Below are 144179 nucleotides of genomic sequence, written 5' to 3'. Positions count from 1 at the left end.
CATTAGTTTTCCCTATATAATTCCACTCACTGTCCCACAATTTACTGCCCTAGCCCCAAACCCTTTGTCTTGTCACATCCCACAATTTATCATTCTTTGCATAAAAAGACATGTAAGCTTTGGAGCTTAATGTCTTCTTCGGGTCTTCACCTTCCTTCTGAAGATTCCCATATGCACATAAAAATACGTCAATTTATATGCTTCTCTCCTGTTATTCTTTCTTATGTCAGTTTAATTCTTAGGCCAGCCACAGAACCTAAGAGGGTATAAGAAAATTTTTCCTCCCCTACAGGAGCATCTTAGAACCTGCCAGTCTGAGGAGACATGCAAGGGCTGCTGGTTACTTAATTGCCTGCAAACTTTAATAAATGCCTCAGATTTCTAAAACTCCAAAATTTCTCTGATTCCTTTAACTTTTAGAACTATATCTGATGCCTCTTGCTGTAACAGAGGTATCAAGTTGTCAACACTTGGGTGCTATGATGAGGCACCAACAACAACTTAGTTAAGCTCCGAGACCAGCCTTGCAAGACATGTGGAAAATCCCCCACGCGTGAGGGGACCACACCCAGGGCCGGGCACCCACCTGCCTTTGGGTCAATCCCAAAGGGTGACTAGAAAACGGTGGCAAAAGGGGACACAGGGACCAGGAGGGTTGTGTGGGGAGAAAGGCATCTTGCTCATGGTCTTGAGGACATTTGTGCATGAAGATGAGCACAGGGCTTGGGAGCAGCAGACTAACAGCATTTCCAGTCCTGAAGGTGACACGCTTCGAATCATGAGATGGAAGCACCAGACACTCCCCTCACCTACTCCGTGTTCACTCTGCCTGCAGACAGAGAGACTGTGCTGGCCACGTGTGCCTTCTTAGTCCTGGTAAATTCACCCCAGCAGCTACCCGTTAGGATTTGTTTCACCAGTCCACGGACCATAGGGTAAAGATGCCCTAATACGTGCTCTCACGCGCGCGTTCGCGTGTGCGTGTGTGTGTGTGTGTATGTGTGTGTTATTATTTTAAAATCTGACTGCAGTCCCCACTACTAGTCCAAAAGGGATGATAGAATTCCTCTGAGGGAGAAAGCTGCTCTTTTGTTTAGGAAAACACCTTAATGGATCTTTTAATTATGCACAGAGAGGCCCCAGGGCTGCTTTGGAAAGAAGAATGAGACAAAGAGGAAGCTAAATTGCACTGCATAATAAACTCACAGGAATTTTGGACCTATCCCAGGAGGTAGCCTTAGGAAAGAGGGGGAAAGTCAGGAGCCTAAGGAAAAAAGCAGTGAGCAAAGAGTGAGGAATCAGCCTTCCCCACCACCCCATCCATGCACCATCACCCCAGGGACACAGCACGGTTTTTCCCATAGCTTGTTGGGATGGAGACCTTGTTTTAATGGAAAGAGCAGCCTAGAAGGCTGGAATGCTGAGACATCTAGATTACAGATTTCAACTATTTCACTCCCTAGGTCTGCAAATTTTTATTATTGTTAAACAACAAAAATTCAACTGAGTAAATTTAAAGATCAAATTGGTTTATTCAACGATTCATGAATCAGGCAGCATCTCATCTGGCAAATAGAAAGGAGTTCTGCCGAGCTGTAGAAAACGAAAGATTCTTTTTTTTTTTTTTTTTTTTATTCACTTGAGACACAGAGATACAGAGAGAGAGAGAGCATGAGCAGGGAGAGAGGCAGAGGGAGAGGGAGAAGCAAGCTCCCCGCTGAGCAGGAAGCCCGATGCGGGCTCCATCCCAGGACGCTGGGATCATGACCTGAGCCGAAGACAGACGCTTAACCATCTGAGCCACCCAGGCGCCCCGAAAAGGAAAGATTCTTAAAGGTGGAAAGAAGACACATAAAAAGGAAATTTTAGCAAAGAATGCATTGTTCTGGCCAGGTCCCCCTCCTGAGGGGACAGAGGGAGTCTATTGGGCAGATCACCTCACTAATGCTGACCTGTGTTGATTGGTTAAAGGTCACATTTCTGAGTGGTTGAAACTGCCATTAGGTTAGGTATTAAGTCTTGGTTTGCTCACATGGGATTTAGCACCAGGGACTCCATGGTGGGCCTGCTGTCTCCCTTTTAACAATTCCTCCCTTTTGATCAGACTCTCAGCCTAACTGAGAGATGTGATCAGAATTTAAGGCATTGCATCACTCTCAGCTACTGCTCTGTGGTTCCAGCAGCTTATGTCGATCTTCTTTGTGGTGGTCCCAGGTCATGATGTTTTTGCTTAATCCCTGTCATGACCTCAGGTACAGAGTCTTTAAGTTGGTCATTCTCTTCGCTCCTTTTCTGCTCGTCCAGTGTTAGGGAGATCATTTGCTTGGTGGTTAGCAGCTGCAAACATACATCTAAAGCTTCTGAGAGAATAAAACACACAGGGAGATTACTATGATTACTATAAACTGGGTAACTCCCAGTATTTGGAGTGCACTTCGGAGCCATGGTCCCCAAGACCCAAACCAATCAAATCAGTCAAAGAAAGACCTCACAGAAGGAATCACCTTTTCAAGCCAAGTGGCTTGCTCAGTGGTCTTATGTCACTCTGTTTCGATTTTCCCAGAAGTGTTAATCCCCGTGTAGCGGGTGGTCTGGGCCACAGCACTGACACCTCCTTGCTCAGCTAAAAGATGATCAAGGGCTATCCTATCATCAAGAACGACTTCGGCCAGAGTGTCTAAGGATTTTGGAGGGGCAGCTTTCATTTTAGCAGAGGATTATGCTATATTCTCAAGAGTTAAGGAGAGATTTCTGATAGTATTCTTGTTTACATTTATTCCTAACCAGGAAAGTGTGGTTGTGAATGCCTACTGGGAATTCCTTTCTAACTTGACAATGTAAATCCAAGGGAGTCAACCAATCAGGTGGGTTAGTTTGTTTGTGGAAATTAAAGGCACAATCAGATAACCCAAGACACATTGCCTGGTTATATGCCAGCCATCTAGGCATTCATAGACCCAAGGAGAATGATAATCACCACAGGCAAAGACAACCCTGTTGGGCACAAACTATTAAGGTGGCACTGTTAATAGACAGATAGCAATTTTTTTTTTTATCACAAATCCAGCAGCCTGAGAGGAAAAGCCTATCCCCTCCCCTTAGTACTGGCCCAGGAGATACAGAAGATGGCATTATCTTTCCAGGCCAGAGTAAAGGAAAGAAAGGGAAGAAGAAAGGTTTTCATGTTTAGTTAAAGTATGAAGTCTTGATCCAGCATCTTGGGTGAAAGCAGTCCTCCTCAATGTCCACTACTTCTCTTCTCTTCCTCATCAATTTGATTTGGAGGTCTCCAGCATTTATGCCAAAACCAGATGTCAAGTAGAGCCTTCTTTAGCAGTGAGATGTGTATCCAAGGATCATTTCCTGAAGTTTGGCTGTCACCTGGGTAGTAAGAAGGACCTGGCATAGTACCTTTCAAGTCGATTGAAGGGGAGACTTTGTTCTTAGTGATTTCAAATCAGAAAGGTGGAAGAAAATTGGAAACATTAGTTTGGAGATTTGTAGCCAGATTTTTTTGAGAAAACTGGATAAATTTAGGATCTAGTCCAGTTTACAGGTATACAACAAAACCTCAAAGGGCAATTAACAAGATCAGAATCCAATATAGACAAAGAAGCAAACATAATTTTTTCTCTCTACAACTGACCTCATTTCTCATTGAAGATAATTACAGTAAAATTAGTTTGTTTGTACTAAACTTAGCCTGATTATTTACATGAGTGGAGCAAGGATAGTGAGTGACCATATAAGCTCTTTTTAAGATTGCTTTGATGGAACCTTGTAATCAAGGTACCAGGCTGATTTTTCCAAGGGCTTTATTGGCTCTGTAAAGTCAACCTTAGTTCCTTAAAACTGTCTGGTCATATCTGAGTCTATATACATCTATCTCAAATATGACATTCTAGTCAAAACTAGCCAATATTTCACCAATATAACACAATAATTGTATCCTGTTGCACAAGGAACACATTCCCACTGAACTTATGTAAATAACTCTATTGCCATGAAAAGAATACTCAAGAGTTTCCAAGTTCTGGAGGGATAAGATAGGGAGAAAAAGCAAATGTTTCATCTTTATTCACAAAGGTATATCTTACCAAACTGTTGATAGCTTAAGAGAAAAAAAGAAAAAGGTTGCCTAAAATATGGAAAAACAAAACATTAAAGAACCAGCAATGTTTCAAACATAAAAGTTGTAATTATTCTCCTTAGTTTATTCAGTCCCATGTAATTAATATTTGTTCTACTTGAATCCAGTTTTTCCATTCATTTGTAAAAATTCTTACCCAGTTCAGTGTTATGATCTTAAAGTTATCAGAAACCTGTACTTGTTATCAGAAACTTGTACTGATAACTTAAAGTTATCAGAAAACTCCATGAATCTCCTTAAAAATGAAGCACTTATGCAGGAACATTTCTTTTTTTTTTTTTTAATTTTTATTTATTCATGAGAGACACAGAGAGAAAGAGAGAGAGAGGCAGAGGGAGAAGCAGGCTCCCAAGGAGCAGGGAGCCCGATGTGGGACTCGATCCCAGGACCCTGGGATCATGACCTGAGCCGAAGGCAGACACTTAACCATCTGAGCCACCCAGGCGCCCTGCAGGAACATTTCTGCAAAAGTATCAGAGTAAACAATAACTGTAAATTACAGGAGACTTTTTAAAAATGTCCATTATTAAAGATCTTATGAGAATTCATTATAATGGAATTGAAAGGGAAATTTGGTTATTTTTGTGACACACAACAATTTAGGATAATAACTGGAATTATGTCTTATAACATTATAAGAGCAATATCAGATTTCCAGAATTTTATACAATATCTGGAATAGTAAAAATGTCTATCTATACAAATACAACATAAAGAAGGCTTAGTAGTATTACTTTTTATTTAACAATGCTAATCATGTAATTTAACATACCAAATACATCTAATTAATTTCTCCCTTTTTATAAGGAGGAAGAACAAATCTTTTGAGATGTTCCAAGGACCCTCTGAAAAGTCCTAAAGATAATTTGAGGCCAAAAAGACTCTATTTAGAATTTGATTTGGGGGAAGTCTGTCAAAAATATCAAAGAAATTTTAAAACACTTGGTCAAATAGTATCAGATTGTGAAACAATACTTAGTTATCCATTTAACTATAGTGACAATTAAAGGCTTCACAGTCAAATACAGAAAGTTAAATAGCTGTTTTTAAAAAAAAAATGCTTAGAGGGGTGCCTGGGTGGCTCAGTCGTTAAGCGTCTGCCTTCGGCTCAGGTCATGATCCCAGGGTCCTGGGATCGAGCCCCGCATCGGGCTCCCTGCTCTGCGGGAAGCCGGCTTCTCCCTCTCCCACTCCCCCTGCTTGTGTTCCCTCTCTCGCTGTGTCTCTCTCTGTCAAATAAATAAAATCTTTAAAAAAAAAAAAAATGCTTAGAAAGGGGAACTGTCTTACACTGTGGGTGGGAATGCAAACTGGTGCAGTCTCTCTGGAAAACAGTATGGTGGTTCCTCAAAAAGTTAAAAATAGAGCTACCCTGTGATCCAGCAATTGTACTACTAGGTATTTACCCAAAGAATACAAAAATACTAATTCAAAGGGATACATGCACCCTGATGTTTATAGCAGCATTATCAACAATAGCCAAATTATGGAAACAGCCCGTGTCCATCAGCTGATGAATGGATAAAGAAAATGTGGCATATATACACAGTGAAATATTACTCAGCCATCAAAAATGAATGAAATCTTGCTATTTGCAACAATGTGGATGGAGCTAGAGAGTATTATGCTAAGTGAAATAAGTCAGTCAGAGAAAGACAAATACCATATGATTTCACTCATATGTGGAATTTAAGAAACAAAACAAACGAGCAAAGGGAAAAAAAGAGAGAGAGGGACCAAGAAACAGACTCTTAACTATAGAGAACAAACTGATGGTTACGAGAGGAGGGGGGACAGGAGGATGGGTGAAATAGGTGATGGGAGATTAAGGAGTGCATGTGCTGTGATGAGCACCAGGTGATGTATGGAAGTGTTGAATCACTATATTGTACGGCTGAAACTAATATTACACTGTATGTTAACTAACTGAAATTTAAATAAAAACTCTTAAAAATTAAAATTAAAAATAGAAATAAAATTTAAAAATCCTTAGCTCCTTTAATAGAGAAGATTCCACTTTTTTTAAGTAATCAAAGACCTGATAAAACCAACACAAGAAATTATTTTGACAAAACACAGAATCCTTATTTTGTAGGCAGACTACTTTATTATTATTTTTTTTTGTAGGCAGACAATTTTAAGGGGTAAAGAAAAATCTTTTACAATCTCTCTTTTTTTAAAGATTTTATTTATTTACTTGACAGAGAGAGACACAACAAGAGAGGGAACACAAGCAGGGGGAGTGGGAGAGGGAGAAGCAGGCTTCCCATGGAGCAGGGAGCCCGATGTGGGGCTCGATCCCAGGACCCTGGGATCATGACCTGAGTTGAAGACAGACGCTTAACGACTGAGCCACAATCTCTTATCAAGAGCAGAACAATAGTCCAAGAAAACTTTGTCCTTTTAACAGAAAGAATCTAAATTCTTATTTTTCCCCAGCTTACTTTTCATATTAAAACTCATTTACTTAATTAAATTTATTCTAATCTTAGCCAGTCCTGACTACACATAAAATTCCTTTCTGAAGATTTCTTTTCCATAAACCTTCTACGACTTTTAAATTTTGTCCTATATTTTTCCTCGTTCTTATTTTGAAATAACTGATGTCATTTTAGCACAAAATTATTTTTTTTTCAACAAAAATGTATCTCCATTCTTTGTACCTTCTTTGATCAAAACACAGATTCTACTTTGCTTGTATACAGAATTGTTTCCCTTCTGATTTCTAATAGCTGTAACCACATATATTAGCTAGAATTCATGACCCTTAGAAACCTTAATTTCTAGTGAAAACTAAGAAGTAAACAATTGTGAACTGTTACATTAGTATTCTTTAGATTGGCAAATCTATGAATGCACTTCATAATTTTTAGAAGCATACACTTACAGTACAATCTTTCAACACAGCACATGTTTACCAACAGTTCTTTTTTTAAAATATTTATTTATTTATTTCAGAGAGAGAGAGAGCACAAGCAGAGGAACAGAGGAAGAGGGAGAGAGAATCTCAAACAGACTCTGTGTTGAGCACAGAGCCCAACATGGGGCTCGATCCCACGACCTTGAGATCACAACCTGAGCGGAAACCAAGAGTTGGACACCCAACTGACTATGCCATCCAAGTGCCCCAACAGTTCTTCTTTAATAAGAAGTTAAAAGTAGATAAGCCTATGTTCAGTAATTAATGTTTCATTATGTTATCTTATTTGGAAATGATCTGAATATTCAATGGATTGAAATTAACTCATCATTTAACTTAACTTAGCAAAACTTTAAGGTTTTAGGTTACCAAAAATATTTGAGGAAACTATTTTAAAAGTTTACCTAAACCTTTTTTTTTTTAAAGATTTTATTTATTTATTTATTTGAGAGAAAGAATGAGATAGAGCATGAGAAGGGGGAGGGTCAGAGGGCGAAGCAGACTCCCCGCTGAGCAGGGAGCCCGATGCGGGACTTGATCCTGGGACTCCAGGATCATGACCTGAGCCGAAGGCAGTGGCTTAACCAACTGAGCCACCCAGGCGCCCTACCTAAACCTTTTTTACCCTACTTACATCTATTTAATTTACTTGTTCTTTATATGTTTAGATTACCCATAAAACCTTCATGAGACATTAGACTAAGTCAGCCATTGCCCCAAGCTTTTTTTTTTTCTAATAAATTTTGTAAGAGATAACATGAACTCATTTGACCTTTCGTAAGCTTAGGTAGAATAAAAGTTGCATGTCTGCATTATTTTTAATGTTGACAACTCTGAAGATATGTCTATTTTAATTAAGCTACCAAACTTTAAATTAACTTTAATACCAAATATTTTCCCTAAAATTCATTTGGGTTAGTTTCTATTACATTTTTGAGAATTTAATTTATATAAGCACTTGATTTTCTTTAAGCCAATTAAGTAGGGCTCTTTCATAAGTTAATATTTGCAATACCATCTGGAGGTGGAAAATACTATCACACATCCACAATACATATAGATAGACACACATGAAACATACAGATGCAGAGACCTTAGTTTGGGGACTAAAACTTTTTACTACTAACATTTGTGCAGAAGACCCCTAAAATCTCTATTTATCCTTGACAAGTAATCTCATGGAGGCTGTGAAGCAGTTTGTATTGTTTTTTAATAAATAAAAAATTGTCTCTTCCCCTCCCCGCCACACCCCACTTTTTTTTTTTTTTCAGTCTTAGGAATTGGGGTTGGTCTAGATAAGGGTTCTCGCAGGGATCAGGTAGAAAGAATGCAAATTCCTCCAAGAAGAGTTTGGTTTCCCAAGGCCAATACTTACAAGCATCTTGAGATAAAAAGGGGAGGTTTGGGGAGTGGCGACAAGGAATAGATGAACTTTGAATTGCCTCTAAAGCCACATTTCTAGTTTTGCAGAGATTTGTGAGATAAGAACAGTTGTTCTCGATCTTTCAAACAGCTGCAACTGAAATGATGGCATTTCAGTTGTACAGCCCATCTAATGACATCATCTTTTTTAGTAAATACTTTTACAAAGGCTCCCAGTTTTCCTTTCTCCCTGGGCACATAGTTTCATTTTAGCTTAGGGGAGGAAGCCTAACAAAATTCCTATTAGTCTCTGAATACCAGCTTCCAATTTGGCCAACTTTTGACTACAAAGCTACTTAAAAATGTCTTTTAAATACCTTGTCAAGGGGCGCCTGGGTGGCTCAGTCGTTAAGCATCTGGTTTCGGCTCAGATCATGATCCCAGGGTCCTGGGATAGAGCCCCGCTTCAGGCTCCCTGCTCAGCGGGAAGCCTGCTTCTCCCTCTCCCGCTCCCTCTGCTTGTGTTCCCTCTCTCGCTGTGTCTCTCTCTGTCAAATAAATAAATAAAATCTTTTAAAAAATAAAAATAAATAATAAAGAAATACCTTATCAGTTTTCAGCCAGGACAAACAGCAAACATTTCTAGCAGTACTGAATCCTCACCCCCTCCCCCCAACCTTGGATGTAAGAGTGGTCCCCAAAGCGGGTGCAAAAGATAATTTATTTTTCTCTCTCCCCTGGGTATTTTAAACAGAGATCTGGGAGAGCGGACTCTGGTAAGAATCCTCACCTTTAGCTGACTTCTGACAGTTTTTCCAGATTCCCATCTGCAGGTTCTGAGTGGGGTTTAAATTAGAGTGAAGCTTCAATATTTACCTGAATTTGGAAGGTTTTTAAATTAATTTTAATTTTTGTTTCCCCTTGGCTATATAATGTAGTGGTTTACCAGAAAATTCCTCAGGGTCTTGTCAACTCGGGGTGGAGTCCCTATGGAGGCTTTCCCTTGAGTGTAGATATGGGGGTGTCTGTGAGGCCTTGGTGGACTTTTATTTACGGTGTAAAGGTGATTCAAATTGGTGATTGCTAGAATGAGTGCTCAAATAAAGGAAGAAAGGGAGGAGAAGCAGTTGAGCCCATCTTACAGTTCTTCATTTTAGGTACCTTTTTGTGTCTTTTTTTTTTTTTTTTAAGATTTTATTTATTTATTTGTGAGAGAGGAAACACAAGCCAGTGGAGCGCAGAGGCAGAGGGAGAAGCGGCTCCCCACTGAGCAGGGAGCCCGATGCAGGGCTTGATCCCAGGACCCAGGGATCATGACCTGAGCCGAAGGCAGATGTTTAACCGACTAAGCCATCCAGGTGCCCCGTTTCGTGTCTTTAATTTTTCACTAGTCTTTTGCAGTGAATCCTTAATAAAGCTATTTTTGAATTTTGAAGGCTTTGGAGTCTTCCGCATGCCAATTAAAGTAGGCATCTCATCCTCTGTTTAATTTGAGAACTGCGACTTTACGGGAGCCTGGGTGGCTCAGTGGGTTAAGCGTCTGCCTTCAGCTCAGATCATGATCCCAGAGTCCCGGGATGGAGCCCCGAATTAGGCTCCCTGATCGGGGGGAAGCCTGCTTCTCCTTCTGCCCCTCCCTCTGCTCGTGTTCTCTCTCTCTTTCTCTCTCTTTCTCAAATAAATAAAATCTTTAAAAAATAATTTGAGAACTGTGACTTTCAAGTGCACTTCTAAAATGATCTTATTTTATTGAAATGTTTTTCATAATGGCCACTGAGGGCTAGTTCCCTGAGGGCTAGCAGCAATTTGGGAGGACCCTGAGGCGGGAATGGAATTTAACCCACATTTCCGTCAGCCATCTCTGGCCTAAAATGGGGTCTCTCGGAGCCAAACAAATACCTAAAAGGGATGTGCTGCAGGGTTGGGGATTGTGTGGCGCTCTTCAGTGTACCTCATTGCCCCAAAATTTTTCTTGAGATTGGCAGGTAACCTACTGTCAATCTAACCCATTCTGTGACCAGTATCTTAACATGGGAGTCTTTGCATTAGGTGGCTGGTGAGTGCCCTAATGGCGTGGGGTTTTTTTAATTAATTTATTTATTTTTGCGAGAGAGAGAGAGAGAGAGAGAGAAAGAGAACATGAGCAGAGGGAGGGGCAGAGGGAAAAGCAGACTCCCCGTTGAGCACGGAGCCTGATGCAGGACTTGATCCCAGGACCCTGGGATCATGACCTGAGTCGAAGGCAGCCGCCCAACCAACTGAACCACCCAGGCACCCTCTAACAACATTTAAGTGTCAACTTATGCCCAACAATTTTTGCACCTTTCCTTTTTTTTTTTACTTCCAAGATCCCCACTACCAATAGTCTTTATCAACACAACGTGAGAGAAACAAATGTGCACCTTAACATACCGACAGTAACCAAGAGATACTACTGCAAACTGGCCAAGAGAAGGCGGTACACACCACCAGCAATTCCCAGTGTGGACTAAACCAGCAAACCCCAGTAAGTGGGAACTTTAGACTGGAACTGAGGAAAGTGACTTCAAATAACCAAGGAATTGCAGACTGAACCAAGAGCTAGGGACTCAGGTTTCAGATGGAACTGTCTATCAACTCAAGCTGACTCACTAAGCCCTGGACTGGAAAGCCAGTTAGATTGGGAGCTCAGGGCAAAGAGAGTGGAGCTCAGAACCAAGAACAGTGAGAAACAATGAGAAAGACAATGAACTGAAAAAGGGCTTCACCAGTACACACCTGTGTTTCTCATTGTCCCCAAATATCATCAAAAGTTTACCTCAGATCCCATACAAGCAATTGTGAGAGAAAATTATGAAAAACACTCTGCCGACAAATTGGACAACCTAGAAGAAATGGATAAATTCCTAGAAACATATAAATTACCAAAACTAAAACAGGAAGAAATAGAAAATTTGAACAGACCAATAACCAGCAAAGAAATTGAATCAGTAATCAAAAAACTCCCAACAAACAAAAGTCCAGGGCCAGATGGCTTCACAGGCAAATTCTAGCAAACATTTAAAGAAGCATTAATACCTGTTCTTCTCAAACTATTCCAAAAAATAGAAGAGGAAGGAAAACTTCCAAACTCATCCTATGAGGCTGGCATTACTCTGATACCAAAACAGATAGAGACTCTACTAAAAGAGACAACTACAAGCCAATATCTCTGACAAACATGGATGCAAAAATTCTCAATAAAATACTAGCAAACCGAAGCCAAGAATACATTTTAAAAAATCATTCACCATGATCAAGTGAGATTTATTCGTGGGTTGCAAGAGTGGTTCAATATTCACAAATCAATCAACATGATACACCACATTAATAAAAGAAAGGATAAGAACCATATAATCATTTCGATAGATGCAGGAAAAGCATTTGACAAAGTACAACATCCATTCATGATAAAAAAAAAAACTCTTAATAAAATAGATTTAGAGGGAACATACCTCAACATGATAAAGGCCATATATGAAAAACCCACAACTAATATCATCCTAATACCATCATTCCTGTCAGGAAGAAGACAGGGATGTCCACTCTTACCACTGTTATTTGACATAATACTAGAAGTCCTAGCCACAGCAATCAGACAACAAAAAGAAATAAAAGGCATCCAAATTGGCAAGGAAGAAGTCAAACTCTCACTATTTGCAGATGACATGATACTATATAGAAAACCTGAAAGACACCACCCAAAAATTGCTTGAACTGATACACGAATTCAGTAAAGTCACCAAATACAAAATCAACATACAGAAATCTGTTGCATTTCTATACATCATTTACAGTTACACCAAAAACAGTAAGATACATAGGGATAAACCTAATCAAAGAGGTGAAAGACCTGTACTCTGAAAACTAGAAAACATTGATGAAAGATGTTGAAGATGACACAAAGAAATGGAAAGACCTTCCGTGCTAATGGATTGGAAGAACAAATATTATTAAAATATCTATACAACCCAAAGCAATCTACACATTTAATGCAATCCCTATCAAAATACCAACAGCATTTTTCGCAGAGCCAGAACAAACAATCCTAAAACTTTTATGGAACCACAAAAGATCTCAAATAGCCAAAGCAACCTTGAAAAAGAAAAACAAAGCTAGAGGCATCACAATTCCAGACTTCAGGGGCGCCTGGGTGGCTCAGTCATTAATTGTCTGCCTTCAGCTCAGGTCATGGTCCCAAGGTCCTGGGATTGAGCCCCACATTGGGCTCTCTGCTCGGCGGGAAGCCTGCTTCTCCCTCTCCCGCTCCCCTGCTTGTGTTCCCTCTCTCGCTATGTCTCTGACAAATAAATAAATAAAATCTTAAAAACAAAACAAAAACAATTCCAGACTTCGAGTTCTATTATGGACACCTGGGTGGACATGCAACTGTTGATCTCAGGGTTGTGAGTTTGAGCCACACATTGGGTGTAGAGATTACTTAAAAATAAAAATCTTTTAAAAAACATTATATTACAAAGTTGTAGTGATCAAAACAATATGGTACTGGCACAACAATAGACATATAGATCAATAGAACAGAATAGAAAACCCAGAAATGAACCCACAACTATATGGTCAATTAATCTTCAACAAAGCAGGAAAGAATATCCAATGGGGAAAAAAGTCTCTTCAAAAAATGGTGTTGGGAAAACTGGACAGAAACATGCAAAAGAATGAAACTGAAACACTTTCTTATACCATACACAAAAATAAATTCAAAATGGATGAAAGACCTAAATGTGAGACCCGAAACCATCAGAATCCTAGAGGAGAACAGAGGCAGTAGCCCCTTTGACATCAACCATAACAACTTCTTTCTAGATATGTTTCCTGAGGCAAGGGAAACAAAAGCAAAAATAAACTATTGGGACTTGATCAAAATAAAAAGCTTCTGCACAGTGAAGGAAACAATCAACAGAACTAAAATGCAACCTATGGAATGGGAGAAGATATTTGCAAATGACGTATCTGATAAAGGGTTAGTATCCAAGATCTATAAAGAGCTTATAAAACTCAACACCCAAAAAAACAAATAATCCAATTAAAAAATGGGCAGAAGACATGAATAGACCTTTTTCCACAGAAGACATAAAGATGGCCAATAAACACATGAAAAGATGCTCAACATCATTGATCATCAGAGAAATACAAATCAAAACTACAATGGGCTATCACCTCACACCTGTCAGAATGGCTAAAATAAGCAACATAAGAAACAACAGGTGTTGGTGAGGATGCAGAGAAAGGGGAACACTCTTGCAACTTTGGTGGGAATGCAAACTGGTGCAGCCACTCTGGAAAACAGTATGAAGGTTCCTCAAAAAGTAGAACTACCCTATGATCCAGCAATCGTACTACTAGGTATTTACCCAAAGAATACAAAAATACTAATTCAAGGGGATACATGCACCCTGATGTTTACAGCAGCATTATCTCCAATAGCCAAATTATGGAAACAGCCCAAGTGTCCATCAGCTGATGAATGGATAAAGAAGATGTGCTATATAAACACAATGGAATATTATTCAGCCATCAAAAAGAATGAAATCTTGCCATTTGCAATGACATGGATGCAGGTAGAGAGTATTTTGCTAAGCGAAATCAGTCAGTCAGAGAAACACAAATACCATATGATTTCACTCATATGTGGAATTTAAGAAACAAAACAAATGAACAAAGCAAAAAAAAAAAAGAGAGAGAGAGAGAGAGGCAAACCAAGAAACAGACTCTTAACTATAGAGAACAAACTGGTGATTAACAGAAGGGAGGAGGGTGGGGGCAAGGGGGAAATCGGTGATGGGGATTAAGGAGGGCACTTGTGATGAGCACTGGGTGTTGTATGGAAGTGTTGAATCACTATATTGTACACCAGAAACTAATATTACACTGTATGTTAACTAACTGGAATTTGAATTAAAACCTAAAAAACGTTCACTTCAGATCCCATCAGGGCCACCAAATCTGTTAAATGACAAAAATTCTACTGAAGAAATTTAAAGATCAAATTGTCTTTATTCAAGGATTCATGAATCAGGCAACATCCCATCTAGCAAAAATAAAGGAGCTCTGCCCAGCTGTAGAAAATGAAATGCTTTTAAAGGCAGAAAGGGGGCAGAAAAAGGAAATTATTAGCAAGAATTATTGGCAAGAATTTCAGGTGAGGTCACCCTCCTAAGGGGACCAGAAGGCTCTATCAGTTGGATTACCTCACTAGTGCTGACCAGATAATTCCATGTTGACTGGTTAAAGGTTACATTTCTGGGAGGTTGAACCTGCAATTGGATTGGTATTAAGTCTTGATTCACTGACATTTAACATTATAGAGCAATAAATTGGCATTTGAGTGTCTATCTCAAACCTTCTGGGAGTCAGAGAAGGGTAGAGGCCACGTGGGGACTGATGAGATAGAAGTGAGGCACCTGGTCACCAGAGTTTTGGGGGTAGGACAGAGATGACCAAGGGGTGTTTGACTTTAGTCTGTTTTGCAGTTTATAGGATTATCCTGCATCCCATGGTTTCACCAACTCAGTTAAAGTCACATCACTCGCTAATGATCTTTGGAGTCCTATCTGACTTCTGGGAGAGGTAATCAAATGCCAAATCCTGCTCCAGGAGGACATGAACAATAGCAGAGATTCAGTCTGGGTTCTCACCTAAATCGTAATGTGTTCTATTCAAAGGGCTGTCCTTTATTCTTGGATGATGTCCTTCCTGTCTTTCATTAGGTAATGGAATGTTGTTTCATGTTCCCACTTGAAAAAAAAATACATTTTAATCTAGTATTACCTCTTTTTTTTTTTTTAAGATTTTATTTATTTATTTGACAGAGAGAGACACAGCGAGAGAGGGAATACAAGCAGGGAGAATGGGAGAGGAAGAAGCAGGCTTCCAGCAGGGAGCCCAATGTGGGGCTCGATCCCAGGACCCTGGGATCATGACCTGAGCCAAAGGCAGACGCTTAATGACTGAGCCACCCAGGCGCCCCGAGTATTACCTCATTTTAAGAAAACGTTTCCATTGGGGTGCCTGGGTGGCTCAGTTGTTAGGCGTCTGCCTTTGGCTCAGGTCATGATCTCAGGGTCCTGGGATTGAGCCCCATGTCAGCCTCCCTGCTCAGCAGGGAGTCTGCTTCTCCCTCTCCCACTCCCCCTGCTTGAGCTCCCTCTCTCGCTGTGTCTCTCTCTGTCAAATAAATAAATAAAATCTTAAAAAAAAGAAAGAAAGAAAGAAAACTTTTCCACTCGTCCTTGAAATCCTAACATCTGACCTGAAGCAACACTCTGTGTCCCACACAAATCTTATCGAGGTCAGAAATGCCCCTTCAAGGGGAGTGGCTCTTCCTTTCGTAAAGCTTATGGCTGCTTCTGCATCAGTAGGCGCACAGGAAGGCCGGCACAATCTTTCAGTCAATGAAAACAGCCTTTACAAACAACAAATGAAGGTTTGAGGAATCCTTTATGTTCTTGGGCAAACTTGGTTTTTTCCTGAATAAACATCAGACTTAAAGGCACACATATTTTAGTTTGATGTTCAATTCACAATATCAGAATTTTTCATCTCCTCGATCATGTTTAAATACTGGCTAGTCCTTATTATAATAACATCATGAGGGGGGAAAAAACCTTTTCATGGTCTCTTGTAGTCTTTCTTTATCCCTGTCATGAGATTTGGTGGCCCTTATCACCCCTCATCCTACCTATGTGTCGGTGTCCCCAGGCTCCGCCTGCTCCCGGGATCTCCTTCTTCCTCTCTGACCATGCCCAGATGAAGCGCTTCCTGCATGGTCCGTCCTTGACCCTGTTCTCTCCCCTCACCAGAGGTCCTCAACATGTCATCTGGACCTGCATTCAAACCACCTCCTGTAGGTCTCAGGGGGCTGAGAATAGGCCAGAGCTGGAGCTTGAGTGGACCTTAAATGACACAAAGCCACCTAGTGACCACTGTTCCTCAGACCAATGCTTAGCAGGTGACCACTTGGGACAGGGCTTCTAGCGGCCCATCTAGCCTAGATGTCACAATCTTTTGGGAAGCCTCCTCCCAGCCAAGATGAGCCACGCCCTCTGCCTCCTCCACAATCAGCAGGGTCATCTCTCTGCATGGTTGGCCTGGACCTTCACAGCTCATAGGTATTTGGTGCAGGTGCCCCAAGGTCAGCAGGAAGGAACGTGTGGCCACACCTTCTCTCTGTGTCTGCAGGCAGAGAGTGAGCATGGGGTCAGGTGGTTCAACACTCTCCCCAGTGATGACAGTTTTACCATTCCCTCATTCCTAATACTTGGATTACTCACCTTCTCTTTTTGCCAGTAGAACATGTATAAAGTAATTTTTCATTTTTGTTTTAATTTGCATATCTTTGATTACTAATGTGGTTTGAGCATCTTTTCAAATACTCTTTTTTTTTTTCCTTGCTCAATAAATTGTCTGGGCATTATCCTTTGCCCAATATTCAATGGGGTGCATCTCAGCGGCTTGACTTGGTCCAGAGGCCATTGGGAGGGAAAAATCAGTCTAGCCCCCAAATTTACCTCCACCTACAAAACCAGCTTCCATTGGCAGGAGCTGCAGCCCTCTCTGGACACTCTGCTTCCTGAACTTTCTCACCCAGCTGTGCTTAGAAAAGTAAGTAGCTCTAAGCCAGGATAAAGGAGGCATAAGACCCAGAAGCTCAATGACCAAGATACTACATTAGGCAACAGTTTGTCTGGTGGGTGGGCTTCCTGGGAGGAAAGAGGCCAAATTCCAGGGTTTTATTTAGCCCTTGTCAGGAAAGGCTTAAGGATTATTCTGGGAGACACCAAGTTGGGAGTGGAAAGGGTTGCAGAACGGCCTCGACTACCAAGGGCCCCTTGCGTCTGCACGGCCCCTCACCTATAGAATGAGCTGGATTCTGGGAGGACACTTACCTCCCTGCAGAATGCGGGCTGCACTTCCCTCAGATGCGCCTGCAGGATTGCACCTACAAAGATGGCGCTTCCACACCAAGGAGGATCGGCGACTGTGCAGCCTTTCAGACTGAGTGCTTACCGGTTCCTCTGCACTTCAGGAGCACAAACAATCTGTGGGGGCAGATGCACAGATATGGCAGTGGTTACAAATTGAAGGTTCACGGCACCCCTATTGCCACCGTTTTTCCAACAGCATTTGCTCACTTTGTGTCTCTGGGCCACATTTGGGTAATTCTCACAAGATTCCAAACTTTTTTCATTATGATTATATTTGTTGTGGTGATCTGTGATCCGTGACTACAACTTGCTGAAAGCTCAGATGGTGGTTAGCTTTTTTAACAATGAAGTATTTTTTAATTAAGGCATGTACATTCTTTTTAGACATAATGCTATTGCATGCTTAATAGACCACAACAGAGTGTAAACATAACTGTTATACGGACTGAGAAACCGAAAACTTCATTCGACTCACCTTATTGCTATATTCGTCTTATTGCAGTGGTCTAGAACCGGACTCACAATATCACCGAGATACGTCTGTGTAGTCATGTGTGTTTTGTGGGGCGTTTAATATTAATTACAATATGTGTGTATGTGCCCATGTACTTGTGAGTGGGTGAGTGTGTGTATATGTGGGTCTGTTGATGTGCATGTGTCTGTGTGAACATGATTGAGCACAGGTCTTGGTGTGCATATGGGTGCACAACTCTTACAAAGGACAAGGCCATGGGGCATGCCATACCATGAAAAATGAAGAATATAGAGAGTTCTGAAGAAAAGAAAAAAAGGGAATTGCTATGGGCTGAAAGTTCGTGTCCCCCAAATTCATATGTTGAAATCCTACCCCCCAAAGAGATGATATTAGGATATGGGACCCTTAGAATATGGGACCCTAGGATATGGGACCCTAGGTCATGAGGGTGGAACCTTCATGGATGGGATTAGCACCTTCTAAAAGAGATGCCAGAGAGCTCTCTCGCCCCTTCCACCCTGTGAGGTCATGGGGAAAAGATGGTGGTCTCGGAACCAGGAAGCAGGCCCTCACCAAATCTGCTGGTGTGTGGGTTTCGGACTTCCCAGCCTCCAGAACCATGAGAAATGAATTGTCGGTTAAGCTACTCAATCTATGGTATTTTTGTCATAGCAGCCGGAGCTAGGACAAGAACGAAAAGAATTTAAATTGTGTCTCTTCTTCAGTGATTCCTTCTCAGACGTCCAACACGTGAGAACTCAGAAAAGTCTGAAAAATCTGAGTTAGAAAGAGCCATCGGGCGCCTGGGTGGCTCAGTTGGTTAAGCGACTGCCTTCAGCTCAGGTCATGATCCTGGAGTCCCTGGATCGAGTCCCGCACCGGGCTCCCTGCTCGGCGGGGAGTCTGCTTCTCCCTCTGACCCTCCCCCATCTCATGTGCTCTCTCTCTCAAATAAATAAATAAAAATCTTTAAAAAAAAAAAAAAAGAAAGAAAGAGCCATCTAATGCTTGAAGCCCTTGTGCACGGTATCCCCGGCAAGTAACTGTCTTCTGTTTAAACACTCCTGATGCGACCCTGTGCTTACTGCCACTCATTGGCAGGTGGCTCTGGGCACCTTCCTTATCTCACCTGAAGTCCGTATCTCCCCACGCTCCACTCACTGATACAGCTCCTATGTGACCGGCTTCACAAAGTGAGTCTCTCTTCTCTGTGCCAGCCATGTCAGGGTCTCTTGAAATAGGACCCCCAGGACCAAACGTGATTCTCCAGACGCAGCCAGATCAGAGTAGGCACGATAGATGAGAAGTATTTGCCATGTCCAAAACGAAGTAGAGATAGGAAGTGATATCTAGAAAATCCTGAGAACCCCTGCAAATCAATACAGCCGAGGTGAGACCAGGATGCACCAGCCTGTGACCCAGCAGACCCTTGCCAGGGTGTATGTCCCAAGTGCATTCTCATAGGGGCCCACAGGGACACGTGCAAGGACGTTTATCCAGTTGTGTGTGACTGCAGGAAGGGGGAGAGTGTGCTTCCAGTAGAAGGCACCGCATACACAAAGACCCCAAGGCCCAACAGGTCTTCACCTCTGCTCTCAAGGTCTGGCATTATTTTGAAAATGGAAACTCCTGGACAATGCAGCGCATCCACCTCTGCGTATCTCTGCTGTGAGTCCCCAGGAGGGCCGGAAGAGAGAGAACGTGGCCAGCATACAAAGGACCAGCCATAGGAACTAACAAAAGCCAGGGGTGTTTTCTTGTCAACCTTGAGCAACAAGGCAGTAGACATAAGCAGAGCACAGCTAAAGTGGTCGCAAGAATGAATTTCCTTTGAGACAGCACAAATGAAAAACAAAATCCTCTTAACCTAGTGATGGCTCCTGATGGAATAAAGCACTTTGTCTGAAACGACGCCCAAATTAGCAAAACCATAATTAGGATGACTAAATGAATAGATCAGAATTCCATAGAGAAAATATTTGCTCGGGCAAAACCTCCTCAATTCAATAGCTCTTTCAATTAATTTTTTCTAAAGTTTTGGATTTCCACAGACTAATCTACTGGTATTTAGAAGGATTTGTAAACCACTTGCCAAGTAGTTAGAAAGTGTGAAAAGTCTTTGCCAGGAAGCTCTTGGGGGACCTTTGCAAGAACAGGCAGAGATGAGTGAGGTGTTCGGAAAGGCCTGCCTTCAGCCCACGGGACACTGCTCTCCCCGCTGCTGGTTCATCCCCCACTGGAATATGCCCTACAAACTGTCCCAAGTAGCCAAGGATTGTCCAATGCCCCGGCCGAGCCCCAAAGTGGCGGTTGCCCCTGCAGGAGGGATGGACTTCTTCGGTATAGAAGCAAAGATTCCGCTGGAGGAAGCTAATGAATGATTGGAGCTTCCAGGAATTCCATCATTCCATCACGGTGCTTTGAATGTAATACTGAACCAGCCTGGGCCACATGCAGCATGGAGACTTATTGGATTACTCTAAGATTTTGACTAGGATATCTGGGAGAACCTTTGATGGGGAAGGTAAGTAAGGCCCTACCCAGAGCCGTAACCCACTTACCAGCATCATCTCCTGCCTCCCTGTTCCTCACCCCTCCCAATACACTCAGACAGATTCCCCACCCATACAGGTCTCTTCCTCCCTTTCCAAACTTACCTTATGCCCTCTTTGTGCCCTCACTTTAGATACTCTTTTCCTTAAAGAAGGGAATGGTCAGACTGTAGACCACAGTGCAGAGGTACCCAGGGCTCCATGGAACCCTGAACATGGACCTGGTGTTCTCCCAGTGGGAGCCTCTGATCCACCCTTCCCCAACCTTGTGTTGACTCAGCAGCATTCTTCTCCAAAGAAAATCCACTGCACAATGCATGAGAGTAAGAAAGACATTTTGTTCTGAGGTTTCAAGGGGTAGAGGGTCACATGGCAGAGCACAGAGCAAACTTAACATCTCCACTCTCCCTCAAGTTTCTTCTCAGCCAAACACATCCCACTCTCCCCACTACTTCCCCACTCCCCCACCCCAACCCTCCCCCCCACACCCCCTTCTGCTCACCCTTCCTGGGAAGTTTCAGTCTCTGTTCCCAACCACCCCCTGTAGATTTTCACTCTTTCTGCAGAGCAATTTAACCCTTTCCTGCCTTGCTTCCAATTTTGCACTCTTTCCCAATTTTGCACTCTTTCTTTGACAGTCTTTATGCTCCATTTCTTTAGAAGGCAGTGGACAGTTGTAAATAACGAACAATATTTTTCCCCAGGCTGGGATGAGGGTGGGGAGCACTAATTTGGAGTCTTGGCTGGTGGGGAATAACTGAATGTCTGATATGCCAGCAAGGGGGAGCAGTGAGCAAGAACCTGGAGTCGTTTGTAGGCTGACTTGCATCACTGGAAACTGGATATACCAGAAGGTAACCCATTGGGAGGATTGGCCTTCCTGCTACTCAGATTGGTGGGGATGAAGAGCCTTCATACATTGAGATATTTTGTTCAGGAGCATTTTGCCTGCAGAATCTGCTAACTTGGACGTTGTCAGATATTTACATAGATATTTACACTAATTAAGATATGCATCTGACAGATTGTACTTTCCAAAGATGGCCACAGCAATTTCACCCATCCCACCTGTCCTTCTGTGAAGTAACCCTGCCACACCCCTATCAGGAGGTGGAGTTTATTTCCCACTTGTATCTGAGTTGTCCAACGTCTGCTTCAACCAAAAGAATATAGTGGAAGTGATATGCCAGTTCTGGGCACAGCTTTTCACTGTCTTATTAGCCTCTGCTTCCTGCCTTTTGGAATGGTCATTCTTGGGATGTTCCCTTTCAGAACACAGCTATATATTGACTATTTTTACTTATTTTTCTCTCTTCTTAATACTCTGGCATTTGATCCTGGAGAGACTGCCCTTCCCAGGGTTAGAGAATTTCTAGAGCCTCCTTCATGAGTGTGGCTTTGATATACAAACTAACCTATCCATCCCGCACTTCCAACCATCCCCTTTATGAAATTCTCACACACCAAGCCAATATTCCCCCTGTCCTAAGTCCCCACAGGGCCAAGTACCAGGCAACTAAGAACCACCCCTGCAGCCAGAGACCGAAATTATTCAAACTATCCAATCCTAAACTTACTCAGCACATCTACCTTGCCTCACCCATTCCTTCTCATGGAAGCCCCAGAAAAGGCTCTGGGCATGCTCATGCTCTCCTCTCCCTTCTCTCTGCCTCCCCACCGACCCCGGTGCTTCTTCATGTGGCCTTGCAAGGCAGCTGTACCGCCTGTCTCTAGGGATCTAGAGTAAGTATAAACGTCTTCCTCCATGACAGTCATTTCTAGGTCTGCCTGTCTTACCATATCTGATTAACACAAATCCTGGGTACGTTTTAGAATGACCACCATTGCTGTGAGAAGCCCAGGCCACATGGAGAGGCCACGCCAAGGCATGATAGTCAATAGCTCCTCCTGAGCTCCCTGACAAAAACCTGTGTCAGCTGCCAACCCAGTAAGTGAGCCCTCTTGGACATTCAGCACAGAAGACCACAGCTCCAACCAACTTCTGACTGCAACTCTGTGAGAGACCCCCAATGAGAACTGCTGAGCTGGGCCCAATCAACCCACAGAATAGTAAATTGTATTTTAGACCACTCTGTTGTGAGGGTGGTTGGATACACCTGATAGATAACCAGGACATACTTTGATGTTCTTTCACGGAAGGATCAGTTCCTATAACATGAAGTTCCCATGAATGGTACCGCAGCTCAGTGCTACTCAAAGCTTGAGCATCACCAGGAAGCTCATTACAAATGCAGGATTCAACCCCATCTCAAGTTTATGAAGCCAGAGTCCGCATTTTAACAAGAGCCCCTGATGAATCGAATGCACATTAAAGTTGAAGAAGCACTGCTGGGGCCAATATTGACTATACTCTGCCCAGCTCTCCTTAAATCTGTTAAATCGTTCCCTGTGCCCTTCTTCCGTCTAGGTGTTTTTATTCCAAGAGCTTGCTCCTGTGATCTTTAGACTATTTCTCTTGGGCTCCTACAGTTGCTTTGCCTGCACATGCAGACAGTCAGAACTATCTGGGAGCTTATGGCCCTGTATCCCATAGCCCACACAGAGACTGACTAGTATGGCAGTATTAAAGTCCAGCTCTTTGCCTCAAGGTGGAACAATTTTTATTTTATTTTTATTTGATTATTTGTTTGTTTGGATTTATTTGGGGGCGGGGAGAGGAGGGCAGAGGGAGAGAGAGAGAATTCCAAGCAGGCTCAACACCCAGCGTGGAGCCTGATGTGGGGCTCAATCTCACGACCCTGAGATCATGACCTGAGCCAAAATCAAGAGTCCGATGTTTAAACGACTGAGCCACCTGAGGCGCCCACAAGGTGGAACAAACTTTTATTTTAAATCTTTTTTTTAAGATTTATTTATTTATTTTAGAGAGAGAGAAAGTGGGGGAGGGGAGCAGAGGGAGAGGGAGAGAGCATCTCAAGCAGAATCTGTGATCACGAAGCCCCACATGGGGCTTGATCTCACAATCCTGACATCGTGACCTGAGCCAAAACCAAGAGTCAGATGCTTAACCGACTGTGACACCCAGGTGCCCCAAAATTACACATTAAGGTGTAATTTTCTCCAGAGCTGCCCGGGATCAGTAGGAGCCTTGGACTTTGCCTGGAATGTCATCCTTGCTCCACTTCCTCCTCTTCCCTGTCCTGCTTCCCCCACTCCCTTCCCAATTTCTCTTAAGGGTTCTTCCTTAATAAATCTGCATGTGAACCTTCATCTTAGGGTCTGCAACAGGTACAATGGGCTACATGTGAACCCTCATCTTAGGGTCTACACAGGGCAATGTGACATCCTAGTCACCCAGATAGTAGACATTGGCTAACATACCAGAATAGGATTAGGTGAGGGAGGGAGGGAAAAGGAGGTGATGAGTATAGACAACTCTTTTGAAGAGCTTTGCTATAGAGGGGAACCAAAAAATGATGCTGTAATTAGAGAGAAATGAAAGTCATCTTAATTATATTGCTGTGTAACCCATTACTCCAAAACTTAGCACCTTAAAACAACAAACATTTTTTATCTCACACAGTTTCAGAGAGTCAGGAATTCCTCAGGGTGGTCCTGCTCAGAGTCTGTCGTGTGGTTGCAGTCATGGTGTCAACCAGGGCTGCAGTCTCATCTGAAGGCTTGGTGAGGGCTGGAGGACCTGCTTCCAAACTCACTCATGTGGCTGCCGGCCAGGGGCTTCCATTCCTCTCCACTTGGGCCTCTCCAACGAGTTGCTCATGGGACTGCTTCCCCCAGGGTGAGCGATGAAAGAGACAGGTGTTTGTAAATGCATAGCATGAATTGGCAAGGGCACACTGCTAACAGCTGGTAAAAATCCTTCACTCTTGGGAGGATTGAGGAGCACAGGACTGTAGGGGTGATGAAGACAGATTTCCATTTTATATACTTCTGAATTCCTTTTGTAATTTTAAAACGTTAAAGGAGAAAGCCTAAATGAATCACCAGTAGTGGGGCACCTGGGTGGCTCAGTTGGTTAAGCGTCTGCCTCCTGCTCAGGTCATGATCCCAGGGTCCTGGGATTGATCCCCACATTGGGCTCCCCACTCAGCAGGGAGTCTGCTTCTCCCTCTCCCTCTGCCCCTCCCACTGCTTGTGCTCTCTCTCTCAAATAAATACAATCTTTTAAAAAACTAAATCACCAGTAGCTTGTAATGAATAAAGCTACATCTGTTGCAAAAATATCTGTAAGAAGGAGAAATAAGGGATGCCTGGGTGGCTCAGTCAGTTAAGCGTCTGCCTTCGGCTCAGGTCATGATCTCAGGGTCCTGGGATCGAGTCCCGCATCGGGCTCCCTGCTCGCGGGGAGCCTGCTTCTCCCTCTGCCTCTGTCTCTCTCTCTGTCTCTCATGAATAAATAAATAAAATCTTTAAAAAAAAAAAAGGAGAAATAACAAAGATAGAAAATTTGAACTGAGTCATAAAAAAATATGTAAGTGATAAAAAAAAATGTGGATGATTTTAGAGGCATGTATCTGTCCTCTGTAGGATTTCTGGAAGCATGTTATCAGCTCTGGGATTGCTGCTGACCCCAGGTAGGTGGGAGTTCCTACCTCCACTAAGAAAGCCCAGAGCATTTCCCCTTCCATTTGCTCTGCCCACCATAGGGAGACATCTCCTCTGACCAGCTCCACATGGCCTTCTTTCACCAGCTCCCTGTCTGGGGCCTGACTATCAGCTTTCTGGTCTGATCATAATAAACACCTCAAGTTCAAACATCTCCTGCTTCCTACAACATGCATGACCACTTGCCCTGAACGCAGAGTCCTGACGCCTCCAGCAGAGACCACTGAAACAATGCAGCCCCAGATTCCAGCATCAACCCCTAAGAGGAAGGACAGGTGAGCACTTTGTCTTAAACCCAGAAATGCACCTGCCATCTGCAGAAGTAGCCACATCCTCTCAGTTCAAGGGGCAGGTGAGCCTGACCTCCTCTCCCAACAGTCTCTGGAGCTGAGCACCAGGCTCAGGGGAGGTCCTGGCTGTGTCAAAGGCAACGTCACACTCTTGGCACAACCCTTGGCTCAGAAGCCTCTGCTCTAGGCATGTCTTTCAAGGTCCCTCATCATAAACGGATGACTCGGGGAGAAGCAGGGGCTGCAGAGGCTTGTGGAGATGGAGAAAGCTTGGGGGTCTGCAGCTGTGTGAGGATAGTGAGAGAAGAGAGGACCTAATATGAGAGCCACACAACGGGGCTGGGGGCTGGGGTGGGGGGAGGTACTCAAACTGGGACTGAAGAAGACAGTGGGGTAGAATTCAGATTGGTGGTTTCTGGTACCACCCTGAGAGGCAAGAGTGTCCCTACCCCGGCTTCTGGGAGTTTGAGCAGCACTGCATGAAGTGTGGTCTGTGGACCAGAGCCAGGCCACAAATGGTCTGTTACCGGGTCTTGATGAGTTACACACAGAAACAGAGAGTAACTTTATATCTTTCCATCTTTAAAACTTGAGCCTTGGATTTTGTATAGATTTTTTAAATTTCATTTTTCTAGTGATTGATTTATTTTTGTTCGTTTTTATTTTATTTTAAAAGATTGTTTTATTTATTTAATTTTTTATTTTTTATCATTTTTTATTTCTTATTATTTTTAAATTTTTTTTATTTTTTATCTAGTGATTTCTTTTTTTTTTTTTTAAGATTTTATTTATTTATTTGAGACAGAGAGAATGAGAGACAGAGAGCATGAGAGGGAGGAGGGTCAGAGGGAGAAGCAGACTCCCTGCCGAGCAGGGAGCCCGATGCGGGACTCGATCCCGGGACTCCAGGATCGCGACCTGAGCCGAAGGCAGTCGCTTAACCAACTGAGCCACCCAGGCGCCCTCTAGTGATTTCTTTTTATTGGATTGTACAAAAGAACTGGTCTGTATTGGATGGGAAAATTGAAAACCGATCCTGCGCTGCAGAAAGTTTGCAAAGCCCTGCCTTAGAAGGTCTTAAGATATCATGAATACTCCAGAACTAAAGCGAGGAGCACATGGGAGCTGGTGCTGAGCCCTGGCAGAGTGCAGCCTGAAGCCTAGACATCAGCTTGGGTGACCACAGCGTTTGGGACCCCGCCAAACGCCGCTCCGCATCTTCTGCCCCTCTCGGGCAACACAAAAAGCAACTGTGTCTGAAAGTCACAAAGGTTTCTGGGTTGTTCTTCTGCCGACATGAGAGACAGACACTGCTTCAGAGTAAGAGGAAGATTTGAGTGGCAGAAGCACTTAAGAAAGAAAAAAGACAAATTAATTAACTTGTCAAATCCTTTTTCTCAGATAGCATGAATGCAATAGTTTCTTACAGAGTGAAGTAGCATTTCCCAGGAGGGTACACGTCCATTTTCATGCTTCTCTGTGTGCTCCAGTTCATGGTCCAGGGGGTACTCACGAATTAGTGTGGTACTGACGGGTATATGTGGCAGCTGCAGAACATTTTGCCATATTAACACCTTACCTCTGTAATCTGTATATACGTAACTATAGATGTCATGTGTGTAGCTAATGCTTCACATCCTAGCGTGACTCTAGATATTACTTTAAGACATGGTGAAATTTACAGTAGAAGAGGTAGACATTCATATTGTGAAATTAAAATATTTTGTAAGATTTGGGGCAGTCATGATAAATTTACCTTATGTAACTCCATTAAAGTATTTGAACAGGATATGTACGATTCATGCTTCATTTCCAAATTTAAATATTGTGTTTAAGATTTTTTTGTGACAATTCCACTTCTTCCTGAAATTTTCTCTAAATTGAAATTAATTTTTAAAAGTATCTAAGAATTATGACTCAAAAAACAGAGTCTAACTTGGCACCAATTTGCAATAGAACATAAATGGTGCAAAAAACTTGATTATAACAATTAATTTTGCAATAAGGAAGGCAAGAAAAATTAAGTTAATAAAAAGATACATAATAATTTATGAATTACGTATATTTTTATTTTATTACCCATCTACACATCAGCAGCCAATCAACAGAATATCCAACTATGTGCAAAAACAATTAAATTCCATCTTCTTTACTGCCTTGCCTACTTTTATTCATATAAAAATCATAGTGTTACACTTTAAATTTGTTTTTGATCTTACAAGGGCATATTTTTTAAGGCAGGAGGATAAAATATTTTTACCTAAGAGTTTATTGGCTTGGTTTATAATTTTAAATATTTACACACATACTATGTTGGTTTCCATTTAGGGTAGAGGCCTATTTAGAGCTGCCTTCCTAAGCTAGGCCAGGACTGCCCAACAGCTGACTGCAGCTTAGTGAGTTCGCTCCACATTCTAAGTTTTGTTTTTGTGTTTTTTTTTTAAGTAGGCTCTACGTCCACCGTGGAGCCCAACTCAGGGCTTGAACTCATGACCCTGAGATCGAAACCTGAGCTGAGACCAAGAGTCAGATGCTTAACCGACTGCGCCACCCAGGTGCTCCCACTACACATTTGAATTCACTCAAGACAGAGAGCTGCAGGTGGATGGAGATGTGACTTGATCACAAACATCAGAAGGGAGACAGGGTTTTGAGAAATAATTATTTGCAATTGATCCCCTTCAATTAGTAGGATTTTTTGCCTGGCTTTGGCTTAAAAAAGCCACTGTAGGTGTGACAGGCCTTGAATATCTGTAACAGCCCTCCCCGGCCCTCCCTTGTTGGGGTCCCTTCTTTGATCCTGGAGGCCCCACCAAGAGGAGCTGTAGGAATGCCTCTATCCCAAATGATCCTTTCTCCAAATCCTGCTTTGGAATCAATGCTGCTGGCTACTGGCGGGAGTCATGGGGCTTCTAATCATTCACAACTGCCCACATATCCAGTGCTCCAGGTGGAGACCTCCTGTGGACTGAAAAGATTGCAGTTTACCCAGGGCCTCTGGACTGTGAGCCCTAAGGGAGAGCACCATTATTTACACCACTTCCCTGCTGAGAGGCATTTGCTTTGTTTCCAGGCTGTGCATGCATGTGTGTGTCTGCACACACACGCATCATGTCGGCCCCTCTACGATCAGGCTGCGTAAACACCCTTGCATACGGGCCTTTAGGTGGATGCCTTTATTTCTCTGGAATAGATTCCCGGGAGTGGGATTGCTAGGTCAAAGGACATATGTATTTTTAATTTTAATGGATTTTTCCAGATTGATTTCCAAAATGGCTGTAATAATTCACATCTCCACCAGCAATGATTAAAAGCACAATTCCCCCCCACACACACACATAAAATAGATGCAGAAACTCTTTTTAATTTTGCCAGCCTGGAGGGTGCAAACTAGTATCTTTTTATTACTTTAATTTACATTCCACTGAATTCTAATGAACTTGAACATCTTTCTATACAGTTGGATATTTTTGTTCTCTGAATTGCCTATTTGTATCATTTTGTCTATTTCTCTGTTGGGTTGTTTATCTTATCAATTGATAGCTCTTTGCGTATTACAGCTTCTAACCTTTGTTTATCATTTTCATTACAAATATAGTTTTCCAAATCTACTGCTTGTCTTTTGACATTGCTTGCAGTATCTTTTGCCATAAAAATGCTTTAAACATATATATATATGCAAAAACATCTAACTTTTTAATCTCCTAGATTTCCAACCTTGGTTGAGAAGGTCTTCTAACCCCTACTTTATATGAAGCCTCCTTGCCAAAATTTTTGTCAAGTACAACATACTTATGAAATAGTACCTATATTTTTATGGATCCATGATTTTTCACAAGGTGAACACATTCATGTAGCCAGGACCCAGATCAAGAAACATAACATCTCCAGCACCCCAGAAGTTCCTTCGTGCTCCTTCCAGTCTCCCTAAAAATTAACCTCTACCCTGACTTCTAACATCATAGGCTAGTGTTTAAACTTTATTCAGATGAATCATCCATATGTACTCTTGTGTGTCTAGCTTCTTTAACTCACATTATATTTGCGAGATTCGTTCATGTAGTTCATTCTTTCTCGTTGCTGAGCAGTATTTCTTTATATAAGTGTACCACACTTTATTTTGTTTTACTACTTTTTTTACTTGCTTGACTATTTTTTAAATTTGTTTTATTATTGATGGGCATTTGGGTGTTGCTTCCAATTTGGGGCTACTACAAATAGTGCTGCTATGAACATTCTTGTACATATTTTTGGTGAATTTATGTCTGCTTTTCTGTTGTATATTTACCCAAGAGCTTAAGTTTGGGGTCACAGGGTATGTGTATGCTCAGCTTTTATAGAGACTGCCAGTTTTCCAAAGTGGTTGTACCAACTACACCCTCATCAGTAACGCAAGAGACATCTCCTTGCTCTATATCCACCCAATACTTGATCGCATCTGACTTTTTCACTAGCCATTCTGGAAGATATGTGTTAGTACTGCATCCTGATTTGTCTTGCCAGATTTTCAATATTTTACTTTTTATATTTTAAGCCCTTAATCCATCTGGAATTTTATTTTTGCGTATGATAAGGTAGGAGTCCACTCTGACTCTCTCTATTCCAGACAAGTAGCCAGATATGGCAGATACAATAATATATCTTTTGCCCTGATGTGTCATGAGCTGTGAGTCGTCATCTGCCAGGTGGAGTGGAGTGGGGAAAGCACTCCAGGCTGATGGAGCTGCATGAACAAAAGCACAAGGCATGACGCAGCATGATGCGGCTAAAATTAAAAGTGAGGGTGCCTGGCTGGCTCAGTCAGTAGAGCATATGACTCTTGATCTCGAGGTTGTTCAAGTCCATGTTGGGTGTAGAGATTACTTAAAAATACAATCTTTAAAAAAAAAAAAAGTGTACAGCAGTGAGTGGCACAGGACGGTAGGCAGAGCCAGATCTTGCCATTCTCACAAGGGTCCAGAGACATCAGGCTGCTATTGAATGGGCACAGCAAAGGAATAAGGACCCTCTCTGATTCTGATGTTTGGGGATGTTCTTTGAGATCCTCATTCTGAAGGATGTGAGTATCAAAATGTCACTCTTGGGGCGCCTGGGTGGCTCAGTCGTTAAGCGTCTGCCTTTGGCTCAGGTCATGATCCCAGGGTCCTGGGATCGAGTCCCACATCGGGCTCCCTGCTCGGCAGGAAGCCTGCTTCTCCCTCTCCCACTCCCCCTGCTTGTGTTCCCTCTCTCGCTGTCTCTCTCTCTCTGTCAAATAAATAAATAAAATATTAAAAAAAAAAAATGTCACTCTTAGGGGAGTGTTGACTTGTACTTACTAAAATCTATTATTACATATATTATTTCATTTCATCCTCACACTGAGTTCACAAGGTGGGAACCATTAGCCTCGATTTATAGATGAGGGCATGAGGCTCAGAGAAACCAAGTGACTGGCACTTGACCACACAGCTAGAGAGAGTGGCAGAGCTCAGTTTGGAACCCATGTCTGTCTCCCTCCTGAGTTCCTGCTCTTTCTTCCAGACACACTGCTGGCCCTGCCAGTGGACAGTGAATTAAGTTTCCAGCCACTTCCCAAACAATGGAGCATGTTACCAAGCAGATTTATAACCATGACTTCAGCCCCTGCCAACAGACCCTGCTGGTGGCTGTTTTCTCTCCCCCAGTCACCCTGAGTGGTTGATTTTTTGAGAAACTGAGTCACTGTTCCAGGCAGCAATGGCCTCTTCTGCTGAAAGGCTTGCAGAGTCAGACTGGGGTGGCTGCTCTGGGCCCATGGGCAAGTTTATGGTTCTGCGAAGGGAGTAGCACCCCAGCAGAAGCAGAGTAGGGCAGGAGAGACCGAGAGCACGAGGTTGCCCCTGTCCTCAGTCCCTTTCTCATTCATGGTACTAGGTCATGGAAGGTCCAGCTGCTCTTCTTTCCCAACTGGGAGAGATCTCTGTGGCCTACATTGATCCCCTGGTAGCCTGTGCTCTTGTGAGGTCTCTGCCCCCCACAGCCAAGGAGAGGTGAACACTCCTTCGCACGAACACACTGGCACTCAAACACGTATCATGCACACACACACACGCAAGGGACACACAAGCTCCACACTGCCACAGAGCAGGGCCAACCACCCACTTCCAGAGACTCTGCCTCCTGGAATGAGGTCCTAGGGAATCAGTCCAGCTCAAGGGTTTTCCAAATTATGCCAGATGATGCCACATGAGTTATTCTGCAGAGGGAAGTCACATTAACGATGAAGCAATTTCTCACCAAGGGGAAGATTTTTTTTAAAGATTTATTTATTTTATTTGAGAGAGAGAGAGAGAGAGAGCGTGCACGCTCAAGCACAAGGGGAAGGGGCAGGACAGAGGGAGAGGCAGAATCCTTGAGCAGACTCCCCACCTGCCCGCTGAGCGCAGAGCAGGATGTTGGGGCTCAATCTCAGGACCCCCGAGATCATGACCTGAGCAGAAATCAAGAGTCAGAAGCTTAACCAACTTCACCACCCAGGCGCCCCTCACCAAGGGGAAGATTTTTAACTGCTAGAGATAATTGTAGAAAAGTACACTATTAAACTATGAGATGCCATTTCTCTATCATATGTAAAATTTTTTAAATTAGAAGTTTGATGATACCCACTGTTGGTGGGGATGTAAAGATAGGCCATTTGGCAGGGGGGAAAAAAGAAATGATTACAACTTCTGGGGAAGGTAACTTGGCAATATATGTCAAAATGTTTAAATGCACCTGCCCTTAAACCCAGTGATCCCACTCCTAAAATTTTATTGATAGATAAATATAGATGTATCACCACCCCAGAATACTGATTACGGGAGCTCATTGCAGCATTTGTTTATAATACCATAAAATGGAAACTAAAAAATATCCATTAATAGAGAACTAGCCAAATAAGTTGAGGTAATCCATACCCTGGAATACTACTTAGCCTAAATTTAAAATAAGGTGGAACTCTATATATTGACATGGAAATATGTCCACAGCGTATTTTTTTTAAAAGATTTTATTTATTTATTTGAGAGAGAGAATGAGAAAGAGAGCACATGAGAGGGGGGAGGGTCTGAGGGAGAAGCAGACTCCCTGCCGAGCAGGGAGCCCGATGTGGGACTCGATCCTGGGACTCCAGGATCATGACCTGAGCCGAAGGCAGTCGCTTAACCAACTGAGCCACGCAGGCGCCCCACAGCATATTTTTAATTGAAAAAAAAAGTACAGAAGAACAAATGGTTTTTATCCCATTTGTGTTTTTAAAACCATATGTTTGTATATGTGTAGAGGGTGTCTCCTTAAGTATACGAAAATCTATTATGGTAGGTAGCTCTGGAACTGAAAGGGGAGAAGGAGAAGGGAGGAGAGAAGGAAGACATTTTTTTTTAGAGAGAGAGAAGAGGGAGGGGCAGAGGGAGAATCCCAAGCAGGTGCCACGCCCAGCACAAAGCCAGAGGCAGGGCTTGATCCCACCACCCTGAGATATGACCTGAGCTGAAACCAAGAGTGGGAGCCTCAACGGACTGAGCCACACAGGTGCCCCTAATTTTTTATTTAGTAACCTTCTGTACCACTTGACATTCTACAATGAGCATGTATTAATTGTATATTATTCTAACTCTGAGATTTAAAAAAAAAAAAATATATATATATATATATTAGGATTTCCTGCAAGATTTCACTCTTTTTCTAAAAAAAGAGTTCCACTACAAAAACTTTGGAAACATTTTTATGTAACCCAACCCTATTGTACAAATTGCCAGGAAAAAGTGTGAGAGGCTTTTGAAATGGGGAGAAAAGTGCCCTTGGAATACTGGGCTAGTGCGCCCTTCCAGGCTATCAATTCACGGTAGTCTCCACCTTTCATTGTCTTTGAGTCTGGGCGTTGTAGAAAAACTGAAAATAGTACAAACCATTTGTGTCCATAGCAGTGCAAATAAATTTTGCCCGCTGGAGGTGTAATTGATCCCCCCCCCCCCCCCCCACCGTGGAAGAAGCCAAGTTTGTATCAGTTCAATTCATTTCATTATTCCTGATTGACGGGTATGTGTATCTGGTCTTTATATTGTTCTTTGAACTGATTTTTAGCATATTATTCCTTCATTAAGGCGTTAAAATCTGACACATGTCCATTTTATATTTTTATGAGGGATTTTCCCTTTAGACGATTATCTTTTAACAAAGTGGCAATGGAGACCAGTTGCGGAAGAGATTTGCCCAAGGTTAGGTGCCTATGGTTGCGAATATAGTACGAATCCCCAGCCCTGAGATTTCTTGGCTATTTTACCTACATCATCAAGTAACAAAGATTAGAATCCTTTCCATTTCGACTTGAACACTTACTCTATATAGACATCTAGTTAATTTAGAAGATGCTTTCTCACAAATACACGCCCAGTCACACAGGCACAAACACCCTGCCCACCCGCTGCACAAACTCCCACACAAATGCAGAAACAACCCCTTCCCCCCCACACACACCCCCCAAATGGGACACAGGCGCTCCTCAGCAAAGCGGCTAAAGGGTTGGGATGCAGCATGGCCCCTTGCTGCGGACCCTTGACTGCGCCCTGCGGGAAGAAGAGGTAGCCCCCTCACTTCGAACGAGGAGCCGGAGGCAGAGGGGCTTTCGGGTGCGGCGATACAGGGCTGGAGTCCCGGTAGGCAGGCAAAGCCCCCATCCTCAGAGAAAGCCCAACGCGGGAAGTGGGCCGCACACTCTCGGAACCAGGGGCCACCCGGGGCGCTACGCCCCCTGAGCCCTGGGCGAGTACGGTCAGGCTCCCTGGAGGCTGCGGCCTCCCCGCGGAGATTTGAAAACCCTGGAGCAGACTTGAAGCCCAGGATCTGCCCGGCGGCCGCTGGACTGAGCGGGGAGGGGAAAAAGCCAAGGCCTGCAAACGCGGACCTGTAAAGCTGCTGGCGTTTTGCTGCTTGGGAAAAGAAAGCCCCCGAGATGAAGACCCCGCTAGGGTCCGGGCCCGCGAACCCCCGGCCGCGCGGCCCCCGCCCCCCCCCCCCCCCCCCCCCCCCACCCCCCCCCCTCCCCCCCTCCATCCCCCTCCATCCCCCTCCATCCCTCCTCCCGTGGCTCGGCGGCCCCGCCCCCCGCCGCTGCGGCTCGGGCGGTGGGCTCGCGGCGCCCCCTGCGGGCTCCGAGCCGCTCTCCCGGCGCAGGCCTGGCTCTCCGGTCCTCGGTCCCTTGCAGGAGCCGGGGCGCTCCCGCAGGCGGGGCTCTGTTTTGTGCACCCCCGCAGGCGCCCTATCCACGCATCTCCATCACCAAGGGAATCCATCCCCATTCCGCATATGAGGAAACCAAGGGTCAAAGACAGATCCCGTGCCGCGCAGGGAAAAGAGGTGGTGACTCCCTCCATGGGCCCACCCTCACCCGTGCGCCTCTCTCTTCGCGGGGGGGGCCCCTTTCTTTGCCCTAGAGGGCCTAGGTGGGGCCACAGACTCACTGGCTTGCTGTGCACCCTAGGCGCCCTCTCTCCCGGGTTCCTCGGAGCCAGAGCAGTCGTCTGGAGCATCCTTCCTAAGCCGGCTGCGGTGTGGACAGGAGTGCGTGTGGCATGGGGTTACTAGAGAGAAACCTGACAACTGCATCGGGCGTGCCCTTGGATGTAGCCGCTCCACTTGTGTGACTCTATCCTAAGGACACAGTTAAGAAACGGCAAAGATTCTGCGATGAGAATGTTGTTCATCCCTCATTGTTTGTAACAGCCAAAATTTGTCAACAGTCTCTCTACCTGCAGGTTAGATAAATAGTAGTCTCAGCAGCCATGAAAAATCATGTTGGATAAAAATTTTTGGTGATATATCCAAATGTTCACTATATTGTTTTTTAAAAGTTACCATACAATATAAATAATAAAATGACATTTCTGTGAAGACGTGTGTCTACATGTACACATTAAAAAAAAAAGTCTGCAGGGGCGCCTGGGTGGCTCAGTTGGTTAAGCCTCTGCCTTCAGCTCAGGTCATGATCTCAGGGTCCTGGGATCCAGCACCCCTCCTCCCCGCTATTCCCCCTGCTTGTACTCTGCTTATACTCTCTCTCTCAAATAAATAAATAAAATCTTAAAAAAAAAAAGTCTGCAAAGATGTACATCAAAAAATTAACATTGATCAGTGGATCAAGAGTGCTTTTTAAAGTACTTGTATCTTTCTGTATTTTCTAAAAGATACATACACACTGAACATGTCTTGTTTTTATGGTATGTTTTTTAAGCAGAAAAGGCCAGGGTTCACTTACCCACCCCAGGAAGGAGAAAGCAGCCTAAAAAGTTAAATCAAGAAAGTAGGAAACGGGATTTATTGGGACATTTCTTTTCCCTGACCCCACAGGAATCATGGTCACCAAGAGCTGCTTCTGAAGACTATGACAGTGATGTACATTTTCCAAAGTGTTGATTATAACACAGTTTGCAATATGACCCAACTGATGGATCATACATTTGGCCACAGATCAGAAGTTCTGGAAGAAAAATTGCTACTGGGTACTCATTCAAATTGTAATGGATAAAGTAACTGACTGATGTGCCAGATTTTTGTTCCAGAAAGTTCTCAGGCGTAAGTGATGTGGTTCCTTTCTTGTACTAGCTTCATGCATATTGACTGGAGCACATAGAGCAGCGTCTGAAATCCACAGCTCCGTCAAAGAGGCAGGGGATTTATCTACTCCAATCGGGGTTTGAGCTCTGGGCTGTTCATGGCGAGCCTGTGAAGCCATCATGTTGATAGATTCAGTTGTGACTGGGAGCAGTGATGATAAAGTAGGCTGTCAGAAAGCAGCAAGTCCTCCAGATTCTCCCAGGCAAGGAGACAACACTGAAAACTATGTTAGGCTTTTTCCTTTCAAAACTTGGCAAAGCAGAATCTGCTGAAAAGTAAGCAGTGCTGTCTGGTTTTAATTTTATTTCTCAAGAAAATCCAGTTAACTTTCATCATGATTTTGTAAGCTTGTTATCTTTTTGGAAGTTAACTTTTTAATATAACCTAAACTACAAATATGGAGATTTGGAGTATAAGAGTAAAATCTATTTCTTGTTATATTTTTCCAATGAAGTACTATCCACTTTTTATTCAAAAAGTTGCTCTTTATTGTTCTAAACAGTAAATAGTGCCAAAAACTAAAAAAAAAAAAAAACAAAACATTATAATTTCAACATCAGGACTGATTTGTTTAAAGAAATCTGTTTGCAATAAATGGTATTGAACTGTAATGCCTCTTTAAAAAAAGATTTGGAAATAAATGTCAGATTAATTCATTAAAAACAACAACAACAACCCATAAGCATGAATGGGGATGGGGAAAATTAACTGCCTGCTCTTTCTGGGAGGTAGGGGAGTCCACAGTGGGGCTTGCAGGCCCTGCCACTGCTGCTGAGGCCAGTGACCCCAAGGGCTGACCACTTGGGATGTTAGCTGTTCCTGGCCTGGGCACTATGGTCTGAGTCTATGGTATAAAGAAGGGCTACTGCCACCGAAAGACATAGATGCAACCAGCTTCATTCTGCCCTGCTTCCTATCTCAGAATTTTTTTAAAAGAGTTCAGTGTGTTCATAAATCAGAGATTCAAATCTCAGTGCCCAATATCCCCTCCACGACTACCACAAACTCTGTGGTTTGGGGCAAGTCACTTTATCTTTCCCAACCCAGTTTCTCATCTGTAAAATAGAACAATAACCATATTATGCACTTGCTGGAAGATGTATTATTTTATTATTCAATAGTTATTTACTGATGCTGGGCACATTCTAGTCACTGACAAGGACAGACAAGTTCTCTGTTTTCACTGAATTCATATTCTAATAGGATGAGATCACAATAAACAAATAAACTAATAAACAAATGAGAAACACCCACTGTTGATAAGTTCTAGACAGAAAATAACTGAGGGAGAGGGGGTAGAGACCCACAGGCTGATGAGATTATATTGTTTGGTCAGGGAAGCTCTCTCTGAGCAGACTGAGACATTAGTGATGGAAAGCAGCCAGGCATGCAAAGATCATGGGGAAGAAGCTGGGTAAAGGGTACAGGGAAACTCTGCACTATTTTTGCAACTTCCTGTGAATATATAACTATTTCAAAATAAAAATTTTTTAAAGCAACTATTGATACACCCTACAGCCTAAGTGAATATCAAAACAGCTATGCTGAGTGAAAGAAACCAGATCCAAAAAAGGACATACTGTATGATTTCATTTATATAAAATTCTGGGAAGTGTAAACTGATCTATAGTGACAGAGAGCCAATTACTGATTGCCTGGGTATAGGGTAGGGAGGGGGGGATGTTCGGGAAGGAAGGATTACAAAGAGACATGAGGAGTCTTTTGGGAGTGATGGGTATGTTTATTATCTTGATTGTAGTGATGGTTTCAAGATGCATACATATGGTAAACTTATCAAATCATACACTCTAAATATTGTGCAGTTACTATATGTCAATTTTACCTCTATAATGGGATTAAGAAACATTATATGCCTAAAAATAAACAATGCTAAAGATATGCAAAGCCTCTACACTGAAGCTGAGTATGTTACTGCGAGACATTTAGGTAGATCTAAATAAATGAAGAGATCTACCATAGTCTTAGATTGGACAACTCACAATTGTAAAGATGGCAATCCTTCCCAAACTGAAACTGATCAAAATCCTAACTGGTTTGTTTGTTTGTTTTTGATATGTCAATTTGAAAATGTATATGGGAGTGAAAAAGGGTCAAGGATAGCCAAGATGCTCTTGAAAAATAGCATGTAAGAACCTACATTATCAGATATCAAGATAGTGAGGTACTGGTACGAGGATACATAGACCAATGAAACAGAATAAAGGCCCAGAAACAGATCCACACATATATGAACACTAGATATAGGACAGAGGTGGGAATGCAGGTCATTGAGATATAGCCAGTAAAATACACTGGGTCAATTGGGTACCTCTCCCATAATACACAAAAATCAGTTCCAAGGTGGATTAAACCCCTAACCATGAAATGCAAAATCATACAGCTCTGAGAAGGGAATATAGGAGAATATCTTTATGACCCTGGGTAGGAAAAGAGTTTTTTTAAAAAATAAGTAACAAGGGTGCCTGGGTGGCTCAGTCAGTTAAGCATCTGCCTTAGGCTCAGGTCATGATCCCAGGGTCCTGGGATCGAGGCCCACATCGGGCTCCCTACTCAGCGGGAAGCCTGCTTCTCCCTCTGCCTGCTGCTCTGCCTACTTGTGCTCTCAATCTCTGTCAAATAAATAAATAAATAACAAAAAATAAAAAAACAAGTAACAAAAAGTACTGATGATAAAGGAAAAGGCAGCAAGAAAAAGGAACAAACTATTAATAGCATTAAAATTATGAACTTTAGAGGCGCCTGGGTCACTCAGTCAGTTAAGCGTCTGCCTTCAGCTCAGGTCATGATCCCAGGGTCCTGGGATTGAGCCCCGCATCGGGCTCCCTGCTCATTGGGGAGTCTGCTTCTCCCTCTGCCCCTCCCCCTGCTCATGCTTGCTCTCTGTCAAATAAATAAATAAAATCTTTTTAAAAAATAAAATTATGAACTTTATTCACTAAAGATATTATAAGGAGAATAAAAAGACAAGTGACAGGGGGTAGAAGGTATTTGCAACTAACAAAAACTTTGTCATGACCATAATAAGACACCACTACACATCCTACAGAATGGCAAAGTTTTTTTTTAAGGGGGGGGCGGGGCAGAGGGAGAGAGAGAATCTTAAGCAGGCTCCACAACCCTGAGATCATGACCTGAGTCAAAATCAAGAGTCAGATGCTTAACTGACTGAGCCACCCAGGTGCCCCCAGAATGGCAAAGCTTTAAGAATCTTTCGGTTTGTACGTGGAGCAACAGGAATTCTCATATGCGTGAGCTGGCATACCGCTCTGGAAGGATGTCTGACATTATCTACTAAAGTTGAGGACAGGTGTTTCATATGACCCAGGAATTTCATTCTTGGTTTATACCCTGAAGAAACTTATATGCATATGCATCAGCATAGTAACGAGCAATAGTATACATAATAGTAAAAACCTGGGAAAATTCCAAACGTTCTACTTACTATACACTGAGCAAATAAATTCTAGTATTTTTATTCAGTGGAATATTATATAGAAAACAGCCGAAAATAGAAAAGGTCAACTGCACAGTGATCTATGTAAAGATGCCTGTCCTCTTTATGGTGAGAAAATGCCAGACCAACAGGGCTGAGAAGAAAATTAAAGAGAGTTCCTAGGAACCAACTGTGGCCATGGCAGGGAGTGTTTTTGTCATGTATCAACATGGTGTAGACACTGTGCTAGGCTCTTTTAAGATATGTCTACTTCTCACAACCCTTTGGTACAGTAGGAATTATTTTGCAGGTAAGGAAACTGAGGGACAGAAAGGTTAAATGACTTGCCTGAGATACACAGATGCTGGGTGGCAGAAGTGGAGATTTAAAACCAGGCATCAAAGCCCACATTCTTTCCGTTGGAGTAGAAGGTGTTGATTGCCTTGCAACGACTGTTCGTCCGCTCTCCTTTCTTCCAGAACCCCGATTTTATAATGGCATTCCCTCTCCTCTATGCTGTCACCCTACGGATGGCAGAGCAAAAGATGGAACAAGCCTGGGCCCCTCGCCACTCTAGAGCAGCCCAGCCATGCCATACCAGTTGAACGTTTATTGCTTCCTTTTATTTTTTCATTTGTTTTTGGAAAACAACTCTGGGGCTAAGTGGTTCTAGAATTGTTAGGGTTCTTGACTCAAGAAGGAAATACAGTTAGAAGGCAAACTTTCCATTGCCTTCCAAACGTACACTGTAACTATGACAGAACCCAAATCGGATGGCTGTAACATGCTGCAGGACCTACAATAGAGCTGGCTTACACAGCCTGCAGAGGAGTACCAACCCAGAGGCCCCTGAGTATGAAAGGCCTACAGCGGCCAGTGTGAGAGCTTTGTCCCAGGAGTGTGGGACATCCAAGAAAGCACTGTGGGACAGGGCTATGCTTCACCCTGCCCCCTACTCATTTGCCCTATGAAGCTCATAGGCCCCTGCCACATAAGAAGCCCCAGACAGTTCTGCCCCTCCCACTTTCCCACACTCAGCACTTCCTCCTAGTCCAAAGCAGTTAACCCCAAAGTGGAAATCCACAGCCACCACACTGTTACATCCTCACAAACTAAGAAGTTCTCTGCCCCAATCTGTGTTCAGCAATCCTCCTAGATCTTCTAGTGCCCTCCTGATGGCAGGTGAGGGAGGAGGGTGTCTGATTGCCCAGGGCTGTGGCTGTAGACATAAAACTTTCTCTGTTCAGATGCTGGAATCCTTTATTCCTTCTGGTGGGGGGGGCGGGGGGGGCGGGGTTCAATCCCAGGATCCTGAGATCATGACCTGAGCAGAAACCAAGAGTTGCACGGTTGGAGGCTTAACCGATTGAGCCACCCAGGCACCCCTCCTTAGTTTTCTATAACCTTCAAAGCTGTGCCCTGACTCCGGCCTTTGGGTGTGGCCTTGGTTGGCTGTGTCCCTGGCATCAGCAAAGCCCTTGACACAGTGTGGACTTCGGAGAGCAGCTTGGATGAAACCCCAGAGGCCTGGAACTGTGGAAAAGTGGGTTAGCCCGGCTTACATAAGGACTATTTGGTACCATTTTAGTTTCTGTTCCAATGTGGGAACAAACTTGCTCCTTAAAACCCTTCAGATCACAGGAGTGCTGTTGACTTATGTTTATGTCAAAGCCAAAGCCTCAGGCTAATTTGGAAACTGACAGGATTCTGCTAATTCCTTATATAAATATGGGATCTGCATCCTGGCCTTCCAGGCCAGGGTCTTGGGTAGGACAACTGGAGCCTCCATTTGTCTCTGAATTTTCTGGAACCAAATTGCTTTTTTCTCTCATTTCAAGGTCCTAGGAGAGAGAACCAACAGCAAAGGCCATGTCTGGAAGCAATTTGGGTGGGGGAAGGGGTGTCTTGAGGCCTGCCCAGATCTTTTCTCTTTGTTCAGCCTAGGGAATGGAGCCACGGCTGCCCACTCCGGGCTCTTTTGTATAATTGCCCCCAGAAATCTGACTTCTAGAAAAACAGTAAGCTTGCAATGCATTCCAGATCTAAAAAGATAATGATCAGAATCTGAAATGACTATTTTTCATTAAGGAAGTATTTCAAGAGGGGCTGCAGTACCCAAAGAGCTGACTGCTTGCCCCTGAGCCCCTGATGAGGAGTGAGAAGGAATTAAGACCCCTGGGATTGTGTATGTGACCAGAAGTCACATCAGATTCTGCCACGACCCGCAAGTGTAGCTGATATTCTTCCTACAGCTCCTGCTATTCTCAGGAGGAACTGAGGTCCAGACTCTGGGCCCTTTGTCCAGCCCTGCCACCACCCACAATACAAAGCTACACTGAGCCACCAACCAGCAAGCGCCCCGGAGCAACCTTGATAATGAGCAGATGGGGCCATGCTCGCTGCTGCAGTATCAGCACCCCATTCGGACTTTCACATGAGAAATAAACTTCCACTTTGTTCCAGTGGCTGCTGTTTTGTCTCCGTGGCTAAATCAAAAGTTCTAGTTTCATATATTTTAAAGTTGCAAAGAGAGTGGATTTTAAATATTCTTATCACAAGAAAAAATTTTGTCACTGTGAGGTAGTGATGTTAACTAAACTTACTGTGGTAATCATTGTGCAACATATACATGTATCAAATCATTATGTTGGACACCTTAAACTTATAGTGTTATAACTGATGTGTCAATTGATATGTCAATTATATCTTAATAAAACTGAGGGAGTGGTGGCCGGCGGGGGGGGGGGGGGGGGTTGTTCTGGCAAGCCTAGAAAGCAGCAGAAGAATTAGGTTCAAAGAAAGTGTTCTGGCAGTTCAGCAGCTATCTCGGGAGCCAGAAGGGAAGGCCCCAGGTAGCTTTCTCTCCACATCGCTCTGGTGTGGAGCATTCCCGTTTCTCTAGGCCTGTCTGCTCCACAGACCTCCCATAGTTCAGCTTCCTGAGCTCCTCCAAAACTTCACCTTGGAAATATATTTAACTAACTCTATCTGACCTTCAAGCCTATGTGATCCTGTGGGTCCAGGAAAAAAACAAAAAACAAAAACTAGCAACAGACTCCTGACTCTTGGTCCAAATTCTCGATAGAGAGAAGTATTCTCTAAGCTTTGTGCGGTGGCAGTGCTGTAGCCAATGAGGTTTATCCAAGGCACAATTAATTGAGAAGTGTTCTTTGGCATCAGTGGATACCCTGCTTTTGAGTTAGGCGCTGGTTGAGTCTCTCTGGGATGGTAGGGAAATCTGCCCACTGGGGGCCATGAGAGAGAGCAGTTTCTCTAGGAACTGATTCGACACGCCTACCTGAGGAGAGAGAAGGGAAAGGCAACTCTAGAGAAGACACTTTGATGGTTCCACACAAATCTCATTGGCTCCTTGGCTTCTGTCTTTTACGTGGCAGCCCAAATCTCTTCCTGTGTCAACATCTCCTTTGAAAAGGCGGCTATAATCAGGTAAACTGGGTGAGGTGACCTAGGGGAAGGTAGATGGCCAGGATGGGGAAGTGTGTGATGTGGGGCTGGGGAGGGGGATGAACCCTATTGCCCAAGATCAAAGCTAGGGAAATAAAGTTTCATTGCCAAGTCCAAAGGTCAGGCGCAGTGGAAAATCGGACACAAAGCCAAGGTCAGGAGCCAGCAGAACTAGAAGGAAAAAAAAAAAAAGGAATAGGCCAAGGAATAATAGGCGGTGCACGGTGGCTGCTGAGGAGCTGGTAACAAGCCTAGCTCCACTGCTCTTAACGTACGCTCATACACAGAAGGGTCACAACGAGGAAGACGGAGCCTGCCTGGGCTGAAGCCCTATCACCAACGGAAAAGAGGAGAAACCAGTGTTTCTTAACCCAAGTCCACAAACTCCGTAACACAAGCCTGTGTTCATTTGTGCGTTTTTCTGATATTGTTAAAGGGAACAGCGCCCCCAAGAGGGTTACTTTAAGGCCTGATTCTGGTCGTCCCGCGAGAGGGATCACTGCGGGGTCTCCCGTCTTGGCGTAGGCCTCGAGCGGCCGAAGGCCTCGGCTACCCTCTAAGGAAGCGGAATCCCCCCGCCTCGCGTGCCCCAGGGGGCTCGCTGCGGCGCGGCTGCCGTCTGAGCTAATTCCCCCGCGGTGAGAGAGGAAGACTTAAGCCAGCGGTGGAGGACGGACACACTCGCGGAGGGACGAATTAAAAGAGGGGGAGCGTGCCTGGTGCCCCTCCGAGCAACTGCAGGCGCTGCCCAAATGCGGACATTGACGGCTCAAAGATTAGCGTGAGCCTGGCCTGCTTCTTCATAATCCGTCCGTTCCGTCGTACGGGTTAAACAAACGTAGCCTCGCACTTCTGGCGGGGTCCGTCTGGAGTCCCGGGCAGGCGCCCCGGCCCGGCTTCGCGTTCTGGCCTTTGCCCCACCTCCTCCAGGGCCGTGCAACCGCGCCCCCCCAGCTCCGCCTCTGGCACCAGGGGAGCGGCGCAGAGCCCCGCCCCCAGCCCGCCCCTCGGGGGCCGTGGCGCGCGGGCGTGACGTGACGCGTGTCGACGTTGGCGCACGCCGAGACGGAAGAGGCGCGGGCTGGGAAAGGAGCAGGCTGCGGCCGCGGCGCCACTGCCCCCATGGCGCTGTGGCGCGGCTCTGCGTACGCCGGCTTCCTGGCGCTGGCGGTGGGCTGTGTCCTCCTGCTGGAGCCGCAGCTGCCCAGCTTGGCGCTGCGCTCGCTATGGAGCTCGCTACAGCTGGCGCCCGCGCCCCCGGGACCCGGCTCCCCCGAGGGCCGCTTGGCGGCCGCCTGGGACGCGCTCATCGTACTGCCGGCCCGGCGTTGGCGCCGCGTGGCCGTGGGGTGAGTGCCTGCGGGCCCTGCGTCTCTGGGTCTCTCCAGGAGGTGCGGGTGCTCCGGGCCTCCGAGCGCCGCCTTGGCGGAGTTCCGGCTGCTGGGGAGCTAGGAGGTAGAACCGCGCGGAAACGGGTTCCCAGACGTCCCCCGGGAGGCTCCTAGGCGCTGGTGTCCACGCTGCCTCCTTGGCGAGAAGCGTCGGATGTCTGGGACCAGCCCTGTTCGTCACTGCTGTAAGGACTCAGCATACTGCTTTTTCCTCTTGCCCGGTCCCTGCGCCCTTCTCTCATTTCCGTAGGACCAGCCTGATAGCCTCTTGCAAATCCCGCGCAGCCTAACACCCTCATGTACAGTCTCCTTCATTCCTGTTTCAGTTCTTTTGGCGACTGCGTTTTTGCGGCAACCAATTTGACGGCGTTCGCCTTCCTCTGAACTTCTTGAGTGAGTGGCGTGGTCACTGAGGAGTGACCTCAGTGCTTTAGCTACCGACTTTCTCTTTCTTGTTTCCCCTTTCTTTCTTTCTTTTTTTTTTTTTTAAGATTTTATTTATTTATTTGAGAGAGAATGAGAGAGAGCACATGAGAGGGGAGAGGGTCAGAGGGAGAAGCAGACTCCCCGCTGAGCAGGGAGCCCGATGCGGGACTCGATCCCGGGACTCCAGGATCATGACCTGAGCCGAAGGCAGTCGCTTAACCAACTGAGCCACCCAGGCGCCCCGTTTCCTCTTTCTTAATACCATAGTCTGGGAGACCACCACTCTACTGAAACTACTCTCGAAGCTCACTGGTGACTTGTTGATTTTCCAATTCAGCTGTCTTTTTTTAGTCTTCGTTGTCAACTCCCTGCAGTTCTTCCACCAGCTAAACTTGCCCTTCTTGAAACTCTTTTCTTCCCCTGACTTCAGTGACATTGCATATTTACAGTTCTCCCAACTCACAGTGCCTCCTTTCTTTGTATTCCTCATTGTTCCCTTCACACTAACTTTAAATCCTGTCTCAGTTCAACTTAAATATCTTGCCATCAGCTCAGAAGCACGATACAAAAGCAGACCTTCTACGAAGTACTCTGCTAGTGTTTGTGAGTACTGGGGCAAGGGTAAGGTAGAGCAAAGTTATCCTGAAGATTAAACGAAATAATTGTGTAATCTTGCATGGCGTCTTCTGTAAAGAGCAGGCAAATGTTAGTATTTTTTTTTAATATTTATTTTAAGTAATCTCTACATCCAATGTGGGCCTCAAATTTGACCCTGAGGTCAAGAGTCGAATGCTTCATGTGCTGAGCCGGCCAGGCACCTCATAGTACTTTTTTTTTTTAATCAGCATATCGTTTCTTGAAATATATCTCCTTTTACCTCTTTTTTCAAGTTCAGGCCCTTTCAGCCACTTCCTTATCAGTTTCGGTTCTTTTTTTTTTTTTTTTTTAAGATTTTATTTATTTTGAGAGAAAGTGCACAGGCGCGAGTGTCGGGGGGAGGCAGAGAGAGAATCTCAAGCAGAGTCCACGCTGAGTGCAGAGCCCAACGTGGGGCTCGGTCTCGTGACCCTGAGATCATGACCTGAGCTGAAATCAAGAGTCAGATGCTTAACGGACTGAGCCACCCAGGCACCCCTCCCTATCAGTTTAAGTGTCCTCCCTGGCTTTATGCAGGTTCAGCAGATATCAGCAACTACAGGGTATGTGTCAGGTCTGTGCTAGGTTCTGAGGATGCAGAAATGGGTAAAGCAAGGTCCCGGCCTCATTTGTTGAAAACATATATTCATTATTAGTGTTCCAGCTGGCATGACAGCATACCAGCTTCATTTGAAATCCCACAAGCAGGTATGCTGCCCCTCCTTTGAAATCTAACCTGCTATCTTCCAACACAATCTTGTTCGTTTTTCTTAATCTCCCTTACAGCAACAATGTGGCATGAACACAGAGACAGAAACGGGCTTACCTTGTGCCTCTGGTACTTGACAGTTGTGTAATCTTGGGCCAATCAATACTTACAAGCTTCTGTAAAAACTGGATGACAATATTTGTATCTACCTACTTAAGGTTGTTAGTAGCAGAAGCTGAGCTATCAGCTGACAGGCTGAAGTTTAGGAGCATATTGAGGAGCAGGCTTACAGGCTTTGAAGATGCCAATAGTTAGGTTGAGGTCAGAGAGTGTATGGGATCACACCAGAGGAGAACAAGAAAAGAAGGTAAATGGCAAGGGTGGGGTTCTGGGAGGCACCAGCATGTAAGGGGCTGGTGGAAAGGACCCAGAGAAATAAAGGATAGGAGCCCACTACCATATCTTTCTAAGATGTTGCCACCTCCCCTGCTTCAGAATCGGATTCTGGTGCCAAAGACTCATTGGGTGAATGATAACCTAGTGTTCATTCCCCAATACATGGCTTCACCCTGACCTTTGAAACCTACCTTACTCTACTCCTCTGTTTAACTCTCCATTCTAACTAGATCAACATTCTTATTGTACCCAGAAAAAAAGTTAATCCCTTCATTCGCATCTTTGCTTGTGCATGCTCCCTGTGAGAGCTTTAGTATCAGAAATCTGGGTTTGAATTTAGGCTTTTCCAGTTGTGGAATGGTAGTCAACCCCCAGCTTCAACTTTTCTCAGCTGAAAGTAGTGTGACTACTTCCCTATCTTATCGCGTTTTGCAAATTGGTGTGGCCTGTCTGCAAATGCCTGCCTTATATTCAGTGCTTCTTAATACCAGGTTTCTTTCTCTGTCCAGAGCGCCATCCCGAGTTCAGCCCAGGGACCACTGCCCCCACCCCTTTGGATTTCTCTTCTCTGCAGTTCTGCATCTTATGGTGATTATGATTACCTATTGCAGTATCTCAGGTATAGTGTTAAAAAGCTAGGAAGAAGCTAAGGAAACATTTTACAGATAATGAAGCAGAAGGGAGGTGATGAGAACCACCATCCTTGCTTTTAAAGAACTTGCAGTCTAGAAGGGGAACTGTGCCCCTTCCCCCACCCCTCAAGAGCCTTGGCAGTAGGCCTGGAAGCCCAGGCTCCCCTACCCTTCTAGCCCTTCCTGTTGTTTGGACATTCAGCATTGCTTTATTTTCCAGTTATTTCACCTGTGTCTTCGTTTTCTCCAAACTCACATTATGATCTTTTATACATTTCTTTTTTTTTTTTAAGATTTTATTTATTTGAGAGAGAGAGAGAGAGAGACAGTGAGAGAGGGAACACAAGCAGGGGGAGTGGAAGAGGGAGAAGCAGGCTTCCTGCTGAGCACAGGACCCCAGGATCATGACCTGAGCCAAAGGCAGATGCTTAACAACTGAGCCACCCAGGCGCCCCTCTGTTAGACATTTCTTACTCAACTGTGAAATTCTGCCTAACGTCAAACGAGCATAATTTGGTCTTCTGGTTCTTTTGCTCCCTGCCTCCCTCCCTTTAATTCCTGAGAATAAAGCACCATAGGTAATGTGCTTGTTTACATTCCTGGATGCTATTGAATTGAGGTAAGAGCAGAGGAAGATTCTTGCTCTGGTTAAAGTATAACTAGAAAGCACATGGAGAGGTACTTAGTTGGGTATCTGGCAAGTAGATGTTTAGTGATCTTTTTATTATTAAAAGCTACTGAATAAAATTTTTTCCTTTGTAAGATTTTTTTCCCTTGGTATTCATGACATGATGAAGTGGGCTGGTGGAAAATATTCCTATGGTAGGTACATATTTTTAACTCAAAATTAGTTCTGTTGGGTTTTGTCTTGTGTTGCAAAATATGTTGAACGTTGTTCCTTTTGGTTATAGGAGGTTTTTGGGTTTTGTTTTGTTTTGTAACTTGCAAACTTCCTCCATTCTCATCTTTAAAGAACCAGACCCTGTTCAAGATCTTAGTGTATTACTGGAGATGAAGACGATGTGTTTGTGCAAGCTACTGTTTTCACATGTGGGCATCCCTCAGTGTCTGAACTTTTGCTCTCCAGACTCAGAACCCAGATCCATTGGGAAACATTTTCTAGATAGGGCTGTTGGGTGGAAATAGTGTCTCTCACTATCCAAACTTGCACTGTCTGAAACTCGGGAACCTACTTGAATCTGAGAGCCAGGGAGAGTATTCCTATTAAGAGTCTACCCTTTAGACATCTAATCCAGTAGAAATAAAGAACTAAGGAACACCTTGTATGAGGTGGAATTTAAACACCAGTTTAAAAGGTATGCTTGGTTTATGATCAGTAGGGCTGTGAAAGGAATGTACTTTAAACATCATTAAGCACCTGCCACATGAATGTCAATGTGTTTTATGCACAGAAAAGCATAGTAACTCTTAGATTATGCCTTTAGAGTATGTGTGTATCTTTGTTTTAAAACAGTAAGAACATTTGAATATTTAAATCCTGTTTGGTGGGAAAAATCTTTTTCAAAAGCATGGGATCCATAGGGGAAAAATTAAAGAATTCTTATGATGTGGGTACAGTCAATTTGTGTCACTAGGAGAGATGTGTCTCTTCCTTGCCCTTGTAAACCTTGCTTGAGTGATGTCAATGATGTCTAGCCTCCATACGAACCTGTTAAAAATTATATTGTTTTTTAATTATAAAAGTAATACATGCGTGGGGCGCCTGGGTGGCTCAGTCGTTAAGCGTCTGCCTTCAGCTCAGGTCATGATCCCAGGGTCCTGGGATCGAGCCCCGCATCGGGCTCCCTGCTCAGCGGGAAGCCTGCTTCTCCCTCTCCCACTCCCTCTGCTTGTGTTCCCTCTCTCGCTGTGTCTCTCTGTCAAATAAATAAAATCTTTTTAAAAAAAAAGTAATACATGCATATAAAGATCAGAAATCCATCTAGTGAAAAATAAAATTCCTCTCCCTTGCCCAATTTCATTCCTTTTAGAATTTACCACCATTAATGAATTCATGTGTTCATTTCCAGATCAAGAGTTTGTTTTTTTTTTAAGAGACTAGAAGGGAAACATTGTAGCTGTATTCTACACTAGAAAGCCAATCCTTTGGGCCTTCTTTATTGATGAGTATACTTTCTGCTTTCAAATCTGCTCAGAATTACGCTGGAAGCCTAGCCATCCTTATCACCAGGAGCTGTTTATTGGCCTGCTGTGGAGCCTTGACCTTCTCAGAGGCTTTGAGCTGCCTGTGTGGTCATCTAGCCCCATTGGCAAGAATGACATCCCCAGTAGGCAGAGGCAGGAATAAAGGTGACTGTGGGGTGGTGGGCAGGAAGTCTACCTCTAGGTACCCAGATTATTTGACCCTTCTCTTTTAAGGGATGGCTTTTAGCAAAATAACATTAAAAATATAAACCAGAACTTTTCTGTGCACACCATAGAGAGGTGGTGCCAGACAACCACAGTGCTTTATAATTTGGTTCTGTAGAGCCAACCAAGTGGTGCAGCATTGGCTTCTTACAAACCCTTTAAAAAGGTCTCATGGATTGGTCCAGTGAACACCTGCCAAGTGATGAATTGTTACCAGACTGCAGATGGTCCTCAGTCTTTAAGGCACCACTTAACTCTTGAAGAGTTTCAGCCAGGAGTATTTAGACATTAGGTATTTAGTGTATCTTACCACCATCCTAATGTGTCTTTGGAGGGAAGGTATCTGATATTTGGCTTTTGACCAAAACTTATATTTTGCTTACTTTGCACCAAGCAGTATTCTTAAGCATATATTAACTTAATCTTCAAAACAGCTCTATGAGTCAAACACCCATATTACACCCTTTTATAAATGAGGAAATTGAGACCCGGAAATTAAAGTGACTTGCCCAAGTCACAAAGCCAGGAGGAATCCATACAGTGTGGCTTTGCCAACATTTTCTCAGAAATGCTGTATTTGTGTTATCATGATAGCTTTGTTCTGAAATGCTGAGCACCTGTTTTCTCTTTCTAGCTAGCGTAAAAGCTTGCCATGCTGGGGATGCCTGGCGGCTCAGTCGGTTAAGTGTCTGCCTTCAGCTCAGGTCATGATCCCACAGTCCTGGGATCAAGTCCCATATCGGGCTCCTTGCTCAGCATGTCTCTCTCTGTCTCTCTTTTTATCTCGCTTTCTCACAAATAAATAAAGTCTTTAAGAAAAAAAAAAAGTTTGCCATCCTGTTGGAAAGAACCCTATGTTCTGATCCTAAGACGTACGTCCAGATAAAGGAATCTTCCTTCCGCTATGTGCTATTTATTTCCCAGTTCAGATTTCAGATCCGCTTCCTCGGTTTTTCTGTTTGGATACAGTTCCTGGAAACATTTCTCTGTTGTTAATGCAAAGTAGCTGCCCTGGTGCTTCTGCTTTTTCTTTCACACTATCTCTTTGCTCCTTCCTTCCAGAGTCAATGCCTGTGTGGATGTAGTGCTCTCGGGGGTGAAGCTCTTGCAGACACTTGGCCGGAGTCCTGGGAATGGGAAAGATCACACCATTCTGCATTCAAGGAATGATCTGGAAGAAGCTTTCGTTCACTTCATGGGGAAGGGAGCCGCAGCTGAGCGCTTCTTCAGCGATAAGGAAGCTTTTCATGACATTGCCCAGATTGCATCAGAGCTCCCAGGAGCCCAGGTCTGTTTGGTTCACCAGCAGTAAATTTAAGATAAGGTGGGACACAGGACATACCAGATATTAAACTGATAATAAGGTGGGAAAGATAGCTTTTTGTAAGGTTCCTAAAAGCAACCAAGCAACTTTTCCTCCAGTCTCTCTGGAGGGTGATTGTTGGGAATCCAGTTCTGCAGTGTTTTCCCTCTCTGTCGAACTGTGTATCTAAACTTCCATTAACTCCGCTGTTTCTAGTCAGTTCAGTTCAGCCAACATTTATGAAGCATAGTTAATAAATTTTGGTTCTGGTTCATCCAGCAAATTGCTCTTTTTTCATATTACCCAAGTTGAAGGTAGGAAAGATGCCTACTCTTATTTGGATATTGCTTGTGGCTGATAACATGGAATAATCGTGATATGGCTGAGTCCTTCCTGAGCAGGAGAATAAGGCCAAACAGAGCACTAGATTTAGCTTTTGCTCCCTTTGGGCAAGGGAGTCCTGGATCCTCACCTCTGCTCTGGTGGTCCAGAACCAGGTTCCTTACCTCAACATTACGAATGCTTTGGGTTGGATAATTCTTTGTTGTAGGGGCTGTCCTGCACAGGGTGAGATGTTCAGCAGCATTTCTCGCATCTACCCACTGGATCAGACAGTAGCACTCCCCTCCTTCCCTAGTTGTGACAGTTAAAAATGTCTCCAGACATGGTCAGTTGTTTCCAGGGCTAGGGAGAGGAGGGAAGCAAAATCACATTGGTTGAGAAGCGCTGGTCTAGATCAGTGGTTCTCAGACCTGAAACAGAGTCAAATGACCAGACAAATGTCAGGAGGGCAGCTACTGAAACAGATTCCTGGGCCCTGCTCCCAAAGTTTCTGATTCAGTAGTTGTAGGATGGGGACTCGAGAATTTACTTCCCGTCTGGGAAGTTTTCTGGTTACATTGATGGTATTGTTCTGAGGACCTTGTGTTGAGAACCCCTGGTCTACAGGGTAGAACCTGTCAGACCTAGGGGTCCCCAAGCCCACACAGTGATCATAAACAAAGCCTTGGGGCCCACATGGTCCAGATACTTGCTTGAGGTTCACATGGAGTAAGAGGCAGTGCTGGGCCTGGAGATCCCAGGCCATCACCCCAGCATACCTGCTGCTACACGTGCCCTCAAGCCTCTTGAGACTGAATTTTGATTGTTTATTTCAGTGTCTCTCCACCACCCAGTTCTTCCTACTCACCTAAAATCTTCCCTTGGCTAGTCACCCCCAGTCTGGATGTGGTTCTTGCTAGGGGAGCTCTTAATGCCATTTTTAATTGGTACTTTTCACAGGCCATTCTTTATGACCACTTTTATTTTGAGAACTTTCAAGGTAAAGTTCTTTTTGCTTTTGAAGCTTCCCATTTGAACATTAGAAGTGGGCATGGGCGTTACCCAGCTGAGTTTGTAAAGCAGACAGCAAGCTGTTAAAATGTCAGCTGCAATCATTTTTATAGCTGAGCTCACTAGTGAGATTCTGATCTCTTATGAATCTCGATAGTTCTAACATGATGACAGGTCTGCTGCTAAAAGTCTTTATGATCATAGTATTTGAACCACTAATTCAATTTCTATTCTCTTCTGCCTTGATCCTGCTTTTTGTTTCATAATGCAAAAAAAAAAGAAGTTTTTTCTATAAAGACTTCACCTACCTTTTTGATTGTCCAAGTTATTTCTTAAAATTATGAGACCTAAAATGCTCTCCTTACCTTCCATGAGGGCAACACTTCATTTGGTATCTTTTCAAACTCCCTTAAACTGTAAGCAGATTGATAAAACAGTAGTCAATAACTATTTCATGAAAAATCAAAATCCACTTCATGGAATCTTAATATTTTTCCCCAAGATTTTTAGTAAATTCTTCTGGCCATAATAGTCAAATAAAAATTCATGCTAACATGTGAAAAGACCAAATTTTAGCCTATATATCACAGAAAGCTTTAAATTTACCTATAGGAAGCGGTTACTATTTACCCGAATCTGGAGATTGGTCAACACGAAGCTTAGGATGAAAGCAGTGTCTAGAATCTAGAATTGAATTGTTTAGTCTGTGCCTCTGCATATGGCCAAGGACTGGAAGGTGAGATGGTGGCATTCCATCTGGGCAAGAGTATTGACTAGGCTTCTCAGTTTTCATAATGGAGCCTCAGCCTTATCTCCTACTTGTCAGGTGTCCAAAACACATGGATCCATCCTTAGTCAGCAACATGGAATACCAGCCTTGAGTCGTCTGCCTCTCCAGCACCAGGTCTGCAGCTAAAAGAGGCAGTGTTTAGGAGACATCGTTCTACGTTAGGACCCATTATACTTAGACTTGCTCCCAGGAAAGCCTTTGTATTTTCTAACACATCTTTCTCAAAATTTAGCAACAAACATCCACTGAGCACTTACTATAAGAAGACAGCCAGTCCTGCCCTGAGGGAGCTAGTCATGTACCCAGATGACAGTAGCCCAAGTGGACAAGGGCTTTAGCGGAGGCTCGAGTATGGGGGTAGCGAGGGATCTGTAATCCTGTCTGGGAGGGCAGCTGTGGAGGCTGAGGTGGCAGTGGGGAAAGGGGGACAGCAAGCATGGCAGAAGAGGTGCGTGCAGCTGATTCTTGAGAAGGAAGTGGGGATTTCCCAGTGCATGAGAAGGGCCAGGCATCCGGAAGAGAGGAACAGCATGTGCTAAAAGCACAAAGACAGGAAGACAGGCTCAGAGAGCTTGCAAGCATGGCGTGGGAAGGAAGCGCAGGAGAGGAGGGTAGAGAAGAGAGCAGGGGGGGTGGGGAGCAGATAAGGAAAGGCCTGTGTGCCTCACTTACAAGTTGGAGTTTAGTTCATTATAGTATCTACTGAATGATTTTTAGGAGGAGAGTAACACAATCATACACTCGTTTTAGTAGGACTGTGGCACAGATGATAAGATTTGTCCACATTTTTCATGTTTCCTTTATCTCTTCTGGCTTCCTGAAAGCTCAAGGCCAGATTTGATCTACAGTTAAGGCAGTTATACTAATTTTCATGGTTAGCATATTTGGTTTTTTTCACCTTTGTTTAAAATTCATTGTGTCTTAACCTAGGTGGTTAAAGATTTTATTAAAACCTCATCTGTGTGTCATTGTTGTAAAGCAGCCTCAAAATTTTTTGGAAAAAAAAAGACTATAAATTCAATAAATTAAAAAATTACTAAGCTTGGGTAACATGGTTTGCTAAAATACTGTCTAATAACTTTGAACTATCTTACAGCACTATGTAGGAGGAAATGCAGCTTTAATTGGACAGAAATTTGCAGCCAACTCAGATTTAAAGGTAGGTCAAATTCCCAGATTAAAACCTGTATCTTTCACTAGTGTTTGAATAATTTTGGGAGCATGAATAAATATTCATCTTATGGACCACCTGTGTGCCAGACGCTAGGTCTCTTGTTAGGATGCAATATAGTAATAGTGGGACAGTAGCAATAGCTAATGCTTTCTCAGGGCTTACTATGTGCGGGACAGTGCTTTACATAGATTATCTCAGGTAGTCCTAGCCACAGCTGAGGCCAGTTGGTGCTGTGGTTTGTACTGTAAGTGTCTTGCTTTCTACATGAAGCTTGAGGCGTAGAGAGACGGTCATAGCTAATCAGAAATGGAACTATTCTAACCTAGGACTCTGGCACCCACATTCTTAAATACTATATCACATGACAGTTGAGAGGATGTGGGCTGTGGAATCAGTACCTAGGACTGGGGAACACACAGTGATGAGAGAAAACATAGTTGGCGGTATTGATGAGCCTAGATCCAGAGTGTTAGGAAATGAAGGCCTGTAGGTGGAGGTCAGTAGGGGGGTGTCTTCAAGTCTTAAACCATTTGGTTTAAACAATTAAAAATTACTGCTGTGTTCAAAATAACATGTGAGTAAGAAGGTTCTCTGCTATGAGTTGAATAGGTTTGAGGGGAGAGGCCAGCAAGGAGGTTATTGCTCTTTTCCTACTGTAAAATGATTAAGGTTTGGATTAGAGCAGCCAGAAGGGGAGAAACAGATATATCTAAAGCCTACTAAAAATGGAATCATTTGAGGGGCGCCTGGGTGGCTCAGTTGGTTGAGCGTCTGACTCTGGACTTCCGCTCAGGGTCATGGGATGAAGCCCTATGTTAGGCTCTGTGCTGGGCGTGGAGCCTGCTTGAGATTCTCTCCCTCTCCCTCTCCCCTGCTCCCACCATGCACATGCATATGCATGCGCTGTCCCTCAAAAAAATGAAGTAAGATGGAATCACTTGGTGCTAGACCATATGTGAGGACAAAGAAGATAGACTTGACAAAGATGATTCCAGAGTAAACAAACTTAATAAGTGCAGAATAGATGTGGCTACTGATGACAGAGGGGGGAACCATGAATAGTCCTCAAGTTTGGGGGAACCAGCCTGAAAATAGAAATATGGGTCAGGGGCACAGAATCAAAGCCCCAGAGATACCCAGAAATACAGATAGATAACCAGCTGTTTGAGGAGGAAAAAATGCATATTGAATGGTTTTCGTATTTCAGTTTGATATGGTAATTACATTGGTTTTCAAATGTTAAACCAGCCTGCATCCTTAGAGTAAACCTCACCTGGTTCAGATGTATTTTCCTTTTTTATATTGATGGATTCGGTTTACAAAATTTTGCACCTCAGTGGCTCAGTCGTTAAGCATCTGCCTTCGGCTCAGGTCATGATCCCAGGGTCCTGGGATCGAGCCCCTCAGTGGGAAGCCTGTTTCTCCCTGTCACACTTCCCCTGTTTGTGTTCCCTCTCTCACTGTCTCTCTGTCAAATAAATAAATAAAATCTTTAAAAAATAATAAAAATAAAAATAAATTTGCATCAGTTTCCATGAGGTCTGTATTTTCCCTGTGTGTCTGCCTGGTTTTGGTATCAGGGTAATACTGACCTTAAAGAATGAGTTGGGAAATATTTCAGTATTTTTTAAAGAGTTTATGTAGAATTGGTATGCTACCTTCCTTAAATGTTTATAGTATTCACCAGCGAAACCCTCTAGGCCTGGAGGTTTTGATGTGGGAAGGTTTTTAACAAGAAATTTGATTTCTTTAATAGATACAGAGAAATTCAGATTCTGTATTTCTTGAGTGGGCCTTGACGGTTTTATCTTTCAAGGAATTTGTCCATGTCATCTAAATTGTTGAATTTATTGGCATAAAATTAATTGTAATACTCTCTCCTTTTAAGATCTGTAGAATCTGTAGTGATATTATCTCTCATTCTTGATATTGATAATTTATATTGTCTTTTTTTTCTAGAAAGTTCACCTTTTTTTTAAATTCAAGTACAGTTGACACAGAATATTATATTTCAGATGTACAATGTAGTAATTTGACATTTACATACATTACAAAATGATTGCCATGATAAGTATAGTTATCATCTGTCACCATACAAAGATACAATATTTTCTACTATATTTACTATGCTCTCCATCCCCATGACTTATTTTTAACTGGAAGTCTGTACGCTTTAATTCCCTTTACCTATTTTGCCCATTGCCCTATCACCCTTCCCTCCCCTCTGGCAGCCATGAGTTCGTTCTATTTAGGAATTTGGTTTTGTTTGTTCATATGTTTTGTTTTTCAGAGTCCATGTAGAAGTAAAATCAAATTCACTTAGCACAATATCCTGTAGGCCTATGCATGTTGTTTTAGATGGCAAAGTTTCATTCTTTTTTATAGCTGAGTAATATTCTATTATATATATACAACAAATCTTCTTTAACCATTCATCTGTCAATGGATATTTAGACTGCTTCCATATCTTGGCTGTTGTAAATAATGCTGCAGTGAACATAGGGGTACATATATCTTTTTTTTTTTGTAAGTAGGCTCCATGCCCAGCAAACAAAGGGCTTGAACTCATGACCCTGAGATCAAGACCTGAACTGAAATCAAGAGTTGGATGCTTACCCAATTGAGCCATCCAGGCATCCCATAACTGTATCTTTTAGAATTAGTGTTTTCATTTTCTTTGGGTAAATACCCAGAGGTAGATGTGCTGGATCATACGGTATTTCTATTTTTAATTTTTTGAGGAACCTCTCTACTGTTTTCCACAGTGGTTGCACCAAATTGTTACATTCCTGTCAGTGGTGCACAGCAGTTCCTTTATATACTCATCAACGCTTGTTATTTCTTGTCTTTTTGATACTGGCCTTTCTGAAAGGCATGAGATGATCTCTCACTGTGGTTTTGGTTTGTGTTGCATTTTCCTGATGATTAGTGATGTTGAGCATCTTTTCGTGTGTCTGTTGGGCATCTGTATGTTTTCTTTGGAAAAATGTCTCTTCCAGTCCTCTGCCCATTTTTTAAGTCAGATTTTTTTTTGGTGTAAGGTATATGAGTTTCTTACATATTTTGGATATTAACCCTTGAGCAGATACATCATTTGCAGATATCTCCCATTCATTAAGTTGTCTTTTCAGTCTGTTGATGATCTCCTTGCTATGCAAAACTTTTTAGATTGATGTAGTCCCAGTTGTTTATTTTTGCTTTTGTTGCCCTTGACTGAGGAGACAAATCAAAAAAAATATTGCTAAGACTGATGTCCAAGAGCTTACTAACTGTTTTAGGAGTTTTATGGTTTCAGAACTTAGATTTAAAAGACCTAAATGTAATCCATTTTGAGTTTACTTTTGGATATGATATAAGAAGGTGACCCAATTCCATTCTTTTGCATGTAGATGTCCAGTTTTCTCAACTAATTTGTTGAAGAAACTGTCTTCTCCCCATTGTATATTCTTTCCTCCTTTGTCATAGATTAATTGACCACGTATTAATTGACTGTGGGTTTATTTCTGGGCTCTCTATTTTGTTCCATTGATCTTTTTTATGCCAATACCATACTGTTTCACTTAAAATAGTATTGTGTAGTGTAGCCTGAAATCTAGGAGTGTGAGCCTCCAGCTTTGTTATTCTTTCTCAAGATTGCTTTAGCTATTCAGGGTCTTTTCTGGTTCCATATAAATTTTAGTATTATTTGTTCTAGTTCTGTGAAGACATGTTATCGGTATTTCAATAGAGATTGCATTGAATCTGTAGATTGCTTTGAGTTGTATGGACATTTTAACAATATTAATTTTTCCAATCCATGAGTATGGTATATCTTTGCATTTATTTGTGTCTTTAATTTCTTTCATCAGTGTCTTTTTAACATTTATTTATTTGAGAGAGAAAGAGCACAAGCAGGGGAAGCAGCAGGCAGGGGGAAAAGCAGGCTCCTCTCTGAGCAGGGAGCCCAATACAGGACTCTGGGATCATGACCTGAGCCAAACGCAGACACTTAACCAACTGAGCCACCCAGGCATCCCAACATTTTATTCTTTTTAATGCAATTGTAAATGGGATTTTTTTTCTTAATTTCTTTTTCTGTTAGTTTGTTACCATATAGAATGCAACAGATTATGTTTACTTTGTGTACTGCGACTTTACTGAATTCGTTTATTAGATCCCATAGTTTTTTGGTGAAGTCTTTGGTGTTTTCTAAATACCATATTATGTCATCTGCAAATAGTGACTGTTTTAGTTCTTCTTGACAGTCTAGGTGCCTTCTATTTCTTTTTCTTCTCTGATTGCTGTGGCTAGGACTTCCAGTACTATGTTGAATAAAAGTTGTGAGAGATGCTTCCTTCTCTTGTTCCTGATCTTGTCTTGTTCCTGATCCATTGAGTATGATGTTAGCTGAGGGTTTGTCATATATGATGGCCTTAATTATGATGAGTTATGTTTTCTCTATACTCACTTTGTTGAAAGTTTTTATATTTTGTCAAATGCTTTTTTTTTTGCATCTGTTGATCATATGATTTTTAGCCTTCATTTTGTTAATATGGTGTATCACGTTGATTAGTTTGCCAAAATTAAACCATTCTTGCATCCCACTTGGTTGTGGTGGATGATTTTTTTTTTATGTCTAGATTCTTGCTTTTTTCTAGAGTCAGGATTTCTACCGATCTTGCCAGAACATGCACATTTGAAATTTTATTGTTGTTGTTGTTTTCTTTTTTCATTTTGTTTTATCCATCATTCTTAGCTGTTTTTCTTTAAGTTTTTATTTAAGTTCCAGTTAGTTAACATATAGTGTAATATTAGTTTCAGTAGTAGAATTCTGTGAGTCATCACTTCTGTACAACACCCAGTGCTCCTCACAAGTGCCTTCCTAATACCCATCACCCATTTAGCCCATCCCCCTGCCCACCTCCCCCAGCAAACCTCAGTTTGACTTCTTCCTTGCCAATTTGGTTGCCTTTTATTTCTTTTTGTTGTCTGGTTGCTGAGGCTAGGTCTGAATGATCTTTTTAATGTATTTGAAATGCAATTTGTTAATATTTTGTTGAGGATTTTTGCATCTGTGTTCATCAGTGATATTGACCTGTAATTTTCTGTTTTTGTGGTGTCTTTGTCTGGTTTTGGTATCGGGGTAGTGTTAGCCTGGTAGAATTAATTTGGACACGTTCCTTTCTCTCTCTCTTTTTTTAATAGTTTGAGAAAGAGGTTATAACTGTTCTTTAAATGTTTGGTAGAATTCACCTGTGAAGTCATCTGATCCTGGACTTTTGTTTGTTGGAAGTTTTTTTTTTTTTAAGATTTTATTTATTTGACAGAGGAGACACAGTGAGAGAGGGAACACAAGCAGGGGGAGTGGGAGAGGGAGAAGCAGGCTTCCCGCGAAGCAGGGAGCCCAATGCGGGGCTCAATCCCAGGAGCCTGGGATCCTGACCTGAGCCGAAGGCAGATGCATAACGACTGAGCCACCCAGGCGCCCCTGTTGGAAGTTTTTTTATTACTGATTTAACTGGTCTGTTCAGGCTTTCTGTTTCTTCCTGTTTCACTCTTGGAAGATAGTTTCTAGAATTAGTCCACTTCTTCTAGTTTGTAGGCAGTCCTCTCTTTTTTTCTTGATGACTCTGGCTAAAAGGGTATCACTTTTGCCTTTTCAGAGAACTAACCCTTAGTTTCATTGATCTTTTCTATTCTTTTAGTCTCTGTTTCATTTATTTTTGCTCTGCTCTTTGGTATCATTTCCTTTCTTCTGCTTTGGGTTTTGTTTGTTATCCTTTTTCTAGTTCCTTTAGGTCAAGGTTAAATTGCTTATTTGAGGTTTTTCTTATTTCTTGACATAGGCTGTATTGCTATAAACTTCCTTCTTAGAACTGCTTTTGCTGTGCCCCAAAGATTTTAAAATACTGTGTTTCCGTTTTCATTCATCTCAAGGTATTTTTTTTAATTTTCTCTGATTTCTTTGTTGACCCATTGGTTGTTTAATAACATGTTTTGTTTCCACATAGTTTGCTTTTTTCTACTTTTTTTTTCTTGGAATGGATTTCCAGTTACCATACCACTGTAGTCTAAAAAGATGCTTGATATGATTTTGGTCTTCTTAAATTTATTGAGACTTGTTTTGTGGCCTAACATATGAATTATCCTGGAGAATGTTCCATATGCACTTGAAAAGAATGTGTATTCTGCTATTTTTAGGTGGAATATTCTGTATATATCTGTTAAGTCCACCTGGTCTAATTTGTCATTCAAAGCCACTTTCCTTATTGATTTTTGGTCTGGGTGATCTATCCGTTGATGTAAATGGGGTGTTAAAATCTCCCACTGTTACTGTATTACTGTCAATTTCTCCCTTTATGTCTATTAATATTTGCTTTATATATTTAGGTCTCCTATGTTGGATGCATAGGTTTTTACAGTTGTTAAATCCACTTGTGGGATTGACCTCTTTATCATTATGTATGTAATGCCCTTCTTTGTCTCATGATAGTCTTCGTTTTAAAGTCTATTTTGTCTCATTTAATATTGCTGCTCCAGCTTTTTTGTTTCCATTTGCATGGAATATCTTTTTTCATCCCTTCACTTTCGGTTTGTATTTATCTTTAGGTCTGAAGTGAGTCTCTTGTAGGCAGCAAGTTCCGGTGTTTTCATCCACTCATTCACCCTTGTGTCTTTTGATTGGAGCATTTAGTGCATTTACATTTAAAGTAATTATTGATAGGTATGTACTTATTGCGATTTTGTTAATTGTTTTCTGGTTGTTTTTGTAGTTATTCTCTGTTCTTTTGCTCTCTTGCCTTGTGACTTGATGGCTTTCTTTAGTGTTGCGCTTGGATTCCTTTATTTTTTGTGTATCTGTTGTAGGTTTTTGGTTTGCAGTTACCATGAGGTTCGTATATAACATCCCATATATAGCAGTCTATTTTAAATTGATGGTTGGACACATTTTATTTTATTTTATTTTATTTTATTTTTTTAAAGATTTTATTTATTTATTTATTTGAGAGAGAGAGAGAAACAGCATGAGAGGGGATAGGGTCAGAGGGAGAAGCAGGCTCCCCGCCGAGCCGGGAGCCCGATGCGGGACTCGATCCCAGGACTCCAGGATCATGACCTGAGCCGAAGGCAGTCGCTTAACCAACTGAGCCACCCAGGCGCCCAAGATTTTTTTTTATTTATTTATTTGAGACAGAGAGAATGAGATACAGAGAGCATGAGAGGGAGGAGGGTCAGAGGGAGAAGCAGACTCCCTGCTGAGCAGGGAGCAAGATGCGGGACTCGATCCCGGGACTCCAGGATCATGACCTGAGCTGAAGGCAGTCGCTTAACCAACTGAGCCACCCAGTTGGACACATTTTAAAAGCACTATGTTTTGACTCCCTCCACCCCATGTTTTATGTATTTGGAATCATATTTTACATTTTTAAAAATTTTGTGTGTCTCTTAACTAGTTATTGTAGATTTAGTTGATTTTACTCTTGTCTTTTAACCTTCACACTAACTTTATGAGTGACTTATCTACTACCTTTACTATATGTTTGCTTTTACCAGTAGAGACTTTTTCTTTCATAATTTTCTTCTAGTTACGGCCTCTTCATTTCTGCTTAAAAAAGTCTTTTAATATTTCTTATAAGGTCAGTTTAGTGTAGTGAACTCCTTTTAACTTTTGTTTGGGAAACTCTTTATCACTTTTTCAGTTCTGAATGACAGTTCTGCAGGGTACCATATCCTTGGTATCTTTGATCATAGGTGTTTTCCTTTCAGCACTTTGAATATATCATAGGACTCCTTTCTGGCCTGCAAAGTTTCTGCTGAAAAATCAGCCAGTAGTCTTATAGGTGTTCCTGGGTGCATAACTAGTTGTTTTTCTCCTGCTGCTTTTAAGCTTGGCTTCATCTTGCTTGGGGCTGTCTGTGCTTCCTGGACCTGGCTGTCTGTTTCCTCCCCCAGGTTGGAGAAGTTTTCAGCTGTTATGCCTTCAGATAAGTTTTCTGTCCCTTTGTTTCTTCCTCTGAGATCCCTATAATGCTAATGTTATTTTGCCTGATATTGTCCCAGAGGTTCCCTTAATCTGTCCTCATTTTTTCTTCTTCTTCTTCTTCTTTCTTTTTGCTTTCTTTTGCTGTTCAGCTTGGATGGCTTTCCAGAGCACTGATCCATTCTTCTGCATCCTCCAGTCTGCTGTTGAGTCCCTCTCGTGTATTTTTCATTGCAGTTATTGCTCAGCTCTGATTAGTTCTTTTTATATTTTCTCTTTGTTGAAGTTTGCACTGAGTTCATCCACTCCCAAGTTCAGTGAACGTCTCTATGACCATTAATTACATTGAACTCTTTATCAGGTCGACTGCTTTTCTCTGTTTCATTTAGTTCTTTTTTCTGAGGTCTTTCTTAGGAACATATTTCTCTGTCTCATTTTGTTGGTCTCTCTGTTTGTTCCTACGTATTTGGTAGTTCATTCACATCTTCTGGTCTTGAAGGTGCTGGCCTTGTGTAGAAGGTATCCTTTGGGGCCCAGAAGTGCAGTCACCCCTGGTCAAGCAGAGGCACTTCTAGGGTGCCACCTGTGTGGGCCGCACGTACCCATCTGTTGTGTCTGGGCTGCAAGTGCTGTAGGCACGTTGTGGTTGGGTTTGCCTGGCTAGCTCAGAGGCTGTGGCTGCTGCAGGGGTACTGGTGGTTGGGGCTGGCCTGCCCCTTCCTGGGGCAGGAGTCACCTTGGACAGGTGCAGATCCCAGCTGCCCACCAGGTGTGGTGGGGTAAGAACCACTTTGGAGGGGGTACCTGCTGGGGTGGGCAGGTCGGGCAGAGCAGGTCTACAGGGAAATGCCAGAGCAGGGTGAGCAGTGGTGGTAAAGTAGATAGAAAGTGCTAGAACTTTTGTTTCCTAGTGTCAGGCCAGCTAGGCTGAAGGAGGGCAAAATATGGTACCTGCTAATGCTTCTATTCACAGAGAAAGTTCCTGCAGATCCCTGTCCCTGAAGTTAGTCAAATCTCTTCTATGGCCCAGGTGCTTTTCAAACTGCTGCCTCTGCACTGGGTCTTGGCATGAGTAAGATTCTGTGTAAGCCCTTTAGTAGTGAAGTGTCAGTCTACTATAACCCTCTTGTTCCCGTAAAGCTAAGCCCCACTGATTTTCAAAGCCAGACATTATAAAGGCTCCTCCTTCCAGTGCAGATCCCTAGGGCAGGGGGTGCCCAGTGTATGGTTTGAACCCCTCACTCCTTAGGGAGGACCTCCACACCTATGATATCCCTCCTACTTGTGGGTCAGGACGCTGGGGGTTTGGGTCCCGACCAGACTGTGTCTCTGTCACTTCTGCACTTCTCAGTATGTCTTTTTCTTTATGTCTTTAATGTGGAAGAGTTGTTCTGCTAATCTTCAGGTTGTTCTCAGAGAGAGTTGCTTTATATGTTGTTGCAGCCTCAGTGTGTCTGTGGGAGGAGATGAGCTCAGGATCTTTCCTCTCTGCAACTTCCCCTTGTGATCTTTTTTTTTTTCCTCTTTGCTTAGAGTTTAATCAGTTTTACTGATCTTTTCAATAAATAATGAACTTTAGGTTTCATTGATTTTTCTCTTTTGTATTTCATTAGTTTTGTTCATGTTGTTTAACTTGCTCTTTTTTTCCTAGTTTAAGGTAGAAGCTGATGTCATTGATTTGAGACTTTATTTTCTGATCTAGGTGTTTAGTGCTATAAATTTCCCCTTAAGTACTTCTTTAGCTGCATCCCACAGATTTTGATACATTATAGTTTTTTTTCATTCCATTCAAAGTGCTTTCTAATAACCCTGTGATTTCTTGAGATGGGCTATTTGATAGCCCATCCATGAACTATTTATAAGTGTATGAGCTCTTTCTAAACACTTGGGGGTGTTTCCAGATATCTTTCTGCTAATGATTTTTTTTTAAGATTTTTATTTATTTATTTGAGAGAGAGAGAGATTGAGAGAATGAGTGGGAGGAGGGGCAGAGGGAGAAGCAGACTCCCTGCAGAGCAGAGAGCCCGATGAGGGACTCGATCCCAGGACCCCAGGATCATGACCTGAGCAGATGGTTAATCGACTGAGTCACCCAGGCGCCCTCTGCTGATGATTTCTATTTTAATTACATTGTGGTCAGAGAATATGCTTCTCTTGATCCTGTTAAATTTATTGAGACTTTTTTTATGACCTAGAATATGGTCTATCTTAGTAAAGTCTTTTTTGTTTGTTTGTTTGTTTTTTTAAGATTTTGTTTATCTGAGAGAGAGAGCATGGATGCCAGGGAGAATGGGGGGAGTGGGAGGGCAGAGGAAGAGGGAGAGTTATATTCTGCTGTTGTTGGATGGAACATTTTATAAATGTCAGGCCAAGTTGGTTGGTAGTGTTGTTTAGGTCTTCTATATTCTTACTGATTTTGTGTCTATTTGATTTATCAGTTATTGAGAGGCAAGTATTAACATCCTCATCTATAGTTATAGATTTATCTATTCCTTACAATTCTATAACTTTGTGCTTCATATATTTTTAAGCCCTGTCATTAAGTGTATACCTATTTATGATTGCTGTATCCTCTTCATGAATTGACCTCTTTATCATTGCCAGGGATAAAGAAAATCATTTCATAATATTTGCTCTAAAATCTGTTTTGGTTACAATTGCCATTGTAGCTTTCTTTTGATTAGTGTTAGTGTGACATATCTTTTTCCATTTTTCTGTTTTAACCTATTGGTGTCTTTATATTTAAAATGTATTCCTTGGGCAGTGGGAGGATGGGCAAAATGGGTGAAGGGGAGTGGGAAGTACAGGCCTCCAGTTGTGGAATGAAAAAGTCATGGGGATGAAAGGTACAGCAGAGGGAATTGTAGTCAATGGTATTGTAATAGTGTTGGTAGCTACACCTGTGGTGAGCATAGCATAACATGTAGACTTGTTGTATCACTATATTGTACACTTGAAACTAATGTAACATTGTGTGTCAACTATACTTCAATAAAAAAAAAATAAAAATAAAAATAATAATAATAATGTGTCCAGATAAAAACAACATACAAGTCTGGTTGCAAAGTAAATAAAATGGTGACTTAGATTTCATAATTAATAAATAATATATTTTTTGTAGGCAGCATATATTTGGGGCTTACTTTTTAATTCACTTTGACAGTCTCCTTTACTTGGGCTATTTAGGCCATTTGCACTTAATGTATTTGTTAATAGATTAGGTTTAAGTCTGACATCTTGCTCTTTGTTTTCTGTTTGTCCCACCTCTTTATCTTCCCTTTTTCCTCTTTTTCTGCACTCTTTTGAATTATTTTCTATGCTTTCAGATTATCTTCTGGCTTATTTGCTATAATTCCTTGTTATTTTAGTGGTTGCTTTAAGATTTATAGTGTACATTTTTAGCCATCACGGTCTACTGTCAGTGATATCATACCTAATGTATAATCTAAGGACTTTATAATAAATAGGTGCTTCCATTTCTTTTCTCTGGTCTTTAGTGTTGTTGTCATATGGTTTACTTCCGTGTATATTATAAACCTCATCCTGTGTTGTTAATATTGCTCTTTAAACAGTTGATTCTCTTTTAAAAAGATTTAAATAATAAGAAAAAGATCTTATATACTTATCCAGAGTTACCATTTTTGGTGCTCCTCATTCCTTTGTTTAGATCCTTATTTCCATCTGGTATCATTTAACTTGTGCCTGAAGGATTTCCTTTAACCTTTCTTATAGTGCAGGTCTACTGATGATGAACTCTTTCAGATTTTGTATATCTGGAAACAATCCTTTAATTTGATGTGGCATTTGTAGGTCTTACTCAGTTCGGTTTTTTTCCTGTTAGGGATCACTGTCCTTTGTTGTTGTGTCCAAATGTTGTAAAAACCATTGTTTCATGTATTTTGTCTGTTTTTGTTGTTTTGGGCAGGAGGGTAAATTTGGCCTGTGATCTCTCATCTTGGAGGCTGAAGTTCTGCCCAGGAATTAGAGAAAACAAGTAAAGTTGTAGCTGTACAAGCAAGCAGTTAATTAGCAAGTAAAATGCCTTTTGAAGTTTCTGGGTGGGGCATATTAAATCTGACATGGTGTTGATCATCTCTGGGGACTTTCCTTTACGTCGCTGTCCAAGCCCTCATTGTTTGGTGGTTTTGAGCCCGTTGGCCTGGCTGTGAGAGGGGTCCAGAGCCTGCCTGGCAGAGCAGCAGTAGATGTGAAATGACTTCTAGAAGGGATAGCCAGGTAGAGTCCCAGGTTGGAGTTGAAGAAAAGGTTTAGGGAAAGTTTCAGAGCACCTGCCTCCCAACTTGCTGAATTGAGGTGCTCTTTAATTCCCATCTCTGGAAGGCTGTCCTGCTTACATAACAGCCAAGTATAATAGGGAGCCCGATCCCACAAATTAGGTCCTCTGATTGGAGGGCCATATTGTGATTCTGAGGCTCTTTTCTGTACTGTGTAAAATTCAAACAGAATTGTTTTCATCAGGCAACTCTGAGTAGACAACATGCCATCATCTGTTTGCCTACAGAGGATGAGAGAGTAAAGAAAAGAAAGTGGGGGTGGGGTGTGTCTTAGTTTGCTTCGACAGCCATAATAACAAAATGCCATAGGCTGGGCCGCTTCAACAGCAGAAATTTATTTTGTCACAACTCTGAGGCTGGCAAGTCCAAGATCAAGGTTCCAGCAGGGTCCGGTTTCTGGTGAGGGCTTCTTTCCTGGCTTGCAGCACCTTCTGGTGCGTCCTCACATGGCCTTTCTTCAGTGGGCATGTTGGAAAGAGCGAGATCGAGCTCTCCCTTTTTCTTTTCTTAGGAGGCCACCAATCCTCCTGGATTAGGACTGCACCCATATGACCTCATTTGACCTTAATGACCTCATTTGACCTTAATTACCTCCTGAAAGCCCTGTCTCCAAATACTGTCACATCGGCAGTTAGGCTTCAACATAGGAATTTGGAGGAGGACACAAACATTCAGTCACTTACAGAGTGTGTGAGATTCCACAGCTGCGTAGGTATCTGTCTAACAGGTGTGACTCGGGTCTTTTGTCAGCCCCTCATTTCCGGTGGCCGTTCCCTCCAGAGGCCCAAGCCCTGGTTAATAGCCCCCTCTACTACATACCTCCAAACCAAAAGCTTTTAAAATTAGATTTGGATTCCAGTTTTTTGTTGAAATGAATAGAAGTGGCCTGGATGTCCCTGTTGGTTACTGTATAGATTCTATGGGAAAAGGGACAGATCTCCTAATAGATTTCCTCTATCTTGTCTCCAGATTCTTCTTTGCGGTCCAGTTGGTCCAAAGCTGCATGAACTTCTTGATGATAATGTCTTTGTTCCACCAGAGTCGTTGCAGGAAGCGGATGAGTTCCACCTTATTTTAGAATATCAGGCAGGTAAGAGAAATGAGTAAGTAATGGTGTGAGACTGTACAAGGCCCTGTGTGTTGTCAGACTGGGGTGCGACTGTGCTAGAAATTGATCTTTGTAAGTTGGCGGGACCCTTTCTTGCCTTACGAAGATTGCCTGACCTCTTGGTTCTGCTGAGCTGATGCTGGCCATTATCTCAAGAACAGAGAGTATTATAACATTGAAGAAAATTCCCAGATCTACAAACAGAACTGACCTGACCTGACCCCAAGAGAAATTAGGCTCTAGGAAAACCGGCATCTTGAATAAAAATGAAAATGTGTTAAACACACATATTCCAAGTTTTATTACTAAAGAGAAGGGCAGGTAACATCTGTACAACACTGTGCTGGATTCTGCCCTAGGCTTTTCTGGCCAACTGTTCCAAGCTGCTAGGATTGATTGCAGGCCTCTGGCAAACTTCCTTTGAAGCCTTTTATTTTCCCTTGGGTGTGGAAGTGTTTGTATTTAGCTTAATTATTTCCCATTATATAACATTCCAGTGTTCATCAGTCCAAATCCAGCCCATCCGGCATCACTCCCAGTAGACTGTGTGTCACAGAGACTACAGTTCTGATTCTTAGAGAATCCTCAATACCTAAACATATTTTAACTGTTTATTTAATCTGCATATTTGCTGTTGTCTCTTTGCTCTGCTCAGAACTCAGACTCTTGAATTTCTGACTCAACACATCATTAACTCAAGTTAAAGACTCAAGCATCTAAACAGACTAATTAGTCCCTTAAAGCACTACTTTAATAGGCTTCAGTGAACTGCTTCCAAGTCGATTAAGAGAACCTCACGTACTAGAGTAATTAATGTGAGATAGGAATTAGAGTGCTTCTTGAAAATTATGTTTTTCTCCATGTGCAAAAAAGGAATTGTTTGTCTCTGGTTCTCTTTTGGGTGCTTCTTGTAATCAGGAGGTTAGCAAGGGCTAGGTCTGGACGTTATGGACAGAATGTTGCAGTAGGTGGTTCACATTTAATTATACGCAAGTTTTGAGTTTCTCAGAAACTCAGACTGATAGTTCTTACTGCCTGAAGGTTGTGGCAAGGTTCAGAGGTACCGGGAGCTCCTTCAGTGAAAGGCATGAAGCAGACTGTTGACAGGAAGGGTCTAGAGGAGCTAACGAGCCTTGGAGGTGCTGCTGCCGCCAGTTCCAGATTCCTCTCCCTTGCACCCTGCTGGTGCTCACCTCATGACCTGGGGACCTTCCTGGTTCCTGGTTCCTGTCAGCTTCCCTGGTGACTGCAGGGTGGAGAGACTGCTCTCCTCCACCGGATGGTGCGGTTGGATTTGACCGCTGTGCCTCGTGTGGAGGTAAGCGGACGGCACAGCCTATCTTCAAAGGAGACTGTCTCCATCCTGGGGTTTCTAAACCCCACACTTTAGTTTTTCTTTTCTATGCCTTATTTTGTTAGTACAAAGCAGGGCCTCCCATGAAACTTTATGGGAAGTTACATTTTCACTGACCCTTGGAAGCTAGTCTGGTGGCAGAAGCCCTTGGATCACTTGTCTTCACAGAAATCCATTCCCAGCTTCTCTCATATTTAGATGAATAAATTCCCAAAGAGGATTTGTCACCAATGGTTTCCTCCTTTTCCCCTGCCGGACTTGCCCAGAGAAGCTTGTTTTCAGGCTTTGGGCCAGGGACCCACTGAGTCATACATAGGTGTTGCTGACCTAGTGGCCGAAGGGCAGGACGGTAAATTGAGAGAAGGGATCGCTCAGAGAAACGCATTCCAAGTTCTGTGAGAACGGGGGCGTTGAGGTTCCAGGCTTGCCCTGTCTGCGTTCCAGTCGGTTTGCTTCTCAGGCCGTTCCGTCAGTCCTGTGTCCTCTAGGAACAGCCAGGGAGCAGCTCTTCACTTCCCTCCTCGTCTTTGCCTCGCAGAGGCCTATTTATTTTGCCTCTCCTCTCTTTCCCTGGGGAAATTCATTTACTTTGAATGCTGTGTGGCTCTCCTGGGTAAGTTAGGCGGTGCTTCTCAGCAGCTTCACTCTAGAAGGGGCAGCCCCAGGTCTTGCCCTTGGGAGGATTCTGATGTGGATTCCTCCCCTTGTGCGGAGTCTTGTCAGTGGGGAAGATGTTGGATTTGGAGTCATACCCATATTCCTTGTTGTCACAGGCCATCGAAGTCCTCAGTCTTTCCTCTCCTTCGCTTGTTCTTCGCTCATTCATTTGTTCACACGCTACATGCAGGGGCGGTGTGAGGCAGGACGAGCTGGTGACAGAAGGCGCGGGCCCTGCGCTCAGCTCGCAGCTCACTGCAGGGCATGGGCTCTTGAGCAGATGATTACAAAATCACGTGCCCCATCCTTAAGAGGTACCAACAGTGGCCCAGGGGAGGAAGCAGCTGAATCTACTGGGGTTGGCAGAGTTAGGGAAGGCTTCGCAGGGGAGGCTGCCCTTGCTTTGGGTCTTTGGAGATAAAACAGGGTCGGAGTGTTGCACTCAGCTGTGTGGGCCATTATTGGGTGTTTTCTTTGGACAAATGGTAAGATGTGGACCAGGAATTAAAGGAATGTGTTGGTGTAACCGACATAACCATTGTGTTGGGGTTCAATAAATAGGAAATGTCTTTTTCTGCTTTCATAGATTTTTATATAAATGACCCACATATAAAATGTTTTTCAGAGGAATGGATTCAATAAAGCTGAACTCACAGTAAAGGAAAGATGGGCTCTGCCATCCTTGACACTCACTCCAGAGTAAGCCCTGTATGCACACGCGCACTCCCCGTGGAGAGGCAAGGCTTCTGTTTGGAGAGGCCTGTTGTAGGAAGGAGGAAGAGGTTTGCTGACAACAGTTAGCACATCAGCCTGCAGTATGAGGAAACCCTCTGCTGTGGTTTGTCTGCCTTCGGGAAAAGCTTTCTGAAGGATTGTCCAGTAACTGATAGAAACCAGTGAAAAACGAGCTTTCAGTGTATGAATTCTAATTTTGTAAATGAGATGAATACTTGGAGGGAAAGCTATAGAAACCCAGCTCCTAAATCCTTGCCCCTGAGTCTCCGGAAGTGCCTCCATGCTGGTTTGGGGGGGCAGGAGGGATCATTTAGGAATTGCCTGAAGCAGTTACAGAGCCCAGGTGGCCCTTGCGCTGACTGAGTTTCAAGATTTGCTGCCAAGCCTTGGGAGAAGAAAGAGTGGTGAGGCTTCACCAGGGGAACCCGGGGAAGGCCTCTGTCTCTTGCCCTGCTTTAGGACTCCCAGCCATAGCACACGCCTCTCAGATGCTTGGCCGCTGTGGGGTCTGCGTGGGTCGTTCTACACCCACGTGCACAGCAGTGGGCCCCAGCACCTGCACATCTAAAACTCAGTTCCCCAGGAGATTCTGATGCAGGGCCTCTGGGGAGAGCCACTCCTGTGGTGGGCACAGATCCCAAACTGCTCCCCCCAGCAGAAGACCCAGCCAGGGGTGCATCTCGCCTCCCTTGGCTTGAGTGGGCCCTCTCTGCAGGGCCTGTGACAGGTACTTTGAGAATCAAGAGACGTGCAATGTTCCCTTCAAAGAGCTGCCATTCTGTTTGGGGAGATGGGGCACAGCTGTGTGACAAGTTAAGTAATGGTGTAAGTTTGAATACTCGTTCAGAACCGTAGAAGAACTAGCTCAAAGCAAAATGATACTCCCCAAACCGTGGGCAGGGAAACCTCTGGGGATGCTCAGAGCAGTGAAAGTGCACCTCAGGCTGGAGCAGTCAGCAGCCACTTAGGGAGGAAGTAATGCTTGAACTTGGTCTTGAGCAGTCATTATTCCAAAGCAGCGCGCTCAGAGGAGGCTAGAGCAGCCAGACGTTGTTACCTTCTGGATCAAGTGCCAGGAAACCACCAGCGGGCAGCAGGGAGGAGGGGCTGCAGTCAGCTTGCCTCCATGGGGCCCAGCTGCATGAGAGATGCTCGAGGCCCGCTGTGAGGTGGGAAGTGCATCGAGAAAGATCGCGTGTTCCATGTGCAGGGACATGCACGCTGTGTGCCGGATGCTGGTGTTTGGAAGCCGTGCTACTGCTCTGTAACAGGGAAGGGGCACAGGCGTCCTGTGTGTGAGAGCTCAGTGGGCGGGAAGTGCTCCTGGGACTAACTGGCAGCCCCTTGACAGAGGCATAGGGCACCCATGCTGTGTTTGTTGTGTTGTTGGGTTGGGGTCGGGGTCGGGGTCCGGTGGATTGGTTTCTTTACTGACCACCGTCCTGGATGCAGCGCCATGCTGGCCTAGGCCATTGTCGTCGGGCTGCACTCAGCCGCAAGCCAGCGTGCCCGGAGCCGGGGCTCCAGTGAGGCCCCCTCCCGCCCCCACAGCCAGGAGACCTAAAGCCTCTTCCTTGTCTTCCCACTGTGTTGCCTGGGCTTTTCTAGGGGAGGAATGGGGCCGGTTAAAAGCTCCCCATGCCAACCGATTCATCTTCTCCCACGACTTCTCCAACGGGGCCATGAATATGCTGGAGGTGTTCATGTCCAGCCTGGAGGAGTTTCAGCCAGACCTGGTGGTCCTCTCTGGATTGCACATGATGGAGGGACAGAGCAAGGAGCTGCAGAGGAAGAGGCTCTTGGAGGTAACAGCACTGTCACAGAATTTCACAGATCTCGGCTGGCGTTGTTCCTCAGGTTCCCGCCGCTCTCGGCCTCTGCAGCTCGTGCTGCCTGGTCCTCGGTCCCGGCCTCCCCGGGACGACGGACGGCAGCCGCCGCGGGGACGCGCCTCCCGGTGCTCCTTCGGCCGCGGGCGGCAGCTCCAGCAGGACAGGGCAGAACGCCTCTCGCCCGAGCCTCTGCGCCCTGCGCTTCGCCGCGGTGTGTGGTCTGCGGCCTCTGTGTCGTGTGTGTCGTCTCTTCACATCAGCTGTGCGGCGGTTCCCCGGGGCAGGCCCCCAGGAAGAGGCTGCTCCCTGAGCGCGCGGGCGGTTCTTGGTGCCCGGAGTGTAGGACCCCGGCGCCTCCCTGTCGGCAAGAGCGTCCCTCGTCTGGAGGCTGTGGTGACCCCCGGGGCTTAGAGCTTGCATCATGATGCAAAAAAGGCTGTGACCAGAGGCACTGCCTCTCGGCCTTGACCCTTCTTGCCTCTTGTGTGAGTTCTGTTTCTAATGGCACCACTGCGCTCTTCTCTTGCCAGGTCGTGACCTCCATTTCTGACATCCCCACTGGTATTCCGGTTCACCTCGAGCTGGCCAGTATGACCAACAAGGAGCTCATGAGGAGCATCGTGCATCAGGTAACCACAGGGCAGCACGTGCGGCCTTCTGTGGCCCTCCCCCACCTGCCCGGAGGGGCCGGCTCTTAGGGCTCACGGGCCAGCTCACTGAGGCATGGATGTTCTGTCACTCAGACCTGGGTCCATGAAGATCCAAATAAGGAGCCAGAGCCGTTCTGGAACAGGATCTCCTACTAGGTTAGCAATACGGCAGCATCCCTGATGGACTTGTGGGTCCTGTTTCTCCTGGAATGGAGAAGTTGGACATGAATGGGTTTTGTGGTAGAACCCAAAGGAGAAAACAGCCCAGCTCAGCTGCTTTCAGTTGAACTTCCAGAAGCTCAGAGGAGAGGAACTTTGGGGGAGCTTCACTCCCTCACCACCAGGCACCAAGGTGTTCGACTCGTACCTCCGGTCAGCAGCAGGGATTAGACCCGGGAGTACGGTGCTTCAGAGCACAGACTTCGGAAGCCGGGGTTGGCATGGCCGCTTTGCCGTTCTCTAGCTTTGTGAACTTAGGCAAGTTACGGAACCTTTTAATGTATTATTATTTAACCTTTTTAATGGGTGATATATTCGTATGGTTCGAACCCCAATGATACCAAGACACACAGTGACGTCTCCCTCCCACCACCCGTACCCACTGTTAGGAATCTTCTTGGTTTCATCCTTATTTCTCCAGAGTCACGTACAAATAGAAGCAAACATGGGGATATATCCTTCATGTTTGGTCCCTTTTTACCCCAAAAGATAGCACGGTGTATGGAATGTGGACTGTTCTGCACTTTGCTTCTTCTCACTGACTGGATTTTGGAGGCCTTTTCTCCGACATCACTGGGGAGCATGCTGTCTTTTCACAGCCAGGCGATGAAAGGGAGCATGTGGGGTCCCCAGGTTGGTTATTCACCCTGCACCGTGTCGGTGGGCATCTTGGTTTCTGTCCTTTGCTATCCCAGACGGTGGTGCAGCAGAGAACCTGGTGTAGGACTTCCATCTCCCCGTGCGCAGGTACATATGTCTGATGAATTCACAGAAGCACAGTGCTCGGTGAGGCAGAAAAGGCCCTTGTGGGTGTAATGTTGCCAAGGTGCCCTCGACGGAGCTGTCCCCACTCACCCCCGCTAGAACTCTTTACAGGTGCTCATTTCCTCGTGTCCTTGCCACCAGAACGTGATTAGAAACACGCATTCTTTGACCAGTCTGACAGGTGAAAAATATTTGAGAATAATTGTGGGTTGTTTTAATAGACTTTACTTTTTAGGGCAGTTTCAAGTTTGTAGCAAAAGTGAGTAGCATGTCGTGAGCTCCCAAATACCACATGCAGGCGCCGCCCGCACGCCGCGGTTTACGTCGGCGTTCGCACTTGGTGTTTCTCAGCGGAGGTTTCGATTTGCATTTCTCCTTTAAGGTTATCTTTCCACCTTTTAAAAAGGCCATGTTTATTTCATTTTCTGTGTGTCTGTTTAACCTTTCTGAGCCTCAGTCCCCTTATCTGGGAAATGGAGGTGATTCCTCCTTCTGAGAGCGTTATGGTAAGAATTGAATGAAATAAAGCCACCCGCTCAGGGCCTGGCACAGCACATGCCGTACGCGGAAGTGCAAAGGTTCCAGGCCACCGGTTTTTAAATAATAAATGCATGCACGCGCACACACACGCATGCCCCCACACGTACCCCTTGCACTCTCCCTCCCTCCAGGGGCTCCTCTCCCTCACACATTCCCCGTGTGTGTGCGGTTCTCTGGCTCCGCCAGGTCAGAGATCGGTCGACACCGTGGCTCCTTTAAGACTAAAACCGGCTCCGCAGCTCCTGTTCAGTGCCCTTTGCACACTGTTGCTACTCGGCTCGGCCTTCCCTAACCCACAGCTGCTTAAAAAGCTTAGCTCTGACGGGAGACCTTTCTCCCTGCTTCTTGGGGTTGTGTACACGGAACCACGGGACCCTGTGTGCCGCAGGGCCTTCTCTGTCTCACCGGCACGGCGCCGGCTGGCGTTCGGGAACCAAGAGCCTGGTCCCACCAGTAGGCAGAGGGGCTGCTGTGCGTGCGAAGTCTCAGGCGGGGTGCCATGGACGGAAATAGGAAGTAGGTGCCCCTCTGCCCTTTGTCGGAGTGAATATAGCAGAAGGCCGAGTCTACAAAGTGTCACTGCCACTTTCTGGGTTTATCCCAAGTGGTGATAAAGGTGCGGCTAGAGGTGTCAGGGCCAAAGCAGTCATCTGTGACCGTCCCTTCCCTGGCGCGTGCTCCGGGGCGGGGAGTCTCGTGGGAAGGAAGAGAGACGCCGTACTGCCTGCCTTCCCTGGACTGTAGTCCCGGGCTGTGTCCTCGGGTCTCTTAGGAGCTGGGTGTCCATCAGAAAGAGACCTCCGTTGTGTTTCTGTTAGCAGGTCTTTCGGGCGGTGACTTCCCTGGGCCTGAACGAACAGGAGCTGCTTTTCCTCAGCCAGGCGGCATCTGGACCTCACTCCTCTCTCTCTTCCTGGAATGGCGTCCCCGACGTGGGCATGGTCAGTGACATCCTCTTCTGGATCTTGAAGGAACATGGGAGGAGTAAAAGCAGAGCCTCAGACCTCACCAGGATCCATTTCCACACGCTGGTCTACCACATCCTGGCCACTGTCGACGGACACTGGGCCAACCAGCTGGCGGCCGTGGCCGCAGGAGCACGCGTGGCCGGGACGCAGGCCTGCGCCACGGAAGCCATAGACGCCAACCGTGTGTCCCTGCGGGCGCCCCACGAGTTCATGACTTCCCATTCAGAGGTGGGCTCGAGGATTGTAATAAACCCCAATGAGCCAGTGGCAGAGTGGCACAGGGAGGGAATATCCTTCCACTTCACACCAGTCCTGGTGTGTAAAGATCCCATTCGAACCGTGGGCCTTGGAGATGCCATTTCCGCTGAAGGCCTCTTCTATTCAGAAGTCCGCCCTCACTCCTAGGAAGTAATTTTTCTGAAGGAGAGCTACCCAATTTAAGAATGACAGGAAAAACAGGATGGAGGCGTGTCAAAACAGCTTCTAGATCTAATTGAAAGATAGCCAAAGAAACAACAGATTCAACTGTATCAGATACATTCCAGCCTGTTGACGATTACACAAAAACATTTCAGGTTTTCCTCAGAATTTAGCTATCTACTAACGAGACTGGATTTTTGTTTTTTTTTATGTTGTGTGTTACAGGGGTAAAACTTGATTCCCGTGTCCCCATTTTATGCAGCGTTGTCCGGTATCTTAGGCCAGACTGCGCTGTGGAGAGCACGTTGGCTGGAGAAAGCGCTTCCGCCGGCGCCAGGGTCTCATGCTCTCTCTCTGCTGCGCGCTTGTGGGCAGGATCATGATTTCCATTCAGTGTTACAATGAAAATATTTAAGGAGCACCCCTTCTGAGTCTTCTGCTCTCGAACTTAAGACAGAGCCACAAGTCAGGACAAAACAATCGCCCCTGTGCTTCATAGTCCCCGCCCAGGCCGGGAGCCTCGCGCAGCCTTTGCGGGAGGCCTTCCAGAAGCCTGGCTCGCCTGCCCGGTGGGCTGCGGGGGCTGCTGGGCTCCGCCTTCTGCCCTGGCGCCCGGGGTTGTGGGCTGGCTGGTCAGAGCCCACCGTGCCTGGGCCCAGTCCCAGCCGCCGGCTCTGGGCACGCTTTCCACAGTGGAAGACCGATCGTTGTTCACTCTGATCCTTGAAGGAATTTGCTTTTACAACTGGAATACGCTTCTGCGGGTGTAACAGATCATGTTTGTTTTACATTCACACACCACATCCAGTAAAGAGTTTTACCTCATCAGAGCCCCAGAATCATGAATAAATCTGTCCTGTTATGTATTTGTTTTTTTATAAGTCAAGGAGACTTGTGTGTGCTTTTAAATATATTAAAAAAAAATTTACATTTCAGGAGTCCTAAGTCTACTTGTGATTGATTTTGTTTCTCCCAGCACCACTCTGGAGCCAGATAAAGTATAAATCATTTCTGATCCTGACTAGGATGTGGGTTGTATGTTACTGTGCTCTTGAGGTGTTTATCTTGTCTTCCGCGCTGCTGGGTTAGGCAGTCCCTCGCGCTGAGCCCAGCCTATAGGTCTTTCGTCTGTTGGGTTAAGGTGACAGAAGACCGTAGTACTAAGTAGCCAAGCCACCACAAAACAGCAGTTTGAAAGAGTGCTCACGGTGAGCCTCCTCCGTTGTTTGAAGAGTGGTGTAAACGTGGCAGCTCCACTTCAAGAGTCAGGGGTCATCAGTTCATACGTGGCTCATAGCAGCTTCTGGAACCTCAAAGCTACCTTGGGTTCTTCACTTATGACCTCCCCGTCCCTGCTATGGGTAAAAGGAAAGGTTTGATTACTCCTTCAAAGAGAATTGAAGCCTAGAGCTTGAAATTCAAAGCAAGTAGCTTATTAAGGAAATTTCTGGCTGCTACTTCATCAGTCTCTGCCTCCAAGCTCCATTAAAAATAATTAAACACCGGGGCGCCTGGGTGGCTCAGACGTTAAGCGTCTGCCTTCAGCTCAGGTCATGGTCCCTGGGTCCTGGGATCGAGCCCCGCATCGGGCTCCCTGCTCCGCGGGAAGCCTGTTTCTCCTCTCCCACTCCCCCTGCTTGTGTTCCTGCTCTTCCTGTCTCTCTCTCTGTCAAATAAATAAAATCTTTAAAAAAAAAAAAAACATTCTTTAAAGAAAAAAAAACACTAAGCTTCTAGCCTATTTGTATTAGAAAGGCTTCAGTGAGAAGAGATTTCTGTTTTCCAAAGAAGAATTGGGATAACTCCTCACTTCTGTTGTAAACCCAAAGACGACTTTGAGAGTACTGAGGTGTTTTCCACGGGACTTTTTCTTAGTCTGTCCCTGAGCTGTCTGCTCTGCCCTCCCCTTAGTATATACAAGTTCTCCAGTTTGCATGGGTGATGTCAATAACGTGTAATCAGCGCGTACCGTAGAGCAGTGTTTTTCAAAAGATGGGTGTTGAAGTATTTATAGTCACTAAGTCAATTTGGTGGTGAACACAGGAAGTATCAAAATGCATCATGCTCACAGGGCAGGTATTCCTTCCCGTCTTGTGAAGCTGTACGTGTGCCTGAATGAGCTCCGTGGAGTTAGGAATGTGCACGGGCCCCTCCAAACATCCCACCCTTTGGAGAAGGCAGCCAACCTTTGGCAGGAAGCTTGGACTCCAGCACCTGGGACAGGCTTTGTGGGAGTGAGCTGCCAGGATGAATGCAGGTGGGGCCGCGGGCCTCTCCGCCCTGAGCCCAGAACCGTATTTTACAAAGGTTTCCACGTGCGACTTGATAAGAAGTTTGAAAGTCCGCTGGACTAGAAGAGGGGGCCTGGTGAGAAATGAGCCTCCCTACAAATGCTCTTAACACTCTTACATTTGCTTGAAATGGTTGAACACTCGGGGAGAAGGGCCAGCACACCAAACACTGTTGAGACAACAATTTGGCCCCAAATCAGTCATCATCATGCGGACTGAATTTGCATTTTATTCTGGCTAGCGTGGGGGGGGGAGCCCTCATCAGTAGAAGTTCACATTCTATGCAGGGTGTTGAGATGGCAAGTGTTGTATGACAGGGACGTACTACCCGTTCTGAGCCTCACTTTGCTCATCCATAAAATGGGGTGCATGACGGTCCCTCCCCTTAGGGTTCTTGATTAAAGGAGAAAGCTGTGCGAAATATTTAGCACAGTACATGGCACGTATTTAAAAGCTTAATAATGGTCAGTTACTATTACTAAACTGACCTGGCAATTTCCTGGGTCTCTAGAACTATTTTAAAACCTTGAAAAGCTACCACAGTGATTTAACATTTCACTCTGGGGTGTTGTAGGTAGACATTTTCATACAGTGGATCTCCACGGATGTCACGTGTGCCATTTGGTGGGGCCTACCCAGATACAGAACGTTCCCATCACTCCAAAGTGGCTGAACCATTTTACTCCCACCGATATTTGACAGTTCTGGTGGCTTCTCATTGGCACCAAGACCCGGAGGTGTCCCTGTTTAATTGTAGCCATCTCGAAAGGTAAGTAGTGGTATTTCTGGTATTCCAGAAACCAGTAGGTATCTGGTCTCATGTTGCATCTCCCTGTTGATGAAGAGTGAGCATTCTTTTTACATGTTTATTGGCCGTTCATGTATCTTTATGAAGTGTCCAAATCTGCCGACTTTTTTTTTTTCCCCCAGCTGGGTTCTTTTGTATATATTGTTATCTGGGTGTTTAGTTTTATTATCGAGTTGTAGGAGTTCTTTATATAGTCCCAGTCTGTAGACAGACACTCATTTTCTTCCTGGCTTACTGGTCTGAAGCATTGAACTGTCCTGCCTGTAGTCTCATTTTCTTCTAGAAACTTTACAGTAATTTTAGGTTTTACACTTAGATCTCTAATCCATTTTGAGTGACTTTTTGTGGATGGTGTTAGGTCTGACTCCTTCTCCCACTGCATTGCTTTCATGCCTTTATCAAAAATGACTGTATAAGCGTAGGTCTGTCTATTTATGAACTGTGTTCTCTTTTACTGATCTGTTTGTCCATCCCGATGTTTTACTACTAAACACTCTTCTGGTCAAGCCTTGAAATGAGGTGGTGAGTGTTAAGTCCTCCAACTTTGTTCAAGATCACCTTGGATGTGCTAAGTCCTTGGTATCTTCCTCACATTTTAGAACCAGCTTGTCACTTTCTACCCCAAAACTTGTTGGGCTTGTGATAGTAATCTGTAGACCTATTTGGAAAGAATTTCTACCTCAACAAGAGTTAGCTTCCCAGCACGTGATTAAGTGTTTTTCTCACAGCAAAGCTTTGTCGTTTTCAGGGTACAGGTGCTTACATGTGTGAGTTCATTACTAAGTATTTCACGTTGATAGTACTTGACGGTTTTGTAAATGGATTTTTGAATTGCATTTTCAAACTCTTCCTTGCTGGTATGTACCAATATCATTGATTTTTGTACACTGACCTTGCCAGATCCAGTTATCCCTTGTGGTACCTTTATTTACTTATTTTTAGGATTCCTTGGGTTTTTCTTCATAAGCAACCATATCATTTGTGACGTTTTCTGTCTATACCTTTTTATTTCTTCCCTTCGTAGCACTGAGCCTCTAGTATAATGTTGAGCAAAAGTGATAAAAGTGGACATCCTTGCCTTGGTCCTGATCTTAGTTGAGTGTTTTACTACTAAATGTGATGTTCACTGCACCTTTTTCCATAGATGCCTTTTGTCAAGTTGATGTTACTATCTGTTCCTGATTTGCCGGGTTTTTATGATGGCTTTTTAAAAATTGCTTTTTCTGCATCCTACTGAAATCATAGGACTTTCTCATTTATTTTGTTAACACGTGAAAGTACTTTGCTTTTCAAATAGTAAACCAAGAGTTAATTACATTTAAAATTATACTGGGATAACCCCAATTTGGTCATGATATACATAGTAACCCTTTTATATACTGCCAGATTTAATGTGCTAATATTAATTTGCTAATATATTGTTAAGGACTTTTGTACCCATGTTCATGCAGAATAATGGGCATCATTTCCTTACTCTGTAATGTCTTTTTCCACTTTTGATATCAGGATTATGCTGGCCTCATGAAAACAAGTTGGGAAGCTTTTGTTCCTATTTACTAAAACTTCTTGTAAAGTTGGATTTAATAAAATTTGCCAGCTAAATCATCTGGGTTAAGAGTTTGCTTCAGGTAGGTTTTGATTTACAAATTCAATTTCTTTGATAGGACTTTTAATATTAAGGCTTTATATTTCATTTCAATTTCAGTATGTTGTTCATTTTCAAAAATGTCTATTGTGTCCAAGTTGTCCATCTTATTGTTATAAATAGTTCATAATGTTCCTTGATCTTTCTCACTTCCATACGATCTGTAATGCTATCCCCTTCTTCATTCCTGTTATCTTCATATCCTGATTTGTCTCCTCCTTTTTCCTTCATCAGTTTAGCTGGGGATTTGTCTTTTTTTTTTTTCATAGAGCTTCTGTCTTTTTAGATCTTTAATATTTGTCTGCTCTGTAGTTATTTAGGGTTTATTTTGCTCTTTTTCTAGCTTACCTCTATCACTGGTTTTCTGCCTTCTGTTCTAATAGAAGCATTTACAGCTATAAGTTTCCTATAAGCACTGCTTTTAGCTGAGTCCTACAAATTGTGATTTGTTTTCATTATTCAAAATATTTTCTCTTGATTTTTTTCTTGAGTTACTGCAAGTGTGTGTTTAGTTTCCAAATACTTTGGGGTTTTCGACATATCTTATTAATTTCTTTTTATTATGTTCAATTAGCCAACATATAATACATCATTAGTTTTTGATGCAGTGTTCAGTGATTCATTAGTTGCACGTAACACCCAGTGCTCATCACCACACGTGCCCTGCTTAATACCCATCACCCGGTTACCCCATCCCCCTTCCCTTCTGTAACCCTGTTTGGTTCCCAGAGTCCAGAGTCTCTCATGGTTTATCTCCCTGATTTCTTCCCAGTTTTCCTTCCCTTCCCGTGGTCCTCTGCACTATTCCTTATGTTCCACATATGAGTTGAACCATATGGTATTTGTCTTTCTCTGCTTGGTTTCTTTCTTTTAGTATAATACCCTCCAGTTCCATCTATGTCAATGCAAATGGTGGGTATTCATCCTTTCTTGTGGCTGAGTAATATTCCATTGTATATATGAACCGCCTCTTCTTTATCCATTCATCTGTTGAAGGGCATCTTGGCTTCCTCCAGTTTGGCTATTGTGGACATTGCTGCTATGAACATTGGGGTGCAGGTGCCCCTTCTTTTCACTACATCTGTATCTTTGCGGTAAATACCTAGTAGTGCAATCAGTGGGTCGTAGGGTAGCTCTATTTTTAACGTCTTGAGGAACCTCCATACTGTTTTCCAGAGTGGCTACACCAGCTTGCATTCCCACCAACAGTGTAAGAGGGTTCCCTTTTCTCCACATCCTCGCCAACACTTGTTTCCTGTCTTGTTAATTTTTGCCATTCTAACTGGTATGAGGTGGTATCTCATTGTGGTTTTGATTTGTATTTCCCTGATGGCTAATGATGTTGAACATTTTTTAATGTATCTGTTAGCCATTTGTATGTCTTTGAAAAAGTGTCTGTTCATATCTTCTGCCCATTTCTTGACTGGATTATTTGTTTTGGGAGAAGATATTTGTAGACATTATGGATAAAGGGCTGGTATCCAAGATCTATGAAGAACTTCTCAAACTCAACACCCAAAAAACAAATAGTTATTGGTTGTAGTGTTCTGTAAATGTCAATTAAGTTGAGGTGGTTTATATGTCCTTACACTTACTAATTCTAACAATTGCTGCAAGAGGGAGAGCTAACATATCCAACCAAGTTTGTGGCTTTAATTCTATCGATTTTTACTTCATGTATTTTGAAGTAATAATGTTAGGTACATACATACTTGTTATGTTTCTTCTACTGAATTGAACTTTTTATTATTATGAAATGTCCCTCTTTATTTCCGGTAATGCTCCTTGTTTTGAAGTCTACTTTATCTGACATTAATAGAGCTCTCCAGATTTAGGCCTGTAGCTTGAATGGTATAGCTTTTTCCATCCTTTTGCTTTCAGCGGCAGATTTGTTTATCCTTTTTTTTTTTTTTTTTTTAATTTGACAGAGACACAGCGTGAGAGGGAACACAAGCAGGGGGAGTGGGAGTGGGAGAAGCAGGCTTCCTGCCGAGCAGGGAGCCCGATGCGGGGCTCGATCCCAGCACCCTGGGATCATGACCTGAGCCGAAGGCAGATGCTTAATGACTGAGCCACCCAGGCGCCCCTCCTTTCTCTACTTTTTAATTGAAATGTACAGTTCAATTACTTTTTTTAGTCTAATCACATTTTAATGTAATTATGGACATGACTGGATTCACATTTAACATTTTGCTATTTATTTTGTCTTTGTCCCATCTTTTTTTTGTTCCTTGGTTTTTTGGGTTTTTTTTTTAAGATTTTATTTATTTATTTGACAGACATAGCGAGAGAGGGAACACAAGCAGGGGGAGCGGGAGAGGGAGAAGCAGGCTTCCCGCAGAGCAGGGAGCCTGATGCGGGGCTCGATCCCAGAACCCTGGGATCATGACCTGAACCGAAGGCAGATGTTTAACAACAGAGCCACCCAGGTGCCCCCATTCCTTGGTTCTTCTTTTCCTGCCCTTTAGAGGAGGAGGGTACTAATTGTATATTTTTTAGAATTTTAATTTCCAGAGGTGCCTGGCTGGCTCAGTCGGAAGAGTGTACAACTTTTGATCTCAGGGTCATTTGAGCCCCATGTTGGGTACAGAGATTACTTAAAAAAATAAAATCTTAGGGGCCCCTGGGTAGCTCAGTCAGTTGAGTGTCCGACTTTTGGTTTCAGCTCAGGTCATGATCTCATGGGTTGTGGGATGGAGTCCCATGTCGGGCTCTACACTCAGTGGGGAGTCTGCTTGAAGATTCTGCCCCAAACCCCCTCTCTCAAATAAATCTTAAAAAAAAAAAACCTTTCAAGCCTAGAGTTCCATGTACCCCCTTCCTTAGTTAGTTATATGTGTTAAACCTCACAATTTTTTGCTTGGAACAGTCATATCATTTTTTAAAAATTAAACCTAGTATTTTATATTTAGCTACTTGTTTATATTTGTTATCTTTGGAGGCTTGGTCCAACATGAGCTACTCTGCTATTACCAGACAATAACAATTCCTCCTTAAAAACAAAATGATCATAGGGGCACCTGGGTGGCTCAGTCTGCTAAGCATCCAATCTTGATTTTGGCTCAGGTCATGATCTCAGTGTTGAGATTGAGCCCCCATCTGGCTCCGGCTCTGTGGTGGGCGTGGAGCCTGCTTAAGATTCTCTCTCTCTCCCTTCTCCCTCTGCCCCTCCCCCCTCCTTCTCAAAAACAAAATGATTATAATCATACATTCCAAAGCTTTACTGTCTTTGGAATGCAGTTTTGTACTAATATACTCCATAAAAAGGGCACTTTTCTCATATGCTAGTTTATACTTGCACTTTCCTGCCTCAGTTCAAGCCATCTAAAACCACGTGTGTCTGTGATCATGTACTTTGCCTCATTTTCCTAATTCTGTGAAAAATTGTGAGGACATGAGCAACTCCCGTATTAGAAATTAGAATAGCTCCTTTCTCACCAGAGTGAATGAGAAGCTGCGAATCCACATGCCCAAAAGACTGAGCAGGTATGACCCAGTACAGCTGTGCCCCAAAAACAACGTGGGCTTGAACTGTAAGTGGATTTTTTTCAGTAAATGCATTGGAAAATCTTTTGGAGATCTGTGACAATTTGAAAAAAACTCAGATGAACCATGTAGGTTAGAAATACCAAAAAAAAAAAAAAATTAAAAGGTATGTCATGAATGCATGGATAACAGTTAAGAGCAGGAGCTCTGCATGCAGACCTGGGTTCAAATCCTGATCCACCACTTTCCATGGAAAACTCATTATACCTCTCCCAACCTCCACTTCCTCCTTTACAGAGAGGGGACAATAGTATTGCTCTGTTGGGAGGGCTCAGGGAGACCGATCCCTTCCTGAGCCTGTCCTTCCCTGGCCTCCCCGAACACCACTCTCCTGGGTTTGTTTCTATCACTGTCACTTGCTTCTGTCTCCTTTGTGGGCTCTTCTGCTTCTCCCTTTAAATACTCGTTTCCCGCTTTTGGTCCCCCTGGCTTCTTGTTCCTAGCTTTCCTCTGGGGACTCCTTTCAAATCTGTGGTTTCAGCCATCACCCAAATTAAGTTACTCCTGCATCTTTACCTTCAAGCCAGATTTCGCACCTGAAATCTAGCTGTTCGTCTACTATCATCATCTGGATGTCTCGAAGATAAACACATCTAAAACTAGACTCCACAACCCTCCACCCGAGTCCCCCAGTGTCCCTCTTCTCTGGTTTGTGTAACTCTCCCCAGCGGCACGTGCCCACGCGACAGTCTGTTCTCGCCTGCTACCTCCAGCCTCCAACTCCTGTTGACTTGACCTCCCGAATCTCTCCCAGAGCCCCCTCTCCTCCTCCTCTTAGTTTATACCCTTATTCTCACCAAGACCTTCCAGTTGCAGGCACACTAGACCCCACAGCGAGATAGAGGTGAGCCTTCTCAGTTGCGCAGGGGGTAGACCCCAGGTCTGCCACACACCTGCCGCGGGGTAAGGGACCTGCTGCCGCGGTGCTGTCATCTCTCTCTGAGACCCCAGAACCGCAGAGTTTGCTGCTCACTTAGCTGCTGCCTCAGTGTCGAAACAGACCCAGTCATAACATAAAAAACTCCTTCATATGGTTTGGCAATAGGTCTGTCCTCACCTTCAAATTCTGGTGATTATAGGGCACTTTACGTGCAAAATGGGGACTGGCCCTCATGCAAACTGCTGGCCCCCCATCCCTCGGGGCGGCAGCAGAAGCTATGCGGGCACTAAGCAGGAACTTGGCCATGAGGTGCCTTCTCTGGTTTCAAACTAGTTTTGGAAGCAGGTAAGAGAGGACTGTGATCACAGGTTCTCTTAAAAAGGTTTTATTGTGATCTCTTCTTTTTACACCTAACAACTTTCCCCAAAGGGATGATACATAATCTTTATTCTAAAAAGGACACATAGATGATGTACTGATAGCATCTGGCCAGGGGTATCATTGATTATTTTAAGTAAAAATTAAGAAGCTCTTTTTTTCCTTTTCATCCTCGGTGTCGCTACCAGCCCAGCCCTCACTCCTACTTCTCATCATTACTGACATGATCTGGCTCTGCATACGCTCTGATGTCTCTCAAGAACAAGACAGAGGGACTTGTTTGGGATTCCCTTGGACAGGTGCAGCTGGAATATCCAACAGGCTGGGCCTCGATTTATAGAGGTTTTTTTCATCATTTTTTCCCCTTCAATTTAGACTGTTAGAGCTGGATTACTAATCCAAGATCTGTGTTTGCCTTCGGGGCTGACAAGCCGCACAGCCTGAGGGTCACCTCAGCTAAGCCGAGGCTTCACCGTAACAGGGCTCCTGAGCAGAGGTCGGCCTCAGACTTTCCTTCCACAAAGGAAGGGGTCAGTCAGCCAGGAGGTCAAAGTCATTTCAAAAGCAAACAGCATCGTGTGCCCTGCTGGCTCTTGGAGCTACAAACACAGAGCCATGAGCCTTGCACTTAATTCTTAAAGGACCCGTCTGGGCTCTCTCCTATCTCCGGGCTGACAGGGCTAACGGGAGGCCGAATCAGCTGTAGGCTCCTTGTGATCATCGTAACACTTCTGCGTCCCCTGGTGCCCAGGGAACACACTGGCCACCTTGCTGCCAGTGTCACATGACCCTTCCTAACCTGCTACATCCTCACCAAAGAAACCCCTACTCTGGGGTCATCCTACTCCTGTTTTTCTCTTATTTGTGCCGATGCTTCAGCTGGGTGTGCTTCCGCAGTGGGCTCTGGCTCCAGAGGCAGAGACGGTGGCTTTGTGAGCTGGGATGTCCCTCCAGCACCTAGTAACGAAACAAATAGTGGGAATTCTCAGTTCCACAATTCTGGAAGAAATCATGATTTTTATTGTCAAATTTCAAAAAGAAACCCCGTATCTTCTAGAAGCAATGGGATAGTTGGTCCACTTTGCCTTCAAAGACTCACTGAGAAAGATCCTCAATTATGTGCCCCCACGCTGACTTCCGTAGTCTTGCTTTCATTTCCCGCCTCATCGTAACAGAAGGTGCTGTTGTCTATTGCCAACCTTGAATAGTGTTAAGCCCCAGTGTTTGGGGTTTTTTTTAATAATTTTATTTATTTGAGAGAGAAAGAGTGAGAGAGAGACAGCACGAGCAGGGTGAGGGGCAGAGGGGGAAGCAGACTCCCCGCTGAGCAGGGAGCCCGATGTTTTGGGGCTCGATCCCAGAACTCCGGGATCACGACCTGAGCCGAAGGCAGACACCCAACCAACTGAGCCACCCAGGCGCCCCCAGCCCCAGTGTTTTAACCATTCACCTAAGCCTCCCAGTCACTGTTCCCTACTGCACAACTTGCCTTAAGAAAGCAAGTGCCAGTTTGGCCAGCGTATGGCTTTTTTCCCCTTCCAGGAAACACTACTTAGACGTGTTCTGAGTCTGAGCCTCACTTAAAGCTGTCATCTCTCTGCTGGCATGTGCGGCTTGCACCCCCGAGGAGCCTCCTACCTGAGGGGAGCTTCCTGTGTGCAGCTGCTGAAGACATCGCCTGTCCCAGAGCCTGATTAGAGCCCAGAGGCTGCTGGACACCGGCAGCTTTGCTTGTTGAAGTGGTCCGGTGCTTTGACTTGGCATCTTTAACTGGTTTCGTCCAGACCAGTGCCTCCCCAACCTGGAGGGCAGCTCCCAGTTTCTGGGCCATCTCTACCATCTAGTGCCCACATGGGAAGAAGAAAAGTCACAGATATCACTGGCAGAGACAAGCCTACCTACTTCTTCCTAGGCCTTCCACCTGGGAGTTTAGCTGAAATCGTGTCTGCCGGTAGCAGTATTTGAGGAAGTATTTACTGCAAGGAAATCCTTCTCCAAGAGCAGAGAATACAGATCCCCCCTAGTGGATGGCACGGGAATGCACACAGGGTCTCAGAACCCAACGATCCAAGGTCGGTGCGCTACAGGGCTAAACTCCTGCCTTTCCCATAAGAGGGGAAGTGGGAGGGAGCTGCAAGGAGACCCAGACCTCAACTCAGTTGTATTCTATCAATAACATAACTCAGCCTGAATCTCCCCTTACAGCTTTCTTCTAGGAAAGTTCTTCCTCAGGCGGTGACTGACAAGATTTCATGCTGCCAGGAACATCAAAGCTGAAACAGGCATGAACCTTTCGGGTACCCTGGCTCGGAAGTCCCCAGACAGCCTCCTGGGAGCTAATAAAGGACACACCTCAGAGTCAAACTCCAGCGAGCCGCTGTCCCTGAGCAGGCGGACGCTCCTCTCCATCTCCTGGTACTGGGCCAGGGCGCCCTCCTTCTCGCCCTGCTTGTACAGCAGCACCGCGTAGTTGAGGTTTACTAAAGGCTTACACCTGTGGCAAACAGGGATTCTGTGGGGCTCAGGCTTTGCAACCGTGCTCATTCAGAGATCCTTCTCGTTGCACAAAAGACCAGGCACAAACTGGTTAAGTAGAGACTTCTCCATTCTACAGCAAGGTGAGAACACATACTGTGTGGACCTCTGGACAAGCATCACGGCTGCAACTGCCCAACCAGCCAAGCGGGAGGTGGTGGGAGCGAGTCTGCCATCCCAGCCCTCAACAGCGCCCCCCCTCCCGGGGCAGGCTTGAAAACGGGGGTCCCTAGCCTGCTGCCCGGCAGACGCAAGTGGAATGAATCCCAGGAGAGTTAAGTTTATCTTAAACCAAGTGCAGAGTCCCATCTGCTATTCCAGCCAGCCCATGGCCGTCAGCAGCCCAAGCCCACCGCCATCTCCTTCTCTGGCCCCCCAACTGCTAAACTCGGGGCTGGAAACGTTTTCTCGGAAGAGCCCGCGTCAGTTCCAGCTGAGCCACGGTGTGCCGAGGCCTGCAGGCTTCCACGGTTAGGCCTCCGAGAGCAACACCCGAGCTGTGGCGCCACCTGGTGGTTTCGGGGAGTCCAGCCCGCCCCGCTACCACTCCTGCCAGAGCAGCTCACTTGTCCAGGCGGGCGGCTTCTGCGTAGGCTCTCTTGGCGTTCTCTGGATCTTCCAGATTGGTCAGGGCCACTGCAACAAAGAAAGTGGGCACCGCGGCTGGAGAGCCCAGCGTAGAAAACAGAAGGAACGTTTCAAGGCCACCGTTCACTCAGCCCGTCCTTTGCCCTCTCAGCTCCTGAAGCCACGGCCTGCAGTCACGCAGCCTGGACGCCCCAGGGTCGTCATCAGCCCAGACGGCCCCTCCCCGCAGGCAGCCAGTTGACGCGTCTCCAGAGCCCTGTTTTTTGCGCTTTCTTTTTGGACACCGCCCTTGTTCAGGTGCAAGTTGTTTCAGGCTTGCCATTTTATCCCCACAGCAAAGTCCCCATCTGCCTCCATCCACTTGCCACAAAGCTGCCGGGGTCGCCCTGACTTACAAACAAATCGGACCGTGTCACCACCTGACTTAAGAATCCTCACTGGTTCTCTGTCACCCAAAACCTTGATCTTTAACTTTTGTTTAGCAACAGAACACAGTCTCCTTTTTAATCAGTATTTTCTGGAAGCCTGTTCTATAAAACAAAGCAAAACAGAGCTGTCTGGAAGCCGGACCCACTCCACCTCCCCACCAGCCATGCGTCACTTCCCCCGGACACATAAGCGGTCTAGGAATACAGTTGGAAAACCTCGGCCTCTAGGATAAAGACCAAAGTCCTTTATCCAAAGGCATTCCGCTCGTGCGGTCCGTGAGGTGGCCCCAGACCATCTCTCCCGACCACCCCCGCACTGCGCTCCACACACAACGGCCGCTCGGGCCGCACACCGTTGCTCCCAGCTCCTCAGCCACGCCGTGCCGGTGAGTTCCAGCCAAGCCTTCAAAATGCAGTGTGAAGGCCATCTCTACTTTGGGAAGTCAGAACGCTGCTCATGCCTTACAGTCGGGCTGTCTGTTCCCATTCCTGCAACCCCATCAGAACAGAGCTCGCTTCATATTCAGGCAACCCCCAGTGAACACGATTCAATTTGCTTTTGCAACCTTCCTCTTATAAGTAAGAACCCCACAATAATGATTCTAAAAAACCCACCTGAAGACCACACTGTCAATGAGAATATGGAAAAGTGCTTTCAGGCTTACATTTAGTAAGTCTAGTATGTGGAGAAATATCCCCCAGAAATTAGTCAGTACTTTAATGTTTCAGTAATACTCACATTAATAATAGACCAATTATGTAATGACAAAAAACCAATAGTTAATATTCATTGGTTATTTAATTATGTAATCCTCTCTCTCTACTATGAGATCCAACCAGTACGCAGTGGAAGGAGGACCCTTCCTAATAAAGCCCAAGCTCTTAACATTCAATGGTATCTGGAACTTAGTTGGACTCTCTTTTTTTCTCTCTCTCTCTCTCTATATATAGGTAAATAAATTGTCAAGTCAGGGAAAACAACTGGTAAAACATGAACTAGGGATGATCTTGATTTAACCTGCTGGTCTCTGAGTGAAATGCCCCCAGGCTAGAAGCAACCAGATATTGTCTTCTTTTTCAAGCTCCAGGACACTCAACTAGACTCCTACAGGTTCTGCGAGGGACTGGCTTCTACAGGACATTTAACCACTGACCTCGTAAGATTCTAGATCATTTTCCGTCATCACAGACTACAGAGGGGCTCTCCCCACAAATGTCTCTTACCAGCCAAGAGCATGTAGAGCTCCCCCATCTTTGGCTGGAGGTTGATGGCTGCGCTGAGGAAATGGAAAGCCGATGCATATTGCTGCATGGTCAGGTGGACAAGGCCCAAATTATACAGAATCTTCCAATCGAAGGGAGCCAAGTAGTTGGCTCGCTTCAGGCAGCTGATAGCCTGCGGGGGAGAGAGGGCACCGGATGAGCGGCTGGGGCAAGGCTGGCAGCTCCAGGAACTGCCTGTATGAACACAAACAAGGATGATGGGGAGACACTCACTGCCACGTATTTCTTCTTGCCGAAGAAACACATTCCAATGTTATTCCAGAGCGGAGGACTTTCTGGAACGGCACAAGCTACAACTCTGTATTTGGTGAGGGCAACATCAAAGTCCCCGTGGGTCTGCATCATGCTGCCTGCTGCCAAGATGGCCTGAAAACACAGGACATGAAAAGCCAGTAATGGAGCCATTCCCCAAAGGCTGTCGTTCTGGGTGTAGATACTCAGCAGGCCCGTCAGCAAGGACAGGACATACACACTTCTTCCAGGCCACAGAAAATATATTCAAGCTCTCAGGACAGATGCTTGGGAGGAATGTCCCCACACCCACTGTGGCTTTCTCTGGCACAGTACAGAAAAAGAAAAAATGTCAGTGACTTGCCCTGACTCATTTGTTTCCTACTTCTAGTCCAGGAAGTCAGTATCTCAGAGTCAATGCCATTGCAGTAAAAGCGGCCTTTCATCTGTTCCCCACGGCCCCTACTTGGTACCCCCAAGTGTTCCTGACAACCCAGAAACTGCTGTCTGGCCACTTAAGGTCCATTTCCTTCTGGCACCACCCAGGGGGGTCAGCTGGAGGCCTCCGCAGCCCAGCCCTCGTTTCTCCGAGGAAAGGCGCCCAGGCAGAAGCTGGCAGGATCAGCCTACCATGCCTCCTGTGACAGAGGGACAGGACCGGGTCCACACCCTTTGTCAAAGCCCGTTCTGCTGCATCTCCCTCCATGACGTTCATCCACCCACTGCACAATCTCAGCCCCAGAGTCCTATCTGGACAAGAGTTGTCCTCGCAAATTCATTAAGAACCCAGAAGTCACTTCACCAGAATCTCCTCAGACAGTAGTTGTAGAGACCTTGCTCATTTCCTGAGTAACACATGGACCTTCACCGGCACAACAATTTCACTGTCTGCCTGACAGACAGGTCTGTGACAGTAAATGTGCGCTTGGAGAAAATGAGCAGCAGAGCGCTAACACTTTACAATATGTTCAAAAAAGAAAGGCCATGTCTGTTTATAATTTTTCTAAGAAGCAGGTAATTTCTCAGGTATCCAAACTGCTTTCTAGGGCCAGGTCAGCTCTGGCAGCAGTGGGAGCATCTGTGTGAAGGCTCTGGGGTTTGACAGCCTACGTACGATACCTTGTAGTTGGTAGGGTCATAAGTCAGTGCATTTCCAAGGTGTTCAAATGCCTTCTGGTAAATACCGAGCTTGGAGAAAAAGCAAACCAGAGAATTACATCAGTGGGGAGACAGCAGTTAAGGAGTCTGGCCAACCATGCCCCGAACAGCAACACCCAGGCTTTCTGGTTGTCATGATAAAAAAAAAAAAAAAAGCTACAAGAGACCAGATAAAAAAAAAACTAAAAATCCCCATATTTGTTGATTTGTCCCCTGAAGGTCAAAGTTTCCATCTGCCGGGAGCCCCTACTCTCCGCACTGATGCCTCCCCGGCAGGAAATGGGCAGGTAAGCCTCACTCCCCAGGGGCCAGCCTCCAAGTCAAAGCCCAGGAAGGCCCAGGAGTAAGCTCCAGAAAACAAAAGAGACAGAAAGGCCACCCGAGAGGCAGAGCTGGTGGACCAGCTGTGCAGGGCACTTGAGGAGCTTGGGGGGAGCGGGCAAGGAGACAGCCTCAGGGGTGCCAGGCTGGTAGAGAGAAGTGGAGGCACTACAAGAAAGCCATTCACATGCGGGAAAACGTGGCGGGGAGAGGAGGCTTCTCACTCCAGCCAGCGCTCTTCCTGCTCTTTCCCGGAGCACCTGGCTGGGCAGAAGCAGCAGCAGCAGAAACGGCCCCGGGCCCAGCCCTGCCGGTGCCCCGCAGACTCACAGCTTCTCCCACAACAACACGATGCCAGCCCCGCCCCCCAAGTTATTTCTCATATCTGCCCTTTCCTTACATGGGTAAGAATTAGAGCTGCAGTAGCCTCGAACAGACTTATTTGCCTGATTCGAATGCAGAAAATTCATTCCTTTAGCAGACAAAGAATATCAAATGCAGACAGTAAGGTTCACGTGCTTCCTACGACCTTTAGTGGAATGTGTTAAACTCAAAGTGCAGGGACGCGACAACCCACACAAATCCAAAAGCATTTCTAGCATCAGTGCATGAATGAGTAGAGTTCTCATTACCTGTAAGTAGAGTAGTCCTAAAGTTGTAAGAAGTTCCGTATTTTCTGGTGAGAACCTGCAACACAGAGACCCAAAGAGAGTGCTCAGAGGGAAACAAGATGTTTATGAGACACCGAGACCCCTGCCCGCTGACGCGCCCTCGTGCTGCACCTGGAGACACTCTTGTGCCTCCTACTCCCCGTGAACATTTCTGAGGGTGATCTGGGAATTTCCTCCAAAAGTGGTTCTCTCGGGGCGCCTGGGTGGCTCAGGCATTAAGCGTCTGCCTTCGGCTCAGGTCATGATCCCGGGGTCCTGGGATCGAGCCTCGCGTCAGGCTCAGCGGGAAGCCTTCTCCCTCTCCCACTCCCCCTTGTGTTCCCTCTCTCGCTGTCTATCAAATAAATAAATAAAATCTTTAAAAAAAACAAAAACAAAACAAAAGTGGTTCTCTCAACCCTGGCTACAGGACGGATTGCCCAGCAAGTAAGAAATGGGACTTGGAATCCAGACTCCTTTGTCAGGACCCTTCCTTAGGGCCAAAGTCCTAAGAACCACCTATGGAATATTCTCTGTGACTGTCCCTGATTATACAGATACAATTAAAGACCGATGCTCCATAAATCAAGTCCATCTAAAACACACAGTTGTAGCCAGTTCCCTCTTGTAGGTTTGTAGGGCTTTTTTGTTTTGTTTTTCTGGCCTCACTGTACTGACAGTACCAGCAGTTTTCTGTGTGTTTAGGATCCCAACGGCCCTAATGCTCTGCTCTCCACATTAAACAAAAAACCATACTAAATAGCCAAACGAAAAAAAGAAGACAGACACAACCCAGCTCAAGGAAAAAATTAGCCTTTGGCTTTGGGAAGTAAACACTGATTTAAGTAAAAGATGATTTGCTAAAAAAAAAAAAAAAAAAGATGATTTGCTTGGGGCGCCTGGGTGGCTCAGTCGGTTAAGCGACTGCCTTCGGCTCAGGTCATGATCCCAGGGTCCTGGGATCGAGCCCCGCATCGGGCTCCCTGCTCAGCAGAGAGCCTGCTTCTCCCTTTCCCTCTGCCTGCCACTCTGCCTACTTGTGCTGTCAAATAAATAAATTAAAAAAAAAAAAAATCTTTAAAAAGGTGATTTGCTTTCCCAGTCCCTCACTGATCCTTCCCTCTGTCACAAAACCTAAGCAACACTGAGCTGAGATGTTCTGTCTGTAGGATCATCAGCAGTTTCAATAGTGAAAATGCCAAATGCAAGGAACAGCGTCTCCTGCTTCTAAGGACCGAGTGGGGCACTGATTACCTATGGGGAGACCAGACCAAAGGGCCAAAGCCCCAGCCAGAGGAAGCATGAGCTGGCCAAAGAGAGCGTACTCAGTTCAACTGAGTATTTGCCCTTCGCTTTCTGCCATAATAAATATCCACTTTGATCACCTCCCACCCACAAACCAATTATGTAACTTCCCTGATTTTGGTGGCATCCCCCTTGGCCCCCACCAAAACGTGACTACCATCTCCAAAGCAATGGGTCATAAACAATGGTCTCCATTCTCAGTGAGGTTCCAAATGTTCAGCTGTCCCCTTTTTCCCTCGGGAATTATACTGACTTAAGTCCTTGATGAGTCCTGGAAGAATGTCACCCTCCAGATTTCTGTGAGCTAATCTCAAAGAGACAACTTTAAAAGGCAGAAGGCTTCCTTCCACCGAGCACCACAGACACTTAAAATATGCTACATGGGCTCCTTCCTACTTGTCCCTATAAACTTAGCCCCTTGCTGACAACTCTCTTGTAGCTTAACAAATCAAGGGATATTTTTTTAAAGATTTATTTATTTTAGTGGGGAGAGGGGAGAGAGAGAGACTCTCAAGCAGACTCCCCGCTGAGCAGGGAGCCCAGCGAGAGAGGCCTGATCTCACAACCCTGAGATCATGACCTGAGCCGAAATCATGAGTTAACCGACTTAGCCACCCACGTGCCCCAAACCAAGGGATTATGTCTTTTTAGACACAAAATGTGGTTGAAGAAAATTCAGAAGAGTGTTGTGACTGGTATAACCAGAAAAGTGACTGCTGTGGTAGAAGACAAAGGTAATTAACAGAAATCTAAGTTTAGTTCAGAGACTAATTATCAGGAATAATACACTGTGGCCACATCCTGTTAAGTGACAAAACAAATGAGACATTTTGCTACAGCTATCCCACTTAAAACAAACAAGACCCTATACAAAAAAGACAAGATAGTATGTGTCCCTGGAGAAGAAACTTGGAATACCATCCTGGTAAAACCAGTCCGTTCCATTATCAATAGGGGTTTGGCCGACCCTAATGATATTTAAAACAAAAAAACAAAAAAACAAGGTATCGGTCTCATGTTAATAAATGCCACATATTTATTAGTGAATCAGGAGATTTCTGACTCCAATGTCTCCGGAAACAAGATCTGCTATAAAGTTTAAAACCACAATGGCAGACTACCAGCTGACTCCAAAATCTATCCTCTCCTTCCTCCTGAGCAAGTGTGTACCCACTTCCCTTGCGGCTAGTGGCCACTTCACCTCACAAACCATGGGATGTGAGCAGGAATGATGTGTGCAACTTCTAAACCATTAAAACCTTACTTCGAGCTGCTTACTCGGTAGTTTCCTGTACCACTGCCCCTCATCACAGCCTAGAACATGGATACCACATTAAGTCAGCTTCAACTATGCAGGTGAAGGCAAAACTGAAGGAATGGTGGGTTAATAAAGAACCTGGATCCCTGATCGATCTTGTGGAGAACTGTCCAGCTAGGCTAGACTAGCCATACTGACAGGTGAGAAACCCAAGTCTTCCTTATGTAAGCAAACCACTGGGAGCTTCTAACCTTAGCTTGAGCTTGACTCATGTAACTAGTGATCTGTCACGGTAATCCGTAATCAGTCTTAAGCTTGGGGGTTCCTATGTCTGCTCCCATTTATTTTCTCATTGCCTTAAAGAAAACAGACATACTTACTCCACTGCTTTCTTGTAGATTTCAATGGCCTTGTCCAAGTCTCCCTCCAGCAAGTGGATCTTCCCCAGCATTATGTAAGTCAAATCATGCCTGTTAAGATGGAGGGCATTGTGCAGCTGGTCTTGTGCCTAATAAGATTGATGGAGTAAAGAGAACCCAATCACTACCACGAAAGGACAATGGCTTGGTGTGGCTACTGTAAAGACAGAGCTCCTGCTGTACTCAGGCAGGAACACGGCATCTCAGCGAACAGCCCCTACTACCCAAAAACACTACAACATACCAAAACTGCTTGATGACAGGACAGCTGGCAACACGAGGTGTCTGCCTCTGGAGCCACGTGGGAGAGTTTTTTATACATGATGATTAACCTTTCTGAGCGTCTTCTGCTTCTTGATAGTCAAACCCATGGCTCACACTTCATAATTCAAAGGAGTGCCGTAGTACAGAATAGAGCACTGCCCTGAATTCGATCCCAGCTGCACCACTGATGAACTGCACAACCTTCCCCGGAGTGGACCTCATTTTCCTCACCAATAGTTGATAAATGAATGAACGCACTGTTCTCCTTTATTCACTCAACATGTATCCATTGAGTACCTACTGTTCTAGGTACTAGGGATACGAAAGCTAACAAAACAAATTCCTTGCCCTGGAAGAGCTTTATCCTAATCGATGATCAAAAGGGCTTTAAGTCATTCATTGATTCAACAAGTATTTACATCAATGTCAAGTATTATATTTGTTAGCTTTACAGTAAAATATAATTCTCCTTCTTTTCAGTACAGGTCTGACCAAAGACCAATCCCACCTCTCCCGTGGCTCAGAATAATCCTATGAATAGAAATGCACATGCTTGGAATATTCTCTGAGGAGAAAACTCTCCTAAGCAAGCATATAACACTATAGATCTGCCCAGGAAACCTAAGGAGACCCATTAAAAATATAAGTTCTTACACGGAAAATAATGTTAAAAACAGTAACTGTCAGAAATCAGATCCACTTAAAACTTAAATTCATTTCCAATAACCTTAAAAACTAAAATCAGTTGCCGTGAGACCATAAAATAGCTCACACAGTCATGATTACACTTTTAAGACCTAAGGGTTCACTTTTTGATATCTAAGTTTTATCAAACATGTTTCTATACTGGAAAATTACAGTGGGGATGGAAGAGAAGAGAGGAGAGAAGCGATTCGACTGCAATTCCCTCATCATATTTCTAGAGTCTGTCATTTTCTTGCTAAAATCAGAAAAGAAAAAGAAAAAAAAAAAAAGCAGATGGATGAAAAATGAGAATAAATACGGGGATAAAGGTATGGCCCTTTCCATTTTTGCTGCCAAGATCTCTACAAGCACTGCTCAGGAACGACACACCACGAGGGATGGCACCTCCGCAGCGAGCAGCCCGCGGTGCGCCCCCAGCCCGGCGCCCAACCGCCACCACCACTCCACACAGTACCTTACTGAACTGTTTCAGATAAATGTAGCAGACTCCCACGTTGTGACAGATCTCCTACACACGGAAGAGAGCACAGGTGTAAACTCCGCAGTTACTACCAGAATGACACGAAAGGCATCTAGACTGTTACTGTCCAGCAAAGCTTACATTTTAAGTGGCACTACAGGTAGTTTTTTACAAGATTTCATACTTAAATACACTTAATTCTATAAAATGGGCTCTTTAATATTAAAAACTCAGATTATAAGAGAGAAAATCAGAATGAACAGGTAATCTTCCTGGATCTCAGAGGCACACACCCAGCCCCAGGCCTGCCTTCTCTAAGAGCTGCCCCCTGCCCTCCTCTCAGAAGACATTGCCCACAGCCCCTGCTCCACCCCTAAGTGTGTGTGTGTGTGTGTGTGTGTGTGTGTGTGTACCAGATTCCTTCTCCTAGGAATCTGGGACTTGACCAGGTGGTGTGGACTCGGGGACCGACAACAGCATCTGGAGGCCGCTGAGGCGGAATACATGTCATTGAAGCCAATCTGCTGAAGTCTACAAACCCTGGCCCACAGCCCAAATCCATCCTCTGCTTTTCTTGTAAATAAAGTTTTACTGGAACACAGCCACGACGACTTGTTACACATTGCCTACAGAACTTTCACACTAGAACTTTAGAGTTAAGTAGCTGCAGTAGAGACTGTATGAAGCCACAAAGCTTAAAATACTCACTAGGCCCTTTACAGAAAGTTTGCCAACGGCTGACCTACAAAAAGAAAAAAACTGAAGCAGAAATGCAGAGTAGGCTACCTTGGTTACTAACAGCTTTCCAGTTCTAGTTCACCTTGAGTTCTAGAGAATCTCTCAAGTTCCCTTATACTGAATCTCCCTTTATTAGCAGCAGCTTCAGAGAAAGGAGGAAGCAAGGGTGAGGGAAGTGCTCTATGGAAACAGTGAGGACTTTCTGTTAGTAGTGGAGAGGTGTGGAAGCACATTTAGACCCAGAAGTGTCCCTGTCGGGCAAAACACGGGCCCCAGGACTCAGAGACAAATGGTTTAAAATGTGTTCCAAGTCTCCTAAAATAACAAAATAGGGATCATTGATGGAGTACCTACTTCACATCAGGCTCTATGCCAGATGGCTTTCATATATGTATTACTTTAATTTCCCCAGCAAATCTGAAACACAGGTATAACAATTCTGATTTGAGAGAGAAGAAAATTGAAGGTCAGAGAGGTTAAATAGTTTGCCTAACTTGAGACAAAGTGTCAGCACTAGGATTTTTTTTCTTTTTTTAGGTCTAAATCTTCAGAAGAATTTCAACTATACATAAATGTAGACAGAAACACCATGGACTCATCACTCTGTCCCAACAACCATCCAATCCATACTCCCATCTACCCCACTACTTGACAAAATGCCAGCTAGCATAACATCCACAAACATTTTATTATGTATTTCTAAAGGACAGGTCTTTTTTTTTTTTTTTTAACTACCTACAATTCCATTATCATACCTGAAAAAAAAATAACTGCTTATATCAGACATTGAGTCATGTTCAAGAAGCGTAAAACCTACAAATTTTTTTTTTAATTTTATTTATTTATTTGAGAGAGAGAATGAGATAGAGCATGAGAGGGGGGAGGGTCGGAGGGAGAAGCAGACTCCCTGCTGAGCAGGGAGCCTGATGTGGGACTCGATCCCAGGACTCCAGGATCATGACCTGAGCCGAAGGCAGTCGCTTAACCAACTGAGCCACCCAGGCGCCCCCCTAGCATAATGTTTTAAAGATTCATCTATGCTGCAACATGTATACAGACGTCATTCTTTTTTAAGGCTGAATGATACTCCACTGTATGTGTATCTCACATTTTGTTTATCCACTCGTCTGTTAATGGACACAGACAGGTGGTTTCCAACTTCAGGCTGTTGTAAATAATGCAAAACAAAGAGAGGAAGGAAAAGGTAATTCTGGAAGGCAGAACAAAACTTAGAGAGTCAGAGACATGGAGAGGCTATGTCCCTTAATGTACAGCAGAAAGGCAAGGAGGGGGAATATGTGAGATACAAGTTAAGAGCCACAGGAAACAAGTACAGAACATGTTTAATACAGTGGAAAACAGTGTGGCACATGCCGCTGCTTAATATCCACTCTCCCTGTTGTCCTTCCTAAAAGACCCTAACTTTGTTTAGAGTGTCAATGTGTCCAACGTAAAAACTACACGTCCCAGCTTTCCTTAAAGGGGTGGGAATGGTTGATATCACACAAGTGGCAGTCTCTTGGGGATTTCTGGGAAAGCTATACTTTCCTAATATAGGCTGTCTTTTTCTCTTTGTTGTTTCCTTTTTCTCCCTGCCTGGAATGATGATGTGATCTTAGAGCTGCAGCAGACGACTTGTGAACATGAAGAAAAAGCCTCAGTCTTGACATCCTTGGACCACCAAGTCAATGTTGACAACTACTCACCTGGATCGGTTTCGTGAGAAAAAATAAACCCCTAATTGGTAAAGCTAATGTTTAGTCAGAATTTTTATTGCAGTTATAATCCCTGACTGATACAAAGGGATAATGGAGGAGAAGAAAAAAAAAAAATCAAAGAACTACTCAAAGAAAACTTCCCTGACCCAAAATAGGGCAAGGATCCTTAGAGAAAAGCCAACTGAGGGTGTACAGATGAGGGGGAAAAAAAGAAAAGAAACACTTCTAGACAACAATGATTGATATTTCAGAACTCCAATGAAAAAAATCCTCAAAGCTTCTAGAGAGGAAAGTGGAGTTATCAACAAGAGTCAGACTGGTAAGACACTGCCCGAAAACCAGGCAGCAATGTCTGCTAAGTTATGAGGCAACATGACTTTGATCTTATGCTTAGTTAAATCATCAATCAAGGGTGAGGATAAAATAAAGACATTTTGGGCATGTAGGGTATTCAGTAGCCATAACAAAAGACAGCCATATGACAAATGGAACCATTAGCACATCACTAATAACAAAAACTTCAAGTTCTCTACTCACCCAATCTTTCTGGTTAAGTTTAGCTGCTTCATTATATACTTCAATGGCAGCTTTATGTTTTCCCAAAAGAAATCTGTGGAAGAGATACATTTTCTTTAATTATTAACTCAAAGCTTTTACAGGACTAACTCCACTAGTCCCTCATTTGACTAATATTCCATCCAGGAGAGAATTCTGGAAGCCTCTTCCCTATTAGCCAGCTGTGCTGTTTTGGTGAATGAGGCTGGCATATATCAATAACAGAAGCTCTTTTGGTAGGAGCTGCACTAATCGCTGTCCCTGGGTCTTGGTCTCACTCTACACCAAATTTAGTGAAAGTCTTCTGTAAGTTATTTTCTGCAATGTACCACAAATGTAGAACAAAAAAGAAACAAGCTTATATATATATACCAGTTAAGCAAGAGCTGCCAGCATTCATCATCACCATCTACTTAAGGGACATCCCCTCCCCTTCCAAGACTAAATCTCTTGCCTTGATGTTGGATCACAGTTCTAAAAGAGAGGCAAAGGCAATCAGGGCCTCTATGCAAAGACAGTGCAAGTATGACAGTAGGTAAGAAAGTGGGGATGGGAACTCCATGGATACTTTATGGCTCAGGAGTAGAAAAACTATCGGTGTACCTAACAGCGTATAAAGACTAGAGGTTGACTATATCCAGGAACTGTCAGGACATCCACTCAACAAACACTTACAAAACTTACTATGTCAAGTATTATACTACGTGTTGGAACAGCAGATGAAAGAAATTTTACGGGTTGCCAGTAAGATTAGGGGACTGAGAGAACAAGATGTCACTATTTGTATGATAAACAGTATCAGGCTTTCCCCATCACACTACACTACACAATGCTTGAAATACTCATTGTTAACTCATTTTCTCAAATTTCAAAATCAATCCACTCTTTAAAGTGAATCCCATTGAGCAACTCTCCCTCTATGTATCAGGCTGATCAGGCTGCCAGAAGCAGCCTCTGCCTGAGAATGCATTCTACAGTGTTCTCTGGAGTGCCCCGGGGCTTGCAGGCAGCAAATACTCACAAAGATCTGGCCACCTGCTTGAGGTTATCAGCACACTGAGGGCTGAGAACAGCACAGGTCTGAAAGAGTTCTAGGGATTCTTGGATATTTCCTTCCAGGCGAAATATTAATGCTGCCAAGAAACAGAAACACAGAAAAAATCATCACATTCTGGGGAGAACAGAGTCTGGTATCAGAAAAATTGGAGAAGAGGGAGTTAAGAAATCATACCAAAGAAATCCTTTGGATAATTCTAGCTTTAACACAATCAGATATGACCTCAGGTAGGCTGAAACAAGTAGCAAAGTTGTTAACGATCTAAAACTTTTTTTAATAAGATAAACCGATCTACTCCATTCCCAGCATCCACCATGCAGATAACCAGGTGCCTTGAAAATTATCCCACAAATTCTTCATAATAAGGACATTCCTGGGCTTCCCCATCAAACACTCTATTCATCATGATAATCCACACTTCCAACCACCTCCATCCAGCGGTTTCCAGAGAATACCCAAACAGGGAAAGTGCAATCAAGAAGATTCTGGCTGCGAATGAACTAATATTTTGGACTTGGCTTTCAGTATAGCAACCAAACTGAATCAGTAATTTTTCCCAGGCTTAAGTTTTTAGAAGAATTTACATGTTTAAGTATTATGAGGCACTGAGAGTCCGGAACTTGTAATATTGGGAATAAAAGAGCATTTTTTTTTTTTTTTGCCATGATATCCTAGATGTGTCAGTATCTTACAAATTATGTCAGAAAATTGTATATTAATCTGAAGGCTACCAATCCAATGAGTGGTAAACAAAACCATTCATTTACACCAAAGAATCAAAAGGAAAGTTCCTAGAAAAACTAAAGATGCTAAAGAGTAAAATTTCAGTCAGTGGTTCCTATATTTGGTTTCTGATAAATTTCATCTATTCTCTGCTTTACCCTCTATACCTCTAGGTTTCTTCCCTTCATCCTAACACCCTTATAAAAAATCCTCAAGCCTTTCCTCATCTCTTTTAGCCTGACTACAAGGAGCCCTTCCAGAAGCCCCTTCTGGACTTGAAGCTGCTGCCTGAGACAGGGACCCTAACATGCACTCTGAAAACACTAGCCAGACACTAGAGAATGGGGGGGAAGGACAGCAGCAAATTTTTTTAACAGAATCTGTCATTTCTGATGTCAAATCCCACACAAGAATTATGTTCTGATTTCAAACAACATAATACTCAATAAGACCTTTGTAGAACATTTGGAACTTAAAGTGCTTCACAGGTAGTTTGCTCTTCTTTCAGAACCTAGGCAAAGTATTCATTTCTCTAGCAAGAAGAGAAGAAATACATGTCTTACCTTGGACATAGATAGCATATTCACATAAGCCCTGAGTCTCCTGAAGTTGCTCCTTGATAACAGCCTGAAAGAGGAAGAAAAATACTTCTGAGTAGCAGTTCGGAGCCTTGAAGTGTTTTTAAGAAAAGGTAGACATTGGCTGTGAGACAGGAGTCCATCAAAATCCTAGAGGAGAACACAGGCAGCAATCTCTTTGACCTCGGCCACAGCAACTTCTTACTAGACACGTCTCCAAAGGCAAGGGAAGCAAAAGCAAAAATGAACTATCGGCACTTCATCAGGATAAAAAGCTTTTGCACAGCAAAGGAAATAATCAACAAAACTAAAAGGCAACCTATGGAATGGGATAAGATATTTGCAAATGTCTTATCAGATAAAGGGCTGGTATCTAAAATCTATAAAGAACCTATCAAAACACCCAAAACACAAAAAGTCTAGTCAAGAAACGGGCAAAAGACATGAACAGACATTTCTCCAAAAGACATCGAAATGGTCAACAGACACATGAAAAAAATGCTCTACCTCACTCAGCATCAGGGAAATACAACTCAAAACCACAATGAGATACCAGCTCACACTGGTCAGAATGGCTAAAATTAACAACTCAGTAAACAACAGATGTTGGTTGGGGAACCCTCTTACACTGCTGGGAATGCAAACTGATGCAGCTACTGTGGGAGACAATATGGAGGTTCCTCAAAAAGTTACAAAATAGAGCTATCTATGACCCAGCAATTGCATTACAAGGTATTTACCCAAAGGATACAAATATAGTGATTCCAAGGGGCACCTGAACGCCAATGTTTATAACAGCAGTGTCCACAATAGCCCTATAGAACAGGGGTCAGCAAACTATGGGCTACAGGCCAAATCTGAGCCATACAGTCTGTTTTTGTAAAGCTCCCAAGCTAAGAGTAGTTTGCATATTTTTAAAGGGTTATAAAAATATAAGAGAAGATGAGGAATATAAAACAGAGACTGTGGCCTACAAAGCCCAAAATACTTACCATCTGGCTCCTTACAGAAAAAGCTTGCCAACCCTTATCTAGAATCCAGGCAAGCTAAGGAAAATATGAAAAGATTTCCAGGCATCACTGTAGATGCTAGGGGCTCTCTGATAGCGAAACACAGGCTCTACCTTCCTCCTGTGACAGGCTAAGCTCAGGATGAGATAGGAGTTCAGAGAACAAGCACCCGAATCTAACTTAGAGACTCAAGGAAGGCTTTCTGGAATCAACAGTTTTAAAATCCTGTGTTGGCAGGGGTTGGAGGAGAAGCTGAGGTGGCTAAGAGTCAGGGAGAAAAGGGCTTCAATGCCATGCTAAAAAAGTTGAGAGCAGGGGCGCCTGGGTGGCTCAGTCGTTAAGCGTCTGCCTTCGGCTCAGGTCATGGTCCCAGGGTCCTGGGATCGAGCCCCGCATTGGGCTCCCTGCTCAGCGGGAAGCCTGCTTCGCCCTCTCCCACTCCCCCCGCTTATGTTTCCTCTCTCGCTGTCTCTCTCTCTGTCAAATAAATAAATAAGATCTTTAAAAAAAAAAAAAAAGTTGAGAGCAACGAGAGAATCTTGGTAAGTTTTAAGCAGGAAGTAACCTGATTCTACTTGCTTAATAGAAAAGTCGTTTTTGGAGCACTGCTGAAAACAGATGGGAAGGAGGCAAGGTTGGTTTAAGAATCCTCACAGTTATTTAAACAAAAATGATGGAAATTAACTAAGGCCTGGAGAGAGAAGAAAGTGGACAGTTTCAAGGGGTAGTAGACAGGCTCTCCAGAACGTAATGATTATCTGTAATATATTAGGGACAGTGGGTCAGGGGATTCTGACACAGACAGATGGTACCTATCCCTGCAATAGGGTACAAGAGAAGGAATAGGTTTGGAGGAAAGCAGATAAATTCAGCTACACGAAAAGCTGAATGTGAAATGCCTGTGAAGAATCAGTAAGCATCAGCTTGGTCTGAAGACCAGGAGGAAATGCATGAAATGCACAGAGAAAATGGTCAAGGATAGGACCTAGGAACATCCCCAACTCTTAAGAAATAAAGGAGGAAGAGAAGCCAAAAATAGGAAACAGAAGAAGTTGTCAAAAAAGGAAAAGGGAAACAAGAAAAGGATAATATCATAGAAGGGAAGAAAGAAACCTTCTAAGATTCATGCTGGTACTAAATATTGCTAGTTCTGTGCTGCCATAGGCACAAATGCCACAGTTCAAAATTTAAAACCACAGCCTTAGAAGCATACAAAGTTCCAAATGCCAAAAAGAATATGAAGGCTATATCTGGCATGTTAATACTACTGTCTGTCAGCAAGTATGTATCAAAGATACAGTACAGAGAAAAAGGAAATACAAAGTTTTTAAATATACAAATGATGATCAAGTTCACCATAATAAGAGAATTAATGAAATTTCATTTTTCACCTATCCAGAGATCAAAAAATTAAATACTATGCTTGTTGAACATTTGCCATCCACCAAGGACCAACAAGTACCAGACAGCAACTGCTCCTTCACCCTGGTCTTAAAATGAGAAGACACATGGGACACACCTGAACCTGACCCCCAGCCTATAGTCAGACCCAGCCAAGCCACAGCCAGTCTGAAGAGCCATGGGCAATAATTGTCTGCTGTTGGAAGCCACTGAAATTCTGAGGTTGTTAAGCAGCATTATCATGGCAAAAGCTAACCAATACACAAAGTGTGTGAAAACAGGAACTCATATATTATCAGTGGGATCTAAACTGCCACAAATCTGTGTGACACACTCTGTTAGTTGCCTAACAAAGCCTGCCTCTCATGGTCTGTATCATTACAATTGCTCACCTTGCATGCCTCATAATCCTTCCGGATATAGTGGAGATGTATCAACCAGTTCTGCTTCTCCAAAATCGGAAACTCTTGAGCTGGGCAACATATTTTGACAAAACAAACAACATCGTCGTTATTAGATTTTCTCCTTAAGCACTGTGCTCACATTTAACTACAAGCATACTGCAGTATCACATTAAATTCTTCATGCTGCTGCCCACAAGAATATCATGCACCAAAAATGTGTAGATTTTTAAACTAAGAGATACTTGTTCTACTATTACACATTGAATATATGCTTCTCCTCAGTTTTTGTAGCTTATCATGTCAGTTTCTCAGATCATAACTTGGCCTGAAAAAAATAAAATCATTCTTCGTCTCTTCTCTTTCTCTCTCCCTGGTTATTGAAGGTGAATAAGATGACTCTCTAAAGGATATTTCAGGAATATTACCAACAAAAAAATACATAACACAGTTAACGTCCCATCTGATAGATCAGAGGACCAAAAATAGTAAACACAGTCCTTGCAATAGGAAGGTAAAACATACTGCTACCCAGGAATGAGAAGGCAACAATGACAAAAAAATCTATTGGAGTCACTGAAACGATTTATGATAAACCACAAAATGAGTTACTATTCCTTTGAATTCAAAAGTTTAAAAATATGGGTAAAAATTCATTAAGAAATTACTTTTCTGTGGGAAAAAAAAGAAAAAGGTTCACACCAACCTCAGAACAGTGGTGAGGAAGGGGGAGAAAGGAAAATTAAAAAGACTTCAGGGGCACATGTGTGGCTGAGTTGGTTAAGCATCTGACTCTTAATTCTGGCTCAGGTCATAATCTCAGGGTCATGGGATCCAGCCCCACATGGGGTTCTGCACTAGGTGTGGAACCTAAGATTCTCTCTCTCCCTCTGCCCCTCCACACCCCCGTCTTTAAAAAGGGGGGGGGAGAGACTTTAGATCTTTAATGCTTTAATTTCTCAAAAAAATAAAAATCTCTGAAGGATACATGACTAAATGTTTTTATTTATTAAATCTGGCCAGCGAGTATATGGAGGTTCATATTTTTTTATGCACTTTAATACATATTTGAAATATTCCCTTTTAAAAATGCAGAAGAAAGAATACAGCAGGAAACAAGATGGAAATTATTTCTAATAATTTGTAATCATTTGTTCTATAACCCTACAAGATACATTACCAGAAAACCTAAGACATACAGGTCCATAAAGTAACAGGAAGGAAAAAAAGCTTACTGTGACCCAGCGCCAGCGGAGCCGGAACACAATAGGGAATATCAATGGAATTTATAAGATACAATTATGAGAGAAAGCATGGGTATGGTTTTCAAGGCCAGAAGGAAGGGGGAAAAAAAGGTAAAATGTTAAGCAATTGACTATCTTCCAATAACCCATACTCTGAGTGGGACCACCCTTCTTCTAGTCAGCAAGGGCCTATGTGAGGTTCTTTGATGACTTTTGTTTCCTTCCTTCTCTTTCCTCAAGCCCCATCAGTCATCAGATCTTAGCCATTCATGTTCTGCCTGACCACTTCCAGAATTAAATTTCCTATTAAAGGCCATACAAATCACTAAGCTTAGAGGTGGGTGTGGGTAGAGGGGTGAATACGCACACCCGCACGCATGTAAAGTGGGTAAAGAAATACACTGAAAGCGCAGTTCTGGGATTAGTGGCTTACTGAGTAATCTTGGGCCAAGTCTCATTTGTAGGGCCTACTGCTCTGTCATCTACCCTCTGAAGGGAAAGAGTAGAAGGAGACACTGAAACCTTTGAGTTTAAAATATCACTAAGTATCACCGCTTCTACAGCTTTAGGCTGTAGACAAAATTCATAAAATGCAAATCTGGGTTTTGCCACTATTAAAAATCTCACAATAAAAGATGAGTAATTTTTTCTGTTTCCTGGATGAAAAATGGAGAAAAAAATATTCAATTTGCAGGGCAGCTTAAGAGCCCAGAGGCTTATGAAAGGAAGACCTAGGGATTAGAAGAAGGGAAGGCATCATCAAAACCAAGGACTTAAGGTCATTTCACACTCCTGGAGATATAGTTTATCTAATGCTAAGAGAATTTTAGCTTCATCAAAGATTTTATAACTCATTTCAATGCCCCATAACTGTCCTATTACTGTATGATCTTGTATAATTAAAATAGAGACTCATTCATTCATTCACACCTACTATGTGCCAGGTACTGTTCTAGGCACTGAGGATACAAAAGGGAACAAAACTGACCTCCTGCCTTTAATCAGTAGGGACAGGGCTGGGGGGAAGTCAGAGAGTGCTAGCAGAAGGGATAGATGATAATAAAATAAGTTACATATGAGTGATATTTTTCTACAGAGAAAAAGCAGAGAAGAGGGACAAGGAGTACAGGGTAAGGGATTACACTTTTAAATAGAAAAGTCAAGGAATAAAATACCCTCACAGAGTTGGGAGGACTGAATGACAATATATATAAAGAGGTTCAATTTCTGGCACATAGTAAGTCCTAGAAGTGTAGCTGTTCTTACTGTTGTTTTTATTATCTGTATTTTTATTTATTTTTCAAAGATGAGGGAATTCTGGATGCCTTAGAAAGAGTCTATAAATCTTGAGTCTATAATTAGAATTTACCTGTAAATGTGTAAATTGAATTTCTTGTATTCCAAATCATTGCTCACTCCAATTCCCTACAAACAGGGGTACTGGTTCTTACATGCTTTCACAAGTATTATGAGAATTACCTACATGAAAGATCCTCTAAAAAAAAGACAGGCCTATTAGTAAAGGCAAAGTAGAGCCTCCTCTATTTTACAGCAGAGAAAGGTGGTCATCTCTGATGCTACACTTCGGGAGCCTCTATTACCACAGAGATCAGGCGGCCAGCTGATGAGACGAAGCAAGGTGATGCCTTTCAGCTGTTGTACAAATACCTCGTCCATATCTCCACTTCCCACACTGCCCCTCCACCATCATCGAGGCAGTACAGGTGAAAGGCTGGCAACCTGGCAACCATACTCCCTTGGCCCTTCTCTTCTCCTGACCCCATTCTACTCTTTTGTGACATCTCTCCTCTTTCTTTCCCCCTCTAGGGGTGCACCAGACTTCTATGTGAAACAATTACATAACCAAATATACATGACAATTGCAAGAATTCTCCCTTGTAATCTGCCCTAGTTGCCAAATTCTCTTAGTAATGGCCCTAACTCAAATTTTATATTACACTTTGATTAATGCTAGGGAATAACATCCTGGATATATGAAGGCTGAGCAGAAAATTATTGTGCTTTGAATTTTCAGTTGAAAAATTTTCTAAAATGACTAACACTTTTGTAAGTACATTATAAACGAAGCCTTTTTTCGTAAAGGATCTCTTCCAGGATGAGCACATAGCACATGGTTTTTATATGTAGAATTCCCATCCTGATTCAGTACCAGCCTTCTCGGGACCTACACCAAATTATTTAACTTCTCTGGGACTCCATTTTTCCCTCAATAATTTTCAGTGGAGGGTGCCTGGCTGGCTCAGTCCATTAAGGTTCTTCCTTCGGCTCAGGCCATGATCCCAGGGTCCTGGTATTGAGCCCGCATCAGGCTCCCTGTCTGCTTCTCCCTCTACCCCTCCCCACTGCTTGTGATCTCTCTCTCTCAAATAAATAAGCAAAATCTTTAAAAAATAATTTTCAGTGGAAAATTATGAAAAATCTGAAAGTGGCCATTCAATAAATGCTAATTTCCTCATATTATAATAGGACTTATAACACTTTTCTACCTCCATATATTATTTGGGACATTGAAAGATACAACAAATCTCCTGAGGCAAGGGAAACAAAAGTAAAAATAAACTACTGAGACTATATCAAAATAGAAAGTTTCTGGACAGCAAAGGAAACCAACAAAACTAAAAGACATGACAACCTACTGATGGGAGAAGATATTTGTAAATGACATATCTGGTAAGGGGTTAGTATCCAAAATACATAAAGACCTTACACAACTCAACACCCCAAAAATAACCCAATTTAAAAATGGGCAGAAGACATGAACATTTTTCCAAAGAAGACATACAGATGGCCAACAGACACATGAAAAGATGCTTAACCTCACTCATCATCAGGTAAATGCAAATCAAAACCACAATGAGCTATCACCTCACACCTGTAAGAATCAACAACACAAGAAGCAACATGTGTTGGTGAAGATGTGGAAAAACAGGAACCCTTGTAAGCTCTTGGTAGGAATGCAAACATGCAGCCACTGTGGAAGACAGTATGGAGATTCCTCAAAAAATTAAGAATAGAATTACCATATGATCTAATAATTCCACTACTAGGTATTTACCCCCCAAAATACAGAAACACTAATTCAAAAAGATACATGCACCCCTATGTTTATTGCAGTATTTAAAATAGCCAAATTAGGGGCACCTGGGTGGCTCAGTCGTTAAGCGTCTGCCTTCGGCTCAGGTCATGATCTCAGGGTCCTAGGATCGAGCCCCACATCGGGCTCCCTGCTCCGCGGGAAGCCTGCTTCTCCCACTCCCCCCTGCTTGTGTTCCCTCTCTTGCTGTGTCTCTCTCTCTGTCAAATAAATAAATAAAATCTTTTAAAAAAATAAAATAAATAAAATATCCAAATTATGGAAGCAGCCCAAGTGTCCGTCAATAAATGGATGGGTAAAGATGTGGTATGTGTAGGTGTGTGTGTGTGTGTGTGTGTGTATGTATGTATACATACACACATACATATATATGATCGAGTATTACTCAGCCATAAAAAAGAACGAAATCTTGCCATTTGCAGCAACATGGATGGATCTAAAAAGTATAATGCTAAGTGAAATAAGTCATTCAGAAAAAGACAAATACCATATGATTTCACTCATTTGAGGAATTTAAGAATCAAAACAAAGGGGGTAAAAAAGACAAACCAAAAACAGACTCTTAACTACAGAGAGCAAACCAACAGTACCAGAGGAGAGGTGGAGGCGGATGGGGGATGAAGGTAAAGGGATTAAGAGTACACTTATCTTGATGAGCACTGAATAATATATGGAATTGCTGAATCACTATATTGTACTATATTATATGCCTGAAACTAATATAACACCTTATGTTAACTATACCGGAATTTTAAAAAAGAGGACAAATCTTGAAACAAATGTAAATTTAAGACATTTTTATTACTATCAATCTGAGCTTTGTATCAGTCAGGGTCTAACAAAGGAACTTGGAAACCACTTGAGAATTTAAAACAGAGGGATTTCAATGTAGTGAACAGGTGACGAAAGAAATGAGAGGCCCAACAGGGAATGATGGGGCAAATCAGAGGTTAGCATGGGAGCAAAAAGCCATTACCACCTGTAAGGAAAAGCTGAGGAAATGTGTTGCTGCCAGTATCCAAGGCTGAAGTTACCAGGAAGAAACTAAAAAGATGGCCTGACTGGCAGAAGCAACAGAAGAGATGCTTCCAGAGACCACCCACTCCTCCAACTTCCCCAAGCAGAGAGAAAGAGGAAAACCATGGGTTCTTCTTCCTCCTGCCCTCCAGTCTCCTTCCAGTTCCTCCCACTTGCTAATCCAGACAGAAACTGCTGACACAGGGGCCTGGTAAGGAAAGACGCCTACAAGGGTCAGCTCTTCACAGCAAAGAAGGGAAAGGTGAGGAATGGATCTAGGAGCAAACAGGCCCAGGATCAGCAGAAACATCAACTCTGTTCATAAATGATGACAGAGGAGGAGGAGGAGACTGGACCAAGTCAGTACCCACCCCACGATAAATGCAGAAGCTGGCTTTTAAAAGTTATTATTCTTAAATTATTTGCTATCCAACTTGTTTGCTTCTTGTGAGCTTAAAATAAATGAGGAAGAAAGAAAAAGTCATATAAAAAGATCAATTATGGATATCCTATTTTACTTCCTCAAATCAAAATTTAACAATTACGTTTATCCTTTTCAGGGTGTGTGGGTGTGTATGTATCCTCCCATGTGTATTTATAAATTTTTATTATTTATATATTTACATGAATTACTTAGATATATTCTATAAGCATACAGAATATGTAATTTATTTATATATATATTTTATATATATCTACCAAAGTGTTTTTCTCCCCTATTTGTCCACTGAATGGCCCTATGAGACTAGTGAGTTCTATAACTCATGGACTATTCCAACATTGCAGATGAGGAAATTAAGACTCCAGAGGCTAAGTGATTTGCTCACATTCACCAGCTAATTAATGAATGAGGCAGGGCTATAATCCAAATCTCCACACTCATTAAACTACACCAAGCTTCTTCCCAATCATAAAAGACTTTCCAATTTTAAAATGTGTTTGTGCTGTCACCTAGATATAGCTTAGCAACACAAAATTAAATAAGATTTAAAAGTTTTTCTATGATAAGAAAAGCAGAAGAGGACTTTTTATTTTTTTTTTTAATTTTTTTTTAAGATTTTATTTATTTGAGAGAGCGAGAATGAGAGAGAGAGAATACACGAGAGGGGATAGGGTCAGAGGGCAAAGCAGACTCCCTGCCGAGCAGGGAGCCCGATGTGGGACTCGATCCCGGGACTCCAGGATCATGACCTGAGCCGAAGGCAGTCACTTAACCAACTGAGCCACCCAGGCGCCCAAGGACTTTTTATTTTTAAGGAACTTCTATGCCTATATAAGCATGGGGGCAAATGCACACGTGTACATGCACACACAAGAGATTACACATATTTGGAAATTGTTTGCCTATATCTACTGAACCTAAATCTATCCTTCCCACTGACCAAGCAATCCCACTCTTAGGTACATGCGTGTACCCAAATAATTTCATGGTGGCATTATGCATAACACCTTAAAATTAAAGTATCCCAAATGTTCATCAAGAGTAAACTGAGGGCGCCTGGGTGGCTCAGATGGTTGAGCGTCTGCCTTCGGCTCAGGTCATGATCCCAGGGTCTTGGGATCGAGTCCCGCATCGGGCTCCCTGCTCCTTGGGAGCCTGCTTCTCCCTCTGTTTCTCTCTCTCTGTCTATCATGAATAAATAAATAAAATCTTTAAAAAAAAAAAAAAAGAGTAAACTGAATAGGGGAACCTGGGTGGCTCAGTCGGTTAAGCATCTGCCTTCAGCTCAGGTCATGATCCCAGAGTCCTGGGATCGAGCCCCGCATCCGGCTCCCTGCTCATCAGGGAGTCTGCTTCTCCCTCTCCCTCTCCCTCGGCCCCTTTCCCCGCTGGTGCGTCACTCTCTCTCTCATAAATAAATAAAATCTTAAAAATAAACAGAGTAAACTGAATAAACTAGGGTATAGCCTCACAGTGGAATACTATATAACAAATGAAAAAGATACAAAAAGATATTTTTTAAGTACATACTGAATGATTCTGTTTATATTAAGTTCAAAGCACAGCAAAACTGATCTACATAATCTAAGTTAGATGTAAGTAACCACCTTTGGGAGGAGTAGTTAATGACTGGTAGGGGGCACGAGGGAGGCCTCGGGGATGCTGATGATGTTCTATATCTTACTCAAAATGGATATATGAATACATTCACCTTGTGAAAATTTATTGGGCTATACAATTAGGATTTATGCACTTTTCTTTGTATACTATGTATTGATTAAAAAAAAGTGTCAGGAATCAAATTAAATACATCCTCCACCAAAAGAATTAATTTCTACAAAACCAGTACAGAAGAGGAGGGGGCACACAACTCAGTCTGCAACTAAGGGTAAAATTCTCTAGACAAGACATAAAAGGCATTAATCATAAAAGGAAAAAACTTATAAATCAGCCTCATCAAAAGTAAAACTTCTAAAAATTAAAATCATCAAAAGATGCATTAAGAAAGTGAATAGGTGGGGTGTCTGGGTGGCTCAGTTGGTTAAGCATCTGCCTTCAGCTCAGGTCATGATGCCAGGGTCCTGGGATCGAGCCCCGCATCGGGCTCCCTACTCCGCGGGAAGCCTGCTTCTCCCTCTCCCACTCCCCCTGCTTGTGTTCCCTCTCTCGCTGTGTCTCTCTCTGTCAAATAAATAAATAAAATCTTTAAAAAAAAAAAAGTGAATAGGTAAGAATCAGTCTGGGGGAAAAATCGTAATACATAAAACAGACAAAAGAACCTGTACCCCCAATACAGAATTCTTACAAATCAGTAACAAGAAAACAAATAATCCAGGGCGCCTGGGTGGCTCAGTTGGTTAAGCGACTGCCTTCAGCTCAGGTCATGATCCTGGAGTCCCTGGATCGAGTCCCGCATCAGGCTCTCTGCTCGGCAGGGAGTCTGCTTCTCCCTCTGACCCTCCCCCCTCTCGTGTGCTCTCTCTCAAATAAATAAATAAAATCTTAAAAAAAAAAAAGAAAAGAAAACAAATAATCCAATTTAAAAACAGGTAAAAGCCTTGAATATTTCCTTCACAAAAGAAATGACCAGTAAGTATATAAAAAAGTTGTCAACATCACCAGTCATAAAGATAATGCAAATTAAAGTCACAATAAGAGACTAGAACATATTTACCAGCATGTCTAATATGAAAAAGACTGACAGTACCAAAGAATTTATAGCAACCAGTCTGGCAGTCTCTTATAAAGCTAAAACATACACTTTCTATATGACCCAGCAATTTCAGTCCCTAGGTACTTACTGTCCAGAAATGAAAACACATGCCACCCACACACAAAAAGATATGTAAATGAATGTTCACAGAAGCTTTTACATAACAGTCAAAAACTGGAAACAACACAAATGTTCATCAATAGGAGAATGGATAAACTCGGATATATTAGGTCATACAATGGAACATCAGACAATACTTTTAAAAAATAAAAAAATTAAAAACAACTGATACATTATAGCAACATGGATGAATCTCAAAAACATTGAGGAAAAGATACCTACAGCTAAATAGTACATATTATAGGGTTCCCCCTGTATGAACTTCAAGCACAGACAAAATTAATTCATAGAGCCAGAAATCAGAGTGGCTCCCCCTAGAGAACTGAAGGGAGGATTGATTGGAAAGGGGCGTGAGGAAACTTTCTGGGTGATAAAGATGTTTAGCTTGTTCTGAGTAATGATTACATGAGTATATATGTTTGTCAAAATTCAAGAGTTGGGCACTTAAGGGGCACCCGGGTGGCTCAGTCAGTTAAGCATCCAACTCTTGGTTTCGACTCAGGTCATGATCTCAGGGTTGTGAGATTGAGCCCTGAGTCGGGCTCCACACTGGGTGTGGAGCCTGCTTGAGATTCTCTTCCTCTCCCTCTACCCCACCCTCATGCACGCATTTTCTCTCTCTCTTAAAAAAAAGGGGGGAGGTTGGGTGGCACTTAAGATCTACAGATCTTACTAGCACTTCCATTTAAATTAAAAGTCAGCATTGTTCCTCAAAAAAAAAAAAAAAAAAATCAAACAGAATTACCATATGATCCCGCAATTCCACTACTGAGTATATACCCAAAAGAAATGAAAGCAGGGAGCCTGTTTCTGCATTTGCTGGTAAAGTACTTAGTCCTTCCAAGGAAGCTAAGGCCATGTTGGGGTAAAGCCCTCACTTCATCCTGCGAATAGCCCAGCAGCTGCCAGCCCAACACTTCACCTGCATCTCCTGGGCCCTCCTCCCGCACAATGATGAGGTGATGGTTACAGAGGTTAAGATCAATGCTCTCATTAACACAGCCAAAGTTATGCTGAACCTCTCTGACCAGGCTTGTGTACAAAGGCTCTGGCCATCATCCACACGATGTACAGAGCCTCATCTGTAGTGAAAGGGTGGTAGACCTGCCCCCTTCACCACTGCAGCCTCAGCTGAGGAGAAGAAAGTGAAGCACAGAAAGAAGAACCTGAGGAGTCTAACATGCACTTTGGTCTATTTGACTAAACCTCTAAACCTCTTTTATAACATGTTCAATAAAAAAGTGAACTCTAAAAAAAGAGAGAAAAAGAAAATGAAAAAGAAAACAGGGACTCAGACAGACGCTTGTACACCAGTGTTCATAGCAATACTACTGACAACAGCCAGAAGGTGAATCAACTCAAATGTCAATCAATGACTGAATGGATAAACAAAATGTGGTATATACATACAATGGAATATTATTCAGCCTTAAAGAGGAATTAAATTCCGGGGCGCCTGGGTGGCTCAGTCATTAAGCGTCTGCCCTCGGCTCAGGTCATGATCCCAGGGTCCTGGGATCGAGTCCCGCATCGGGCTCCCTGCTCCATGGGAAGCCTGCTTCTCCCTCTCCCATTCCCCCTGCTTGTGTTCCCTCTCTCGCTGTCTCTCTCTCTGTCAAATAAATAAAATCTTTAAAAAGAAAAAAAGAGGAAATTAAATTCCAACACATGTACAATATGGATGAACCCTGAAGACTGCATTATTGCTAACTTTAATAAGCCAGAAACAAAGGACAAATACTGTATGATTCCACTTATATGACATATACCTGGACAGATCAAATTCATAGAGACAGAAAGTAGAACAGTGTTGGATAAAGAAAATGTGACACATACACATACACACACACACACACACACACACAATGGAATATTATTCAGCCATAAAAAAAGAAGGAAATCCTGCCATTCAGGACATGGATGGACCTTGAGAACATTATGGTAAGTCAAGTCATAGAGAAAGACAAACTGTCTTTGATCTCACTGATATGTGTAATATAAAAGAAAAAAAAATCGAACTCATAGATATAGAGAACAGATTGGTGGTTGCCAGTAGTGGGGGTGGAGGGTGAGCAAATGCATGAGGGGAGTCAAAAGGTATAAACTTCCAGTTATAAGATAAATAAATTCTGGCATGTAACGTACAGCACAGTGACTAAAGTAAACAATACCGTAACCATATATCTGAAAGTTGCTAAGAGAAGAGATCTTAAAAGTTCTCATCACACACACACACAGAAATTTTGTAATTATATGAGGAGATAGATGGTAACTAAACTTACTGCTGTAATCATTTTGCAAAATACACATCTGTCAAATCATGTTGTAGGGCGCCTGGGTGGCTCAGTTGGTTAAGCGACTGCCTTCGGCTCAGGTCATGATCCTGGAGTCCCAGGATCGAGTCCCACATCGGGCTCCCTGCTCAGCAGGGAGTCTGCTTCTCCCTCTGACCCTCCCCCCTCTTGTGCTCTCTCTCTCTTTCATTCTCTCTCTCAAATAAAATCTTTTTTTTTAATATATTTTATTTATTTGACAGAGAGAGACACAGCAAGAGAGGGAACACAAACAGGGGGAGTGGGAGAGGGAGAAGCAGGCTTCCCACCGAGCAGGGAGCCCAACGTGGGGCTCAATCCCAGGACCCTGAGATCATGACCTGAGCCGAAAGCAGACGCTTAACGACTGAGCCACCCAGGCGCCCCAATAAATAAAATCTTAAAAAAAAAAAAAAAAAATCATGTTGTACACCTAAAATTAATACAATATTATATGTCACTTATATCGCAATAAAACTGGAAAAAAAGAAAAAGAAAAAAGGAAAAAGAAAGTAGAATGGTCATTGCCAGGTGCTGGGAGAAAGGAGTAATGGGGAGTTATTGTTTAATGGGTACAAAGTTTCAGTTTGAGAAGATGGGAAAAGTTTGGAGATGGATGGTGGTGACAGTGGCAGAACAATGTAAATGTACTTAATGTCACAAACAGTACACTTAAAAATGGTTAAAATGATAAATTTTATGTTTTGTATATTTTACCACAATAAAAAAACATGCCAATGCTCAGCTCAATTTAATCAGTTGAGTGGTAGGGCAAAAGCCAGATTACAATAGACTAAGAAATTCTATTCTAAGATTATCTCTTCAAAAAGCAAATCAATAAAAGTCATTCACTATTACAGCAGAAATAGTGAAGTGAGATAACTCTTTATCCAAGATGCTGTGAGAGCAATTTCACGTGGATTGTAAACTGAATTAGATAACAACTAAATTACGTCCTAACTCTATAATTCTGTGTACACAAGAACTGAAATACAGGAAAAGGGAGTGGTATGAATGAAGTCAAAAGCATATTATCTATAACATCATCACTGGGAACCAAATATATAGATTGCAGTTAGTCTGTAGAAGAAACTGTTATACACAGAATAGAAAAGGACATATTTCCAGAATATCTGTAACATTCCGAACTCCACAACCTTTAAATTCTTTAATACTGACACATTATGGGGCGCCTGGGTGGCACAGTGGGTTGGGCTTGGTTTTGACTGGGGTCTGATCTCGGGGTCATGGGATCGAGCCCCACATCGGGCTCTGGTCTCAGTGGGGATTCTCTCTTCCTCTGCCCCTCTCCCTGCTCTAAAATAAATAAATAAATCTTTAAAAAAAAAAAAAGGAATTACTGACACATTAAAAATATTCTATGGAGGAGCACCTGGCTGGATAGTCAGTAGAGCCTGTCACTCTTAATCTCAGGGTTGTGATTTTAAGCCCCAAGTTGGGCATGGAGCCTACCTAAAATTTAAAAAAAAAAAAAAAAAAAAAAATTTTTTAATTAAAAAAGAAAAAAAACTATGGAAGCACCCCAAATGTCCATCAACAAACTGATAAACAAAATGTGGTATATACATACAATGAAATATTATTCAGCTTTAAAAGGGAATGGAATCCTATACAACATGCTACAACACAGATGAAACCTGAAAACATTATGCTAAGTGGAATATAAGCAAGACACAAAAAGGCAAATACTATATGATTTTGCTTATATGAAATAACTAAAAGAGGCAAATTCAGAGAAACAGAAAGTAGAACAGAGGTTATCAGGGGTTAGAGGTGAGGAAGAAATGGAGAGTTATTATTTAATGGGTATATAGTTTTTGTATGTGGTGACAAAAGACAGTGGTGATGGTTGTACAAAACAGTGAATGCAATTAATGCCACTAAATTGTACATTTAAAAATGTTTAAAGAGGTAAATTTTATGTGACATATGTTTTGCCACAGTAAAAAAAAAAGTCTTCTATTAAAAAACTCTGAAAGCGGGCGCCTGGGTGGCTCAGTCGTTAAGCGTCTGCCTTTGGCTCAGGTCGTGGTCCCAGGGTCCTGGGATCGAGTCCCACATCGGGCTCCTTGCTCGGCGGGAAGCCTGCTTCTCCCTCTCCCACTCCCCCTGCTTGTGTTCCTGCTCTCGCTATCTCTCTCTCTGTCAAATAAATAAAATAAATAAAAATCTTTAAAAAAAAAAAAACTCTGAAAGCAAACCTCAAGCTGAGACCAAGTTTCTCACAAGTAAATATATTGTCTCAGGTTGTAGACAAAACTCATCTGGGGCTATAGCCACCCCCAAATGGAAAAGGCCTCCAGTGGAAACTCCTTAAAGAAAATAATATACCCATGAAGTAAATCAATTCACTCACCTCAATGATGGATAGGGTCCTCAACTGAAAGCCAGAAGAAAGTCACCTGAGGTCATACCATAGGGAAAAATAAGAGGACTTAAGTAGCCCCATGTAGAATATTATTTTCTCAGAACCATCAAGTAATTCTGGTAAACAATTCCAAATAAGAAGTTCCTAGTTTGTGAAAAAGTCCAGATATATTTGCACAAAAATCCCAAGTAGAAAGTCATTTACCCCTTCCACAGTTGGCACTCACCATCCTCAAAACCAGAGTCAAGTGAGGATTATAAGCCTCTCAGGCCGAGGGGTAGGGTGTGGTTGGGGGACAGCATCCAAATCCAGACTCTGAGATTCTCAGTCAAAATGCCCTCAACTATTCCTCATTCAGATGAAGTCTTTCTGCTTGCTAATCCAACTTCTGTGTGAGTTCTTCATGTTAAATTTGTCAGCTTCCTGCCTTCTACTTCCAAGTGTCATACCGTTTAACCAGAGCAGTGGTTCTCAACTAGGAACAATTTTGGGCCCCAGAGACATATGGCAATATTTGGAGACATTTGGTTGTCACAACTGGGCGCTACTAACTTGTACTAGGTAGAGGCTAGGGATGCTATTAGCATCCCACAACATATAGGTTAATCTCCCACAATAAAGAATTATCGTGCCCAAAATGTCAATACTGCCAAGGTTGAGAAAATCTGAACTACAGGTTAATAAGACACCCAAGGATTTCACAGTGAAATGTGAAAGCTTTTGTTCAAAATACTACTTTAATTTTTCAACTAAAGTTCATTAATTCTTAAGGCTGATATTTATCCTGTTTTCTTTATATTCCTTATATTTTCCAAATTCCTAAGATGAACTTATGTTGATTTTTCTGATTTTATTTTAAAATAAAACAAAAATCATTATCCTTTCCTTTTTCTGAATAGTCTATTTGCCTAAAGACAATTTCCTTCAGGTTGGCTGTGTGTATTTTTTCTACTCATATTTTATTCTTTATTGCTCCGTATCTGGAGCAGGAGTGACCAAAACTTGAGTTTACTGCACCATCTTAACTGGAAGCCCAATTTGACATCAGATTTCAAGAGAAATTACTGAGTAATATTAAACCAAGTTTTAGGGGTGCTTGGGTGGCTCAGTCGTTAAGCATCTGTCCTCGGCTCAGGTCATGATCCCAGGGTCCTAGGATTGAGCCCCGCATCGGGCTCCCTGCTCCGTGGGAAGCCTGCTTCTCCCTCTCCCACTCCCGCTGCTTGTGTTCCCTCTCTCGCTGTGTCTCTCTGTCAAATAAATAAATAAAATCTTTAAAAAATATATATATTAAACCAAGTTTTATACAAAACAAACTATTTTCTGATATTCTATTCTTCAGAGTCAATCATTTTACAAACCTGTACAATATAAAATGTGTGATTCAGATATTTACACTATTTAAGATGTTTTTATCATAAAAGGCAAAGGAAAGCAAAAGAGAAGTAATCAGTAGCAGCACTACAAGCAAAGAGTCAGAATAAACACAAAGAGAAAAACAGAGATGACGCAGACGATGACAGAAACAGAAGCAAGCTCAGGGCTAGTGATTCCTAAAACAACACTGTGCCAGAGGGAGAACAGTCTGACAGCCTCCTGTGTATCCTCATTTGTGTATCCATATGCCACTTACTTATCTGTCTGTGCTCTGCAACCAGCAATGATTAATTACCCTGACTCCTCAAAATTCACTCCCTATCAGCTGATGAAATTAAACTAATTAATGGTAATCCTATCTCCCTTGCCCATGACTGGCAGGCCTATCAATCTGATCCAATGATAAGAGTATTCCTAAGAGGTTCTGGGGGAATAAAGGCCTTTCTTATTTTTAAAAGAGAACTACGGGAAGCCAGACCATATCTCTGGCATTGGAAAAATGGATGCCAAATGCTACTAGCAACTTTATTTCAGGAAAAAGCAGGCATTGCATAGCAGAGTGGAAGGGCAGAAAGAACTTAGGGCTTTATATATCATTGAATTGCTTGACCAATGCTAGAGCCCATTCTAATTCTGGACTTCCTCTTCTATTAACCGAAAAAATTCCTTATTATTTAAGCCACTTGGAGTTGGATTTTCTGTTATTTACTACTGAAAATACAGAAAGGAACAACAAAAAAAATTAAAACCTCACATATTCACACTACTCACAGATAATCATGGTTATCAATTTACCATTATTTCTTCCTAATCTTTTCATATGTGCATTTTAAGAAAAATATTTATCTGCAGACAATTTTAGATTCTGCTTTTAAAAAATAAACATTAGGGAAGCCTGGGTGGCTCAGTCGGTTAGGCGTCTGCCTTCGGCTCAGGTCATGATCCCGGGGTCCTGGGATCAAGTCCTGCATTGGGCTCCCTGCTCGGCAGGGAGCCTGCTTCTCCCTCTGCCTGCCCCTCCCCCTGCTTGTGCATGCTCTGTCTCTCTCTCTCAAATAAATGGATAAAATCTTAAAAAAATAAATAAATAACATTATTTTAAATAGCTACTAGTATTTATTTGCATGAATGATCACTTAGCCTTGTTTTACTGCTGGATTTGTAGATTGTTTCCAATAAATCACTACTATCAATAATTCTGTAATGAATATCTTTGCTTAAGAAAAAAATCAGGGGCGCCTGGGTGGCTCAGTCATTAAGCGTCTGCTTAATGTGCTTGGTTTTTTTTGTTGTTTTTTAATATTTTATTTATTTATTTGACAGCGAGAGAGACAGCAAGAGAGGGAACACAAGCAGGGGGAGTGGGAGAGGGGAGAGGCAGGCCTCCCGCCAAGCAGGGAGCCCAATGTGGGACTTGATCCCAGGACCCTGGGATCATGACCGGAGCCGAAGGCAGACGCTTAACGACTGAGCCACCCAGGTGCCCGCCCCGTGCTTGTGTTCCCTTTCTTGTTGTGTCTCTCTCTGTCAAATAAATAAATAAAATCTTAAAAAAAAAAAAAAAAAGAATGAAATCATACATGTGCTGAGGATACCTTATTAGGATAGATTCTTAGAACAGGAAGTACTAAGTTAAATAATATAAACTTTTACAGTTTCTGATACTGACAAACTTTTACTCAGAAGTATTATGTCAGGGCGCCTGGGTGGCTCAGTTGGTTAAGCGACTGCCTTTGGCTCAGGTCATGATCCTGGAGTCCCGGGATCGAGTCCCGCATCGGGCTCCCTGCTCGGCAGGGAGTCTGCTTCTCCCTCGGACCCTCCCCCCTCTCATGTGCTCTCTCTCTCTCTCATTCTCTCTGTCTCAAATAAATAAATAAAATCTTAAAAAAAAAAAAAGTATTATGTCAATTCACACTTGAATATTTCTCTGCATATAAGGGTGCCTTGATAATTTTTAAATATAAATAACTTACTCATCACTCTAGTTCTACATGATACTTAAGACATGAGGAAAAAGAGGATAATGCTTAGCTAAAACTTTATTTCCAAAATTAAATCAAGACTAGATTCTCAATTCCTTTAAATCTTTCTTTTCAGACTAAAGAGAGAGAAAAGAATGTTGGCTTTTTTAAGCTAAATGGTACTGTATAAGGTTCTTAAAATCAAATTTTTAAATAAAATCCTGAAATAACTGAAGCATACACCTCTTGGGGGGGGGGGGGAGACATGAATCAATCACTATTAAAATAGCCCTAACCTCAATGACAAAAAGACAACCCAATGTAGAAATGGGTAAAGCATTTGAAAATAGGCAGTTCTACAAAGAACATATACAAATGGCCAATAAGAACATGAGAAGAGATGCCCAATATCGTTATGGAAATGTAAATGGCAACCACAAGGAGATACCACTTCACACCTACTAGGATAGTTATTTAAAAAGAAAAAAAAGCAGCAGCAGAAAATAACAGTGTTGGCAAGGATGTGGAGAAACTGGAGCGTTTGCACATGCAGCTGCTGTAGAAGAGTTTGGCATTTCCTAAAAAAACTAAACATAGAATTACCGTACAATCCAGGAATTCCATTTGTAGATATACACCCAAAAGGAATGAAAGCAGCATCTCAAACAGAAATCTGTGCACCAGTGTTCACTGCAGCATTATTTACAACAGCCTGGAGTTGGAAACCACCTGTCTGTGTCCATTAACAGACGAGTGGATAAACAAAATGTGAGATACACATACAGTGGAGTATCATTCAGCCTTAAAAAAGAATGACATCTGTATACATGTTGCAGCATAGGTGAATCTTTAAAACATTATGCTAGGGGGGCGCCTGGGTGGCTCAGTTGGTTAAGCGATTGCCTTCGGCTCAGGTCATGATCCTGGAGTCCTGGGATCAAGTCCCACATCGGGCTCTCTGCTCAGCAGGGAGTCTGCTTCTCCCTCTGGCCCTCCCCCCTCTCATGCTCTCTCTATCTCATTCTCTCTCGCAAATAAATAAATAAAATTTAAAAAAAAAAAAAAACATTATGCTAGGGGCGCCTGGGTGGCTCAGTCGGTTAAGTGTCTGCCTTTAGCTCAGGTCATGATCCCAGGGTCCTGGGATCGAGCCCCGCGTTGGCGGGGAATCTGTTTCTCCCTCTCCCTCTTCCTGCCGCTCTGCCTACTTGTGCTCTCTATGTCTCTGTCAAATAAATAAATAAAATCTTAAAAAAAAAAAAATTATGCTAAATGTAATAAGCCAGACACAAAAGGACAAATACTATTCTGAATATATCAAATATCTAGAAGAGGCAAATTTCATAGAAACAGAAAGTAGAAGTTACTAGGGACTAGGGGGGAAGGTACAAAGGAAAATTATTGCTTAATGGGTACAGAGTTTCTGGTTGGGATGAAAGTTTTGGAAATAGACAGTGGTGATGGTTGCACAACACTGTAAATGTAACTAATGCCACTGGACTGACTGTATGCTTAAAAATGGTTACATTTTATATATTTTACAATTTAGAAAATAATGTAATATTACTTTATTTATTTATTTACTTTTGGCTCAGTCATTAAGCATCCACCTTTGGCTCAGGTCATGATCCCAGGGTCCTGGGATGGAGGCCCACGTCAGTCTCCCTACTCAGCAGGAAGCCTGCTTCTCCCTCTCCCCCTGCTCGTGTTCCCTCTCTCTCTTTGTCTCTGTCAAATAAATAAATAAAATCTTTTTAAAAACATAAGATTTATTTACTTTTGAGAGAGAGAGCACGAGCAGGGGGAGGGGGCAGAGGGAGAGAGAATCTTAAAGCAACTCCGCGCTGAGCACAAAGCCCTATGTGAGGCTCAATCTCACAAGCCTGAAATCACGACCTGAAACAAAACCAAGAGTCAGGCGCTTAACTGACTGTGCCACCCAGCCGCCCCTTTTCTGGGGACACCTGGCTGGCTCAGTCGAAAGAGCATGTGACGCCTGACCTCAGAGTTCTGAGTTCGAAGCCCACACTGGGTGTAGAGATTACTAAAACTAAATAAATAAACTTAAAAAAAAAAAGATGTTTTTCTGCTCTAGAATCAAATCTAGGACCATATGTTATAGTTTCCTTCTTGTCTCTTTATAGTCTTCTTTAACTTTTGCCTTCCATGACCTTGACATTTTTCTTTTTAATGCAGGCTAGTTATTTTGTAGACTACCTCTCAATTTGGGTTCATCTAATATTTCTTCAAGATTAGACTAAAGGTATTATTTTTGGCAAGAATACCATAGAAGTGATTTAGGAAGCACAGGATACTGATTTGCTCCATTAATGTGATGTTATCATTTGGTCAAGGTAGTGTCTGGCAAATTTTTTCACTATGAAGTTATTACTACTTCATAATTAAAATATATCTTATGGAGAGAGATTTAGAGACTTATGTAAATATCTTGTTTCCCATCAAACTTTTACCCACTAGTTTAGATCCACTGAAGAGTTTTGCATGAATCAATTATTGCTATGATGGTTGCCAAGTGGTAATTTTCTATCATTCATTCTATACTTACTAGTTATCATTCTATTTTAAAAGAAAGAACTTTTCCTTATTAGTATATTTCTATCAGTATGCACTGGTGTATTCTTATTTTATTCCATGTGTTATAATCCATTGCTATATTGTTGGAAACTTAAATCACTCCAGAACTGGCCAGTGGCCAGATAAAGCCCTTGAAATCCACTTCTGTGTCTTTATGACAAACTCCCATCACTTTGTAAGCCATTCTTTACTTTCTGGCACAAGATATCCCAGGTTCATCTTGTACTCTCCTAGCTTTACACATGGAATTAGGCATTTCTCTAAGGAACCCTGGTTCCTTTTACTGGAACTACATAGAAACTAAGATCTGGGCACTAACCGTGCTCATGGCTACTAGGGTGTCATTGATGCTAACCCTTCTCAGTGGACAGAAGTAGGGAAATAATCTATTCTGTAAGTATGTATCTGTATTAAAATCCATGCCTTCAATACTAATACCTCCAATTCCAATCCACCCCTAATCCATTAGGGTTTAATTTCACCTCTCCCCTTTCTATATCATGTAACTCCCTTCTCCAACAGTAAGAAAACTTGACTCCAATAAACCATAGCATATTGGCTTCTGCTTGCATTTTATTTTTAAGATTTTTGTTTTCCCAATTTTTATTGAAATAATACATGATTCCAAAAGTCGGAACTACACAGAAAGACATACCTAAAGAAGTGTCACATCCCCTATCCTTTCCACAGCATTTCCATACAAGGCCCCGTAGATAGCCCATCTCATTTGTTTCTGATATATCCTTCTGGTGGTTCTTTTTTGTGAAAATAAGCGCATACATATTTTTTATTTCCCCTTCTCTCTTATAAAAATGTAGCATACGGCAACTACTCTTTTGTACTGTTTTTTAAGGTAACAATTTATCTTGGAAATCACTCTATATCAAATCATATTAATCTTATTCTTTTAAAGCGGCAGTGTACTCTATTATGTGGCTATACTACCATTTATTCAAACATTCTTTATACACAGGCATTTAAGTTTCCAATATTTTACAATCACAGCAGCACAAAGAATAATAGTTAATAAGCCTTTGTTTATTGTCAGAGATGTTATCTTCAGAGTAAAGTCCTAGAAATGTGATTATAGAGTTTTATTAGATGTTGCCAAATTCCCTTCCGTAACAATTGAGATTCTCACCAGCAATGTAAGACAGTGTCTGTTTCCCACAGCCTCGCAAATTGAATGTGTACTCGCACTTTTTAATTTTAGCTATCCTGATAGGTGAGAAATGGTACCTTAGTATGGATTTAATTTTAATTTCTCTTACTCTGCGTCAGGTTGAACATATTTTTCATGTGCCCAAAGGTCATTCTTATAGTGTGTTTGTGTATGTGTGTAAATTGTGATTGTGTTTTATCCATTTTTTATTATTTGGTCTTTTTCCCCTACCCCAAGTTTTTAAGAGTTCTTTTTTTTTTAAAGATTTTATTTATTTAATTGACAGAGAGAGAGAGAGAGACAGCAAGAGAAGGAACACAAGCAGGGGGAGTGGGAGAGGGAGAAGCAGACTTCCCGCCGAGCAGGGAGCCTGACGCGAGGCTCGATCCCAGGACCCTGGGATCATGACCTGAGCCGAAGGCAGACACTTAACGACTGAGCCACTCAGGCACCCCTTTTTAAAGATTTATTTAAAAAAAAATTATTTATTCATTTGAGAGAGAGAGTGTGCACTCAAGCAGGGGGAGGGGCAGAGGGAGAAGGACAAGCACAGACTTGCACTAAGTGTGAAGCCTACGTGATACTGGATCTCATGAACCTAAGATCAGGACCTGAGTTGAAATCAAGAGTCAGTCGCTCAACTGACTGTGCCACCCAGACATGCCCCACCCCCCACTGGTTTATCTTCTAATTGTGTACCAGTAATACACTGTTTTAATTATAAAACGTTCAGAGTATTTTTAACACCTGCTAGGGAAAATTGTGAACTCATGCCAATAAATCAGACAATTTAGATGAAGTGAAAAAATTCCTTGAAAGACATAAACTACCAAAGCTCAATTAAGAAAAATTAAGTAACCTGTTTAGCCTTATCTCTATTAAATAAATTGAATTTATTGTTGAAAACATTTCTACAAAAGAAAACGCCAGGCCCGGGTGCCTGGGTGGCTCAGTTGGTTAAGCGACTGCCTTCGGCTCAGGTCATGATCCCGGAGTCCTGGGATCGAGTCCCACATCGGGCTCCCGGCTCAGTGGGGAGCCTGCTTCTCCCTCTGACCGTATCCCCTCTCATGCTGTTTCTCTCTCTCTCTCTCAAATAAATAAATAAATAAAATCTTTAAAAAAAAAGAAAGAAAGAAAGAAAACGCCAGGCCCAAATGCCTTCACAGAAACATTACAACCAATACTTAAGGATGAAATTAGTCAATTCTCCACAAATTCTTCCAGAAAATTAAAAAGGAGAGACTATTTCCCAAATCATTTATGAGGTATAAGGAACACTCATACTTTGTAGAAGGAAATACAAAATGGTTTAACTACTTTGGAAAACAGCTTGGCAATTTTCAATAAAACTAAACATATACTCACAATACCATCCAGCAATCCCATTCCAAGACACTTCACAAATGAAATAAAAATATGTTCACACAAAACCCTCTAAGCAAATGTTTATGTAGCAGCTGTATTTGTAATAGCCAAAACCCTAAAAGTCCTTTGGTGAATGGATGGACGAATGAACTGCAGTATACACATACAACTGACTACTACTTATCAATAAAAAGAAACTCAAACACACAACGACATGGATAAATCTCAAAAACATTACACTAGGTGAAAAAAGTCACCCAAAAGGGTGTGTATACACACATTACATAATGTATGCTTCATTTAAATGATATTCTCGGGGCACCTGAGTGGGTCAGTCAGTTAAGCGTCCGCCTTTGGCTCAGATCACGATCTCAGGGTCCTGGGATCAAGCCCTGCATCCAGCTCCTGACTCCTCAGGGAGCCTGGTTCTCCCTCTCCCTCTGCCTGCCACTACCCCTGCTTTGAGCTCACTCCCGCTGTCTCTCTCTCGAATAAAATCTTAAAAAATAAATGAATGAATGAATGAATGATATTCTCGAAAAGATAAAACTATAGGTAGAAAAAAATCAATGACTGCCAGCAACTGGAAGTGGAAGAAGTGGTTTACTACAAAGTCAAGGTGAATTACTGAGGGTGATTAAGCTGTTCTTTATCTTGACTGTGGTGGTGGTGGTAGTCACACGACTATTTTCACTTGTCAAAACTCCCAGAACTTCATACTTTAAAAAAAGGTGTATCTGTTTATAAACTATACATTATCATACAAACACTAATCAAAGCAAAACTGGAACATCTCTATTATCATCAGACAAAGCTGACTTCAAATAAGGAATTTTATCAGGAATAGAAGAGGGACATTAAATAATTATAAAAGAGTCAATTCACCAAGAAGTCAAACAATCCTAAATGTCTATGCATCCAACAACAGATCTTCAAAATACACGAAGTAAAAATTGATAGATCTTTAAGTGGATATAGACAAACCCATAATTACATGTGCATACTTTAACACTCTTCTCTCATTAAGGATATCAGTATCTTGATAAGGATATTAATATCTGTATCGATAAGTACCTAGATTAACAACATTATCAAACAACTTGACCTAACTGACATTTATAGATTACTCCATCCAACAGGACAATACAAATTCTTTTCAAGGCACATGGAATATTCATGAACACAGATCACATTCTGGGCCATAACACAAACCATATAAAGTATGTTTTCTAACCATAACTAGATTAAACTAGAAACCAATAACAACAAAAAAAAATCTGGAAAAATTCCATATAGGGAAATTGATTAGTACCTTTATTAATTATACATGGGTTAAAGGGGAACACAAAGGAAATTTAAAAATATTTAGAATTGTATAAAAGTTAAAACAGGGCGCCTGGGTGGCTCAGTCGTTAAGCGTCTGCCTTCGGCTCAGGGCATGGTCCCAGGGTCCTGGGATTGAGCCCCACGTCGGGCTCCCTGCTCGGCGGGAAGCCTGCTTCTCCCTCTCCCACTCCCCCTGCTTGTGTTCCCTCTCTCGCTGTCTCTCTCTCTGTCAAATAAATAAATTCTTTAAAAAAAATACAAAATTAAAAAAAAAGTTAAAACATAACATTTGAAATGCATATGAACCAGTTAAACAGTGCTTAGAGGGAAACATAAAGTACTAAATGCTTACAATAGAAAAGAAGACTCAAACCGATGATCTAAGTTCCTACCTTAAGAAACTGGAAAAATTCCTCATATCAGCTGGAGTGGTGGGGGGTGGGAGGCATGGGGTGGCTGGGTGATAGACATTGGGGCGGGTATGTGCTATGGTGAGCACTGTGAATTGTGTAAGACTGTTGAATCACAGACCTGTACCTCTGAAACAAATAATACATTATATGTTAAAAAAAGAAGACAGTAAGAAGGGAAAAATGAAGGGGTGAAATTGGAGGGGGAGATGAACCGTGAGAGACTATGGACTCTGAGAAACAAACTGAGGGTTCTAGAGGGGAGGGGGGTGGGGGGAATGGGTTAGTCTGGTGATGGGTATTAAAGAGGGCACGTTCTGCATGGAGCACTGGGTGTTATGCACAAACAATGAATCATGGAACACTACATCAAAAAAAAAAATAGAGCTATTAAAAATGAAAAAAAGAAAAGAAAAAAAAGAAAAAGAAACTGGAAAAAGAAAAAAGAAACTGCAAATTAAACACAATATTAGATAAGAGCAGAAATCAATGAAATTGAAACAGAAAAGCAAGAAAGAAGAAAAAATAAAATCAAAAGTTGGTTCTTTGAAAAGATCAATAAAATGGATAAACCTCTAGCCAGGCTGACCAAGAAAAAAATGACAGTAGACATAAATCATCAAAATCAGGAACACAGGGACTATCACTACACATCCTACAGATATTAAAAGGAAAATACAGGAGTGTCATGACCTTTATACCAATAAATTTGATAACTGAGATGAAATGGACAAATTTCTTTGAAAGAAAAACATTACCAAAGCTCTCCCTAAAGAAATACATATAATCTGAATAAACCCATAATATCTATTAAAGAAATTGAGTTTGTACTTAAATGCCTTCCAACACAGAGAAATCATGACCCAGATTGCTTCATCGTCACACTCTAGCAAACATTTAAGAAAAGACATAACACCAATTTTCTAAGCAAAATCTTCCAGGAAAGAGAAGAGTGAATAGCTCCCAAATTGTTTTGACGCCAGCATAACCCTGATACCAAAAAAAGACAAAAGCATTGCAAAAAAAAAAAAAGAATAATAATAACTATAGGCCAACATCCCTCATAAAAAGAAGCAAAAGTCCTTAACAAAAAATAGCAAACTGAGTCAGTAACATATAAAAAGGTTAATACATCATGACCATGTGGGGTTTATCCCTGGAACTGAAAGGTGGTACAACATTCCAAAAATTTAATCAATGTAATTCACCATACTGACTGATAAAATCTTGGGTTACGGAACCCAGAAATTAAGGTCAGGTTAAGAGGTTATACCCTCGATATTTTAGGTGCCTGTATCACTACCTTGCACAAGTCCAAAGGTATCATTTACACTGCAGTCATTGTACTCTACATGAATGATACCCCTGGAACTGGATATAGTGGTATTGCAAATGTGTAAAATGGTTGACCAAAAGGCAATGCAACTTTGCGCTGGACTAAAAAAAATAAAAGATCCAGATGAAGAGATTTTTACCTTCCAGACATTCCACTTGGCCTTGTTCACACCTGAAATACTCTGTTTAGTCCTGGAATTTATACTTCCAAGGGGAACAGTGAATTCCACCAGAGAACCAAAGTAATAACGGCAAAAGAGTTCTAGACATTTCATATGAAAAAGAGTGTAAAAAGCTGGAAGGCATACACTACACTGCAATAATTTGCTTATTTCTTATACACCCTGAGGACTGTCAATTCCTGAGGGCAGAATCCAGGCCCTATTTATCTTTATATTCCCGATACCTATCACGGGTCCTGGAACTGGGTAAATACTCATATATGAGGGGTTCAAGAACAGGGAAAACTAAACTTTAATCATAGAAATCAGAAAGTGGGAAGAAAGGTTTGGGAGGGGCACTACAGCACTGTTACATCTTATAGCATAACGTGTCCAATGTGACCCTTTGCCCCACAGCTATCAGCTTTGTATCTCATTAGCCTGATTTGGGCACATGCCAATTTTTGATTGGTATATACTAATTAGTCCCAGCTCTCCTAGACTGGGACTCAGTCGAATCATGGAGTTTGACTCTGGAGGAAGCATGGAAAGAACACTGGAGAGACAATCATACTACCCACTAGCCCCACGTAACTAGCCAAATCACCCCAGCGATTAAACGAAGTGACAGACATCACAGCAAGATTGTTCTCATGTCCAAAACGATGTAATATAAAAAATATTAGCAACTATGTTAGATATTAGAAGAAACACCTAAGCTTCACAAATAATCTAAATTACAGATGTAATGCTCTTTCAATGAAAGACGTATTCCTGAAAAACCCTTTGAAAACAAATTCTGAAGGCAATCATATTTTCCAACAACTTGTATTAGAATTTCAAAGAGGAACAGAAATGGCCCAAGTAAGCTAAACAATTTATTGGCAAAATGAAATGTAAAAATCTTAGCAGACAACAGGAAAACACATGCTGCAAAAGGATGTATTTCATTGTCTCATAATGCAGACAAGAACTACACCCATGACCCTGAACAAGTCATGCCTCTTCCCCTCAGCCTTCATTTCCTCATCTAGAAAATAATAAATGGGTAAATAATAAAATAGATGGTCTCTTCTGCTAAGTAAAAAGTCTGGGTTTTTCTAAGTTTGTTAGGCATTAGACATGTTTATTAAACATTGACAGAATATCCAATATAGTAAACTACAATCTAATGCAAGCCTTCCTAAGACTTTATAAGTTAACAAATGAAGGAATCCTATTCCTCTAAATAAAACAGAACATAATCTCTATTAGATTTTTAAATGCAGCTCTTCACAGTATATGCCCTTACCTAGTCTTCACAGACTCAATTTTCACAAAACCTCACACTTATTTAACATAGACATGAGATTATGTGAGGCCTGATATGTACCATGACAACTTCAGTGTTTTTTCCACAAGTAGAAAATACACACTTACCTAATAATAAAGCCCCATTTAAACACACTTACAGGCACAATCAATCCCAAAATATCTAACAACTCCATAAAATAAAAGCTAGGTATAGAGGATCATTTAGACTATTACTGTTTTTCTCCAAAATGCACATTTTTAAAAGCTCTAATGCATATAAACAAAGAATCAATAAAAAATCTGTGCAAATATACACATACAATGAAATTGCGTACTGACCTTTTTTCAGCCGGGGTTTCTGAGATTCAGCAGATGCAGGAACCGGAGTTCTCTGAAAAGAAAGAAGTCTATGTTAAAGCATCACCATAAATCTTGCTAACTTAAAAAAGGATTCAAATAACCATAATCAGTAGCTCTCCAATCATGCAATTAATCCATTAACTACATATAGGCACAAAGAAAAATTAAAAACCATTTTTTAATATGGTTTAAAAAGCAATGTCAAGTCATACTTTTGCTAGCCAAACTATTAATAATGTAGAATGCACATCTACATATCTACATACTTATGTGTAATATATAATTACATATATATATATTTAAGATTTTATTTATTTGAAAGAGAGAGAGCATGAGCAGGGGAGAGGGAGAAGGAGAGGGAATCTCAAGCAGACTCTAGACAGAATGAGGAGCCTGATGTGGGGCTCGAGCCCACAACCGTGACCCAAGCAGAAACCAAGAGTCAGACACTAACTGACTGAGCCACCCAGGCACCCTGAGTAATATATAATTATAATGCATAAAATGTGCACAAATAAATGTACTAAGCTCTTAGACACTACATATTAGTATTATACTTAATGCTATACATCCTAACAGCCAAACCAAAAAAGTAGTAACTTTGATAAAAAGAAGTTTATGAGGTCTTCTATATAGAAATTACCTAGCACTCAATTCTAGGAATTGTTTTAAGATTTATTTATTTAATTTAGAGAGAGAGAGAGCAAGTACAAGCAGGGGGATGGGCAGAGGGAAAGGGAGAGAGACTCCTCAAGCAGACTCCTTGCTGAGCACTGAGCCTGATGTGGGGCTTGATCCCATGACCCGGAGATCATGACCTGAGCTGAAATCAAGAGTTTGCCACTTAACCAACTGAGTCACCCAGGCACCCCTAGGAGGGAGTTGTTTTTTTTTTAAGGGACATTACTGAATATAATAAATACTATCTTATACTCTAACTTTGCAGAAAATCTTCAAAGGGATTTTTCTTATAACTACCTCCTTTGTTACATATAATATGGTAAGATATAAACAAAAATAATGGCTGAAAATTTCCAGAAGTAATGAGAGACACTAATCTTTAGATTCAGAATGTTCAATCAATCCTGACCAGGTTAAATGAAAATAAATCCACACTTGCATACATCACAAGGACCTGCACCAGAGACAATAAGTTCTTAAAAGCAACCAAAGAAAAAAAGTATCACCAGATAAGCTATACAGAAAGGATAATTAGACTGATAGCTGGCATCTCAACAATTAAAAATGGGAAATAATTACACATAAAGACATTATAAGAAAAATCACTCCCATGTCTCAGGTGCTAAGTAAAATGAATGTTAATCTAAACACAAGGTCAGCAAACTATGGCCTGCAGGTCAAACAAATCCAACCCATTTTTATATGGCCAACAACACTAAGAATACTTTTTACATTTTTTTAAAAAGATTTTATTTATTTATTTATTTATTTATTTATTTATTTATTTATTTATTTGAGGGAGAGAGAGAGCGCGCTCACACGCACTTGTGCAAGCAAGGAGGGGCAGAGGGGGAAAGAATCTGAAGTAGACTTCACACTGAGCGGGGAGCCTGATGTGGGGCTCAATCCCATGACCATGAGATCATGACCTGAGTCAAAACCAAGAGTCAGACACTCAACCAATTGAGCCACCCAGGCACCCGTTTTTACATTTTTAATAGTTTTTACATTTTTTAATATTTTGTAACACCTGAAAATTATATAAAATTCAAATTTAAGTGTCTAAAATAAAATTTTATCAGAACATAATCGCACACACGTTTATTTCTTGTCTATGGTTGCTTCCACACTACAACTGCATAGTTGAGTTACTTGCAACACAGACTGGCCCACAAAGCCCAAAATATTTATTACTGGCCCTTTACAAAAAGTTTGTCAACCTCAGGTCTTACATCTATCAAAACTAACTTTCATGGCACCAGGCTGACTCAGTCGGAAGAGAATGTGACTCTTGATCTTGGGGTTTTAAGTCTAAGACCCATGGTGAGTGTAGAGATTACCTAAAAAAAACTTTAAAAAATTTTTTGTTTAAATAAACTTTTAAAGGATATACATTAAGAAAAAGGAAAAGGGGCGTCTGGGTGGCTCAGTTGGTTAAGCGACTGCCTTCAGCTCAGGTCATGATCCCAGGGTCCTGGGATCGAGTCCCGCATCGGGCTCCCTGCTCCGCGGGGAGCCTGCTTCTCCCTCTCCCGCTCCCCCTGCTTGTGTTCTCTCTCTCGCTGTGTCTCTCTCTGTCAAATAAATAAATAAAATCTTTAAAAAAAAAAAAAGGAAAAGAACGCCAGAATGAAGGAGTGGAATGAGCAAAGGAATTGGTAAAATATGGAAGTATTCTAAACATCCACTAACTGAATAAAACAAAAGTATAATTTGTGGTGTTGAGAAACACAAAAACTATAAAACTGAACAACAGTAGCATGAACTGACAGAAGGCAATGAGTAATGAAGCATTTGATAATCCCTACATTACTGAGTTTTAAATTTAAACTTTCAGTTGAATATTTTTAAAAAATTGTATACTCAGGGCGCCTGGGTGGCTCAGTCGTTAAGCGTCTGCTTTCGGCTCAGGTCCTAGTCCCAGGGTCCTGGGATCGAGCCCCGCATCAGGCTCCCTGCTCCACGGGGAGCCTGCTTCTCCCTCTCCCACTCCCCCTGCTTGTGTTCCCTCTCTAGCTGTGTTTCTGTCAAATAAATAAAACCTTTTAAAAAAAAAAAAATTGTATACTCATTAAAGGAAGACTAAAGAATAGAGTATATAACTTACAAGTAATTAAATGAGAAGAGGAGAGAGAGAAAAAGAAACTCAGAAAAAAAAAAGGCAAGAAAAGAAAGAGAAAAAAATGAAATTCTCCAGTTATCAGGGTGGATGTTTTAAAAAATCTAGATGTATGCTATTTATATAAAGACACATCTAAAACAGGCAAAGAAAAACAAAGTAAAACGATGGAAAAAGACACACCAGGAGAACAGAAACAAAAAGAAAACTAAACTAGCCATATTAACATTAAACAAAACAGACTTCAATAGAAAAAGATTTAGGGGTGCCTGGGTGGCTCAGTCAGTTAAGCCTCTACCTCTGTCTTCAGCTCAGGCCATGATCCCAGCATCCTGGGATCAAGTCCCCCATCGGGCTCCCTGCTCTGCGGGAAGCTGGCTTCTCATTCTCGCTCTGCCTGCTGCTCTGCCTACTTGTGCTATCTCTCTGTCAAATAAATAAATAAAATCTTTTTAAAAAGAGAAAAAGCTTTATCAGGGAAATGAAAATGAATTAAGATAAAGACTAAAAATGAACAAGGCAAATTTAAAAACCTTTAGAGGGCTCCTGGGTGGCTCAGTCGTTAAGCGTCTGCCTTCGGCTCAGGTCATGATCCCAGTGTCCTGGGACTGAGTCCCCATCAGGCTCCCTGCTCAGTGAGAAGCCTGCTTCTCCCTCTCCCACTCTCCCTGCTTGTGTTCCCTCTCTCGCTGTCTCTCTCTCTGTTGAAAAGCAAATAAAATCTTAAAAAAAAAAAAAAACCTTTAGAAAAAATATAGGATAGGGAAGGATTACTTCAGTAAGATATAAAAATACAAACCAATTGAGAAAAGATCTAAATATTCAACTACATTAAAATTAAGAACTTCCAGGGGTGCCTGGGTGGCTCAGTCGTTAAGCGTCTGCCTTCGGCTGAGGTTATAATCCCAAGGTCCTGGGATCGAGTTGGGGGGAAGCCTGCTTCTCCCTCTCCCTCTCCCACTCCCCCCTTGCTTGTGTTCCTGCTCTCGCTAACTCTCTCTGTCAAATAAATAAATAAAATCTTTAAAAAAAAAATTTAAAAAATAAATAAAATTAAGAGCTTCTGTTCCAAAAAGGAAGTGAAGATAGAAAACTAAGAGAAGGGGCGCCTGGGTGGCTCAGTCATTAAGCGTCTGCCTTCAGCTCAAGTCATGATCCCAGGGTCCTGGGATCAAGTCCCGCATCAGGCTTCCTGCTCTGCGGGAAGCCTGCTTCCCCCTCTCCCATGCCCCCTGCTTGTGTAGCCTCTCTCGCTGTGTCTCCTTCTGTCAAACAAATAAATAAAATCTTTTTTTTTTTTTTTAAGATTTTATTTATTTATTTGACAGAGAGAGACACAGCGAGAGAAGGAACACAAGCAGGGGGAGTGGGAGAGGGAGAAGCAGGCTTCCCGCTGAGCAGGGAGCCCGATGCGGGGCTCGATCCCAGGACCCTGGGACCATGACCTGAGCCGAAGGCAGACGCTTAACGACTGAGCCACCCAGGCGCCCCATAAAATCTTTTTTAAAAAAAAGAAAACTAAGAGAAGATACTTGCAATACAAAACCAAAAAAATAAATAAAAAGATAAAGGATTATCAGCCAGAACCTATAACTAACTACAAAACAATCAGTAAAAAGAAAACGGGGGCGCCTGGGTGGCTCAGATGGTTAAGCATCTGCCTTCGGCTCAGGTCATGATCTCAGGGTCCTGGGATCGAGTCCCACATCGGGTTCCCTGCTCAGTGCAGAGCCTGCTTCTCCGTCTCCCTCTGCCACTCCCTCTGCTTGTGCTCTTCTCTCTCTGTCAAATAAATAAATAAAATCTTTAAAAAAAAAAGAAAACAGGGGTGGGAGGACGGGTTAGCCTGGTGATGGGTATTGAAGAGGGCACATTCTGCATGGAGCACTGGGTGTTATGCACAAACAATGAATCATGGAACACTATACCAAAACTAATGATGTAATGTATGGTGATTAACATAACAATCAAAAAATTAAAAAAAAAAAAAACAGTAAGAAAAACGTCCAAGTAGAAAAATAAGCAAAACATGGGGCTCCTGGGTGGCTTAGTCAGTTAAGCATCTGCCTTCGGCTCAGGTCATGATCCCAGGGTCCTGGGATCGAGCCCCGCATCAGGCTCCTTGCTCAGCAGGAGCCTGCTTCTCCCTCTCCCTCTGACCCTCCCCCTACACTCGTGTTCTCTCTCGCTCACTCACTCTGCTCTCTCTCAAATAAATAAGTAAAAATTCTTAAAAAAAAAAAAAAAAAAGTAAGAAAGAAAAAGCAGCAAAACATATGAACCAGGCATTGAACAGAAAAGGAAAAGAGACAACCACTGCTGCTCCACCTAATTAATAATCAGGTAAAAACGGGGCGCCTGGGTGGCTCAGATGGTTAAGCGTCTGCCTTCGGCTCAGGTCATGATCCCAGCGTCCTGGGATCAAGCCCCACATCGGGCTTCCTGCTCAGCGGGGAGCCTGCTTCTCCCTCTCCCTCTGCCTCTCTCCCTGCTCATGCTCTCTCCCTCTCTCTCTCTCTCTCTGTGTCTCAAATGAATAAATAAAAAAATCTTAAAAAAAAAAAAATAATAATCAGGTAAATGTCAGTTAAAATCAGGGGCGCCTAGGTGGCTCAGTAGTTAAGCGTCTGCCTTCGGCTCAGGTCGTGATCCCAGGGTCCTGGGATCGAGCCCCGCATCGGGCTTCCTGCTCCGCGCGGAGCCTGCTTCTCCCTCTCCCACTCCCCCTGCTTATGTTCCCTCTCTTGCTGAGTCTCTTGTCAAATAAATAAATAAATAAAATCCTTAAAAAAAAAAAATCACATTAAGACTTGGGGCGCCTGCGTGGCTCGGATGGTTAAGCAACTGTCTTTGGCTCAGGTCATGATCCCGGGGTCCTGGGATCAAGTCCCACTTCGGGCTCCTGGCTCATAGCAGAGCCTTCTTCTCCCTCTGACCCTCTCCCCTCTCATGCTGTTTCTCTCTCTCTCTAATAAATAAATAAAACTTTTAAAAAAATCACATTAAGACTTCATTTCATATCAACCATATTGACAGAATTTAAAGCTATGACAATATCAAGGATGTAAGCAATAGGAACTGATGGTAGAAGTAGAAGTTGTTGCAACCACATTAGAGTTTCCCACAAGTAATGAAGTGAAGATGTACCTACTCCATGAATCAACAATCCGTTTCTAGGAATACCCTAGAAAAACTCTTAGATTAAGAGACATATATAAGAATGTTCACATTAAAAAAAAAAAAAATGTTCACAACCAGGCCTGAGACATTCTTACTCCTTACATTTTGCACCCTAAGCACCTCACTGGCCTTACCCTGGCCCTGTTCACAATAACATTATTTTCAATAACTAAAAATCAGGGGCTCCTGGCTGGCTCAGTCAGTAGAGCATGTGACTCTTGACCTCAGGGTCATGAGTTCAAGCCCCATATTGCGCACAGAGCTTACTTTTACTTAAAGTAAAGAAAAACTTAAAGAAGAAAAAAACCTAAAACTAAAAATCAGAAGGAAAAAATAAGTTGAACTTATAGGCTCAGAGAGTAGAAAAGTGATTGCCAGGTTTGGGAGGTAGGGGAAATAGGAAGAGATTGGTAAAAGGGTACAAACTCTCAGCTATAAGATGAATAAGGTCTAAGATGACTATAGTTGATAACAACTGTACTGTATAATTGAAATTTGCTAAAACAGTGGAATGTTCTCACAAGGAAAAAAACATGTGGAGTGAGGATATGTTGTTAATAACTTGATGGTGGGAATCCTTTCACAATGTATATCAAATGATCACATTGTACACTTTAAATATCTTATAACTTTGTCACCTGTACCTCAATAAAACTGAAGAAATCAGAACTCAAATCTCTAGTAGAATGGATAAATTAATTATAGTATTTTCCTATAATGGGATAATATATAGCATTGAAAAAAGAAAAAACTAAACAATTTCTTAAAACCAATATATCGGGGCGCCTGGGTGGCTCAGTCGGTTAAGTGGCTGTTTTCGGCTCAGGTCATGATCCCAGGGTCCTGGGATCGAGCCCCGCATCGGGCTCCCTGCTCGGTGGAGAGCCTGCTTCTCCCTCTCCCTCTGTCTGCCGCTCTGACTATTTGTGCCCTCTATCTCCGTTAAATAAATAAATAAAAATCTTTAAAAAAAAAACAAAAAACAATATATTATCTAGAGATATTAAATATAGTAAAACTAAAGAAAAGCAAAAAGATTAACATAAAATTGATAAAAGAGATACTTCTGATGGGAAAGGAGGAAAATTTAGGAAGAGACATTTAGGAGGACTCAAAGTTATTGTTAATGACCCATTTTATAACCTGTGAAGTAGAAACACAAGTTTCCATTACACTGTTCTTTAAAACTTACATATAACCTTTTATTCATTCTTTTAGAGATAAAATATACTTCATAACAAAAAAATCCTCAAAATAAAACAGAATACATACTTGTTTTATTAGCTATTTTATTATCTTGACTTAACAAATACAGAAATCTTACTAAAATAAATAATCCATTTTAAAAGGGGCAAAAAATCTGTAGATACTTGACCCAAGAGAAATGGGTGAATAAGCACATAAAACAATACTCAATACCATTATTCATTGGGGAAATATAAATTAAAACCACAATAACCACTATACATACACTAGAATGACTGATATTAAAAGACTGACAATATGAAGTATTAACAAGGCAAGGACGTGGAAAACTGAAACCCTCACATACTACTCATGGAAATGTAAAATGGTATACAGCAACTTTAGAAAAGTTTGGCATGGGGCACCTGGGTGGCTCAGCCAGTTAAGCAGCCAAATCTTTTTTTTTTTTTTAAGATTTTATTTATTTATTTATTTGACAGAGAGAGAGAGAGAGGGACAGTGAGAGAGGGAACACAAGCAGGGGGAGTGGGAGAGGGAGAAGCAGGCTCCACGCTGAGCAGGGAGCCCGAAGCGGGGCTCAATCCCAGGACCCTGGGATCATGACCTGAGCCCAAGGCAGACGCTTAATGACTGAGCCACCCAGGCGCCCCCAAGCATCCAACTCTTGATTTCTGCTCAGTTCGTGATCTCAGGGCCCTGAGGTCAGGGTCTTGAGATCGAGCCCCATTATCAGGCTCTGCACTTAGCTCGGAGTCTGCTTGTCCCTCTCCCTCTGCTCCTACCCCCACTTGCTCTCTCTCTAAAATTAATTAATTAATTAAAATCTAAAAAAAAAAAGTTTGGCAGTTTTGATTTTTTGTTAACATACACTTACCAACCCAGCAATTTCACTCCTAGATAAATAAAAACATATCCATGCATGGGCGCCTGGGTGGCCATGCAAAGATTCACAGCAACATTATCCATAATAGCCAAAAACAGGAAAAGTCTTAATGTCCATCAATTGGCAGATAAACAAAATGCATATATTCATACCATGGAATAGTGCTTAGAAATAAAAAGGGACAAAGTACTGCTATGTACAATATAAATGAACCTCAAAAAACATGCAAAGTGAAATTCAGACACATAAGACTATATATTGTGTGATTACATGCAACTGCAGAGAAGGCAAAACTATGGAGACACAAAGCAGATCAGTGGTCAGCTGGGGTTAGGAGTAAAGAGTGGTTGTAAATGGACCCACAGGAACTTTTTGGAATGATGGAGGTTAAGTGGATTGTGGTACAGTTGTGCAAGTATATAAATTTACTAGAAGTGATCAAACCGTAAATTTTATGGTACGTGTATTAAACCTCAACAAAGCTGTTTTTAAAATGCTAAAGAACTCTATTTTTTATCTGGGATTTTTTTTTTTAAGATTTTATGTATTTAGAGAGAGAGCGCACACACAAGCAGGGGAAGGGGCAGAGGGAGAGAGAATCTCAAGCAGACTCCATGCCCAAGGCAAGGCTCGATCCCACAACCCTGAGATCATGTCCTGAGCAGAAATCAAGAGTCAGACGTTTACCAAAAGAGCCACCCAGGTGCCCCTAACTGGGATATTTTTTTAAACTTTGGGAAAGAATCTTAAAGGTTCAAGTTGCCTGGCTGGCTCAGTCAGCAGAGCATGCAACTCTTGATCTTGGGGTTGTAAGTTCCAGCCCCACAATGGGCACAGAGGTTACTAAAAAAATAAATAAAAATCTTAAAGACTCAAAAAGCATCTTCATGAGTCAGCAACCTTTCTGCAGAAAGGAGAATTAAAATAAATTATAATTTTTTAGTGAGTCTCTTTTTCAAAAAGTCTTTCAGAACATTCTGAGACAGGATTCTATTAGCCCACTTGATCTCATTTATAGCTGGGATGTATGTAGAGTACATCATGTTCTTCTGGTTCTTCATTTTTATGTAGTTCTATGACCATTTATTCATCTAACAAATATTCATGTAATATTTGGTATATGCTAGGCACTATATCTGAGCCAAATCAACTAGTACAATAGTAATTTTTGCTTTCCATTCTGAAAGGTTTAATCTTTAAATTTACAGGAAGAAAAACAAGTATATATACAAATACATTGAATAATGGGAATTAGGGAGTTATAAAAAATTTGTAAGTATAAATCATAGAAAGCAGTATTATTTGCTTTTATTAAGATCTCGAAATCATTTCTTACATATTCTTTTTTTTAATTTTTTTTAAGATTTTTATTTATTTTGACAGAGAGAGAGAACACAAGCAGGGAGAATGGGTGAGGGAGAAGCAGGCTTCCCACCGAGCAGGGAGCCTGATGCGGGGCTCGATCCCAGGACCCTGGGATCATGACCTGAGCCGAAGGCAGACGCTTAACAACTGAGCCACCCAGGTGCCCCCATTTCTTACATATTCTTAAATAAAATATAAATATCAGTCCCCAGTTTTCCTAAGGAACTAATTGGTAATAATCCTTGATAGTTTAGAATTTCTGTGTGTCCCACGTTAGCCTAGTTTTATTCCATCCCTCCTCAAGGCCTTTACAACAGCAGTCTTATATTTTTATTTATGCATTTGTCCAAAATTCTCTTTGTCTGAAGTCTTTTAATCTTCTCCACATCTATATAGCCATATCTACCGATCTATGTGTTTTTTTCTTTATGCCACAAAATTAAGATCACACAATATACCCCTATTAAACCGGGGGGTGCCTCGGTGGCTCAGTCAGTTAAGCGTCCAACTCCTGATCTCAGCTCAGGTCTTGATCTCAGGGTCATGCATTCAAGCCCCATGTTGAGCTCCACGCTGGTTGTGGAGCCTACTTTAAAAAAACAAAAAAAGGCCCAAAATGGAGTTATTAAGTTCCATGTCAACAAAGACTGAATTATACTTTCTACCTCTCCCAGGAATAGAATCTTAAACCAGTAATCAGAAATCACCCAGTCAGGGGGCACCTGGGTGGCTCAGTCAGTTAAGCATCTGCCTTCAGCTCAGGTCATGATCCCAGGGTCCTGGGATTGAGCCCTCCATTGGGCTCCCTGCTCAGCTGGGAGACTGCTTCTCCCTCTGCTTGTGCTCTCTCTGTCAAATAAATAAAATCTTTAAAAAATAAATCTCAATTAAAGAAAAATCACCCAGTAAGTATTAGTGAGGTAATATGCCTGATAGACCCCTGCCGTCATCTAAAGGAAAGTGATCTTGCAATAACCAACATTTTTGTCTCGTGTAACTTCCCTGTTCCCACTCCTTTCTGCCTATGAAGCCTTCCATTTTGTACAGAATGAATGCTGCCTGATTCATGAATCATTGAATAAAGCCAGTAAGATCTTTAAAGTCTACTCAGTTAAATTTTATTTTTTAACACTCTACTCCACATCAAGCTTTTTTAAAATGTATACCATCCACAACAACATATATAGTTCTAACATTTTTAATGGCTGCATAATAATCCTCAGAATGGAAGTATCAGAAGGCATCTATTACCCTATTAATGGGTATTCACCTTGTTTCCAGCATTTTGCCACTATAAACAATACTGCAATGAATACCCTTGTACTATATGCTTATAGTTTTCTTTTATTTCAGTGGGATACTGCTCTGTTGATTGAGTGAATGAGACTGTTGGGCCCTTTTAATTTTATTACAAGATACCAGATCACTTCCAAAAAGGGCAGAAATTCAAATCTCCCTGCAGCAGTAACATGAAAAGATCAAATTACTACAAATATAACACTGCTAGCAATAAACATGACAATAATGAAAATAGTTAACTTCAGGCTCAAGTGCTAAAGTCATATTGAAACAAAATTTATCTTTAAAACACTATTAGATTCAAAAGTACAGGACAATTCTGCCATCACAGAAATCAAGTTCATATTCTATTTATGAACACCTATCATTGCAGGTAGAGATATAAGCTATATTTATAGCATTGTGTTACCAGTAAACCTTACATTTATGTAGGTGAAGTATTTTCTTTGATATGTTTCTAATATCTAAAACCCAGTAACATTAGTCAGGCTTTTTTTTTTTTTTTTTAATTTATAGCTTAACAAAAATTTTTGCTTTGGGCCTCCTTCCCTGTATTCAGAGTTGTATGATTACACTAAAAATAATTTGACTTCTCGGGTGCCTGGGTGGCTCAGTCAGTTAAGCGACTGCCTTCGGCTCAGGTCATGATCCTGGAGTCCCGGGATCGAGTCCCGCATCGGGCTCCCTGCTCATCAGGGAATCTGCTTCTCCCTCTGCCCCCTTGCTCATGCTCTCTCTCTTTCTCTCAAATAAATAAAATCTTTAAAAATAACAATAATTTGACCTCTCTGGATATGAAAAGAGAACAGAAAACAAACCCCCCCCGCCCCAACAGCGTTGGCCTTGCTCCTTAACGGCCAAAACTAAGTTGTAAAAGTCAGCCAGAAACTATTTTGTCTCCTATGTTTCCCAGAGCGTTTTTCAAAGGGCAATACATTCCAAATAAATAATAAAGTCATTCTAACAAATGAGTAGAACATACTTTGAAACCCAACACTAAAACAACGTAAACAAGGTTTCACAGAGAACTTCACAGAAATTAGATCCAATTAAAAATATACACTTCACAAATAACTACCACTGGGTTATCCCGAATTCATCTGGGCTACTTTGAATTAGCAGCTCTGTGGAGTTTAATTAATGCCTAACTCAAGCTTCAGCTGAATCCCAAAACAGCACTTTCCTAAACTAAATTACAACAGAGAAAAAGCACGGTCTCGGCCCACCGGCAGAAGGCAGTGACGCTCAGAGTCTCCAGGCTTTGTCATATTCAATTCCTAATCCAGGGGATTAAACACAAACCGTCTCTGCACAAACGGTAGTGCTTCCTTTCCAAACCTCGTGAGACAGACAAGATGGGACTAGGAAAAGCGCCATTTCTGATGAAACCTCCCCTTTCCGTCCAGCGCACCCCAAGAGGGACCACAATCCCAGCCCAGGCCCAGCGCTGCAAAGAAGTCAGCCTTGCCCAGGGGGACCAGCTCCCAGGAGCGGGGCTGTATGGCCCGCGCACCCCGAGCAGCTCCAGAGCCCGCTCCGCACTTCCCCAGGGACAGCTGCGTAGGACACAGGCAGCCCGCCAACCTGCCTCGCCTTTCTGCTCCGCCCGGCCTGGCCCTGGCCTGCTTGCCGGACGGGACCCCAAAAAGAAACTCGGCGCTCACCTTCACGAGCGGTTCCTCAGCCATCTTGGCTCCGCCCACCGCTTCGCGGCCGGAAGTTGGCGGTTTCCCAGACGACCAGGCAAACGGAAGTCGTGGCACTGGGGGAGTTGGGAGGGGCCTGAGCGGGGAACTAAAAGAGGTCGCGGGCCTGAACGCTTCACCCGGGAGGGTCCTCAGGAAACCTGGGAAGGGTCGGGTGGTGCTTCGCGACGGCTTGAAGCGGATGGGCCCGGTGAGGGAATACACGGGCAGT

The 144179-nt window shown here is 42.8% G+C and overlaps 2 protein-coding genes across 4 annotated transcripts; one reads left to right on the top strand and one right to left on the bottom strand.

The window, feature by feature from the left end:
- The first annotated feature begins 43889 nt into the window (after positions 1-43889).
- Positions 43890-76330, top strand: ADPGK (ADP dependent glucokinase). Of its 3 annotated transcripts, none has more exons than XM_034994776.1 (7): positions 43890-44178; positions 50452-50677; positions 53911-53973; positions 67213-67333; positions 71706-71902; positions 72460-72558; positions 74925-76330. In XM_034994776.1, exons 1-7 carry the CDS (start codon positions 43952-43954, stop codon positions 75474-75476), a joined length of 1485 nt encoding a protein of 494 aa, XP_034850667.1. In that variant the 5' UTR covers positions 43890-43951; the 3' UTR covers positions 75477-76330. The 3 variants fall into 3 exon arrangements, with proteins under 3 accessions (XP_034850667.1, XP_034850666.1, XP_034850668.1); XM_034994775.1 differs by having other exon boundaries at positions 74922-76330; XM_034994777.1 differs by lacking the exon at positions 43890-44178 and adding an exon at positions 44217-44405 and having other exon boundaries at positions 74922-76330.
- Positions 76331-85030: 8700 nt separating this feature from the next.
- Positions 85031-143978, bottom strand: BBS4 (Bardet-Biedl syndrome 4). The gene is made up of 16 exons (XM_034994896.1): positions 143927-143978; positions 131509-131560; positions 104818-104897; positions 102000-102063; positions 100678-100789; positions 99639-99711; positions 96640-96693; positions 95178-95305; positions 92217-92271; positions 91225-91293; positions 90088-90240; positions 89815-89986; positions 88141-88210; positions 87392-87533; positions 86678-86879; positions 85031-85996 (listed from the first exon to the last, which is right to left on the bottom strand). The coding sequence occupies exons 1-16, from the start codon at positions 143948-143950 to the stop codon at positions 85881-85883; spliced, it is 1566 nt and encodes a 521-aa protein (XP_034850787.1). The 5' UTR covers positions 143951-143978; the 3' UTR covers positions 85031-85880.
- Positions 143979-144179: the final 201 nt, after the last annotated feature.

Source organism: Mirounga leonina, unplaced genomic scaffold, assembly GCF_011800145.1.
Source record: "Mirounga leonina isolate KUSES-001 unplaced genomic scaffold, KU_Mleo_1.0 Mir_91, whole genome shotgun sequence".
NCBI classification, from domain to species: Eukaryota; Metazoa; Chordata; class Mammalia; order Carnivora; family Phocidae; genus Mirounga; species Mirounga leonina.
Note: the sequence above shows the minus strand (reverse complement) of the source record. Positions and strands in the feature narration are given on the sequence as shown.

Coding starts and splice junctions, on each gene's coding strand:
- BBS4 (XM_034994896.1), bottom strand. CDS start 143,950: ATGGCTGAGGAACCGCTCGTGAAG. Junction 87,534..88,140: donor GAAGCCGCCCGCCTGGACAA/GTGAGCTGCTCT, acceptor TGTTTGCCACAG/GTGTAAGCCTTTAGTAAACC. Junction 85,997..86,677: donor ACACAGGAAGCTCCCCTCAG/GTAGGAGGCTCC, acceptor TTTCGTTACTAG/GTGCTGGAGGGACATCCCAG.
- ADPGK (XM_034994775.1), top strand. CDS start 43,952: ATGGCGCTGTGGCGCGGCTCTGCGTACGCCGGCTTCCTGGCGCTGGCG. Junction 50,678..53,910: donor CAGAGCTCCCAGGAGCCCAG/GTCTGTTTGGTT, acceptor ACTATCTTACAG/CACTATGTAGGAGGAAATGC. Junction 53,974..67,212: donor CAGCCAACTCAGATTTAAAG/GTAGGTCAAATT, acceptor TCTTGTCTCCAG/ATTCTTCTTTGCGGTCCAGT.